At 40.7% G+C, this 144,179-nt stretch overlaps 1 protein-coding gene, 3 long non-coding RNA genes and 2 other non-coding genes across 7 annotated transcripts; 3 read left to right on the top strand and 3 right to left on the bottom strand.

The window, feature by feature from the left end:
• Positions 1-45,098: 45,098 nt before the first annotated feature.
• On the bottom strand, positions 45,099-57,214 carry LOC125754252 (uncharacterized). The gene is made up of 3 exons (XR_007407959.1): positions 55,820-57,214; positions 45,747-45,813; positions 45,099-45,476 (listed from the first exon to the last, which is right to left on the bottom strand). It is a non-coding gene; the product is annotated as an uncharacterized LOC125754252 (long non-coding RNA).
• A 550-nt stretch (positions 57,215-57,764) lies between these two features.
• LOC125754226 (uncharacterized) lies at positions 57,765-59,544 on the bottom strand (the record flags this gene model as incomplete). Its single annotated transcript, XM_049105242.1, is given in 4 exon segments — positions 57,765-57,782; positions 58,207-58,961; positions 59,204-59,384; positions 59,386-59,544. Coding segments are annotated over 4 exon segments (1,113 nt in total), but the record flags the coding sequence as incomplete, so codon positions are not given.
• A 3,853-nt stretch (positions 59,545-63,397) lies between these two features.
• LOC112640860 (uncharacterized) lies at positions 63,398-95,957 on the bottom strand. Its single transcript, XR_003124305.3, has 3 exons — positions 95,142-95,957; positions 81,028-81,160; positions 63,398-64,934 (listed from the first exon to the last, which is right to left on the bottom strand). It is a non-coding gene; the product is annotated as an uncharacterized LOC112640860 (long non-coding RNA).
• LOC112640862 (uncharacterized) lies at positions 95,265-112,004 on the top strand. 2 transcript variants are annotated; one of them, XR_007407958.1, is made up of 4 exons: positions 95,265-95,673; positions 106,976-107,049; positions 107,871-108,005; positions 111,405-112,004. It is a non-coding gene; the product is annotated as an uncharacterized LOC112640862 (long non-coding RNA). The 2 variants fall into 2 exon arrangements; XR_007407957.1 differs by lacking the exon at positions 107,871-108,005 and having other exon boundaries at positions 95,308-95,673.
• A 656-nt stretch (positions 112,005-112,660) lies between these two features.
• Positions 112,661-112,741, top strand: LOC112641782 (small nucleolar RNA U2-19). The gene has a single exon (XR_003124838.1). It is a non-coding gene; the product is annotated as a small nucleolar RNA U2-19 (small nucleolar RNA).
• Positions 112,742-112,882: 141 nt separating this feature from the next.
• On the top strand, positions 112,883-112,952 carry LOC112641775 (small nucleolar RNA U2-30). The gene has a single exon (XR_003124837.1). It is a non-coding gene; the product is annotated as a small nucleolar RNA U2-30 (small nucleolar RNA).
• Positions 112,953-144,179: the final 31,227 nt, after the last annotated feature.

The raw sequence follows: 144,179 nt of genomic DNA, 5'->3' as shown, positions 1-144,179 counted from the left end.
CCTAGCACAAACTGCCAACCTACAGAATCGTAAATTAAGTAGATTGCTGTGTTTTAAGCTACTAAATTTTAGGATGTTTCCTTTAAAGAAAAAGTTAATTGATACCTACAATCAAATGAGTTTTAACAATCTACTGATTTTTATAAATTAAAGTTCCAGATACTTGTAAATCAATCCATCTAGTGATAATTGCCCTATAAACTGCAAAGGACCAAACAAGTGTCATTATTCTAATGCAAATAAAATGTCATGGATCCCACAATAATTTAAAAATAATTTACTCCATTCCACATCACAGAGAGACCAAAGTGCTATGTTCTGCTAGAGTGAGGATCTTGAAAATCTATATTGGAAATGTGTACAATTTTAGGAGTACTAGAGCTATACAAGCTTCAATAAAATCTTCAACAATCAAAATATCAATTTTATGCTTTTTGAGAGTTTTCTAAATAGACAACTGGAGCAGCAAAAAATGCTATTAATAGACTTCCATAAATCTTTGATAAGAAGACTTCAAAAGCTACCATTTAAGAACTGCAAGTAATGCTTGTTTTGTTTTCTTGTGTATGGAAGAGACCTGAATGAAGTAAAGTGACCTAAATGTAGATACTTCATACTAAGAGAATTAACAGTCTGGTAGTTTCATTTGGGCCTGTATTTTAGCAAAATCTTGACTATGAAGACTGTTCTTTACTTGGGAAAAAATAATCCTTTTTACCATGATCATTTTGACCAACACATATATAAGATTTATTTTTCATAAAGATATATATGCATACATCTGTAAGTGGCAGTTGGTAGGATATTCAGAGCTGAAATGGGGAAAGACTATAGGTAGCTACATGACCAATGTAAAGGGAGTTCAATTGAATTGGCAATAGAACACGGGTTGGGCTGTCATCTTAAGTGTGATGTTACCTAAGATTGATTACCCAAAATGGACTGCTGCAGAGCTATTTCATTTTACAGCTACGGTGCAAGGCCACAGCACATGGGTGATTTCTTTCAAATCAATGAAAGTATCATGATTAATATTACTTGGCAGATGTCAATGAAGCAATGGAAATAAGGGTATGGGAGATGAATCTCTTAGTTAAAAGTAACAATAGAACTTTTTAAATTCTGGAATCTTACAGTTGGATGGGGTCTCACATCAAGGTAACATAGACAAGGTAATGTACACTCTCACTAAGGGAAAAGGTCATCTGGCCCTCCCAAATGATAGTAGATCAAAGTCAATGAGAAAAGCACATTTTGCAAATACTGCAAAGATGAACCTAGACCTGGCCTTCAGTGGTGTAAGCTAATCTATTATGATTTCTACCAGGATCTACAGATTCTTAAGTTGTTGCCTAAAACTATAGTCTATTCTCTGCCTTCATTGTTAAGAATTTGCAGTTGAATCTAAGGATGAAGGACCAAAAAGAAGACATTGACAGACAAATGAGCAATGTTTCATGGGGAAGGTTGAGGTATGGTCTAGAGCCCAATGGATGGCTTGGGTGAGGAGAAACTGCCAGGACAATTTTGTGGAGTGGGAAAGCATTCTAAAACACATAGAATGTTTACAAGTATTACGGAATGTTTACCATAAATACCTAGATAAAAGAACTTAGGGAACGACTGGAATTCCTTGTGGAGATATTATTTCGAATCTGCTCATAGTCCTCTTCACATTTGAACTGTTTACAATACTGGCAAATTCCTTAAATTTGGAAAACGTTTCTGACATGCCCCAAATTATTGATATATCTTCTAAATACTGTAACTCCTTATTTCCTGTATGTTAATTGCCCTACTAAAACAGGTCCACCTCATTGATTGATGGTTTTGAAAAATACCCTGAGTCCTGACTTTGCAGAACATATTGTAACCACAGTGTGAACAGTTCAATCTATTGTCTTTCATATTTCAATCAGTCCCTCTCTATCTAATGAATAAATTTTGGAGGCCAGACATTTGTTGTAATAGCTATCGTTTCCTTTTTCTCCTCAATTTCTTTTTTATTTTATTTTATTTATTTATGATAGTCACATAGAGAGAGAGAGAGAGGCAGAGACATAGGCAGAGGGAGAAGCAGGCTCCATGCACCGGGAGCCTGACGTGGGATTCGATCCCGGGTCTCCAGGATCGCGCCCTGGGCCAAAGGCAGGCACCAAACCGCTGCGCCACCCAGGGATCCCCTTTCTCCTCAATTTCTCCCTGGAAGGACAACTTCATTGTCCACATACTCCAATGCCCCATATATGGAGAAAACTTAACAAACTGTTGGATTTGTCATCAGAAGACTCACCCTGTACATGAATGTGGAGATCCATCAGTACTTTTAAGTGCTAATCTTTCTGCCTTTCCTCCCTTAACAGCTTGTATAAATTGTATTGTTGAACCTTCACCCACTGACCACCCAAACCAAGGACCTGAAGAAGGATATTTGTAAAAAGAAAAAACTAAGACCATGCAGCTTCCACCAGTTGAATTGTACTCTACCTACAGGTAACTCAATTGTTCCATATCCCTCGAACTCTTGGTTTAAATAACTTTGTAGGAGTCCATAATTTGTGCTCCTTTAAGGATATCTTCACTTGTATTTGGAAAGAGGACTTATGGGGAACACAGTGTTTAATTTCCTATCAAACTAAAGGTCATTGTGCAATTGGATTATTGGTTATACCTATTTCATTATGTAATTAATCAGAAATTCAACAGTGGGCATCACGTTTAAATTTCCTTCAGAAACTAAAAGCATAAAAAAATAAATTTAAAAAAAAGAAACTAAAAGCATGACACTGGTTGCATGCATAGTCCAATCCTGGTGGTGTCAACCTCAGTGAAGCTGCCAGGTTGGGGAGATTCCTTTCTCCTTGGGTAGGCCCTGCGGTAAATGAATACATGATCAGATATCTATCTAAAACTCTAGGAGGAGTTGCTAAAGCAATAGCCAACCTCAAAAGACTCTCTAAACTCACTGAGATGAGTTGTATTAGATAATAGAACTGCTCTTGATTACATCCTAGCTGAACAAGGTGGGGTTTGTTCCATAATAAACACCTCCTGCTGTATTTGGGTAACCACCTCTGGCAGAGTTGAAACAGAACTGGATAAAATCCAGGCACAAACCAGATGTGAGATGCAGTACCCACTGATAACCCCCCTGGTTCTTTGATTTTTTAGCTGGCTGCCCTTAGAAATTGTGTCTTGGTGCAGGTCAACCTTCCAATTTGGACTCAGCATTTTATTTATATTTTTTTAAGATTTTTAAAAATTTATTTGTTAATGAGAGACAGAGAGAGAGAGAGAGAGAGGCAGAGACACAGGCAGAGGGAGAAGCAGGCTCCATGCAGGGAGCCTGATGCAGGACTCCATCCCGGGACTGCGGGATCGTGCTCTGGGCTGAAGGCAGACACTCAACCGCTGAGCCACCCAGGCGTCCCACATTTTGTTTATTATTATTGGAATTTCCAACATTGTGAAACCGTGTCTCCTCTATGTAGTTCGATGTTACAAAGATGTCAACCAGACAATGGCTACTCAGTGTTTCAAAATGATTTCTAAGGCTTCTGTGCCATCACATGAGGAAGCTCCAGAAACTGCATCAAGTGTTTTGGCCGTAAGGGAACTTGAAGGTTAAGCCTTTCTCTGCTCTGGTGCTCTCGTTGCTCAAACGCGGCCTACGGCTCCAAAGGAAATCCCTTTCCTTCTTATGTGGGACAGGACACATTGGGAAAGAGCCTTCCTGACCACGAGGGGTCAAAAATGCTTGAGGAATGATCAGCATTGCCTCCTAATAGTCTATCAGCAATACTTTTAACTGTTACAGAGAAAGATCAAGATCAAAGGGGGAAATGTGAGAAACTGGCATGACCGGAGCCATCTTAAAATAGAGCCAGAGTGGCCACTGCAGAGAAACTGCCCTCCCCGTCTTTGTTAGGACTGGGTCAAAGCCTTTAGACAGGACAAAACTGCAAGTGTTTTATGCAATTGCTTGAGAAGTTGGTGGGACAACAGACGTCGTGATCACCAGACTGAGGGTCATGGACATTCTGAAGATAGAATCAGCCAAACTGTGGAAGGAGCCTCGGTGTCCATCGAAAGATGAATGGATAGAGAAGCTGTGGTCTATGTATACAATGGAATATTCCTCAGCCATTGGAAACGACAAATACCCACCATTTGCTTCCACGTGGATGGACCTGGAGGGTATTATGCTGAGTGAAGTAAGTCAATCAGAGAAGGACAAACATTATATGGTCTCATTCATTTGGGGAATATAAATAATAATGAAAGGGAATAAAGGGAAAGGAGAAAAAAATGAGTGGGAAATATCAGGGAGGGAGACAGAACATGAGAGACTCCTAACTCTGGGAAACGAACTAGGGGTGTGGAAGGGGAGGTGGGCGGGGGGTGGGGGTGACTGGGTGACAGGCACTGAGGGGGGCGCTTAATGGGATGAGTACTGGGTGTTATTCTATATGTTGGCAAATTGAACACCAATAAAAAATAAATTTATATTAAAAAAAAAACACAACCCAGAGTAGTTTAGCTTGTTGACATCTGTAGAAAACTTTTTCTTTTTTTTTCTTTTTTTTTTTCCCAACTGTAATTATCTCCCTTCCTTTTTCTCATAAAAACCCATTGCTTGTACTCTACAAGCAGGACACTATTTAGGTCTCTACCTGAATCTGTGCTTCCTGGATTGCAATCCTTTGATCCCAAATAAATGCTTGTTTGCTTCTCATTGCGGTTTTTTTTTTTTCAGGTTAACATTTAAATGTATATTAATTTAAGTTATAAAACTGAATGAAATTTTAAGTTATACTTAAAGCTACATTCTCTTTAGTTACCACCAAAAGCAAAAATAAACAAAATACATAAATAAAACAAAATACCACTCTGTTTCCTCATTATCATGAACAGTATGCTCCAACAAACAAATATGTTAGAATATGATCCATTATACCTGGCTAAATTCTTCCAATTTCAGTCCACAAAACCGCTTTAATTTTCCTGAGACCCAAGCCCAACTGGAATCTTACAAACCTGGGCTTCAACCTCTTTAAATCAGAACCATCTCTCAAAGGCTCTAACCTCACACTTTGAGCTGCTTTGAGTCCTAGGCCTCCCCGCTTCACTCAGATTCTGAAATGTGAGATGGAATTCTGAACAGATTTTTCATAACAAAGAGGATTATTTTATCCAAAAGGCAGAATGTCCCCAAATAAATCACAAAGCACTGGTGTGCCCTGAAACTGACAAAGGCATTTTATCAGAACTAGCTTTTCCTTAGGGCTTGATTCATGTGGAAAAAAGGAGATTGTCTAGGGCTGGAAAGTAGTGTTTAGTGACAGAAACTCTATTTCCTTCCTATTTGAGTAAGATTGGTTAACCTGGTCCTGAGGAATGCATCCTTTTTCAAAGAGCCAAACTGTAATCCAAACACATTGTTAACATCCCTGTGACCTCCTTGCTAATTGTTTATGCATGCCTTGAGGGGCTGTGCTTTTTAAGGAACAATTTGTGATCTTTTGATACGTTAATTTAGTATGTTTAGTAATTTCCTTTTGTTAATGGTGTCCTTTTGTACATCGGAGTGCTAATCGTAATGGCTTTTTATTTAAGAGAATATTCTTCAGATGAGAAACCATTTAAATGAATATTTCAAGCCTGTTCAGCTCTTTATCACTTTTCCAGAGGTCACTATTCCCTCCATCACCGAAGTAAGCAGCAGCTCGGTAATACCCAAAGGCATCCCTTCATATTACAATGGTTCTTTTTCACAATTAGGATCAAAACATCAAGAAAAAGCTAATTTTAAGAATAGTTTTAAAAGGCAGTGATATTAGAGCAGAATACAGTTTGGATTGCAAGCTAAAACTTCTTGGATCCCATCTGTGCCCTGCACCTAATGAGATGTTTACCACTGGCTAAGTCTCTCTGGACCCTACTGTCATCTCTGTACAATTAGCGTGTTACACTAAGATCATAGTAACTTGCCTCTAAAGTACTAAATTTGTGGTCTAAATTGTCAGCTCCTCAATCTCTAAGCAATAAAATCCTCTAAGTTCTACAACACGCAGCAAAAGATCTGCAGAATTTCCAATAATTAAGAAGATCTCACTTATGGAAGTTTAGATTAAAGAAAGGGTGGTAGCCCTGGAAGGTAGGACCCTTGTTGCCCAGCGGCGGGGAATGGAGTTGTCTCCAGAAGGTATGGGGAGAGCCCTGGGCCCTGAGGCCTCTGCCCAGCCTGTTCCTGTTACTGTTCCTGTCACTGGAGGCTCTTACTCTGGTCACAAGAAAGAATTCAAGGACAGACCCGATACAGGGGGAACGATGCAAGTGGGGAAGTTTATTAAAGTGAGAGCACACCCTGGAGATGTGAGCTGGTGAGCTCAAGGGAGAGCCCTGCACCCCAGGGCTTGGGGTTCTTGCCTTTATTGACAGTTGTCAACTAGGGGGGTGGAATATTCATTACCTGGGGAGGGGATTTCTTTGGGAGCAGAGTTTCCTGCCTTTTCTCCCTTATTTGGTCAGCACCTTGGGCTTTTTCTGTCTTGCACCTGGCTGGCTTGATTTGGCTTCTTTTGCTTTTGTTTTTGGAGAGCTGCCAGGACAGGCCTCTGACTTTCCCCTTTGTTGACCCTTTGTTCCCCATTTCTTGGCCTCCATGCATCCCATTAAAGCTTAATGGGTCAGTAGACAGCCTCCACTTGACAGCTCCTTCCAGGGCCCAGAACCTGGTTCTATCTCAGCTCCACAGATCCCCTTGGCTCAAGGTCAAATGCTTTCAAGGGTAGACCACATCCAGCAAATAGGGTGGTGATAGCCCAACATGGAACACTCTGATGGGCCCCGACTCCCTCCAGACCTCTTGATTAGATAGGCTGTGCCTCTCCTAATCCTCCCTCAAATTCATCCTTCTCTTTTCCACCCTATTCCAACCTTCCACTTTTTTTTTTTCATAAGTGTAAATTCCTAATAAACACATCACAAATTCCATCTTAGCATTTACTTCCAAAGAACATACCTTGGCACTGGTCACTACCAGTTCATCTACTAATGGGGTGGGTTGTACTCTTGGGACAATATCCTATGTCTTCATGAGTCCATTAATTCTTGTGAAGGGAATTGTTAAATGCAAAGATAATAAATCCTAAGTTATCCACTTTGTTGTGTGAATAACCAGGAAACTGTAAAAAGTCAATTCCAAAATCTCTCACTAATATTAAAACGTTATACAAATCTAACTAAAAACAGTTCACAAGACTAAAAAAGAAAAACAAAAACAACCTTCACCACAGTTCCTACTCTTGACATAACAATAAAGAAAAAATCAGAGTTTCAACTCTAAGCCCAAATCAATCTTGCTGATTTAAAGCTCATAATGTTCGGTGAATGACCCAGGAATCTTACCCACATTTCCCAAATAATCCTCCCCCTGAACTGTTTTAATTGAAGTTTATCAACTGAAGCAGAATTTATTTGAAATAATTTTATTACCACTTTAAAACTTCAGTCTGAAGTTTGACTTTAATAATCTTTAATGTTGTAATAACTGTTAATGTCAACTTAATGTTGTTTAACGTGGCCACCTTCCATGACATTTTTCTCTAAAAAAACTTTGACATTTTGGGGATTCTTTACAATTGTAACATAAAGAGTAATGTTTTGTTTAAATGCATTAGGACCAAATAACTGAATACTACTTTTCAAGTGTCAGAAGCCCCAGTTCTTGTGCATGTATGTGTTTAGCTGTGTGTCCTGTATACGTACACACACACCACACACGCCTCAGGACTTCTGGGTGTTCTAAGGTCAGCTTCTCCAGAGGCATCTCTCTCCAGGTGGAGGAAGGAATGGGAAATCCTGGTGCCTTGTGCATGAGACAGTCAGGATGTCTCTACTGACTCAGGAGAAAATAAAACACGTGTTTGTGTCTGTGTGTGTACGTGTGCGTTGGCAAATAATAACAATAATAATAGTATATATTATTACTCCTAGAGTTTCACTCACACACTCCTAGAGTTTACACACCAAAAAGAGCCACTTTGGAGACCTGAATCAGGGGATCCCTGGGTGGTGCAGCGGTTTAGCGCCTGCCTTTGGCCCAGGGCACGATCCTGGAGATCCAGGATCGAATCCCACGTCAGGCTTCTGGTGCATGGAGCCTGCTTCTCCCTCTGCCTGTATCTCTATCTCTCTCTCTTTCTCTGTGACTATCATAAATAAATTTAAAAAAATTTAAAAAAAAGAGACCTGAATCAGCACTGGATAAGTCCATTCATCTACATCAAGTGCCTATAGAACACCGTTGATGTGTTAAAAGGTTCCATATAACTAGTTCTATAGCCTTGATCCTGCCACCAATTCACTAAAGCACCTCCACCAAGACATTAACCTTCCCTGGGCTTTAGTTTCCTCAACCATGAAGGAAGAGGCCCGGGCCGGACGACCAGCTCTAAGGCCCACGCACCGGCGCCTCTCCTGTGAACAAATGCGAGGCTAACATAGCTCATGCTCCAGCTTGAAATGCAGACCGAAGTCGTGTGAAAAGGAAAACAATAATGCATGGAACATTCTAAATTGAGTGACACAGGGTGAGCCGAGCCAAGACTTGAAATGTCAGGAAACATTATAGAAAACACAGGAGCTAGTCCGATAGGCGTGATAAGAGCCGGCCAGTCGGAGGATGGAGCCCAAGGCTGAGGCCCCTGCACAGGGAGGGACGCTTTCATTTGCATCAGGGAGGAGGTTTTAAAAGAAAGTACTAATGGGTTGAGAAGGCAGCTTCTTGGTAAATTGTAGAGACTCCAAAGCAATCACGTCAGGAATGTCGGGGTACACCTCTGAAACCAGGGAAGCCACATTACTTTGAAAATCCTCGTTTGGGATGAGTTGGGTGGAAATATGGGGCAAAGTAGAAGGGAAACAATTAGGTATTTGAGGGAGTCCTGTTCGTTTTGCTTAAACAGACCCCTGAGGCCAATGCAAAGAAAGGGGCACCTCAAGTCATCAGAGAATTCTTTCTGCTGAAAATGCCAGGTCTGTGGAGCCAAACCCTATAGACATGAATTTGGCTTACATCCCTTTGTGTTTTGTCACACGAAGAGGGAAAACTCGGGATCCCGGGGTGGCTCAGCGGTTTAGCGCCGCCTCCAGCCCAGGGCGCAATCCTGGGGTCCCGGGATCGAGTCCCGCGTCGGGCTCCCTGCATGCAGCCTGCTTCTCCCTCTGCCTGCGTCTCTGCCTCTTTGTCTCTCTCTCTGTCTCTGTCTCTGTCTCTCTCTCTTTCTCTCTGTCTCATGAAGAAATAAATAAAATCTTAGGGAAAAAGGGAGGGGGGACAACTTGCGTGCAGTCGGAGCAGTAATAATCATTCCAGGGCGGGTCTGAGCTGACAACATGCACAACTGTCTCAGTCCCAGCCCTGCAGCTCCCAGGGGGCCAGAGGGACTCCCCTGAAAGTGGCATCAGGGTTTACCAGCTCACTTCCTTAAGGCGTCTTTGCCAGGCGGTTGAGGGGCTTGATCTTGCGCAGAAGATGAAATCGCAGAGAGACAAGCAGCCTCGAGGCTTAAAGGCACACGGGCTGAATCAGCACTGGCTGGCCCCTGGGGCACAGGGCGGGCGTCCCCTCGACAATCGGCTCCGTCCCCTGAAAAGCAGCCCGCTCCTGAGCACTCTGGGCCGCGCGGCTCCAGCGCGGGGACCAGAGCGCCTGGGGGCTGCGGGGCGGGGCGGGGCGGGCTGCGGCCTGGGTCCCCCCGCGTCCCTGCTCCCGGACCCACAGAGACGCAGCTCGACTGCCCGCTGGCGTCTAGAAAGAGCGGTTTGGATTCCTCGATCAGTGTCCTTGACACCAATTCTCTTCTGAAGGTGTGAACGCTCAGTGTCCGCACACGAACACCGACAGGTGAGCAGGGAGGCCTGGGGGGTATGTCCCCGTGGTTCAGGGCCAGCAACGGGGCGACTGGTGCCGCGGCCCGAGGGCAGGTGAGTGAGCGCCCCCCCCACCGCAGGTGAGTGAGCCCCCCCGACGGCAGGTGAGTGAGCGCCCCACCCCGACGGCAGGTGAGTGAGACCCCCCGACGGCAGGTGAGTGAGCGCCCCACCCCGACGGCAGGTGAGTGAGCGCCCCACCCCCATGGCAGGTGAGTGAGCGCCCCACCCCCACGGCAGGTGGGTGAGCGCCCCCCCACGGCAGGTGAGCGAGCGCCCCCCCACGGCAGGTGAGCGAGCGCCCCCCCACGGCAGGTGAGACCCCCGATGGCAGGTGAGCGAGGGCCCCACCACGACGGCAGGTGAGCGAGCGCCCCCCACCGTGGCCCCGCCGGAGCTGGAGGGAGCCCGGAACTGACCCGCAGGAGGGGCCGGGCCCAGGTGTGCCCTGCCCCTGCCGTGACCCTGGGAAGTCACAAGGGGCGCAGAAGGCGCCTCCCCGGAACATGCGGCTTCGCCGTGTCAAGTATTTTGAGCTGAAGGAAAGCGGGGCCCAGCGGACTCGGGAAGAACCTTTTCCCTCTCCCGCCAATGCCTAGAATCGAGAGAGAAGCCTGCACCAGGACAGGAGCCTTCCCGGGACAGCTTGTTCCATCACAAAGACGCGGCAGGGCAAGCACCGCCTGAGCAGACACTTGCCCTCCTCTTCCCCTGCACTGTCTGCCTTCCCTATGACCGCCCCCCCCCCCCGCCCCCTTAGCTCGGGGTGGTAGAGCTGGGGAGTCTACCTCCGAATGCTGGGGAGTCTCATTTTTATGGGTCTCTTGTGTGTACGAAATTTTTCTCCCGTTAAACCTGTTTTACACAGGCAGCCCGGGGGCTCAGCTGTTTAGCCTCCCTTCAGCCCAGGGCGTGATCCTGGGGTCGAGGGATCGAGTCCCGCGTCCGGCTCCCTGCATGGAGCCTGCTCCTCCCTCTGCCTGTGTCTCTGCCTCTCTCTGTCTCTGTGTCTTCATGAATAAATAAATAAAATATTTTAAAAAAAAACACAAAAAACCTGTTTTACATCGATTTGATTATCAGCCCAGCCAAAGAACGAAAAGGGAAGGAGGGAAAAGTTTTGTGTCCCTAGAAAAGAGTTTATGAACTCTTGCGCCATTTAATCTGCAAAATGACTGATAATATCTGTCCCACCACCTGTCTCCCTGGAATGTTAAAAAGCTCAAAATAAAATCATAAATATGAAACACTTTGCAAACTTCAAAGAAGATAGATATACGGACAATATTGTTGTTTAAGGTTTATCTGGGCCTGCACATATCACTCCTTCACCTCAATTTCTAGACAAGTGATCATTATCATTCATTTATTTAAAATGCATAGATTTGAATGCTAATGCTATGCTTTATTCATTCCATTAAAATAGATCAAAACTACCATGTGCTGTATTCTAAGACCAAGCTCCTGCCTCACAAAGCACATAGCACTGGGTCCAAACTTTTTTTTTTTCAACTGTTCATGTATTAATCCTGTATCTATGGAGTAAGTGCTTAAATAAATGTTCTGCACATAGTAGGAGCTTAATACATTTTAATTTGAACCCATGATTTCGCCTGCCATTCATCAGACTCTCAATTAGACAGCCGATGGCTATCGATAGGGATAACCCGAGCAGTAAGCAGCGTAAAAGCCACTGTGTTAGCGGCGCCCCCGGCTTGCTACGCTACATTCCTGCTGGGTTTTATACATCAGGAAAAGCTCACTGATAGCACATGCGCACAGATTGGCCAACCTTTCATGTCTGCAATGATGTATGTGGACCGCCCGGTCATTATCAGATGACCCACGGATCATGCAGCAAGAGAGTGCTGGCATCAGAAACAAGTAACTGCTAGAGCTAGATGATCAAGAGGCTGGAAGTGTAGTTTCAGGACAAGCGGCTGAGGTAAAAGAAATCGGAGTAGCCGCTATCGGGAAGTTCTGGAAACTTGGTAGTTCTGAATACCGTTACCCACTGAAGCGCTCCTCCTGTGCGGAGACGGGGAAAGCTTGCAAGCCAACCCCGCTTCTCCGCTGCCACCTGGAAGTGCTCTGGTGCCCTGCTCCAAGTCTATCACTTGAGCTTACGGCGGTGAAACAGGACTTTACGAGACTTGTGTGGCAGATAGCTCGGGTCTGCTGAGGCTGAACCTACTCCCTGAAAGACTAACTCAGCAAAGGGAATGTGAATTGCCAGAAATACTCCTTGGATAATACAAAATAAACAGGAAGACCAGAGGACCCTCATATAACCCAGCATATTCGTTCACTCGTTCATCCCTAGAATTCTGAGTTTAGGGAACTTGCTAGAGGCAGGGAATAGAAGGATGCAGGATATGCATGGTCTCCACCAAGATGAAGCCATCCTTTATAGTTCACTACTATAAAAATTTATATTTGGTACATAGGGGATTATAGTTCCTAAAATACGTACACATGCTATGAACCTGGTGATGTCAGGTGTGTACCTATACGTGATAAAGGGCAATGCTTGGAGAAAGAGGAAGTATACACAGGAAGGTAAATATTTAATCCAGGTTGTGGCACTGAAGAGCCCTTGGAAATCATTTAAGTCTTACCAAATCGAATAGTTGTCTCATGTTTAAATATGGACCACTGTGGGGGCACCTGGGTGGCTCAGTGGTTGAGCGTCTGCCTTTGGCTCAGATCATGACCCCAGGGTCCTGGGATCGAGGCCCACATCGGGCTCCCCACAGGGAGCCTGCTTCTCCCTCTGCCTGTGTCTCTGCCTCTCTTTGTGTCATGAATAAATAAATAAAATCTTTAAAAAAGAAAGAAAATGCCCCTTCCAGCCTCCCAGTCAGGAGGTGACACATTGTGACATGTCCCTATGTACCAAATGTTTTATGCTTCGCTTTCTTCTATTACCTGAGGTTCAATCCAACTTTTCCATGCTGTTAAATTAGCTTAAGGTCTGTTGTGCAAAGAAGGTCTCACTGAAGGAGAACAAGTAGCCCATCACCTCTGAAGCCACTGGCTTTGTCAACTTAGGGCATTTCTAAACATCCTGAGTAGCTGACGGACAGACATTGTTTTCAAACATCTCAAAGAAAAAGAACTAAAGAAGAAAAGTATTTAAAACCATCTCTTCCTATGGATCCAAACACAATTCACTATATTTTAACAATATGCATTCTTTCTTATGCTCTTGGAGTTTGAGAAGTGCGGCTATTGTTGTAACTCATTGTCTAGCCTCCCTGTCAGAGGTTTAATAATAATCAGCCCGTTTTGCTCATTAAAACAAAACATTAATTTTAAACTGTTTAAATCTTTAATAGTGGTCACAACTCATTTATCCAACAGGGCTAGAATTTAATGAAGTCGTGGAGTGGCCTTCTGGGTAGCCCCACAGGGGAGACGGAAGGTACAGGGGTGACCGCTCCCACTCCTAGGGAACAATAGAACACAGGACACCAGGAACACTTAGAAGATGACAGGGACAGCCTATGATTAAAAGCCATAATGAGAGGATGTGCTAATAAGTGTTCGAGGCATTCAGAGTAGGGCGAGATCAGGGGTGGAATGATCACAAAGTGTAACAGTGGAGGAGGAACTTTGCTGGGAGTCTCGGAGGATCTGGAGACCTCCCTGCTCTCCACGCTCATTTCCTAATCATTACCCGCAGTAATGAGCCTGGTGCATTTAGAGAACAGTAAGGAACCCTGCCTGGAAGACGGTTCCGACGCGGCCCTACAGGCACTCCCACCAGTTACCAACCAGCAGGCTGACAGTGCAAGCCCTTAACTCTTTGTTACCTGGGACACAGAGACCTAGCGACACTTCTTTTAATGCCAAGACCCTGCCGAAAGGCCAGGGCCACTGTTTGGGAATTGTACCTCAGTAGGTACCATTTCACAGAGGCTATGATACACTTAATGGGAGATTTTCGACGACCTCAGCTTGTCCACTTGTAAGCACTAAAGTAAGAGAGAATTTTAATGAATAAGTTTATTACACGTGAGAGTTGATAATACTTGTTGGAGAGACTCAATGTCCTCACACGTGCCAGGCAAGCTCCGTGGACCAAGTACTAGAGGCTCACTGGAGAATGAGCTTCCACCATCGGCCTCCGTCAGGAGGGGTCCTTAGTCACCCCTTTGCAGCATTTGTCAATGCAGACCTTGTCAGGTATTCATTTCCATAATGAACTGCATAAAATATAAAACTCATAATATCACTTTGCTGTACGAATGGTTCCCATAGGGCAGCCTGGGCGGCTCAGTGGTTTAGCACCTGCCTTCCACCCAGGGTGTGATCCTGGGGTCCCGGGATCGAATCCCACCTCGGGTTCTCTGCATGGAACCTGCTTCTCCCTCTGCCTGTCTCTGCCTCTCTGTGTGTGTGTGTGTGTGTGTGTCTCTCACGAATAAATAAATAAAATGTTAAAAAAAAGAAAGAAAGAATGGTTCCCATAAAATATTCTCATGTTAGTATCTGCCACCAATTCGTATGAGGTCAATCAGGCCACCATCAAAACCCACCACTCTGATGTCACTGCTGTTCTCTGCTGCTGTAAGTAGGAAGCTTTTTTTGTTGTTGTTGTTTCTGCGTATTTTGTTATCAACTTTCAGAATTCATTAAGTAAACTACACAGTAATTGATGTAACACTATGTAAGTTACACATTATTAGTAGTAAAAAAAATAAATTAGTGACTAGGAATAAAGTAATTTTGCACATTGTAGGAAAACATGTGCCCAGGGAATACGTAAGGCAAGAAATTCTGAAATAGGTCCTTAAAAAGGACAAAAACAGTTGTGACAGAAATGATTTAACCAGCTGCTTATTTGACTTTCATGAAGAATCTGGCTAACTCGAGGACTCTCCAGGTGTAGACTGAAGTCCTGTCATGATATATATTGCACTTACAATCAATGGGGGAAAAAGAAAACCCAAAAACAAAAAACAAAACCAGGGAGAGTCAGGAAGTCTTCGAATCCCGAAGCAGGAGCCATGAGTGGTAGGTGCTAATCTGTTACAACTTAATCGAAATAAGTGCCTACCTTGTATTTCCCCCAATTTGATGGTGACTCATTCTTAAAAATCCCTAAATCTCCATTAGGAAGCCCGCTTGATTTTGCCACACCATTTCTGTCTTTTCTTCCTCCCATGTTCTAACGCTGTTCTCCACCTGTTGCCCCCCCCCCCCATGCTGCTGGCTCTTCCAAGATGCTATAGACACCGCGTCACAAGCCTCCGAGAGCTTCCCGGGCACGAGGCCTCACACGCACGCTGGGTCACACAGTCCCCTCGGTCTCCGACTCACGTCCTGAGATTCCGTGGCCGTGTCTGCAAACGGAGCTCTGTGGCCCCGAGAAAATGAGAGAAGGCGGGGTCGGCCTTTGCACCTGCCGGCCGGTCTCGCTCACGTCCCTGGTTTCTCCAGCCTCGTCTACACTCCCTGTGGTCAAAAGTCACTTTCCATAGAGCCGGTTCTCATACCTCTATTTGAGTTTAATTCAGAAAGACATAGGTCTCGGGATAATTACAACGGAGCTCATCGGCAGTGATATGTTAAAGGCTTAGCATGCAGCTAAGAGATCTAAATGACAAGCAGTAGAAAAGATCTTTTCGGGAAATCCTTTCAGAAACCACGTTTTCTGTACACCTGCTCCTGGTGGAAGACATTTAGAAATTCACACAATCCTTTCCCCTTCTTTTCTCTGCCCTCCGGGTTGGAATTGCACACTGCCTCCTCCCCTGCTGAGTTTTCAGTTCCATGTGTCTGATCATAGCTGACACCTGTCTATCACGCAAGTCCTGAACTCCTGAGGGGCATATCCAGGGACTGGGAAGAGATTTATTCCAAAGGGATCATGCTCTTTATTAACGTCAATCAGCCAACATCTGAACAGTAGCCCTCACTGTGACTGTCTAGATTCCCTACAGGACATGGACCTGTAATGCCTTATATGTCAGACTTTTCACTCATGGAAGAAAGGAAGGGAGGGAGGGAGGGAGGGAGAGAGGGAGGGAGGGACGGAGGGAAGGAGGGAGGGAGGGAGGGAGGGAGGGTAAGAATGAGGGAGGGAAAGAAAAAAATGGTACCCATATCCTCATAAGCATTTCTTCTAGTACCTAATTATTTGTATCTGATGTGCCCTCTGGAGGGAAAAAGAGTCAAACATATAAAACGCACATGTATGAGAAATGTGATATTATTTTTTTATGATTCATTTATTGGGGCACCCAGGCGGCTCAGTCAGTTAAGCATCTAACTCCTGATTTTGGTGCAGGTCATGATCTCAGGTCTATGAAACTGAGCCCCTCCCGGGATTCACCCACTCAGTTGGGCATCTGCTTGAGATCCTCTCTCCCCCTTTCCCTCTGTCCCTGGGTCCCCCACTTGCATGCGTGTTCTCTTTTTTTTTTAGAAAAGATTTATTTATTTATTTATTTATTTATTTATTTATTTATTTTTGTGGGGGAAGGGTAGAGGGAGAGAATCAGGCCAACTGTATGCTGAGCAGGGAGCCTGAAGTGCAGCTCAGTCTCACAACCCTGAGATCATGACCTGAGCCAAAACCAAGAGTTGGACGCTTAACCAACTGAGCCACCCAGGCGCCCCAGAAATGTGGTGTTTTTTTTATAAGCTTGAAATATAGATGTGTCACTTTACAAGTGATTTCCCTACATAGTGGTGAATAATCTAGAAAAGGAAAGTAGAACCACTGGTAAAAGTTGTGAACCTAGAGTATCTTCTAAAGAAATAGTCTTTTGTAATAGTTTAGTCTGTATTATAGACATCTAGAAGTCAAATCCAATATATTATTCTATTTATGTAACACATGTCATTTGGTCAAGGAAGTTGCTAAATAAGAATTTCTTTGAAAATATAATTTTTAATGGAGAAACACTGTCTAAATCAGACAGGGCCGTCTACTGAATCTCAAATTCTGTATTTACCTGTGATCACAGATAATCCACAGGCAAGTACTATTGTTATTCATTACAACAATCTCAAAATAATGAAATGGAATAATAAACATTCCTAGCTTACTCTTTAATAGCCTACTTTGGCCCAATTACCCATGCAGTTATCAAAACATGCTTTCACTTTATGTTCAGAACCAACTATAGGTTATTCCATTTATTGAAAATGCTCTCAAAATTCACCTATAATTCAGAGAAGATTTAGACGATACACATCAAAATCACATAAATTGCTTCATAAATTTTTCTAGTACACATATTCAATCTATATTCATAACCATTTAATATATAGTCTAAGTTCAGAAAATATCTTTCCTACCATAGAATTTTTACAATTTCCAAATTGGTTTGTATCCTATGATGAGAAAGATGAGTTTCAAGAGCTAACAGTTTTGATGACCATAATCAAATAATATTAGAAATACCTAATAAACCTGCATAAGGCAACATTAAAGATTTTTAAAATACCTTTAATTACTGAAAATAAACATTTATTTTGGTCTATGTTACTTATCTTATTCAAGGCATTCAACTTTTCAGAATAATTTGCATACCAGTTAAATACTTATAATACGTACCTCCTCAACGACTATACAGAGAATCATAGCATGAAATGAGTAAGAGAAGATAATACTGCATTATTGAGAGTTGATATCTTATTCTGGAAAATACTGTGTCCCTCGTACCCCAGGGTAATATTATATTTAAGCTTTATTCCAGGCTTCTTTTTTTCCAAATGTCCAGTCATTTGTTCAAAAATTAAATACTGAGCACTTATTTAGTACTTGGTTGAGTGGAGGAACGGGGTTATGTCTGAAGGTAATCATCTAGTGTCAGAGAAAATACACACACAAGATGACCAGCCAGCAATAAAATGAGGCAAGACACCACATGATGTGTCCTGATACAAGCTATACAAGCTGTTGATATTTCAAAGGGTAGAAAGCTCCTTCCATCGGGGGAAATCAGGGAAGGATTTTTAAAACAACACTAGGCATACAATCTAAATAGGATTTCAAGAGCAATGAGGAGTGTTTAAGTTAAGGGAATGAAAATGCAAAGGCCTAGACAAGGGAAAATCTAAGAGATGAGAGGAGGTTAAAAAATTTTGAGCTTTATCCCTAGAGGGCCTTAAACAATATGCTTTACACAATAGATTTCATTTGAAATGAAATGTAAGACTTTTGAATAAGTAAGTGGAACAGTGGGAGCTGCCTTCAGGAGGAACACAGAAACATTGCTCCTGGGCTAATACTTCCCCGTGATGCCTGGAAGATTGGGTCGAGGATATATTCCTGCAACTATGACGTGACAAATCTATGAGGGACTGCAGAGGCAATGCTTATATTCAAATGATGGAGATGAGACACAGTCTTAGCATTTTATTTTTTTAATTTAGTTTTTATTTTTTTTTTTTTTAGTCTTAACATTTTAACTGAAAAAACTTCTCTGAAGTTTTCAGCTCAGCGTTTGGCATGAAGTGAACACATTGCTACACGAACTTCTATATCAATTTACTTGGGTACAAACAATCTATTTCTTTCCTTAAAGTTTGTTGTTTCATTACCCAGATCCAGAAAAACAGTTCTGGGAATACTGTGAAGATGATACATGAAGACTGAAAGCAAAACATATGACTAGCACCCAAGTAAACACTTGGTCCTGCCTTTTCAGTCAAAACAACAACAGAAAGAGAATTATCTTTTTGTCATGAACCGGAGGAAGCAGTCAGCTGATTTTACTATTCCCCACACTTCTACAAGATACCGCAGCAGATGCAGCGTAGCATTGGCTGCCTTCCTTTGATGGAGTGATGTCTAGGAAGTCGAGGCATGGGTATGAACTAAAGAAATTTTCAAATGACAATCAACAAATATTCTTCTTAAATATTGCATTGCCTCTGAAGACTGTCGACGGTTATCATCTGTCATTTGCCTCATTTCATCTGTTTCCAGGTTGGGCTACAATATGCTGAGAGGCAATCTCCAAAACCAAGAAGCCACTGTGGCGCTTCCCTGTGGTGCACAAAGGACAGAGGAGGCCTAACAATGCTCTCACCAGCCCAGGCTGTTACTGGGCAGATGCATCTGTGATTTTTACAGCAGGATATGGAAGTCTAATATTATATCTGTGGTCTTTATAATGTTTTCTAGGGATTCAGGGCAAGCATTAGCTATGGTAAAGAACAATTTTTATTGAACTTTCTGTTACGCTTTGATTAAAAACCAAATAGAAACTGAATGTAATGAGTGAAGACGTCAGAAGCCATTTCCCTTTAGGTAGACTATTAGCTGAGACTTCAGAAACAGACCATATTGGGACAGAAAAAAAAAAAGTAAATAAGGATGAAGTAATACAATCAAAATATCAGGATACTTGTGTATTACTGGTTCCTTAATTTCAAAATACGCAATAATCGTCCCAGAGACACAAATGCAGCGGCCCGAGGAATGAGCCACCCCAGAAACTGTATTTTAACAATCACCCCCATAAATTTAACAATCACTTCCCAATTCCTTATATAGGAGTTCTCCAAAACATACTCTGAGCTCCTAATATAGCCAGAGGGAAAAAATGGGGAATTATAGTAAAAACACAATGGTGCTTATTTCAAAAGAGTAAGATTATAGATAATTGGCATTTGGTATGTATCTCTCTCTGCTTTTATATATCTTTAAATTTCTTTCATAGGGCATTTGAAAACTTAAAAAAATTAATAATTTATAAAGTGAAAATTGTTTTTCCCAACACATAGGCTTTTACATTGGGAACATAGAATGATTACCTTAACATAAATAGAAAATTAAGTGTTGTTTTTTGTTTTTTTGTTTTTTGTTTCTTCTTGGTCAATAGCAACTATTGACCAAAACTTATCCTTTTCTGTATTCCAAAATGTTGTTTAGGGTAGAACATGATTAAATATTTGAAGATGACAAAAGATGCATGTACAGCTAGATGAAGAAAAAACAAAAACAGTTGGATGGCTAGATGGATGGATAGAGAGAAAGAGCAATAGATGGAGAAAATGAATGTGTTAACAGAGTGTTAACAAAAAGAAGGACCAATGGAAAGACACAGAGGGCTTGATGGAGAACCATTTATGTGCACGATTCTGGAAGAAAGGTAGTAGTTTCAATCTCAGATCTATATCTGTACCTACTCTTTTTTATTTTAGATTACAGTAAAGATGGGAGACTTGGTTTTTAGAGGCTACATAATCTATGGCGGAGTCAGAAACAGAAATTCCATGAGACACATATCTAGGAACTGATCTGGTTTCACTGAACATGGGAGTCTCGGGTGACAAAGGAGTGAGGACTTGGAGACAGCAAAGCTAACCACCTTCCAAAGCACCTCTGATGGTGTGTCTGAGGAATGAATTTTCCATTGTGACCCTCTAGTGGACTATAACTTTCTGGCTTACTCATATTCTTTGGCCACAGTTAAGAGTCACTGTCTTATTCTCACTTAATTTTCATCAACCATTAAGGAAATTGCTATAAAATAAATACAAGGATTTTCTGTCACGTTCAGTTTTACATTCACTCAATCTGTGAACATCAGAGGAGCACCTCACCTCTTAGAACTATAGCATTCCATCTCTAAGCCGAGGGCTAGAAGATGTCAGATAATTTTTAAGACTGTTTAGGGGGCTGAGCCTCAGGAATAACTGAAATATTTCACAAGCACTTCAGGTGACTGGAAGGTTATAGGTTAATAAGTAATAAAAAGGATGACCCTTCAGTGTAGTTTGAGCTCTCAAATTATATGCCTTTTCCTTTTCTGGGAGAAAATTACTTGTGCTGTGGAATGTAAAATTCAATTTACACATTTCCACATTAAGTTACATCTAGTTGTAAATAGTTGAAAAATACTTAGGAACATACATACACGACTTCTGATCTCCTTTAGCTCTGTCAAGCTGAAGAAGGTGAAACTAAGCTACAAATCAGGTTACACAAAATGAGGAACTCACTAAACTTCCTCAGAGATTTTCAGATCACAGAGAATTTTCAGAAAGTTCATGGGTATTATTAAAACATTTAGAAGATTAAATTTTCAAAGTTGTTTCATCACAATGAACCACTGACTTTTTCAAATGCATATTGTTTCAGACCTTTGATCACTTCGATGGTGAATTTTATATATCAACCTGACTACACTAGGGGTGCTCAGATTAAATGTCATTTCATAGAAGGTCGATAGGGAGGGCATTTCCAGATGAGACTGGCATTTGAATCAGTGTATGGGCATCATCTAAATCATTAAGGGCCTGATTAGAACAAAAGGCCGAGGAAGTAAGACTTCACCCCTAATGCACCTTGCTTGCCTACTTGAGCTGGAGCATCAGTCTTTTTCCTGCCTTTGGAATAGGATTTATACCACAAGTTTCCCTGGCTCTCAGGTTTTCAGACTTGGGACTAAAATTATACCACTGGCTTTCCTGGGTCTCTGACTTACAGAGGATCGTGAAACTTCTCAGCTTTCCTAATCACATGGGCCAATTTCTCATAATGAATGAATGAGTGAGTGAGTGAGTGAGTGAGTAAGTGAATAAATGACCTACTGGTTCTGTTTCTCCCAAGAAACTTCACTAATACTGTCATCATCCACCATTACCTCTTAGAATCTCCATCTCCCCTGTCTACCTGGCAAGTCCCTACACAGATACTTTAAGACTCAATTTGATGTTCAACTTCTCACTGACCTATGGGAAAAGAAACCATGGTCATTCCATTCTCTAAATTCCCACAGTACTTGACATGTGCCTTCAGCAGAGCTCTTCCTATGTTTTATGATACTTACTGTTTTAAATGTCACATCTCCCACCTACAGTCCTTAGAGTGAAAGACAAGGAAAAGAAAGTCAAGGCAAGGGTAGAAGAAACAAAAAGATACTGCCAGGATCATCCCAAGATGGCATGACGTTTGCTTCAGTTATCAATATGGAAAAAGGGGGATCCCTGGGTGGCTCAGCAGTTAAGCGCCTGCTTTCAGCCTGGGGCATGATCCTGGAGACCCAGGATCGAGTCCCATGTCAGGCTCCCTGCATGGAGCCCGCTTCTCCCTCTGCCTGTGTCTCTGCCTCTCTCTGTCTCTGTCTCTCTCTGTGTGTGTGTCTCTCATGAATAAATAAATAAAATCTTTAAAAAATATATGGAAAAGGCTGAGACATCTTACATTTAACTTGTTGAAACAACCAAGACACCACTCAAGATCAAGTGTTTAATAAATACTTTGATGACGTTCATACAGATCAAAACACCTCCCACACTTTTTCTTTGTTTGCTTTGAACACAAGAAATGTAGACAAAGAATAAAAATTATCTTTGGCCAAAACCAATTTAGCATATTTGAAATGACTTACTTCAAAGTGTAGACCTAGTAAGAATTTAAAACAAATGCTTTAAAATGGTATCATTTTACAACTTGGGAACTACATCCTGACTATCAAATCTTCCCCAGCTGCCTCTTCATTTCAGTGGCTTTTCCTGCTTATTCTGAGAGCAGAAGAGGGTGCACCTCAGTACCTCCAGAAGCAAAGAAGTAACTGAAAATCAGCAACACAATGGAACTCCCTGTAGGAGCAAAGATTCCTGAGCACTGGGCCCTGTCTGAGGAGAACAAAGCCAGGGAGTAATCGGGTCTGAGGCGTTGGTCAGGTTCTGCATAGTTGAGATCATGGAACCTGCAGAGGAGTAAAAACGGATGCTAAATGGAGATTCTGACGCACAGAACAGACAAGATAATGAGAAATCAGCGGAGGATTCCACAACCAGGGTTTCAAGTAGTTTCTGTCAATGGGTCAAAGTAGAAAGAGCAATTTCGGAGGCTGTTTGCAAATGAGAATGCAGAGCAGAAAGAAATCCTTTAGGTGCCCTGGAAGAAAGTTCCTGTTAGGCTCCTTCTTGTAAAGGCAGGTTGGTAAACCACTATAAGAGAGTAGGAATGGGATACAAAACCTATATTTTAATCATTATCTTAGAAAGAGGCTTGTCACCACCCACCCCGCTGTTTTCTGATGCCAAATACCCACAGCTATTTGATCATTTTCAACACCATGTGATTCAGAGCGAAACTGCTTCTGTGGGCAAATGAGTCCCTGACCTTGGGGAGGCAAAGAAAGTTAAAGAAAGATGAGCAGGTATGCACTGCCCCCATTTATCTCTATGAACTCAGGCATTTATTGTGCAGTGTGCTATGGGTGATGTATTGGGGGAGGTGTTTCCACATACTTCAAAAACCCCCAGAAAATGATCTTCCATTGTACAGATGAGGGAAATTAAGACCCAAAGATTTATTGACTTGTCTAAGTTGACAGAGATGATAAGGACAATTTCTAGGATTCAAACTCACATATAAAAGCTACAAAATTCATCAACCCATGCGGAAAGAAGAAGCCAAACTCACATCCATTTTGTATTCACATAAAATGAACCCTTGGTTAAATTTTATTAGCATTTCCTTCATTCAGCATTACCTACATATAACATCATAAACTTTAAGCCTACTGGAAAATGTAATAAGGAAGAGAAGTTTTATCACATTTTAAATATTAAAAAGGAAGAAAAATTACTTTGATTTTTGATAAGTGATGAATTTGCTGCAAGTCAAAATCCTGCCACAGGACTAGGAATTGATTTAGTCTTTCAAAATACCTGACCTTCAGTTAACTCATAAAGGTAAGCAAAAAATTAAGGAGGAATGCCACAACACATCAAAACATGTTATTAAAACTGAACCAAATATGGTACATTGGCAAAATACCTACTTGTATAGAAATATAAAATAGGAACTTATGCATTTTTTAGTTTTATCTTCATTCCTATTATATTCAAAGCATGCTGGCCTTATTTCTGTACCACAAGTACATCAAGCTCATTGCCATATAAGAGTCTTTGCATTTATTGTACTTTCTGTCTGTCTTGTCTCAACTTAAATGCCACATCTGGTCTTCCATATTACTTTCTTAAAAATATTTTTACTGAACATCTTAGCTAAAGTATAACTTCCATCCCTATCTGCCCATCCGAGCTCTAAAGCATATGAAATTAAATTATTCAATTACTTTATGTGTTTATTTTCTTCTTCCTGATACTAACACACAAGCTCCATGAGGGAGTGTATTTATTTCTATATGACCAGAATCGGGAACCATGCATCACATGTATTTATGAACCGACTGACAAAATGTTAAAGTTGTCATTTGAAACTATGCGTTCCATTTTTTGCTGCCCTAAGATAACTAAAGGCGCTGGACGCCTTAAGATATATTGTAAGTGGTTTCTTATTACCTTTCTTTTGCAAATAAACAGGATTAAAGGCAGATCAGAGAGGCCATATATATCTGAGAAGAGAGTCAAGTGTAAACACCCTTTAGTAGCTCAAAATAAATTATAGTTTTCATTTTCTGTTTTCCGTCACACCATTAAAGAACAGAGCGTGGTGTAGGTTCATAAATCAATCAAAAGCATCAAGTTAAATCAAGGAGAGAAACAACAAAAACTGAATCGTGTTTGGGATCTTGGATGAAGCAAGCAAAGCAAATAAAAATTAAAATCAGAAACATGGGAACAATAGTTCTATAGTTCACTAAATCAAGATCAGATACACAGAGGTGAAAGTCAAACCCATACTCAGGTCCAGAAAGGCAAACACCTGTGGGCAAAATGGGTAGAAACACACAAGAATAACGTCACTAGGTAGGATTTCTGCCAGAACTTGAGGCTGGTGTATCTATTTAAGGCCAGTTTCTAAATTTGAAGTGGCTACTGTCTTTCCTCACCGTCTCACTACCTCTTCTCTATCCACTCCTCTGCCTATTCTAGTTTTATTCATCCTTCATTTCCCCCATTTTTTCAAGCTCTATCTTTGATATTAAACATCCACTAAAAAAAAAAAAAAAAAATCCATTAAATCCAACCCCTAGGATTCTTTCCTTCCTGAATACCTATTACTATGTCTACAGTAGGTACCATCATGTTGCACATTTAATTATTCTCAAAATAAGAAGCTCTTTGGATTTTTTCCAGAAAAACTTCTTAGGATAGGAATGATTTCTTTTCTTTTCTTTTCTTCCTATAGGGACACAACAAAGAAATGTTGATGAGAGAATTTGCTCACATTTCCTATAAATAAAATTATTCCTACTATCTGTAAGTGTGCATAAAAATCATGGAACTCTTCCTGACTTTCAAAATGCCAAGGACTTCAAGGGAGCAACACTTTGAACTCATGTAGATCAAAATATACCCCCAAAATGTTAACTCTACAAGGGCTTTGGACACTGGGAAGTGAGAGAAGTGTCATTGTGAAGACAAAGCAAAAAACAAAAAGGGTTCCCATTTGTAAGATAACTGGGGAAAAAAAAGCCTTTAAGAGAGTTTAATGTGAGAGTGGGTGGAAAAGGGAATTGAATGAAAGTTTTAACAGATCAAATATCTACTATGATCGGTAACTAGGTAAGATATTAACATACGGAAAGGAGTAATTTGTGATATTACAGAGGATTTTATAGTCTAGTAGGAAAGAGCAGCAAATGAAAAGAGAAATCACATTTTTAAAAAAGGATAATCAATTTAATCAATTATCCAGTTGTAGTCCTTACACCTACTTGCACTTCATATTTGACTATTAAGGTGAAAGAGAAAACTTTATAAGGCATGGAGTCAAAGTGAAGAAAGTTAGCAAGAAAATGCAAGAACACATTGCATTCATAGCAAGCCATGTGTTGCTCTCAATAAAGATGATGTATGACTTAACCTGGAATCAATATGAATGCAGATAAAACTTACTCTTTTCACCGGGTTATTCTGTAACTGATACACACCTTGCTGAATATTTATCATTTGAATGCAGTATGGTTTTGCCAATGCTCAATGTACAAACAATAAGTACAAACAATAAATACAAACTTTGCCTCCCTCACTATTTTTCTCTTATTCCGGCTCTGGCTTTTCCAGGACCAGGATAAATGAATAATAAAGACCTACCTCACAGTTCACGAAACATGGTAAAGGAAGCATAAATCCCCAAGATAGCATTGCTAACAATCTCTAAAAGAAGTAAATGGGCCATGGATCCTTTAAATGTCCCAAGTACAGCAGTTGAATGAATATGAGTCATACATTAAGCGGGATCATTTGGAAGGATGAATGGATCTTTAAGGTGAAAGGGTTTCTTGTCCAAAGCTGACAGAGGTATGCAAATATCTTTGCCTTTCACATTTTGCAATATGAATACGGTCGTGAATGTGTCACAGCTCATTTCAGTGTGGCCCCCAGCCATTTACAAAATGAAATCCTCAAAATCAACCCTCTCCTCAAGGGTCATGAAGCAAATTGACTTTGCATTGGTGGTTTCAGTAAAGCTAGCACCTTTTTTTTTTTTTGGCAGTTATTTCAGTAGCAGAATTAGAGGCAAGAGAGGTAGTAAATTCTATAGGGCAATATCAAGCACTACAAATGCTTTTTCTTGGACAAAAAGGAGCCATAGCTTCTGTCCTCCCAGATTCCTTCTTTTCCCCTCTACAAACAACTTCTAAGGAATTCCCAAGTCCTGTATCTTTCGTACCTCCACGTTACATCTGTTTCTTTCACTGTTGTCACTGCCTTGAGTCAGGACCAGTCTGTGTGCTCCAAAAGACACTTTAGATTCCCTGACTCAAGAATTCCTCCTTCTTGCATATTCTTTCCATATGTCTGCAGAATAGTATTTTTACCCTCTGATCATTTCATTCTACAGTTCAAAAACTCTTCTAAGGGTTTCCTATTGTTCTGTGGAAAGTCCAAGCTCCTCAACATGGCATTTAAAAGGCCCTTAAGGGATGCCTGGGTGGCTCAGTGGTTGAGGATCTGCCTTTGGCTCAGGCCATGATCCCGGGATCCTGGGATCGAGTCTTGAACCAGGCTTCTTGCAGGGAACCTGGTTCTCCCCCTGCCTGTGTCTCTACCTCTCTGTCTCTCTCTCTCTGTCTCTCATGAATAAATAAGTAAAATATTTTTAAAATAATAAATAAATAAAAAGGCCCTTAAAATAATAATCTTAATTACTCATCAAACTCATGTCTACTATCACTCCTCTGTGATAATCTGTCAAAGATAATTTCAAATGCTTTATCCTTTTTACCCTCTCCCTTTGACCACCCCCTCTCCACCCTACTCCATATCAATCTTTTAAAAGAGCCCAAATTAGAATTCCCAAGAGAGTAAGGTGATATCTGTCCTGTTCGCTGCCACAGGCTCAACCCTCAGCAGTGCCCAGGTCAACACATTTTGTTGAACTGAACTGGGTTAAGGCAAGCCACGATGTGTAAACTCCAATTCTAGAATTTTTAGGGCAAATGTTGGAGAAGGGAAAAAATAATTTTAGATCTGTACAGTGACCGTATCTGAAGCATTGGATTCTACCCACATTTGAAGGATCTCCACACAGTCCAAAGCACACACTTCGGATGTTTTCCCTGACATCTCAATACACGGACATTTTTCCTTCCTCTGAATGACGAATATGTTTTACATGGCATTCAGCTTCTCCAGGACCATTTCAAGTCATGTCAGGTCACTTGTGAAGCATTTATTTGATCGACCAAACAAGAAGAAAGTCATCTTGGATTTCTTAGTATCTGAGGCCATGACTTACCTGACAAATCTGAGTCTGACTGACCTCTCACTCTCTGGGTACAATGTCATATACTCTGTGAGAAATGTAAATTTATTGTAGAAGTCAGAAAATGTTTCTCAATCCTTGCTACATATTCAAATTAGGTACAAAGCTCTAAGCCCCTCGTCAGACCAACGGAATTCAAATCTTTAAATATGGAGTCTAGACTTCTGTATTTTTTCAGAAGATCTCCAAGAATCCTGTGAAGTCTGCAAACCATTGGGTTAGAGTGATGGGTCAGTAAATTATTTGTAAAAAGGGTGAAATAGTAAATATTATAGGTCACAGTATCTGTGACAACTACTCAACCATACCGTTACAGCTCATGTGCAGTCACAGACAATACACAAACCAATGGTAGTGTATGTGTTCCAATAAAACTTTCTTTGCAAAAACATTCAGTGGACTGGATTTAACATACAGGTCATAGTTGTCAATCTCTGAATTAGAAAATTCGATATCTTTTCCCGAGTTAAATAAGTATTTGTATTTTTTTATTTCCCATTTTGTTACTGGTAAGGCATATGCCTGTTATGTAAACAAACCAAAAAAATAGCTAAAAATAAAGCCTACTAAATTTGATAGGGAACTTTGGTAATATGATTAAAAACGATCATGAAGAATGTTCTACTTATGAGTATATTTGTAATTTATGAAAATATGCTAAACTATCACATTTTTTTCTATCACACATTTTTATAGCATCTTCATTCAAAGCAACCACACACTCTTTACATTTGCCCTAATTATTTACTGGGAAAAAGAATTAAAAGGAATATTGATGCTCTTGCCTTTATTTATGTATTCCAAATGACAACAGTAAAACACAGCTGTTGCTGGGGTGGAGATGGCAGTGAAAGCTCAAGCAGAACGGAAACAGCCTATTACCTGCAAAATCATGTCCATACAGGCGTCTCAGAAGACTGATTTCAGCAACACCAATGGACTGTGAACTACATTGTTGTATTACAGCCCAGGTTCATAAAGTTTTATAGTGCAGATGAAGAAAAACATGAAATAATGCTGCAAATGGGGTATTCAGAAATTCCATTTGCCTTCACACTTTTACAGTCTTTAAGAAATTCGAGATGAGTTTCTAGGACTGCAATTTTAATAATGATCACTAATGGTCTGCACAGGTTGCAAAGAGGACAATCCCCAAGGTCACCATGATGTGAAATAATCACTTTGTATACTTTTTTGATAATAACCAGTTGCTTTCAACTTCTAAAAACTGTACAATAATGCGCAATGAGGTCCGATTTCATCTGACTTCTGTAAGGGCTAGAAAAAAATTACTTCACTATTATTAACCAGGCCTGAAAGCAATTTGACATAAGTATTCTGTAAAGACAGGTGCCCACTGGCCTGCTTTAATAGGAGCAACCTTAGAATGATGCGTACCCAAGTTTGGGCCACAACAACTGGAGTACTTCTTATGACAGATTCCTGAGTCTGACCCAGATCGGAGAGGCTCCCAACTGATTCCCTAGTGAATATCATACATCAAAATTTAAGAATCATAGCTTTCAAAGACAGTATACTATTCTGCAAAGAAACCCAGTCAGACATCTGAATCCTAATTCTTTCTTAAGATTTTATTTATTTATTTAGTTAGTTAGTTAGTTAGTTAGTTAGTTAGTTGAGAGAGAGAAAATGAGTGAGGAGAGCGGCAGAAGGAGAGGGAGAAGCAGGCTCTACACCAAACAGGGAGCCTGACATGGGGCTTGATCTCTGGACCCTGGGATCATGATCTGAGTGGAAAGCAGACACTTAATTAACTGAGGCACCCAAGTGCCCCCTAAATTCTATTTCTTGATCTGCTATTAACTACCTAAGGGAATATAGACAAATTATTTTACCTTCTAGATATCTTATCTCTTAGAATCTTATGAATTCCATCCTCTGATGTTATGGAACATAAATAGGTCTGCATTTATAACTGGAATGAGTTGTAGTTAATAAGACCTCCAAGTGGCTGGTGGAGAAACTGAGAAAAAAAGAAAGTTCCCTTGTTTCAGGTCATGATTTGTATTTTACCTTTTCACCTGAAGAGGTTAAACCACTTCACTTTCCCCTTTGCTACCTCTTAAAATACTGAAGTTATGTAAAACACTAAGTGTAATCTTACAAAACATGTAGGCTAATATTTGCAAATGTATGCCACAAGGAGCTGAATTACCTTGTAGCCTCATCACCGCATAAAAGTTTCATTCCAGGAAATGCCAATTAAAGAGAAAAAAAGACAAAACTAAGAATAATTTAAAAGCAGTTAAAATGGTCTTTTAAAGAAAATTAACACTTGGGGAAATTTCATGAAATTCATATTCTTCTGTCTGTACCAAACCTATAGTAAATGATACTTAGCAACTTCATAGCCACTTTCTCAACTGCAATGTTTTCCTCAACTTGGATTTTTTATTCAAAGAAGTTATAGCAGCCGATACAACAAGAAATAAAAACTGCTTCCTTTAAAATAGGAGACACTATCCATTTATCACTCCCTAGTACGGAAAGTAGGTAGTTGGGAATTCCTAAGCTTCCTTCTTACAATCTATTCATTTTCATTTATTATTTCCACACTTTCAGGTCTATAAATTTGTATTCAGTTTTTTAACCATTAATTCTTCCCTTTTTTGGCATCAGTTTTGTGTTAAACAGGCTCAGAGTTCACTATCAGCACATGTATAACTCACCTTCATCATTCCTACATCTTTCACTTTTGTCATCTCTGGACTTCATTATCAAACATGTAAGATATGCTCTTTTAATCAATTGGAATATAGACCTGCCTTGAAATTTACAGTCTTGGTGATAAGAAACAATGGGAAAACAGAGAACAAAGACATATTATTGAACACTGGAAAGTGGCTGAAGGGAGCCAAGAGCAATAATAAGTATCTATCTTAAGAGAAATTTCCCTTCCCTTCTACCCCTGCAACTGCTACCAATGTAGAGGACGTGGCTGAGGGGATGGAGAAAGTTCACAAGTGATGTAATTCAATGGGTTATAGAGAAGATCAAGATGTTTTAAGAGATAGGGAAAGGAAAAAATGACACAATGAAATGAAGAAAAGTAAGCATGCCACCAGATTATTTAATAGCAATACTGGATGCTAAAAGACAGTGAGATCAAGTATCCAAAATTGAAAGGAAAAATAATTTTCAATCCATAATATTCCATCCAGCTAAACCATCAGCCAAGCATACAGAGAAAATAAAAACATTTTCACATAAACAAACAATGTCTAACCATGGTCAAATGCCCTGGTAATAAAATAAAACAAGAAAGCATTAGGCCGACTCTTGAATGCTGCTGGAGTCCCTCCTACCAAGCAAATGGAATAAAGTTAGCAGCAAGCATCCGATGCATAATATTTACGATCTGAGGTTTGTCCACTATATGCAGGGTATATTGACATAGAAGTTTGAGCACAATTTGGTCTATAAATACTCTCATTTATACCTCATCTATTTTTGCAATATTGTTTACTGGTTTTGTATAAATCGAAGTCAAAGTAATTTGAGCCAAATCCTGGCTCAAATCTCTGTAATCTCTGTCTCCAGGTTTAAACCTAGATAAGCCCTATGATGATGTGGCCTAATTCAGAAAGCCTCAAAATATTACTGTCCTTTCCAGAAAGCTAAAGAATGCTTCCAACCAAATGAAAGAGTAAGCCAAGAAATAGGAAGAAATAAGATTCAAGAAATGGGATATCTAACGGAGGAAAGAAATTAAGGCAAATAACAGGATGACATTTGTGCATTAATTCTAGAGAGGAGTTCTTCCAGACTGGAGCAGATGGGTCGAGATATGGGAGAGGAGGTTTTCCAAGAAAGTGAAAAGGAACTGATAGATTATTTAATAAGTTGAAGTGTTTAGAGATATGATCACTGATATTTACTAGATTGAACTAGAAAATTTGAGAAAAAAGTTTGATCATAAGCATATACAAAATCGAGTAAGTGGAAAAAATACACAGTTATTAATCAAAGGAAAAATGAATAGGTGAATGAGACGAGCAGAAGTGAAGCTCAATCACTGTAAAAGTGATGACACCTCAACATCTTAATAAGTAGCAAACAGATACCACCTAAAGTTGGTGTTTTCTTTTCTTTTTTTTTTTAAGATTTTATTTATTTATTTATGGAAAGAGAGAGTGTGAACTTAGTCAGAGGAGAGACAGAGGGAGAGAATTTCAAGCAGATTCCACCCTGAGTGCAGAAGCAGATGCGGAGCTGGATCTCATGACCCTGAGATCATGACTTGAGCTGAAATCAAGAGCCACTCAGGCACCCCTAAAGTTGGTATTTTCTAAAACTGAATAAACCTAATAAAGAGTTACTAAAGTATATAATAAAAGTTATTACTTAAGAATTTGAAAATTCTAGGGATTGAATTTTCAAAGTTGGAGAGGTAGTAGTGCAGGAGATTGCTATTTTTCCACTTTAAAACAAGATAATAGTTTACATTTACAGTATCACTTTGATTTAAAAAATCTTAATTTTAAAATGATGTGTATAATATCTGTAAAGTATCTCTTAAATCACAAAGTACTTTGTTTCATCCTAAGTCCTCTAGAGAGCAGAGCCTGTAGAAAAGATTAAGGGGAAAATGCTTTATGTGGGGCCATGGAAGCGAACAGGGGAGGTGAGGGTGAGGAAAAGAAAGGAAGGAGGCAGGTGTAGACGTCAGCCTGTGTGATGTAATACAGTGCCCTCCCTGCGACCACGTCACCATGAGCTAGAGATAAGACATCAACTATTCTCGGGGAACATCTTCTGAAAGGCTACAAACGGGCAATTTGGAGTTTAGTCTTATATTGCCCCCCACTTCCTGTTTCAATCCCTGGTTGTTGGCACCCTTCTTCTTACTCCTAAATGGATTCACTTCTCCTACATAACAGAAATATTTTAACTCCAGAAAGTTTTTCCTTACATAGAAAACCTACTCAGCTGAAGGCTAATCTCAGGTCTGTCTATTGCTGACAGCTGATGTCTGTATTCACGAGAAGTAGGCTTCTCCAACACTTGCATAATTGAACAGTTTTGTCACTGAAATGATATAATGTAAAGAGCATGTTCTTTTAGGTTATATCTTCACATATTGGAAATATATTTCCAGCATGAAATAGCTGTGTAAACTTGAACACTTTGCTTAATTTCTCTGAGCCCCAATGTCCTAACAGGTACAATGTATCATGGAATTGTGGAAAGGATAAAAAATTTTCCTGTATGTAGAGCAAATGGCAATCTCCAGACAGTCAATACTTAGAAAATGTCCATCCCCTTCCCTTTGAGGACTACCACTAGCTTTTTAAAACCAAACTATATATTCCATAAATTCTTTGGTATTTTAAATAAATTATGCACAAAAATGAAAAGTTCAAGAGAATTATTGAATCTGGTCAGAGAATCTTTTGGAGTTGTCATTGGTATAAACAGTTGAGTATGATGGAGTGTGATTTATTTTTTTGTTGCTGTTTGGGGTTTCTTTAGTTTCGGTTTTGATTTTGGTTTTGATTTTAGTTTTCTTCTACAGAAAGAGTAGCCAAAATGGAGAGGAAGCTAAATTCTTTGGTAAAGGAAAAGACGCATTAATATGAATGGTATCTTTCCTGCAGTTAGTTGTTTAAAAAATATAGAAAACTTCTGGTGTTAATATAATTAGAATTAAAAGTAGTCTCCACAGGAACAATTTTCCATGTACCATGAACTCAGCTGCCTCCTCCATTTTCTGATTCTGCACCTGTTCCTTAGAGAAGGATAAATCAATAGTTAATAATATGTTAAATAAAGATAGGAGATGATTTCAAAAGTCATGTGCATATTAGTATTGTATAAAATTTACTGGTTTTTCAAGTTACTAGACTCATAAACATATACTTTAAATGAGGGAAGTATGCTAATCATCAACTCATACCAGCCTTTTCATCTTAAAAAAGTATTTTTAATTCTTCTAAAATGATATTTTTATAAAGTATGAGCAGAATATTTTTTTTCATTCTGCCATAGGAAAGACAATATGAGCAAAACTTTTCAAACACAATACACTAACCAGAATTAGAATAAATTAAGCTATTGAAAGCATCTAATTTATGACTTAAAACTCTGGATCAAAGAAAAGTTTATTTAAAGAAAATAATGCTGATTTTTATTCTATTGTTACTGTATAATAATTTAGAAACCTATTATTATTGTTTTTAATTAATGTAAAACTTAACTTCTTTTTGTTGTTTTTTTGTTTTTTTGTTAAAATTGCAATTACCTAATATGAACTCAGGAGAGTTCCCAGCATTGACTTGACATCATTGCAGATTGGAAGGGGGAAAAAAAAGCCAATGAATTCTTGATTTATTCCCAGAAAACAGTAAAGCTTTCTCATTAATTCAAATGCTATCAATGATGTAATTCTGTATACGATTTTTTTCAGTTAAATTTATTACCTGAAGGGAAAGTGATAATGTTTATGGGCCATATTGGCTACGGAAACATATTTTTCATTAGAAATCAATTGTCTTCTCTGCTAGAATCTGTGGTTATAGATGAGCAAAACAAGTGTTAGCAAATTAGAGGCATGATCTGTGCCTCAGAATTATACCTTTTCCCTAATTGTTCAAGGATCTTCTGTCCTGGGGAAGCAGACTTCTAGGATAGCTCCAGAAAATGTGTTTGCCACTATATAGGTCTCTAGGGAAAATTAGAAAGCACCTTTCTGTGACTTTCTGGTAGGAATTGTTCATTATAACCAGAGAGAATGACAGTCTTTTCTTCAATCTAATGATGTTACATTTTATGAGATTTCAAGTCAATGGAATTATCTTTGATGCCAGATGTTACTTGTGAAGCAATGGGTGATCTATCTTAATCACAGATTAGTCATCTATGAAAGTATGATATCTTTCCAATGATGTTCCCCATAATAAGAACTAAGACACTGAGAAATAAATGAAATCCAAGATAAATAGTCATCCTGGGTCAGAAACTACACTCATTAACACATGAGAGAAAAGGATGGAAAAAAACACAGACAGGAATGTATGTGGTATATTATAGCTGGTTCTGACCCCCAGCAAGCAGCAGATATACTGCACATCTGATACATGAATTCTTGATATTTTACTTAATTTACACACAACCTTTAATATTCTGCAATGTTATTCCCACAAAATAAGGTGATTTATTGATCAGAAGTCTTTTTGTCTTCTTTATAGTGCTAAATTCTCTAATTTATTGACCCCATTTAAACATTGTCCAAAGCAAATGAAATGGGCAAAAGTAGCAGAAACATAAGGAGAAACACTCTCTAATTTATGAGGAATGGGGACCCAAGTCTATTTATACATTAGTGATTTGGATGCATTAATATGTTTATTCTCCATATACAATGATCACATTGCCAGACTAGCTCATAAAACTCTAATTCCCGAATGAAGTTTTGTAATTATTACCTTTCGCTATTTTTTTAAAGGAATTATATAGAGTAACCATTTCATCCTCTAAGTTCCCAGCACATATTTGTTTTTATCATTTTAAGAATACTTTTCCCAGGACAGCTGACTGGCTCTGTAGTTGAGCGTCTGCTTTTGGCTCAGGGCATGATGCCGGGGCATCAATGAGTCCCACATTGGGCTCCCTGCAGGGAGCCTGCTTCTCCCTCTGCCTCTCTCAGTGTGTCTCTCATGAATAAATAAATAAAATCTTAAGAAAAAAAAAAGAATACTTTTCCCATCCTGGCTTATAGTTGCTTGTGATGTAGGAATGAGTCAGGGATGGACGGGGCTAGGCAGGGAAAGATAAAGGAAAGGCCCCCAAGTCAGGCTCCTACCCATCCCTAGGAAATGTGCTCAGGATGTTCATGAAGAAACACCTTGATGGTTACAAGTCCACCATGTTTGTTCTAAATATAAACATGGAATTTACAAATCCACCCTGATCTTGACATGAGGTTTACCAAGGTCCCTGGTTGGGTCCCTATAAAGGACAGATGGTGAAGACCCTGGGGGCAACCCTGTGGGGACCCCCCTCACTCCTGAAGGCTCTCTCTGTATCTCTGCTGACTACACCTCTATGGCTTTGCTCGCTCTCTCTCGCCAGGAGAGTCATTCTCTCAACTCTGTGACACAAGAACTCAGCCCTCCGGTAGCACTTGTGTACATGCCACCTCTCCTTCTACAGTGAAATATCTTAAAATAATCCAGGTCAGGTAAAACTGAAAAATACTTTATGAACAACAACAACAACAACAACAACAACAACAAAAACTTGCTAAATTATACATAGGATGAATACAAAATCTTCTTTGAGAAGATTTTTGACCTTTAAACTCCTAATTAGCTTCTATATTAAGCAGTCAATTATACAAGCAGCTATTTCCCCAGGGAAGTGTAAAATAAGACCCTGTGTGGTTGGACAAAATCTGCCTCTTGCAAACATTGTGACTCAGATTGGGTTCTTAAGGGAAGTGTGTATAGGGGTCAAGGTGACTTTGGGAAAAGAAATCACATCTTTGTCACTCATTTCCAATTTAATATTACCTCTGATGGATTGAGATGTTCTCAAGAGAGGACCGCTAATGGGAAAAAGAAACACAAGACTCCAAACAAAACTGTAACAGAAGAAAAGGGGAATTCAGGATCAGGGACTCAGGCTCAACAGTGAATGAGCAGTTGACAGAAAAAGGTTAATTCTGTCTCCCTGGTAAAGTGGTCAGGGTTTGGGAACTATGCATGAGTAAAAGAGTTTTAGGTAAAAATGTCACATACTTCAGAACCCAACAGGCTGTAACTAATGCAGCCAGTGCAGTGATCTGAACCTCAAGTTTGTTTTTTGTTTTTTGTTTTTTGCTTGCTTTTAAATCACAGAGTAGACAAGATTGTATTTAACTATAAAGTTGAAGTTTTCCACTTAACCATGTTAGAAACAAAGGGCCACCTAATATGTAAAAGCAGCACTGACTTCTTTTGACTGAATAAGTACCTCGTTTTTATGAACAATTTGAAAGAGGAAAGCTTCAAAAAGGAGGTGAGAGATTCTCCTAATAGGGTCAAAGTACATGCCCAATCGTTGGGGCCCCAAGAGAGGGAGAGAAAAGTAAAGTCCCAAACCTTAAATGATATTTTTATTCAATAAGTATTTGCTGTTATAATTATACTTTTTCTTTTTAGAGATATTTATTTGAGAGCGAGCATGCGTGTGTGAGAGCAGGAGAAGAGGCAGAGGGAGAAGGAGACAGAGAATCTCCAACGGACTCCGCACTGAGCTGGAGCCCCCGGGGGCTGGATCTCGTGACCCTGGGATCATGACCTGAACCAAAACCAAGAGTCAGACACTTAACCAACTGAGCCATCCAGGTGCCCCTAAGTCTACATTTTTACTTTATTGAATGTTGCTGTTGAAAAAGCAACAAGTTAAATTTAGGAAGGGAGGATTGTTTGATTTGAGGAGATTTAGAGTGGGAACATTATGGAATTTTAAAGAGACTTTATTTGATGGCAATAGTGATTTATTTCAATGTTGCACTATGTGCTAGAACTTCCAGTTGGTTTCTCCCCCTCACTGGTGTATTTTCAATACACCAACCACTTGGGCGGGGGACGTTATATCTCCCATACGAAACAGTAACTAGAGATGACTTTCCTGAAGTAAGTCAGGGGGTCAGAGGAAGGGAAATGAAGGTAAAAGTGTACACATACATGTAAGTAAGAAACGTTTGGAACAAAACGAAACAAGCTTTTGCAAGGGAAAGAGAAGTTGGCAATATGGAAAACAGCCAAACAGATTCCTTAAGAATGAACGATTACTAGCTTTTCCACACAGGGCTGTGGTGACTGGTATTTTTATACCAATCTTCCCACTGAGAACATTTGGAGAAGCTAAATATAATAGTTTAAAATGAGTTTGAAGACATTAGGAACTATCGCAGCAGAAGAATTTAGAGCCCAAAGTCCCAGAGGAAAAAGCAGCCCTGAAGACTAGTGGTTGGCATTGCTGTTCCCTGGGAAGCATCGGCTGATTCATAAGCTCTGGCCTGACTGGAAGTTGCAGAAACAGTGGGCAAGGCTCTACGCAGATGTGGGTAACCTCCTAAGAGGATGGATAATGCTGAGCTTTGGGAAGCACCAGGAGGACCACCTGGTAAACAACCCTAAGCTTTCTGTTGGGACTCCTGAATGATTGCAGACACAGAGCTAGTTGAAAATAGTTTCACAAAAAAAGAAAAAAAAAAGAAAAGAAAATAGTTCCACCTTTAGAAAACCTGGAATAAGGTTATCTGCAGCTTCCCTAATAGTTTTCCAAAAGCAATAATGAGTCTTCCCTGGAGGAACAGAAGAATCATTCAAAGCCATAAATACCACCAAATTTATTGATTGCAATGTCCAACAGTTCACAAAAATTACCCATCAATAAAACCCAATATATTTTTAAAAATAAGAGAGAGAGAGAGAGAGAGAGAGAGAATGAGAGTTAATAAAAGCATTCCCATAGAAGATCCAGATACTGGAATTAACTATAGAATTTTAAATATATATTATGGATGTATTCAAGAAAATAAAATACAAGTTATAAAATCAGTAGAAACCTAGAGTTTATAAAAAAGAACCGAGTGAAGATTCTTAAATACTATTTTTTTAAAGACTTTATTTATTTATTCATGAGAGAGAGAGAGAGAGGCAGAGACACAGGCAGAGGGAGAAGCAGGCTCCACGCAGGGAGCCCGATGTGGGACTCCATCCCAGGACTCCAGGATCAGGCCAGACCCTGGGCTGAAGGCAGCACTAAACTGCTGAGCCACCAGGCCTGCCCCCAAGTGAAGATTCTAAAACTAAAAATCAATTAACTGAAATTAAGAACTCAAAAATGGATTTAATAGCAAATTAAATGGACATAACTGAAATGAGCATTAGTTAAATAAAAAATATGCCAGTGGAAACTATTTACACTGATGCAGGAAAAAATGGAATACACAAAAAGATCACAAAAGAAATATGAAATATGGTGAAAAGGTCTAACATATGTACAGTTGGAATCCAAGGAGCTATATTTGAAAGATTGGCCAAATATTTTCCAGAAGTGCAGAAATTAAACATAAGATTCAAGGATTCCTATTAGTGTTCTTGCTACTTAAAGTATCTTGTATTCACAAAATTATTTTTTAAATTGTACTTCTGTAATAATAATTATAATAGAGATCTCCGTTCTATGGACTTTACACATATTAATTCATTTAATGCTTACAGCTCTACGAGGTAGTTATTCTTATTCTTATTTGCAGTTAGGAACTGTGGCTCAGAGAACTTAAGTACTTTCCCATGGTCACAAATCCAGCATGTAGCTAGAACAGGATTCAAACCCTGGCATCCAGCTCTGGAGTCCAGCTCCTAAGCACTATGTACATTTTAATGTAAATGATGAATAACACTTCTTTGTGAAAGTGTTGATCAAAGCCTTCCCTGAGGAATATAAAATCCAAATTAATTTTTATTGTAATTAATTATAGCAAGTCTTTAATAGAAAACTGCCCAAGAGTCCATTGCTTAAAACAATATGACAAAATATTTTTAAAAAATGAAATAGGGACAAAGTTAACTGCTTTACAAATTCAGCACTTGATCTGCAGGTGCCAAGAAATGTACAGAGTTATTGTCACTGGTAGATGATCAAACATTTTGCAGAGGGATGACTGGTTCTCTGTCCGGTAGTAAATGTTGGATCTAACTTCTGTACAGGAAGACTTACATTCCTGTTTTGTGTCCTCTTCTCCAATGAATGTGTTTAGTGGGAGAAAGTAAAGAGATGAGATCAGTGCGAGTACTGCAGTACCTCAAGCACATCATTACATGATAATAATGATAAAATATTACCTATTTGTATGAACTAAACATCTGTATGATTGGAGTTTTCCCATAATATGCATGCATTCTTTAATATCGAGAAACTGTATTATTTGGCACTCTAGGAATATATAATTTGGGGGAAAGAGAGGGAGATAAAGAGTATTAATGGTATTAGGGTCTTCGTTATTGGCCATGAAGTCCCAAGACTGTCTCCGTTTTCTAACCTTCCTAAGAGTTGAATGGTTAGCTCCACCATTGACTCCATTAGCTACCACAGGCTACTTCAGGTATTCAGCCAATGCCTCTTATTGCCTAAAGTAGTTTAATTTGTCCTACTTCCACAAAGGGGAAAGATGAATTGAACAGAGAAGTAACTTCAAATAAGTCATCTGGGGCCTTTGAGTCATTTTTTTCCTTACCACTAAATTGCAAGATAAATAATACATGCACAAAAAATCAAAACAATAATAATCTCCAGTTGTTGAGTACTAACTATACACAAATCGGCTTACAACCATTAGTTAATTTAATGCATAAAAGAGAATGAAACAAGAACTCAACCAAAAGAGCGGAGGGACTCACGCTCACTGGTTGAGAAAGGAGTTGGCTGGTTAGAGATGCAGCTTTTAGACAGGTCCATAACCAGACCAGTGTATGTCCCAGCATTAAGTGACTTACACAACAAGAAAGTTATCTGAAACATACTTAATTAAACATAATCTCTATTTCTGGGGATACACGATTAATTTAGTGATGTTCCAGGGTGCCTAATAGAAAATTCAATAGACAGCAGTTAAAATTTATTAAGTGTTTATTCACAGCACTGGAAACCATGCTAAAGCATTTTATGTATTTTATATCATTGAATCTTCACAAAAACCATGAGAGACAGGGGTGAGCATCCATATTTTACAGATGAAAAAAGCTGAGGATCAGTGAAATTAAGAAGTTTTCTCTAATGATTATGGATAGAGTTACAGTTAGATTCACTGCTATTGATGTAATCTTTTTTTTTCCCCCGTTAGGAGATTTGTTGTTTGTATTAATTAGAGCATAGCTAAGCTACTGTAAGAGACATAAATAAAATTGATTACCAAGATCAAAGTTTATTTCTCAGTCACACAGAAACCAGAGCTAAAAAGGGGCCTTCTACTCTCTCAACACACCATCCCATCTCTAGGTCCCAGGAGTCTATTGTAATGTTTACCTTTGCCTGGACAAAGAGGAGAGAGCACTTACCTTTCAAGGCACAATCTAAAAGCCATACACACAAATCCATGGCTTATAATTGTGGAAGAGCAATGACTAAAATATTATGTGCATATTTCACTTTGCAGTAGACAAGATCATGTATAGATGCAAAGCATGTGAATAAGCTTTTGCTTTGTGCAGTCTAAGGCAGAAGTGCCTGATGTCTCTTTGTATGGTTTATTACTAGAAAATGTGCTACTGGGAGTAATCTTTTTCTCTTGCAGTGTACACTAGAATATTTGTGCTGGGATTAATTTTAACGGAACAGCATTTTGGTGTCTTACAAGGAAAAGCATCACTCTACAATTAAAGAACAAAAAAAGAGAAAAGGTTACACCTGAATGTCAATCCAGGACACTGCCATATCCACAGAGAAAAAATAGTCAAGACTTCTTATCATCACATTTCATCTACTAAGCATATATGATTTTCAGCATGTTGTGTGAAGAAATTGGCAATAAATACATGACTAATTTTCCTCATTGAAGTCTAATAGCAGTCAAGGGAAAATACACTCACCAAATTCACAACAGGGTATGAGATGAAAAACACTACTTCATGACAACAATAATGCCCCGCAAAACCATTTACATGATTGCATATGACTTGCTTTATTGGCACATCCCAATGAGATGTTTAATATTTTAAAGAGCCTACGGCTATCATTTTGGCATCAAAATACCGCAACTTGACTGTGGAAGACAAAAACTGTAATACAGAAGAATTTCTATAAAATTAGTGAGTTTCACTCTTTCCTAGCATTTTTTTTCCACCACTGATTGAGGAAAGAAACAGATTTTAAAACAATTATTGGGCACATTTACAAATGACACCCAAAAACAACAATAACAGACTTTCCAGAGTTGAAAGTAAACAAAGAATGGCTCAGGGATTAATGGGTCTGGCTTCTGAATAAAAAAGCTTCATTGACTTAAAAGGAAATCTGATTTGAATACCCAGAATGATCTAACAATTAAAGCCATTCATAATGCCCATACTGTAAGATAGGATTTTCTACTTTAAAGAAATAAAGACCAAAAAAAATGACTGGATAAAGAATATAATCTATGGCTCAAGTGAAAAATTATCGAACATAATACATATATTTTGGTGAAAGGTTGCAAGCAACCTCATCCTCCTAACAAACACACAGTTGGTATAATTATCAATTTCAAATACTTTTTAAATGTTAAAATTTGTAATTATTCTAAAATTGATGGTTTATATGCATGCCGAATGTTCTTATGAGCTTTAGTTGAGAAAAACGTCCTTAATTTTTTACCATCATTCCTATTATGCAGGGAAGAGTTACAGGATGAATAAAACTCCCACATAGCATTTAATTCAACCTCCAAGCAAGCAGAAATTACAAAAGTGTGAAAAAGTGGGAAGACAAACAATGAACTTCAGAGAAGTGTATATTTGAATATGATTATTTTATTCCTACACTGTCAATGCCATCAATTTTCATCAAAGTATATGTTAATCATACATTATTGTAATGTCAGTTTTTGAATTCAATATTCCTCATTATTTGAACTGTTTTTCCCTCTTGACATCTACCCTCTGTTGATTGATCCTTTCATTGATTCTTTAACAAGTTTTATATCCTCCCAACAGTGAGCGAGGAGAATCACCAGGTAATGGTATGCCCTTGGCGTAAGACATGGAACGGTTTCCCTTCATCGTCCACATCCAGCACTTGGCCATAGAGTTGACTGAAGTCATCTAGAATCTGTTCTGTATAAAACTAGGATACCACCTACTGTTTTTTGAGAAAAACGAGTTGATTTTTTATAGAACAAAACTGTCGTTTGCTTTTTCCATACTCTCATCCATATTATATTTTAATATTTCCTAGACCCGCACACCAATCAGACAAATAACAAAAGGCCTCAGCATCTCCTTCGTCTCCCTACTTGATTCCTCCTATTTTCAAAACAATCATGTAGCAGGGATCCAAGGCTGAAGACAAGATGAATTGAGCAGAAGATCATTAGAAGGAACAATGTGGCACTCATCATTTTGTGCTGTCACAACACCATCTGTGTTGCACCAGACCAGAGTAACTTTGACATGACAAATAAACCTCTTAGGGGAAATGGGGATTCTATTAATTGTTGCACTGTCTGGCCAAACCCTGGTGATATACTCTCCCCTAATGTCGCACGGTACACAACTGTTATTATTGAATTAACAATAGCAATGAATTATGATTTTTAAAATAACATTTATTTCTTCTGGATGAAAAATAAGATGTAAAGTATTATGCTCTCACCGGGGTGGTGCAAATATATTTATGCAGCCTTGTAATTATATTTATCCCACACCTGGGGAACGGACTCCAAAAATACTGTTTTCTTTACCCTGCTAATAAATATTGTTCAGTGAAATGACATCATGTTGGTCCTCATGGCAGCTGTTTGCCTCAACTGCAAAAAGTGCTGAGGTTAGTGGTTGAAATAACGTGGGATCTATAGGCACTGACCTTCTCCTGAACATTACTATCATTAACAACAGCAGCAGCTAATATCTATTGATACTTATTTGTGCTAGCTGCCCTGATTTATGTGGATTATTTCCACTTAGACCTCACAACAATCCTGAGAGCCAGAGGCTTTTATTAACCTTATCATTTTCTAGATCAGGAGTTAGCCGACATTTCTGGTAAAGAGCCAGAGAGGAAACCTCTGAGGATTCGCCGGCCTTATGGTTTGTCGCAGCGATGCAACTGCTTGGGGCCCAGATGCCACCGACAACCACAGGGACGGACGACCACAGGGACAGACGACCACAGGGACGGACAACCACAGGGACAGACGACCACAGGGACGGACGACCACAGGGACGGACGACCACAGGGACGGACAACCACAGGGACGGACAACCACAGGGACGGACGGCCACAGGGACGGACGGCCACAGGGACGGACGACCACAGGGACGGACGACCACAGGGACGGACAACGACAGGGACAGACGACCACAGGGACGGACAACGACAGGGACAGACGACCACAGGGACGGACGACCACAGGGACGGACAACGACAGGGACGGACGACCACAGGGACGGACAACCGCAGGAAAGGACGACCACAGGGACGGACGACCACAGGGACGGACAACAGCAGGAAAGGACGACCACAGGGACGGACAACCACAGGGACGGACAACAGCAGGAAAGGACGACCACAGGGACGGACGACCACAGGGACGGACAACCACAGGGACGGACAACCGCAGGGACCGACGACCACAGGGACGGACGACCATAGGGACGGACAACCACAGGGACGGACAACGACAGGGACGGACAACGACAGGGACGGACGACCACAGGGACGGACAACCACAGGGACGGACAACCACAGGGACGGACGGCCACAGGGACGGACGGCCACAGGGACGGACGACCACAGGGACGGACAACCACAGGGACGGACAACAGCAGGAAAGGACGACCACAGGGACGGACGACCACAGGGACGGACAACCACAGGGACGGACAACGACAGGGACAGACGACCACAGGGACGGACAACGACAGGGACAGACGACCACAGGGACGGACGACCACAGGGACGGACAACGACAGGGACAGACGACCACAGGGACGGACAACGACAGGGACAGACGACCACAGGGACGGACAACGACAGGGACAGACGACCACAGGGACGGACGACCACAGGGACGGACAACGACAGGGACGGACGGCCACAGGGACGGACGGCCACAGGGACGGACGACCACAGGGACGGACAACCACAGGGACGGACAACAGCAGGAAAGGACGACCACAGGGACGGACGACCACAGGGACGGACAACCACAGGGACGGACAACGACAGGGACAGACGACCACAGGGACGGACAACGACAGGGACAGACGACCACAGGGACGGACGACCACAGGGACGGACAACGACAGGGACAGACGACCACAGGGACGGACAACGACAGGGACAGACGACCACAGGGACGGACGACCACAGGGACGGACAACGACAGGGACGGACGACCACAGGGACGGACAACCACAGGCACGGGAGCCCAGTCCGTTGCCAACCACGCAGCCGGCCACGAAGACTTGGCCCGGGGCAATCGACCGCCCCCCGGTTTTCGTGAAGCAGGGGAGGTGCGGCCGGCGGCACTGCCCGGTGCGAGCTGGTGCGGCCCACGCTTCCCTGTGGGGCTGCTGACCGCTGCGGCGGCTAAGCCAAGCCTCCTGCTCTGGCCCTCGCGGTCTCAGGGTGCGGGGGTGCAGGCCGCGCTGGGCTCCCCGTTCGGCAGGGAGTCGGCCTGGATCCATCCCTCCCTCCCTCCCTCCCTCCCTCCCTCTCTCCTTCCCTCCCTCCCTCCCTCCCTCCCTCCCTCCCTCTCCCTCCCTCTCCCCCCCCCCCCCGCCCCCCAGCTCCCCTGCGGTAAGCGCTTCCCGGAGCCCCGCGGGCTGAGCAGGGACGCGCCCTTAGAAGAGGATATAGACCCGCTCATCCCGCAGTGGGCCCCCACGTGGCTCCGGAGCAAGCCTGACTTCAAAGCACAAATCAACAAAAAGAAACAGGGCTTGCCCCAAACACGGAGCTCCTCTCTGTTCGGGACTCACTGTGCACAGCAGGCGAACTGCCCCGAGGATCTGCCCTGCGCGGCCAAGGGGACAGACAGGCCCAGGATGTGAGGAAAGGCCCACAGCGCTGGTGGGGAGCACAGGTAAACGCTTGGAGCCACCGCCCAGTGGACTGAACGCGGACTGCAGTGCTATGGGGCGCTGGGGTCGAAGGGAGTCCGGGGGATCTTCTGAAAGAAATGGTTCCATTCCCCTTTATTGATTTCATATGTAGGGCTTCAGGCTGCATCACACATTACACACACACACACATCCGGTAACACAGTGCTTTCCTCACAGAAAGTATAGATAGGGGCCACCGCCTTGGACTCGGGTCATGACCTCTGGGTCTTGCTGGGGGGGGGTCCGCTTCTCCCTCTCCCCTCCCTCTGCCCCCACCCCAGCTCATGCTCTCTCTCAAATGAATAATTTTTTTTTTTAAGTATAGATTGGCTAAGTACCTTTCACAATATCACAGCACCCTTGAAAGTCTCCATGCTAGGTAGCAGTAAAGGTCAGAAGTGACACCTGCATAAACCATACACAAATACAGAGACATACATCTGGGGAACTCATACACTTGGCACCCCTAGACTGCATGAGTATTTGCATCCGTTTACATCCCCTTATAAATGTAGAAATCAAGCTTAGGTATTAGGAGTGGAACTCTATGGTGAACACAGAAGTAGAATTTTAATTTATACAGAAGAAACATATTTGGAAAATTGCTGCAGCATCATTTAAATGTGTAATTTATTTTGAAATGGGAACATATTTTATCTACAGGGTATTCATTTTCTTAATAACTGAATCTGGCATAACTTGCTGAGAAGACAGCTTGCACTTGCACTTAAGGGAAGCACTCATGGTTATAGGTAGTTGAACGTTTTAGAAGGGAAATCATTTAATCTACTCAATTTAGAGCTTTAGAAGGAATACATTAATGTATAAAAGAAGACCAAAGCATAAATGCTTTTAAATTATCTTTTCCTTAGATAAAAATTATAGTACCGTGGCTTTTAAGCATACATTAAAAATTCAACAATATAGTCTTTTTCTTAGAATTATTTTAAGACAGGTTTCCTCAACCACAGCACTATTGATGTTTTGGGCTGGATGGTTCTTTGTCATTGGTCTGTCCTGTGCATTGTACGATGTGTAGCAGCATCCTTATTAGATACCAGTAGCACCCCCTGGTCATGACAATTCGAAAAATGTCCCCAGACATTGTCAAACATCCCCTGGGGGCAAAACTGACCCTGGCAGAGAATCACTGTCTTAATAAATAATTTTGCTATCAAACTACAGTGTAATACTGTTATGTAACAATTAAATTCCTGTTATTAGTTTTCAATGTGTGAGTGTTCGTTTGTGAAAAATGAGCAAGCCACTTCCAAAGTTCAATTATGAAAGAACTTCAAAATCCACATAAACTTGGGAAACTTTTTAAGGGTAATGAAAATCAGAGGGCCGAAAGAGATAAATCAATTCACAGGGATTCTGAAATTGATTGTAACATATGAATATATCACTTCTGTTGTGGACTTATGGTCTATACATGCATAATGGCCTGGGTCATCCAAGAAATGTGATAAATGATGAGGGAAGAAACAAGGCAAAGTTTATGTTTTAGGAGCTATTAAAAAGTAGGAGTAAATAGAGGTTTCAAATCAAGACTTAACAGCAGAGGTTAGAAGGAGCAGAGATTTTCAGGGCATCGAGCACCAAGTAATAACCAGGGCCGTCCTCTCTACTCATTTTGTGTATTGGCTTAGGGACCTAGAGTACATTTAAAAAGATAGAAACCAGTCAGGTTGAAGAATCTCAGGAGACATATTTTTTACTATCCTATAAGGCAATATCTTTAGATAGGGCCATATCTCTTCTCAAGCCTGATTTAAATGTTTTTGACGTACAAATTAATGTAGACGTATTCCAGTATCTATACCATCATCTCTGACAACCTGCTCCCCATTTAAGATGTCAAGCACAATGCCTGCCACATAGTAGGCACAAATAAATATCTTAAAAAATAACTGAGAGTATTTGGTAAGTGGCTTCTGTCACCATAACAACCAACATTCCATAGAAAGTCCCTCTTTAAAAAAAAAAAAAAAAGAAAGTCCCTCTTTTAGGAATCTTTATGTTTCTTTTTTTTTTTTTTTTTTTGACAACCCACTACTAATGTTCGATACTCCCCCAAAGCAATCCAGATTCCAAAACCTTCAACTTTTCATGACTTCATAGTATCCACAATAGCACTTTTAATACCCTGACACTCTCAGGTAACCTATGGCACATGTTAGATAAGGAAAAAATAGTTTCTTATCTGGAGAGCCAAAACCAGTATCATAGAGGGAAACAAATGTTATGAGATACGATATGCAGCATCGCAAAGCACTTACCTGTGACATAAAAGAATGATCGTGCATTAATAAAATGTATTCAGGTAATTAAATATCAAGTAAATTAAAATAATTCAGTTTTGAGTAACTAAGGCTCGGGCACTCTGTTGGCTAGGTCACAGAGAAAGCCCACAACAGGTTTTAAGTGTTGCACTACTGCGACATTTTCTTAAATTCCCTTTGTATTTTAGGACTCCATAGGTTTAAATGTTAGGGCTCCCTGACATGAGGTCGCTCAGCAAAATAACGATTAATATTCAGAACTCAGGGATCACTTAGATCCTGAGGTGAGAATGTAGCAGCAAGTTGAAGCCAAATAGACCGTCAAAAGGGCAAAAACATATTCATTTGCATGTTCCTAAAGGACATATAGAGATCAGCAGTTTTCAACTCTGCTTGCATATTATAATCACCTGTAGAGCTTAACATACTACTGCTGTCCAGATGCCATCCTCAGAAATTCAGATTTAATTAGTCTGGGTTGGGGCCAGAGACTCAATATTTCTTAAGAGTGCTACGGGTAATTCCAATATGCAAATGCTGAGATATAAGTATAATGAAACACCAAGTAAGTAGTATCAGGAATAAGGAATTAGATATTTTAAAAAGATACCCTCTAATCTTTTATTATTTGTTGGTATAGTTCATCAGACGTATCATAGTCAGAAGCCATGAGGCAAATTTGTTGGGATATCCCAGTATTCACAACAGTAGAAACAGAGACAAGAATTTGGGTTGCTGCATAGCAATGTGAATTACAAGTGTCTTCCCCTTCCTCTCACTAAACCTTTGTTAGCATTGCTAGCATCTCTCAAAATCTTGAGACATTCTTCAATATTAAAAGATACAATACTGGGGATCCCTGGGTGGCTCAGCAGTTTAGCACCTGCCTTCGGCCCAGGGCGTGATCCTGGGGTCCCAGGACCGAGTCCCCACATCGGGCTCCCTGCATGGGGCCTGCTTCTCCCTCTGCCTGTGTCTCTGCCACTCTCTCTCTCTCTCTTTCTCTCATGAAAAAATAACATATTTTTAAAATAATAATAGAATAAAAGATATACTACTTTATTGTGGAAACCAATAGAGTTCTCTTGGCAAAAAGACCTCCCCCTTCTCTAAAGGTGTTGGCACAGAAAAATGTAGAGAAATGACCTGGCTAATCCAAGTAAAATCAGAGGTTAAGGTATTCATAGTGCTATAAAGAGATGATGACATGCAATGATCAACAGATTTTTCCAGAAAACTGAGAACCTACAAATAAAGGACTGTCTCCTACCTGAATGTGGTCATTATATCAACTTATTTGAAAATCAACGATATCACTTTTGATCAACACTGATAAAGTGAGTCTTTTTATGTGCGATTTCATCAAAGCAACTACACAAACTTGAGATGGTGCTGCACCAATTGTGGGTATTTTATTAATTTATTATTAATTTATTTTATTTGTTAAAGATTTGATTTATTTATTTGATAGAGAGAAGGAACACACACAGGGAGAAAGGGAGAGGGAGTGGGAGAGGCAGGCTCCTGGCTAAGCAGGGAGCCCAAAGTGGAACTCGATCCCAGGACCCGGGGATCATGACCTGAGCCCAAGGCAGACGCTAAACTGACTGAGCTCCCCAGGCACCCCCAGTCGTAGGTATTTTAAAGACCAATGGTCAAATGAGATTTCCTATGAAGTATACCTACATGAAATTTAAAAGATCACACAATGGTTTACACATACACTCCCCAAGTCGCCGTAAACTGAGAGAAAACTATTTTTAAGAAATAAATGAATAGAAAAGCAAAGACGTCTAAGGGCAAATACAACAGAACACAACAGCAACAATCTTCGGAGAGCTTGAAAGCAACTTGAAAGAGCTCAGAACTAAGCCTGGAAAAGGGCATCAAGTCTTAGAAAGGAAAGACACTAATTCTCTTCCGGAACTACAGCTACAGAATGAAAAGAGGCCGTTACTCTGTCCTAATCCCAGTAGAAGAGGGGAGTTTTACTCGGTGGAGAGGTAGATCCAGAGAGACCCAAACCTGGCCACTGATACTATACCACTCCTACACCCCAATGTAACTGATTCAGGGGTAGGGTCCTCCAAGATTTTCTTGAACAGAACAATCAGAGAAAAATCATCTTTTACTCAAGTTGCGAATTTGAAAAGATATAAACCAGGAAGCGCTAGGGATTGTGTACAACACCACGTAAAGGAATCTGGGTGAATACAATAGTCAACAAAGAGGCTATCATAAGAATTAGACGGGTGATCTCATTGACATAGATTTTAAAGCTTTAGGAAATCAGATAGTACCTGTTTTTACTCCACCATGATCTCAGGGCTTGACACATAGTAGTTCCTCAACTAACGCTTGTGAAATCAGTGAATAAAGTCTGATTTCTGCCGCTGATATCCTGATGTTTTCCCTGCCTGCCTCCTGTAGCTATCCAAGTCATCTCTCAAAAAAAAAAAAGTGTGTGTGTGTATGTATTATATGTACATAAAATATACATACATACATCTTTTTGCTGAAACTACTTGAATTAGGTTTTTGTCACTTGCAAATAAATAACTTCAATAAGTAAAATTACATCAAAAGAGGAGAGTGAAAAATTATAAAGTTATAAGCCAAAAACATAGATGTGGCTATTTGAGTTGGACTAGGGGATAGTGGATACCCTTTCATCACAGGATGGGAAAAACAACTGCTCTAAACCGGAGAAGCAGTTCATTAAGCAAGGTGACTCAAATATGTGCCTGCCTAAAAACTCAACATTTAATGGTAGAAAAATATTAGATTATTGGAACTCTGGCTTGCTTTCCCAGGGTTCAGTAAGGTCCTACACATGAGAGACAAGCTTTCATCCAAGCTTCTCCATCTGGGAACAGAAAGACCACTGCTAATTTAAACAATTTTTTAAAAGAGATACATTTTCCCGCCCATGGCCATTAAACCCATAATTCCAAAAACTCCTATCTAATGCCTCCTCCAGAACTGCAGCAGTTGAACTGCATCTGCCTTGTATTAAAAATCTGTGTTTGCAAAGTTGAAGGAGGAAACACTATGGCAGCTAAGACTGGATCCCCGAAAGGACCAGTAGCACATCCTGTCGACGCTACTCCCAAACATCTCTTGTCCTGAGCTCCCTACTTGGCAAAAGTATTCACTTTTCCCTCAAAGTAGCATCCAGTCTGTCCCTTGCAAATAGGAGACGCAGGTGTCTGAGCACTGGGGAAGCTCTGTGGAACCGCTCCAGCCTATTGCTTTATCTGATTCAGACAGTGGCTTAAGCCAAAGGCATTGAGCTGAAACCTGAAAAATGGAGTAGATAGAAGACCTGTTGCTAAGAAACAGAGCCCAGATACAAAGTTCCTGACCTTACAATGTCTACTTTTATTTGCTGCTAAATCACTGCCATCAATGAAATTTATGGGCAACTATATGAGACAATGAGAGAGAGAGAGAGAGAGAGAGAGAAGGCAGGGAGGGAGGAACAAGAGGAGGAGGGGGAGGAAAGAGGAGAGAGAGGGAGGAGAAAGAGATGAAGAGAGGGGGGAAGGGATGAAGGGAGGGAGGGCAGGAGAAAGGAAGATCCTAAGGGAAAGAAAAACCCCACGCCTTGGTAAACAGTGGTGCGTGAATATTTAACTGCGGAGGCAATCCACACGGTCATGATGGAATTGCTCTCCAGAAGTAGACCATTCCGAAGCTGCTGAAGCCTCACTCATAGCCCTTTGGGTATGTCTACGGAGAACCCTGGACAATGGACTTTTTCCCCATGGGCAGAATAAGGACAATTAAATATCCGGTCAAGAAACTCACTCCACTGCCTAGAAAGTGAGTCAAGATGTGGATGCAACTTAATGTTCCAACTTAGCCAGATGAGAACCATAATAGCCAATGTTACTGGAAACATCTCTTATTATGTGTAGGCACTGTGCTAAAAGCACACTGAATCCTCCAAACAACCTTATGTGATAGTTTCCATCATTATGTTGGTTTTGTGGAAAGAAAACAGGCGTCTACAGAAGATAAGAGCATTAAAGTCTGGACACAAGGAATTTGACTTCAGGCCCAGTGATTGTAACTACGCTCCTCTAATGAGTATACAGCAGTGGTCTGGGACCCTTAACAACTCTGATGTTGCACCACATTCTCCCCTTATTTCAATGGTTCTTACCTGTGGGTGATTTTTCCCCTTCGAAGACATTTGGCAATGTGTAGAGACATTTCTGACTGTCAGAAACTTGGGCAGGTTGGTGCTACTGACATCTGGTGGGTAGAGGCCAGGAACGCTGCTAAACATGCTAAGATGCACAGAACAGCCCTCAGAGAAGAATGATTCAACCCAGAATGTCAACAGCGGCACTGTTGAGAAATCGTGCCTTACCTGATAGAAATACTTCCTTGTTTCTTCATTCTATGTTGTGAGTATCAGGTGGTCAAATGTACCATTAGCTACAGAAAGTTGCTGGCTCATAAGAAGCCATGTCTGGGCTTGAATGAGATATCTCTTTGCCCAGAGATTCTAGATTTGGGGCAGGATTCAGTCATCCATGACTGTCACCCACGTGGAAAAGGATAAGAGAATTTCTGCTCATACATGAAACAATTGGGTGTCACACAGGAGTTCTATAAAAATTATATACATGTAGGAAAAACAGATGTAGGTATGGTGCGTTCACAGAGTTTATCCTCGTGGCAAACTCTTATTATTTTTGCTACTATGACCATTCTCCTCCCCTTAGTCTAAAACTTTGTGTTCCTAAATGAATCATCAGTTACAGTGGCCTACTCTTCTAGCCAAAGATGTGAACACACAATCTGCACATAGTTGTACCTCATTCTCCTGACCCTGAGATTATTCCAGAGATGGTTACTTGTCAATATCAGTCCAATAAGAGTCATTCCTTATTATTTTTTTAAGATTTTATTTATTCATTAATGAGAGACAGGGAGAGAGAGAGAGAGAGAGGGAGGCAGAGACACAGGCAGAGGGAGAAGCAGGCTCCATGCAGGGAGCCCTACACGGGACTCGATTCCGGGTCTCCAGGACCATGCCCTGGGCTGAAGGCGGTGCTAAACCGCTGAGTCACCTGGGCTGCCCCTATTTTTTAAATGAGTAATTTGAAGACAATTTCTCTTTCTTCTCCAATCTTTATTCTGGAGAAATATTTTCCTACGGAAGAATCTAAAATACTGAAACCTACACCCACAGGAAGGTAGAAATAAGATTCCAAGAGGAAAGATCCTGGCAACCCTGAGTCTCCAGGTCGGGAGTGTAGGAGCTGCAGGAGAGCCCTTTATTCTTTTGCAAATTACATCATTTTCATGCCAATCATTCTTTTCTTTCCTTAAGTTAGATTTCTGCCCATTATTGCTCCAAGAATCTTGAGGAGTACAATCAGCCCATGGGTATAGCTTTTCACTTAGCTTTTCACTAAGTCAATTTTTTTTTTTTCAGATATATTCCAGGTATAAAAGTTCTATAATTCTCACGGAGTTCTGCCTTAAGTTTGAGCACCATCAAGCAGAATTAGCAGAGCATTTAAAAGAAACCAAGACTGTATTTATACATTCCAGATACTGAACTGAACAGTAACTGAAATCACAGAACAATGTTCATAGGGGTAGAAACATCAGGACACTGGTCAACCACCAGTTCCAAGGGGGGCCTATGCACGTAATAATAATTATTATTATTTACTGTGGGACAGCTGATTATTATTATTATTATTATTACTATTATTATTATTAAAATGAAGCATCTCCTCTAAAACCACACGCTCCTATATTTTCATTTAATTTCCTGGAAAACCACCAATTATAGTGAAAGGAGAAGCAGTAGAAACTCTTCTCTGATCTCAAAATTTTTATTTTCATGGAGTCGCCATCTAGCATTTGTTTCAAAAACTAAAATTCAGACAGCCTTGCAAAAAGACCAGAGCTCAGAATTTAATCACAAGGTCATATTGGGGGAGGAGGTCATAGTAACCTCAGATGAAAGAAAGCACTTCCGTATGCCAGGAAACTATGAGATTTCATGTTCAGCTAACATCATCTCATTCTTCAAAAAAATGGAAGAAAATGAACTCACATGTATTGAGTGTCAAATGCCAATATTCTGCTACATAAAATTTGCTTGGAAATGGCAAAAAAAAGTACCTAGATATCCCTACTTATTATTTTGTAGGTGTGTGAAAGAGAAAGAGACAAAAGGGGATCTTTTACAAGTAAGCGATTTGGGAAGGATTCAAAGAAATATGTGCACTTTAGATCTTGATGGAGATTGTGTGAAGAATGGGAAATAAGAAACAATGATGAATAGGCTATGGAAGACAGACAGGAACACAGGAAGGAGTAAAAGAGAATTAACAGAAATGTGTAAACAGATATATGTATACAATAAATATGAATATATATATTTATATACATAAAGTCTTATTTTATCCCATATATAATAACCCCATACCTGCTTTTCTCACACATTGTGTGATAAAATACACTTTTACAAAAATATAAATCTTGTACATAAACCAAGTGATTTTAGATTAGAAAATCTGACAACTTGAACTAGTCTAAGAATAATAAATACTAGTAGTCTGCAACACGTAAAGATAAAATAATCCAACAAAAAAACATACATGGGAGAAAATTGTAAAATAAAACCGGATATTCATCAACATTGCCATTTCTTCAAAATGGGTCCAGCAAATTATTTCAAGTTATGTCATCTATATACCTGATCCTTAAATCCTAATTTTACTATTGTACTACGGTGGAACATTGGTGGACATCTTTATCAGACATGGTTTTAGAGCTCAATATAATCTGGATTGCTCAAAATATATTTATTTCATCTTTTTATTTTAAACCAATGCTGTATGTCCTATGAGTAATTAAAGCTAAGTGGCCCAATAAATCTACTAGAATAGAGTTTAAACCCCTGTAGCCACTTTTTAAATTAATTTAAAAATAAAAGTAGAGATTATAGAGTTATAAATACTATGCCAAACACATCATATAGTGCTTAGAATTTTGCTAGCTAGCTCACATGAAAACGAATATTTATTATTAAATTATATAATATACTAACTATTGTTCAATAAATGTACCTAAAGAGCTAGGAGTGTGAAATTCATTGCCACTCAGTTCTTCTCCTTGGAATCAACCCCATTCAAGTGAAGTCCAAACAATGAGTTGCATTCTATTGAACCACTTATTTTAGTCGTGTGGGTTTTTTTGGCTTGTTCATTGTTGTTTGGGAGATGTTTTGAAGGAATGTGACTATTGCAAAATCTGTAGGCCATCCTCAGGAGAATTTATATCGGCACCACAAATTTGAAAGTTTTGAACGTACTGTAGGTACCGAACTACTTGAAATCCCTTGTATCTCCCTTCCACAAACGCTAGATCAGGATAGATTGCATGGTTCTCAAACCAGCCTTTAAGGTGAAAAATGTGTAGATAAAATAGTTACCAGATAACAGCTGCCGAAAGTTCATACATTCACATTTCTTACAATGTCAGCATTCCTCCATGTGGTGGAATGAATTGTGTCCCCCTCCCGCACCCCTTGCCCCAGACTCCTATGTTGCAGCCTTAACTCCGAAGGTGGCTATATTTGGAGACAGGGCCTTTAAGCAGGTAATTAAAAGTAAATGAAGTCACAGGACTCGTGTCTCTATAAGAAGATTAAGAGATGTCAGAGATCTCTGTCCTTTGAGAAGGCAGCCAACCGCAAAACAGGAGGAGAGGCTTCCCCAGAAACAACCCTGACGGCACTCTGATCTTGGACTTTTTACCTTCGGAACCATGAGAAAATAACTTTCCATTGTTTAATCCACCCAGTCTGTGGTATTTTGTCATGGCAAACTGAACAGACAAGCACATCTGCAACCTTCCGCTTCTGGCTTATTCGATCATGATGAGCGCATATGTTGGCATTTATTATCTTTATGTGATTATCGATTTGTTCATTCAACAAATATTTACTGATTGTCTACCGGATGTTAGAAATTGTCTTAACTCAATGTCTTTATTCTCTGTATTAGTCAGGGTTCTCCAGAGATATAGAATAAGATATATAGATATATATACATGTCTCTTTTCACTGTATGTGTGTTGTAGGAACTTACTGTAGGAATCTGCTTACACAGTTGCAGAGGCTGAGAAGTCCAATAATCTGCCATCTGCAATGAGATGAGAAGCCAGTGGTATGATCAGTCTGAGGCCAAAGCCTGAGAACTGGAGGTGTCACTGGTATAAGCTCCAGAGTCCAAAGGCCCAAGAACCAAAAGCAGGAAAAGATGTCCCAGTTCAAGGAGAGAGATGGGACATTGATCCTTCCTTCACCCTTTTTCCCCACTCAGGTCCTTAAAGGATTAGATGATGTCCTCCCACATGGCTGAGAGCAGATCTCTATCTACTAAACCCAAGAACCATCTCTTCCTGAAACACCCTCACAGACACACCCAGAGACAACATTTTATCAGTCATCTGGCCCCACCAAACCAGTCAAGGTGACATAACAGTAGCCATCACGTTCTACAAATATTCTGAAATCAGATGTCACCTTCTCCTTAGAGCAGAGACACTGAACTAGCCTGCCTCCTTCCCACTGTTCTCCAGTCTTCATAACCACCCAACAGAAAGCTGAGCCATAGCCACATGGTGGCCAAAGCAGGTCAAAGTATGAACTTCCTCCCCCCTTGCACCCTTGGTTCTGTTAAGAAGGAGAAAGAAAGGAAATAACATTTAGGCAAATACCATATGAGATGCTGTATGTATTTTACTTAGCAAATATATAGGGTGGGAAGTCTCTAGAAATCGTATTTCTTTAAGAGTATTCTATAGGATTAGAACTCAGAATGGCAGGAATTTAAAAAACAAGTTTCAAATTAAGACCTTTCTCTTCAGGGGCATATGGGGGGGGGCGGTGGTGCTCAGTGGTTGAGTGTCTGCCCTTGGCTCAGGGTGTGACCCTGGGGTCCTGGGATCCAGTCCTGCATCTGGCCCCGAGGGGAGCCTGTTTCTCCCTCTGCCTGTGTCTCTGCCTCTCTCATGAGTGAATAAATTTTAAAAAATCTTAAAAAAAGAAAAAGAACATTCACATCAAAAGAAAGGCTTATAACCATCTCAGCAACACTGATTTCTTTCTCCATGACATCCCTACAGAGACCGTCCTGCATCTTGATGCTCCATTTCACGTCAGCTGTAGTTGGACTTTGCCAGCACTGCATCGCAGGAACTGAGGGGCAAACGTAACACAGCAGTCCAGGCTGGCTAACACGGACACGTGTGACTACACAGAACGGTGCTCCAGGAAGCCACATGCGGCATTCACATGCCCCTGTGTCATCTGCAGTTAGAGCTTTCTGGTAGCCTGCTTGAATTTTAACTTTCACGCATCTGCCATCTTCTCTTCAGTTAGTGGATGATATACAGCACAGTGGTAATCCTTTTTCTTTTCTTCTTTCTTTCTTTCTTTCTTTCTTTCTTTCTTTTTTTTTTTTTTTAGAGAGAGAGAGAAGGGAGAGGAGAAGCAGAGGGAAGGAGTGAGAGAGAATCCCAGGCAGGCTTCACACCCAGCGTAGAGCCTGATGCTGGGCTTGACTCACAACCCCGAGATCACGACCTGGGTGAAATCAAGAATCGGTCACTTAACCAACTGAACCACCCAGGGGCTCCACAGTGGTGCCCTTAAAATCTGTTATCTTGGGCAGCCCAGGGGGCTCAGCGGTTTTGCACGCCTTCCACCTAGGGCGTGATCCTGGAGGCCCGGGATCAAGTCCCACGTCGGGCTACCTGCGTGGAGCCTGCTTCTGCCTCTGCCTGGGTCTCTGCCTCTCTCTCTCTCTCTCTTTCTGTGTCTCTCACGAATAAATAAATCTTTTTTTAAAAAAATATGTTATCTAAGCATTTGGGAATGCTCTATCCCATGGGTATACAACCATGATTTTAAAATATGCAGTAAAAACAATAAATAAAATTCTTAAAACATTTCTTAAATACATAGTAAGTACACATTTTTCACCTACATTACACATAGTCACTTGAACAGGTTATATGTGGGACAAATCCTTAGTTCACAGGACAATACTTAAAATAAGAAACAGAAACAGCAATGTGCTAACACGTTCTCAATATATATCTGTCCACAAGTTTGATTGGAACTCCTAAAATACCCATCCCGGGGCATGAATGCCAAGCAACATTTCAGGTTTGGCCAAATTTCCCTAAGTCTTTCAAAATTTCACAACAAGCTCTGAATGCTACTAAGTGATATTTCCCTTCCTCTTAATTTGTTTGGGTTGCAAAGGAAATGACATTTTCCAACATATTTCTAACTTAAATTTGTGTTTTCTGCTATGCAAACGTAATTTCTCATCTTGGAGAAACTCAGCAGTTCTGCCGCCAGACAGCGGCGGCGAGTGCAGCGGGGGGTGCGGGGGGCGAGTGGGGGGGGGGCGGGCGAGGGCAGCGGGGGGGCGGGTGCGGGGAGGGCGGGGGCAGCGGGGGGTGCGGGGGCGGGCGGGGGGTGCGGGGAGGGCGAGGGCAGCGCGGGGTGCGGGGAGGGCGGGGGCAGCGGGGGGTGCGGGGAGGGCGGGGGCAGCGGGGGGTGCGGGGAGGGCGGGGGCAGCGGGGGGTGCGGGGAGGGCGGGGGCAGCGGGGGGTGCGGGGAGGGCGGGGGCAGCGGGGGGTGCGGGGAGGGCGAGGGCAGCGCGGGGTGCAGGGGGCGGGCGGGGGGTGCGGGGAGGGCGAGGGCAGCGGGGGGTGCGGGGAGGGCGGGGGCAGCGGGGGGTGCGGGGAGGGCGGGGGCAGCGGGGGGTGCGGGGGCGGGCGGGGGGTGTGGGGAGGGCGAGGGCAGCGCGGGGTGCGGGGAGGGCGGGGGCAGCGGGGGGTGCGGGGAGGGCGGGGGCAGCGGGGGGTGCGGGGAGGGCGGGGCAGCGGGGGGTGCGGGGAGGGCGGGGGCAGCGGGGGGTGCGGGGAGGGCGAGGGCAGCGCGGGGTGCAGGGGGCGGGGCGGGGGGTGCGGGGAGGGCGAGGGCAGCGGGGGGTGCGGGGAGGGCGGGGGCAGCGGGGGGTGCGGGGAGGGCGGGGGCAGCGGGGGGTGCGGGGGCGGGCGGGGGGTGTGGGGAGGGCGAGGGCAGCGCGGGGTGCGGGGAGGGCGGGGGCAGCGGGGGGTGCGGGGAGGGCGGGGGCAGCGGGGGGTGCGGGGAGGGCGGGGGCAGCGGGGGGTGCGGGGAGGGCGGGGGCAGCGGGGGGTGCGGGGAGGGCGAGGGCAGCGCGGGGTGCAGGGGGCGGGCGGGGGGTGCGGGGAGGGCGAGGGCAGCGGGGGGTGCGGGGAGGGCGGGGGCAGCGGGGGGTGCGGGGAGGGCAGGGGCAGCGGGGGGTGCGGGGAGGGCGGGGGCAGCGGGGGGTGCGGGGAGGGCGAGGGCAGCGCGGGGTGCAGGGGGCGGGCGGGGGGTGCGGGGAGGACGAGGGCAGCGGGGGGTGTGGGGAGGGCGGGGGCAGCGGGGGGTGCGGGGGCGGGCGGGGGGTGCGGGGAGGGCGAGGGCAGCGCGGGGTGCGGGGAGGGCGGGGGCAGCGGGGGGTGCGGGGAGGGCGGGGGCAGCGGGGGGTGCGGGGAGGGCGGGGGCAGCGGGGGGTGCGGGGAGGGCGGGGGCAGCGGGGGGTGCGGGGAGGGCGGGGGCAGCGGGGGGTGCGGGGGCGGGCGGGGGGTGTGGGGAGGGCGAGGGCAGCGCGGGGTGCGGGGAGGGCGGGGGCAGCGGGGGGTGCGGGGAGGGCGGGGGCAGCGGGGGGTGCGGGGAGGGCGGGGGCAGCGGGGGGTGCGGGGAGGGCGGGGGCAGCGGGGGGTGCGGGGAGGGCGAGGGCAGCGCGGGGTGCAGGGGGCGGGCGGGGGGTGCGGGGAGGGCGAGGGCAGCGGGGGGTGCGGGGAGGGCGGGGGCAGCGGGGGGTGCGGGGAGGGCAGGGGCAGCGGGGGGTGCGGGGAGGGCGGGGGCAGCGGGGGGTGCGGGGAGGGCGAGGGCAGCGCGGGGTGCAGGGGGCGGGCGGGGGGTGCGGGGAGGACGAGGGCAGCGGGGGGTGTGGGGAGGGCGGGGGCAGCGGGGGGTGCGGGGGCGGGCGGGGGGTGCGGGGAGGGCGAGGGCAGCGCGGGGTGCGGGGAGGGCGGGGGCAGCGGGGGGTGCGGGGAGGGCGGGGGCAGCGGGGGGTGCGGGGAGGGCGGGGGCAGCGGGGGGTGCGGGGAGGGCGGGGGCAGCGGGGGTGCGGGGAGGGCGAGGGCAGCGCGGGGTGCAGGGGGCGGGCGGGGGGTGCGGGGAGGACGAGGGCAGCGGGGGGTGTGGGGAGGGCGGGGGCAGCGGGGGGTGCGGGGGCGGGCGGGGGGTGCGGGGAGGGCGAGGGCAGCGGGGGGTGTGGGGAGGGCGAGGGCAGCGCGGGGTGCAGGGGGCGGGCGGGGGGTGCGGGGAGGACGAGGGCAGCGGGGGGTGTGGGGAGAGCGGGGGGTGCGGGGAGGGCGAGGGCAGCGGGGGGTGTGGGGAGGGCGGGGGCAGTGGGGGGTGCGGGGGCGGGCGGGGGGTGCGGGGAGGGCGAGGGCAGCGCGGGGTGCAGGGGGCGGGCGGGGGGTGCGGGGAGGGCGAGGGCAGCGGGGGTGCAGGCGGCGGAGGGGGAGCGGGGGGGGGGGATGCCCCGCCTTGGCCCCTGGGCTCCAGAGGGCCGGCAGCTTCGTTCAGACGCTCTCATCCTTAGTTCGTCCTCGGGCAGCCGGGCGGCGGCAGGCCCGGGGGCACCTGTCGGGCGGGTGGTGTGGCCGAGTGACCCCCGCGAGCCGCGCTGGGGCCCGTCGCCCCGCGGGTGTCCGTGTTCAGGGGCGGCCCCGCGGTCGGCGCCGCCCGGGGCTCCCCCCGCCCAGCGGCCGCCCCCCGACGGCCGTCCTCGCGGGGCCCGGGGCGCCCTCCGTCCCTTCCGACGACCTCGTTGACCTTGGGCTCCGGCTAGAGGCTGGGTTCCCAGGGACCGTCGGGCGGCCGCGCCGGCGCCTCCTCGCTCGGTGCACGGGAGGCCGGGGACGGGTGTCAGGGCCGCGGCACCGTGCGCGCCCCACGCTCTGCAGGAAACGCCTCCGGAGGCCGCGGACGCGCCGACCCTGCCCCACCGTGGTCTCCGCAGGCGCTGCCAGGCGAGGCGGCCCCGCCATCCCCACCGCCGTCACGCAGCGGCGCGCAGACCGCAGCGCATCCCGGCCCCGGGCCCCCCACCGAGGCCAGCCGTTCCCCTGGGCCCCGAGCGCCCCCTAAGCCCACCCCGGGCCAGGGCCCCGAGCCCCCCTCCCTTCCTCCCCAACCCCGCCCCCGAGGTCCCCCCCTTCCCCCCCTTCCCCTGGGCCCCGAGCGCCCCCTAAGCCCCCCGGGCTCCAAGGTCCACCCCCTGGGCCCCGAGCTCCCCTCCCCCCGGGCCCCGAGCCCCCCCATCCCCGAGCTCCCCTCTCCCGGGCCCCGAGCCCCCCTCCCTTCCTCCCCCCCGAGGTCCCCCTTACCCTGGGCCGGGAGCCCCTCTCCCCCACGCCAGGCGAGAAGCCGGGGGACCCAGCGGCGCTCCGTGCGAGCCCCAGGAGGAGGACAAGCGCTCCTGCCGACCATTCGCTCAGAATCCCGAGGAGTCCATCCTCCGGTTTCTCGGCTCCACGGAGGAAAGGCGCCCGGCGACGGCGAGGCCTTCCGCTCCACGGCCCTCCCCAGAGCTAGCGCCGCGGGAAGCCACCCTGGCTCCTCACCTGGCGTCGGGAGAAGGTTCTCGGAAGAACACCTGCCCCCGGGACTGGGCCCGCCAAGGGCCGCCCGAGAGGCGCGGCACCGACGTGCACCTGCGACATGCACTGTGACGTGCACTGCGACGTGCACCTGCGACATGCACTGTGACGTGCACCTGCGCGGCTCCAACGCCAGGCTCCGCCTGAGGAAACACCACCGGCCCCCCGCAGAGGCGTAAGGCTGCAGTCGGGGTTGAAACCTCCCCTTCGGGCTGCAAACAATCCAGGGGTATCGGTTTATAGAATTTTCTGCCTTACCTGACGGCCCAGACCTTCCCAACAACGCGTCCGAAGTTAAGAGCAGGCTTGTAACTGTTTAACTGTTTCTCCTAAGAGAGAAAAAGGGGCCGGCGGGTTGCGCTGCGGCCGCGGGTGGGCGGGCCTGGGGCATCAGGCCCCGCGCCCTCAGCGCCCTGGCGCATCTCACGGGACAGCCGGGACCTTTTAATCGCCCGCGTTACCCAAAGCCTGCTTGGCCTGTGTTGTAAGAAAGTGCGGCCGCAGGTTCCCCAAGTGTTTTTGAGGCCCCGGGGCCTCCCTGCACAAGCACTGGTGGAAGCTTAAGCCCGGAGACGGGGTTTTATGTCAAAGCTCATATTTTCCGACCTGTCTACGTCCAGCTCAAACAATGAGCTTTTGCAAATGTTTATTTGTCCCTTTTTGAAAAAGCCCCCCAAACTGGGAATTGGGTAATGTATTAAAATTGCGTTACACAAAACAAAATTGTCTTCCCCCGAAAGTCTCCAGATTTCTCAGGTGCCACATTTTTCAGCCTTGTTGTGCTCAGTATTTGCTTTTCACTTTCTGTTTCCCCTGGTAAGATGTGGCATTTTGTCTTTGAGAAGTGAGTGCAAGTTACTATATTTTCCTTCTCAGCCATCTCATGAGACAGGCAGTGAAATGCCAAGAATAATGTAAACTATACAGGAAAATACCATGACGTACTACACCTAGAAATATCTCAGCTTAATAGGTGTTGTGCCATTAACGGTGAATTTTATGGAGGTAAGGAGATGTAAATCTGTCATGTAGACAAAGATTTACAATAATACCCACTTCAGTGGATGATTTTCATCACAGTTAGGACCGTCAGGCAACTTGCGTGTTTTCGAGTCTCTTAAGTTATGAAGCCCTCCTCGTATTAATCCAAGGTTGGTACCTTGACCTTCCTGGAGTTGATGCCCATAATATAGTTTGCCACTCTTCCCTTCTGTTATCACCAATGTGATTTCGGTTGGTGGGGTTGGGTTTTAGTTACATAAAATTTATTTAAAACACTGGTCAGAACTTAATGATGATTTTCTATAAAAAACGCACTTTTTATGGTTGCTGGAATAGTCATGTGACTTTTTTAATTCTTTATAAGAATTCATATCTGGGCATAGACTTCATTTTCAAAAGATGCACACAGTAACGTACCATAAGGAAATACTCACTTCTGCACTTTTATACACTGATTTCTCAGTTGTAACAGAAAATTGAATAATAATTTTGTTAGCTATTAATGTGAAGTCACTGGAGGGTGACCACACATCTTAAGTATGTTACTTACAGATTTGGGGGATACCACTGCATTACAAAAAGAACAACTAGGGATCCCTGGGTGGCTCAGCAGTTTAGCGCCTGCCTTTGGCCCAGGGCGCGATCCTGGAGACCCGGGATCGAATCCCACGTCGGGCTCCCAGTGCATGGAGCCTGCTTCTCCCTCTGCCTGTGTCTCTGCCTCTCTCTCTCTCTCTCTCTCTGTGTGTGACTATCATAAATAAATGAAAATTAAAAAAAAAAAGAACAACTAAACACATGTGTTCTGGTATTATTCTTAATAAAGTAAAAAAATTAACAGAAAAAAATATAATAGCCTTTTTAAGCTCTTTTGTTTACAAATTTAAATTGTTAAGTAAAGATGCTAGACCAACATAGTTTTTTAAAAGATTTATTCATTTAAATAAATAAGGGGCAAGGGGCAGAGGAAGAGAGAGAATCACAAACAGGTTCCACACCCAGTGGGGCACCCTACACAGGGCTCGATCTCATGACCCTGGGATCATGACCTGAGCTGAAATCAAGAGTCAGACACTTAACCCACTGAGCCACTCGGGCGCCCCAACACGTGATTATTTTTTAAACCCATACTCTAGACATCTCTATGTATCTGGATACTGCAAAACACAGAAGAAAATTGTGTGGGACGTGATTATACATTATATTTATATGTTTATTAAATATATAGGTTAAAATACTTTCACGTGGACCTTCCAGGCCATTGTCTACCGTGGAGTCCTAACTTCCTGAGTTTACCAAAGCCATTCCTTAGATAATACACAAAAGTTTAAGGTGAAACTACATAGATGCCCTGGCTGCGCGAATGTGTGTCGTGGGACACATTTAAGGAGAAGAGAAATAGCAAAGAGACACGGTTACTGTCACTGGGGCGAGAGGCGGGTGCAGGCCACGAACCTCAGGTCGGGGCCCTGAAGATTGCGGGTTGACAGCCAGTCGGCCAACGGAAGGAACACAAGTGACTGTCTTCCTCGCGAGGAGCCAAAGACAGGAGCCCAGAGGCAGCTGAAGTAAAGCCAAGAAGGAGATGAAGCCAAAATTCTGCAAAGAAGACTGTCCTCGGGTTGTTTTCATTTCCCCCGTTAGAGCCACAGTGCCCTCCGCGGGGTGGCCCGCTCCCCAGTAAATAAGGGAAGGCGGCAAACCGCCAGGCCAGGCTGAGCCCCCCCACCCATGAGTCCTGAACGACAGAGTACGGGGGGGCTCCATGGGGCTTTGGGCAAGGGAGGAGAGCCAGGACCCCCCTCCTCAGCAGGACCTGGAGGCAGGGGGAAGCTGAGCTCCCCCCACCGCGTGCCTTAGTTTTGTTTTCAAAACTAAATTTGTTTTTTACCGGCTGTGATGCGATGGGGGTGAAGCATGCTCTGGTCGAGCCACTGCACGAACCCGCTCGACAGCGAAGAGGTGCTTGAAACTTCCCAGATAGTGATAGGGGTAAGGCCATAAACCAAGGGATAGTCACACCCCTGGAGGCTGCGGGGCGCTCAGCGCAGGAGATGCAGTATTTTCAAAGACTTTAGTAATGTGTTTTAAAATATGCAAGATCAGGGGCGCCCGGGGGGCTCAGAGGCTGAGCGCCTGCCTTCTGCCCACGGTGTGACCCGGGGTCCCGGGATCGAGTCCCACGTCCAGCTTCCCGCAGGGAGCCTGCTTCTCCCTCTGCCTGTGTCTCTGCCTCTCTCTCTCTGTGTCTCTCATGAATAAATAAAAAATAATAATAAAATCTGTAAGATAGTACTTAAGGTTTCATTATTGAGTTTTATTAAATGTAATTATGAGTTTTCTTCGTAGGTAATAAATGACACATCGTTACTGCAGGAGACACGGTGTTAACATTTGTTATTAGCATCTTAAACTTCAGGTTTCACTTAGTCAATCCAACTCCTAAAGGAAAACATGTTTTACACTTAACACGTAAGTTTTAGGCAAGAGCATTTCTAGGCATGTGGGGGATTTGGCAGTGAGCATTTTGGTCCTCGTGTCTGCCACGCATAAATTGTCTTGAGAGACTTGGGATGAATCGTAATGAGCAGGTCTGATTTGACAGATTCTGCTTATTATATTAGTCATCCTGATAATTTAGATTTATACGAAAAACCAACTTACTCTTATGTTCATAGTTTCCATTTTAAGTGCTAATTATTTAAATGTCTATATATTTAATAAAGAAGAATAAATATTCATGACATGAACATGTGTAAATTTTCTTTCATATTTCAATAGAAAGAAAAGTAGTATAAAGGGAGACAGATAAGTCTTAAACCTATTGTCCCAGGAGAAGCACCAAGAGAAAAGGATTTCATGTTTAAATGGGAGTACAAAATGCAGCTTGTTATACCTCATTTTAGGGACTCACGGTAGCCCATTTGCATTTTAAAGTTTCTAAAAAATTATTCTATAAAGAAACCTGTGTCACTAACTTGAACCCAGGCCGTTGTCGATTCATTTAACCATAATACTGTTCTTTAAAAATCCATTACCAAGACATTTTAAAATGCTACTCTAATTAATGTCACTTAAAAAGTGTATATTGATATGAGCCTCGACAAAACACTTAATAGATAAAATGCTTGTAGACACTCTAATATACAATCCTAACTATTCTATTGAACCTATGGATTCAGTGAAAATATTTATCTTTTGACTTAGGATGCTCATGAAGCCCTTACTTCATTTCTGTATATCCCAAAGAACACACTGTTAAAGCAAAAATTTCCTAGACTTCAATAAACAAAAAAGAATGGATAAAGGAACTACATTAACCTTCCCTTGATCATTGTTCCTTCAAACCATCAACTCATCTAGAGCAGGAAACACCACCACATAATTATCAAAGCAACCAGAGTACTTTGCTTATTGCCAATAATGCCACTTCCATTTATAAGTGGAAAGCCTCTAATCGTTCTTCATATTTTCTCCCACCCCAACATACCCACAAGATCCCATTTATATATCAAGTCTTCTATTCAACACTCAAAAATTACAATTACTGTAATGCAATTTAATTTTGAATTTGATTTTAATCAAAACAGCTCACTCAAACTTTAAATAATTTAATAATTAACAGAAATCCTTAAAGCTTGATTCTAAGAAAGCCACAGATTGTCTCCAGAGTACATGTGCATCATATATAATTGTGTGGGTGTGTGTGTATGACACAAGAACATTTTTATTATGAGGGGGTTCATAATTTTAAAAGCGTCGGATCTATAGGCAGCCTAATAAATTGTATTGATATTCCAAATTTAAGTTCAGAACCAAGTGATAGACAGGCATAAGAATGGGATAGATGGATACACTCAACAAATTAACGATAGTTATTTGGAAAATGTGGAGATTAGAAGCTGCATGAAGAATAGGGGACTAGGTTTGAAGTCCCTTGAGGTCCCTTGCAAAATGGAGCTCCTGAACTTGAGTCCACTTAGAGAAAGGGTGCCCAGAAAAACTCCATTGAGCAATAAAGAGAAATGGTAAGTAACTTACCAATATTGGTCAGGGCTCTGGATGGAAGAGATTGATGATGATGATGATGGCGAAGATGATGATAACCACAAAAACACTACTAATAAAATCCTCCCTGGATATTTACCATCGTAAATCTATTCTTACCCTAGGGTTCACTAGTATCACAGTTGGGAAAACCTCAAACTGAAAAATTTAAATGGTCATAGATCCTTCACACACCTTGGTGACCAGAAGAAACAAATACAAATCCTCTGAAAATGCACCTTCAATCCAGGCCCCAAATTCCTACAAATCAAGTGCAGTTCACAATCGCAATCACAACCTACCGAATAAACGATGAAAGCAGCTACCATGAATGGAAAAGTCAGTTGAAACAATAAAAAACAGCTTTAGAGTCCTCAGTGACTTCAGAAGATGTAAATATAAGATATGGAATATAAAATACCTATGGACTCCTTAAAAGAAATGAACTCCCTCTTTGATTTCTCGGCTCCACCATATCCAACTCTTGTGCCTAATAAAATTCATCACAGGATAGACAATGAGATCCAGGGATTGGCAAACAATTAGCCATAGGCCAAATCTGGCTCTGCCCATTCATTTACATACTGCCTATGACAGCACATGACAGATTTGAATAGTCATTACCAAAAATGCATGGTGCTCAAAATCTAAAATACTACTATCTGGCTCTTTACAGAAAAGAAAAAAAAAAAAAAAAAAGTCTGGACTATACAAATACTTAAAGACTCAAATAATAAAAATGCCAATAACACAGATATCCTCACATTTGATTATAAACCCCTCCCTATGATCATATACCTGTAGCAAAAGTATAGTTCAAACTGCAGAGCACCAAAGAAAGTAAAGACTCCTCAAGTACCCTAGAATTTCTCTTGGGGATAGCAAGTATTTTCTCCAACTCTGTGGTTGCTTTCAAGGATTATCACTGTTATAACTTCACTAAAAAGTGACATATTCTTTTGAAAGTTTTTTTTTTATTTTTGAGAGAGAGAAAGCACAAGCAGGGGGAGGGGCAGAGGGGGACAGAGAAGCAGGGAGAAGCAGGCTCCCCGCTGAGGGGCGCAGTCCCAAGATCCCAGGGTCATGACCTGAGCCGAAGACAGATGCTTAACTGACTGAGCCACCCAGGCAATCTAAAAGTGAATTATATTTTAAAGAATTTTTTAATATAGAGAAATATGTTTTTTTTTAATTACCCACATATTCACAACTTCTGGCACTCTTTATTCCTTTTTATAAATCTGAGTATCCATTTGGCACCATTTTCTCTTGCCTGAGGAATTTCCTTTAACTTTCTCATTCAGGTCTTCTGGAATTAAAATCTTTCACCTTTCACTGGTCTGAAAATATTTTTATTTTGCCTTTATCCTTTATTAAGGATGTTTTCAGTGGATAGAGATTTCTAGGTTAACAATGTATTTTGTTTTGTTTTATTTCACCAACACTTTCAAAATGTTATTCCACTGCTTTCTGGCTTGACTGTTTCTGATTCTTATCTTTATTCTGGGTTTTGCTGTTTTTCTGTAAAGAATGTTAAACTTTGTGGAGGATAGTTAAGTTGTGGGTCAGCTTTATCCTTTTGAGCCTTGTCTTTAAGCTTTGTCGGGATTAGTCAGGTGTGTATCCTTTACTCTGGGTCTACTAGTGAAGTTCGACTCTTCCAGGATCTTAATTAAACACCCCAGATATTCTTAGGGGTCTTCAACCTACTCAGACCTTACACATCTTTCAGCCTCGTATACTTTGAGAAATGATTCAAATTACAAGCATCCAAGAATTTCTGGCTGGCCTCACGCACGTTCACTTGCGGATGCCCAGATGGGTGTCCGGCAACAGTTTCGAAGAGAATCTTCTCTACGTTCATCTCCAGGACTCTGCATGCACCTACCAACCACTCAGTCTTCCTGACCTCCAATCTCTGTCTGCCTAGCTTAGCAAGCCCACCATATTCTTCTCAGGAGCCAATACCCCTCCCTCCCATACACACACGGACATCGGGCACTTAGCCGAAGAGCATCTAGGCAGAGGGAGAGGGCAATCACAGGGTTCATCTTATTTTCCTTCCTTTTTTTTTCATCACAGTGCTGTGCTATGCTTAGTCCAATGTCTGAAGACATTAGTTTCACATATTTTATCTGTTTTTCTGATTGTTTATAGGACGGAAGTGTAATAGAGTTACTCAAATTTGGCCTGAAAGCGAAGTTAGCAGGTTGTTTTAATCATGACGATAGGAGTCCACATTCTAGCCTGTCCTAGTTACTGAATCCTCCTAAAATCTCTTACAACCCCTGGCGTCTGCCAGTAATGATCAAGCCATCACACGTATTGTTGACATTGGATATTTTAATCTCCAAGTACTTGGCCGGGGTGGGGGGGTTCCTGGTTATTTTGTTTTTATTCACGGCTAATTTAATTCCACTGCAGTCAGAGAATTTTATCTGTGTGATTTTCTTCATTTTAAATATATGTAGACTCGGGTAACATTCTCCCTTTCAATTTGTGGTAGTATTTCTCTTAGGATACTTGAAAAAACCCAAAGTGGTAAATGAAAGCTATAATTTGTAAGCCACACTGTAGTTCCAGCCAGCTTCTGGCAAGTTGATATGACAGACTTTCATTATAACGAAGTGTTTTTAGGAAGAACCCTTAACTCACCAAGCATCTGTTTCTCTTCTCTGCGCAAAGCAATTCAAGTGGCTTCTCCCAACATCAGCCACTAGTCATCATGAGATCCGAGAGGGTTCGTTACAAGCGGTATTTTCTTACTCTAACTCTGTCTCTTGGGACTAGTATAACTGCATCCCTTCTTGGGTACCCTTCCCATGTGCCTCTCTTTCCACCTTTCCATTTAGTACCTGCTTTCAGCCATATCCTCCCACCATGGTGGGGTTCTCTGGTTGGAATCTAATGCTTACCCATAAAACAAACAATAAGAACGGACACGCCAATGTCTCTCCTATGCCCTATTTCCAGGAAGATATCATAGATTTTTAAAGGTAAAAAAATCAGAGACCATCTTTACAGTTTGCCAATGGGATTCCATTCACACTTAACCCTAATTTGATTTTATGGCACAAAACTAATACCTACCCCCAAAGTTCTTTAGGAATATGCCCCAAGTTAATGGCTGGGATAGCATGTCATACACGATGATACCTTCCTCACCTGGAATGTACGAATTGGATCCTGGTCCCAGGATAATGAAGTCAGACAAAATAAAAGAAATATATGTGCATTTCCCACTGTACCGTCTCATATTCAATGTATTTAATTGACTAAACCAGCTTTTCGAATCCCACCACCATCTATTTTAAACATGAAATGTTTTAATTTCCCATTCCAATCTACAGTGAAAACACAGCTCAGTGAGTCAAAGAATGTAATATGCTCATGGGATGTTGTATCTTCTTGCTCTTTCTTGCACATTAGCAGTAAAACGTTTCTGTTGATCAAAAGAAACATATCTTGGTAGGTCAAGTTGATAGAGAATTTTCTATTCAAAACTGACCTGCAATCTCTACAGTTCCTTCTCTTCCAGGATAAGCAAAAGCAAAGCCTGGAATATCTAGACCTATCGACATCTATAATTTATATATATTACATTATATATTTTATATATTTTATACATTTTATAAATATATATTATATAAAATATATTTTATATAAAATATGCTGTATAATATATTACATTATATATTTTATATATTTTATATATTTTATAAATATATATTATATAAAATATATTTTATATAAAATATGCTGTATAATGTAATATATATAAATATATATTTCCAGTTAGCACCCATTTATAGCCCGTAGGAATTATATCGGCAAGAATCCCATGCAGCCCACTTGCCAGGTGTAGAGAAGGTAAGCCTTGTCCTTGGGAAATTAGCCTACAGTCCTGTTTGGGTGATTTCTTTCCTGTGGACATTGGTTTCTTCAGGTGCGAAAAGGAATGCATTGTCATTGGGCCCAGCTATGCATAACATGGGCACCTGCATTTCATTTTGTGAAACCAGGTGACTAGTTCTAGGCCTCTAAGGTCTCATTTATCCTTTCCCCTCACAATACATTTCTTTGAGATTTTTGTTCATTATCAGCTTATCAGGGACTTCCCTGACTATATGAGCAAATGGTGTTATCATCTATCATATTCTCTGCATGCCCCCATCATCCTGCTTTTTCTCTAAAACAATGTTCTCAACATCTAAATTATTACAAGTATTTTATTTACTAAATAAGTAGCCACTTCCCTTACTAGGATATAAGTGCTGTCCCAACAGGAACATGTTCTAATTTATTCACTGCTGAATCCTCAGTGTCTAGATGCTGAACACGTAGTAGATAAATTTTTGATGGTTGAAAGAAAAAATTGATAAGTGCAGGAATCTTCCTAACTGAAAATCACCTTTACGGATTCATAAAGATGAAACTGCAATAGCTGTTGCCAACGCCTGTATTCTTGCTGGCCTAATGAAAGCCAAAACCTCTCCAGATACAGTTATTTTGAGGTGGATGCATGTTTCAGCCCTTGAACATCATTTATGTCATGTCTTTTTCTACAGTGGTAGTATTTACCCCCAGTGGTTTGTCTTTTATTTCCATACTCTTACAGAAAGGCACAACAGAGTTATAATATTTTAAACTCCTTCTTAAATTGGTCTTCCTCCTACTCTTATACATGTAAGTTGTTTCTGGATCTGGCTGCCTTCTTTCCCTTTACTTTGGTTTCTGGTCCAGATATTTAGTTTCCCAAAATATTTCTCTAGAATTCTCTCTTGGGGATAGTGAAAGAGAGAAAGCTAGAGAGTTCTAAATCTTCTATAAACATCTATAGTCTGAACAAATCTTGTCCATCTTCACCTCCCTGAGTGCAACAGTGGTTAACTGCGTGAACCCTGGAGCCAGACCATCTAGATTCCAGTTCCAGCTCTTACAGTTTACTAACTGCATTGCCTTGAATAAGTTACTTAACCTCCTTGTACTTCAACTTCCACAACTGTAAAATAGAAACCATGATAGGGGCACCTGGCTGGCTCAGTCAGTAGAGCATGCAACTCTTGACCTCAGGGTCATGAGTTAAAGCCCCACTCCATATCGAATGTGGAGCCTTTAAAAAAAAAAGAAAGAAAGAAAGAATAAAAAAAAAGAAAAGAAAAAGAAAGAAATAATTATAGCATATCTGTCATGTAGTATTATTTTTAAAAATAAATGACTATTATTTTTTAATGACCATAAAAATAATGTTTAGAACATCTGGCACATAGTAGGTACTCTATTACAGTTAGCTATTTATATTATAATGCCATGTAGGAGATAGTCTAGCAGATTAACATTTCCCCCAGGATTGAGCTCCATCTAATTTGGTCCCACCATGCCCTCATTTGACATCTCTCATCCTTCCCTAGAACATGGGTTCTCAAATGTGTTTCCTGGGTCAATAGTATCAGCTTTACCTAGAACTTATTAGAGATGCAAGATCTTGGGCTCCATTCAAAACCTACTAATAGAAACTCTTGGGTAGAGTTAACCAGTCTATGTTGACTAGTCTTCCCTGTGATTCTGATAGAAGCTCAAATTTTAAAACCACTGCTTTAGATTCCTATTTCAGTGTTTTTGTATTATGTTGTCTCAATGAATAGGCAATGACTCTATAATTGAAACTATGGACTTGGTACACCCTTTATGAGGTAGTTCCTAAATGACTCATTTTGATCCTTGCATCCCACTTTAGAGAGTACGGTCTAATTGGTCTGGATGTGCCTTGGCCTTCAGGATTTTCAAAAGAGGATTCCTAACATACACCTAAGTTTTGGAGCACAGATCTATACTTTGTTTTGGCACAAGTGATTTTGAATTTCCTTTTTTCTGGGTCTTAGTATAAAAACAATGTTTCCCAGCATTCTCTGGTGATTTAAATAATCACTTGTATTTGTAGGTCCTTGATACAAATACAAATGTCAAGGTTTATCCCAGTCCCAGTAAATCAGAATCTCCCAGAGAGCGCCAGGAAGTGGTATTTTTAAACAAGTACCACAGGTGATTCTTCTCATTATGGAAATTAAGGAAAGAGTGATACATCAAAAAATAAATAAATATGTATGATTCTGTCTCTTTTCATTGAGGGATAAGAATACTGCCTAGATCAGGGCATTGAAAGTAGAATTACACCTCTTGGTTTTCAACTGTTTTTATCTTTTATTCATTAATTATAATGTCATAAACCAAACAATTATTCTATTTAAGTTCCCAAAGGAAGAAAATATGTGATTTGGATTTATTTTCTGGAAGGAAAATAAAACTTCAGAGTATCTTTTCCATCAAGAATGAAGCCTAAATCCCTGCACTAAACCTGAAAGGAGATTACTTGCTTGTTCAGTTAGGAAGAATGACCAAGTTCATTATGCCATGCATAAAAACTCTCACTACTACTGTGAAAAAAAATTTAAATTAAAATGAGCAATTATTTTAAATGAAATAAAACTTCATTTAGAGATTATAACTTTACTGGTTATATACTAATTAAATACCAATTAATTACAAATCTAGCATTTGTGAGGTTAATAATTATTGGGCAAAAAAAAAAAGATTACAAAATCCAAATTAAAACACCAAGAAATTTAATGTATCAAAATTACCGTAAAACTTGCCCAGGGTCTCTGGAATTAATGAGACAGAACTCTATGTGTCAGTGACATTGCAGGGTAACTTTATGTATTTCTAATGCAGTAAATGTGCTTTTATCAATTAAACACACAGCTTTTAGTATTTAGCTTGTAATAGTTATCTCGCTAAGTGACAAGAAGTACATTCATTAGGTTATGTGATTTAATTTATTATCATATAATTTATTCTGCTTTATAGATGCTTAAAATAGCTGAATTCATTTCACCAAGATTCAAGACTCATTCAGAGAACATAGCTTCGATGATTTGCTTGAAACTTTAATCTTAATTGAGATCATTTGACACCGGCAAAATGCATCTGTGGACAGGCCTAAAGATCACGGCTACCTAAAGAATATCAGATATTTCCACCCTGAATTATTCAGCAACTATGTGTCAATCTGTACAAACTTCAAAAAAAGAAGGCCTCAGAAAGCATCCGTCTGTCCTAGCCATCAAACATTACAGCATAATGACCAGACTATAATAATTTATCACAACAACATCCAAAATATACATGAATTACATAGAATATTTTTAACTAAAGAATAAGCAATATAGTTGAGTGCTTTTCAATATTAGATGGAAAAGTGCTTGGATCATTGTGAGATCTGCCCTGCTTATCTTCATAGCCAGCTCGATCCTCAGCTTGTTCCCAAGATGCCTCAAGCCTCCTGCCACCATGTTCCCACCTGACGACCCAATTGTGGGAGCCCACCCTTCCACCCAAAGGATCCTCTTCTGGGTCCTACTGTCCTTCAGAATGATAGCTAATTTAATTCACTATGCACCTGTAACCAAATCCGAAGTGTTTGTGAAAGCAGGGCTTCTCACACTTGAATGGGAATACGGGGTACCTGGACATCTTGTCAAAATCCAAATTCTCATCCCATAAGTGGGGTGGGGCCACTGATTTTGCGATTCTATCGTGCTCCCAGGTGACATTCCTGCTGGTCCACAGATCACATTTTGAGTAGAAAGAAGCTGATTTTTTTTTTCAAGTTAGAGCAGTGCCTTTCCTGTCGTCTAGTCCATGGACTTAGTGCTTCAGGAAAAAAAAATTCAGATTTCTGGGCTCTATTCCAGATCTATTGAATCTGAATCTCTGAGGAATTAGCCTAGGAACTTGCCATTTTAATAACCCCCTTAGGTGAGTCCTGTACATCTTGAAGACTAACTTACTGGTTCATCTTCAACCCCATTCCTAGGGTTTCCGTGTCATAGCTAGATGTTTTGAGAGTTGATTTCTATAGGTATTATCCTAATCCAAAGGAGCAAGCCAAGTACTAGAGGCAACATAAAATGACAGGGAAGGTGGGAAATAGTTTTGGAAAAGTAGGACACAACTCATGAATGAAGCCATGTCTTCATTCTAAACAATAAAGCAGCCCTTTTATTTTCTCTGATGTAGGCAAGCTGAAGATTACATAAACTTCCTTGTGAATAAAGTTCTTTTGTGCTACTAGCAAAAGTAGAAATGTTTGCCAGAGTATGTGAGTCTCTGAGTATCTCACTTGGCTATCTCCAGCTTGCCAATTTTCTCTTATTGACATTGCTTCCACTTGCCATTACTTGGCACCACATGGCAGGTGCTAAGTCATTGCTGGTAATTACATGCTTCAGTAGAAACTTAGATCCTGCATGCTCAGGAGAGTGTAAAAGCTGTCATGAAAATTTAAAAATAGAGACTCAAGCATGTGGCCTCTCAAAAGATCTGCATGCAGCTTTCAACAGCAACATTTCAACAGAAGTGAACATGCTCCAAATTAAGCAGCTTTCTCCCAAAAATGTAAAGATTAAATGTATCCAGGTTAGTATTTTATGGAAATATCTGCCAGAAAAAGCCATTAATGAAATGACTTCCTGTAAGTGCAGCTGCTGAAAGTACCCCACAAACATACAGAGATAATAGAGCATTTATCCTCCATTCATGCTGTCACCTTTCCCCCCTTAGAGAAGTCACTGGCTGATATCAATTCCACTCATTCACTTGGCTTAGAAGTTTGCAGATGGTTATGTTGAGCATATTGAGATATGTCTGAGAGGAAGTGATATTCTGAGTAATATTTCTTTGAGAGTTTACTTTCAGTGTTCTTCAAATGAGCTCGATTTTAAGCATGGTGTGTTTTGTTGCTCAAAGCAGAATCTGGAAGTCAAGATTTCACAAATCCTATACAGAGGTGTGCAATTTAAAACTTTGACATTTTCAGAAATGTGTAAGGATTCAAGTCAAATTTGGTTTATTCTAAGTCATTCTGCTTAACCCTAGGGAAAATCAAATAGAGGAAGAATTCTTTGACATCAGGGAAGAGAAATAGTTATTGCTATATCTACATGAAGACATATATAGCAAAAATGAAGAGAAGTTAAAAGAGAAAAATGAATCTAGCTAAAATAGAACTCCTAAGCTGAGCACTAAATTTTCTTAACATACTTGATCCTGACTAAACAGCTCTTTACTTCTACTTCATTTCAATACTCTACTTCATTTTATAAATGGAATACTTTCTTCAAATGTATGTCAATAAATGAAAATTCAATTCTGTTTCCACAAAAAAAAAAAATAGTAAATACAGTTCTAAGGTGCCAACTTAGGCTCTGTGGGGGATGAAATTATGAAAAGAAACTATTAAAAAAAAAAAAGAAACTATTGTCTCAGGATCATTGTGACCTAGTGCCTGGGGCGGGAGGAGAGGGTTGTTAATAAGATAACCCTACCAATATCTATTTTAAGATAAGTGATGTAAGAGGATAGAGAACGTTAAAGTGATTCAAAGAACGGGTGTCTTTGGGTTGGGAGACCAAGAACTGCTTGTGGAGTAGATGCTTTTTCATAAGATGCTTGTGCCAGAGTTTAGAAAGACGGATAAGAACATTGAAAAGAATTAGCAGACACTACAACAAAAATATAAAGGTTGGAAAGCATAGGATGGGGTTTGGCTGAACTGTGTGGGTTTGGTTTCCTGTCAGGTTCAAATAAGGAAGTGGAGGGACAGCTAATGAAAGAGTAGGAGGCCACGTTACACGGGTTGTGGCTAGTAAGCTTGAGGACTCTTTTCATGACTCAACGATGGAAAATCTTTGCATTGCAGTAAATAAATGGCATCACTAGTCTCTCTATATGATGGATTATGTGTGAGGAGAAGGCTAGTGAGGAAGTTACTACAAAAGAGCCATATCGGGATCCCTGGGTGGCGCAGCGGTTTGGCGCCTGCCTTTGGCCCAGGGCGCGATCCTGGAGACCCGGGATCGAATCCCACATCGGGCTCCCGGTGCATGGAGCCTGCTTCTCCCTCTGCCTGTGTCTCTGCCTCTCTCTCTCTCTGTGACTATCATGAATAAATAAATAAAATCTTTAAAAAAAAAAAAAAAAGAGCCATATCGAGAAGATAGAGGAAGAGAAAGCCAAGGAAGAATCAGATGGATTCATTTTGAGACATTGAGATAGAAACTATTGAACTCGGTAACAGGTTGGATATAAGTTTAGGTGCTCAGATAAGCAGGAGGCGTGGGAGAGGAAACTCAAAACTGGCTTGGGATTTCAAGTTTAGATGACTAAGAAAATACAGTATTTTTTCCAAAAAAAATGTACAATTGAAAAGTAAAATGTATAAATAGAAATTTTGCCATTTTAATTCAAATTTAAAAAGGTTTCCCTCATTGTTTTGTTTGACTTTAACAATCTAGGCATGCCTGGGTGGCTCAGTTGGAAGAGCATGGGACTCTTGATCCCAGAGTCTTGAGTTCCAGGTCCACACTGGGTGTAGAGGTTACTTAAATACATAAATAAATAAACTTTAAAAATCTAGATAATTACTTCAATTATATCCTTTCTATATGCTAGCATACATGCAGTCTTTAAAAAAAAAAAGGATTTTATTTATTCATGAGAGAGAGGCAGAGACACAGGCAGAGGGAGAAGCAGGCTCCCTGCGGGGAGCCCGATGTGGGACTTGATCCCAAGACCCAGGGGTCATGCCCTGAGCCAAAGGCAGATGCTCAACCACTGAGCCACCCAGGTGCCCCTGTTCGTTTGTTTTTAAGTAGGGCTTGAACTCAAGCAACACTGAGATGAAGGCCTGAGCTGAGATCAAGAGTTGGACACTTAACTGACTGAGCCACCCAGGCGCCCCTCATTGTGGTTTTGATTTCCCTGATGATTAGTGATGTTGAGAATCTTTCCATGTGTCTGTTGGCATCTCTATGTCTTTTGTGGAAAAATATCTATTCAAGTCCTCTGTCCAGTTTTTAATTGGATTGGTTTTTTGGTGATGAATTGTATATGTTCTTTATATATTTTGGATATTAACCCTGTATTGGATATATCATTTGAAATGCCTTCTCCCATCCAGTAGATTGCCTTTCTGCCTTTTTGTTTTGTTGATAATTTCCTCTGCTATGCAAAAGCTTTTTATTTTGATGTAGTCCCAATAGTCTGGTTTTGCTTTTCTTTCCCTTGCCTCAGGAGACATGTCTAGGAAAATGTTGCAATGGTTGGTATCAGAGAATTTACTAGGATTTTTACTTTCAAGTTTCACATTTAGGTCTTTAATCCATTTTGAGGTTTTTTGGGGTTTTTTTGGTTTTTAAAGTGTGTGTGTGCAGTCTTTAAAAGGTGGTAGTTTCATTCTTTTAGTAGCTACCTCATTTTCCCAGCACCATTTATTAAAGAGACTATCTTTTCCTCATTGTATATTCTTGTCTCCTTTGTCATAGATTAATTGACCATGTAAGTGTGTAAGTGTAGATTTATTTCTGGGCTCCCAATTCTATTCCATTGATCTATCTATCTATCTATCTATCTATCCATCTATCTATATTTTTTGTGTGTGCCAGTGCCATAATGTTTTGATTAACACAGCTTTGTAGTATATCCTGAAATTTGGAATTGTGATAGTCCAGCTTTGTTTTTCTTTCTCAAGATTGCTTTGGCTATTTGAGGTCTTTTGTGATTTCATACAAATTTTAGTGTTATTTTAGTTCTGTGAAAAATGTTATTGGCATTTAAATAGGGATTGCACCGAATCTGTAGATTCTTTTGGGTACTATGGACATTTTAACAATATTAATGCTTCCAATCCATGAGCATTCCATGTGTTTTCATTATCTTCAACTTCTTTCATTAGTGTTTTATAGTTTGCAGAGTCAAGGTCTTTCATCTCTTTAAGTTTATTTCTAGGTATTTTATTCTTTTTGATGCAATTACAAACGGTGTAATTTCTCTTTCTGCTACTTCATTTTTAGTGTATAGATATGCTACTGATTTCTGCATATTAATTTTGTATCCTGCAACTTTACCAAATTCATTTATCAGTTCTGGTAACATTTTTGGGGAGTCTTTAGGATTTTCTCTGTACAGTATCATACCATCTGCAAACATTTATAGTTTAACTTCTTCTTTACCAAGATGACTCCTGTTTATTTTTCTTATCTGATTGCTATGGTTAGGACTTCCAGTACTATTCTGAATAAAGTACTAACTTTGCTTTAATAAAACAAAAAACACAGGAACTGAGTTGACATATAAACAGACTATGAAGGAAATATTCCTTATTTTTTTAAATGTGCTTATATAATTTCATTTTTAGGAAATATTATATGAGTAAAAATTTGTTATGTAGTTTTTATGGGATATTTATTATCAAAATAAGAAATTCACTGATACAGGTAATATTATATACTTACTAGTACATTTTAAAGATATGATAAAAGTTAGGAATGTTTGGATGATCAATAATCTTTTCCTAAAATATTTTTGCTGTGTTAGGCACCATGTTAGAATTAGAGGTTTCAATCATGAAAAGGAAACAGGCCTGACCTAAGGAAAGTCATTGTCTGAAAGAGTAGAAAAGTCACTCAACCATTACAGAGTTTGAAATCTAAGGACACAGTGCAATGAGGTATAAAAGACAAGCACCTAATGCAGGTATATAGATCAGAGCAGACTTCTTCAGCCTCAGTGTAAGTAGTAAGTGGGCCAACTGAGAGAAGTGAGGTGGACATGGAAGTTCCCTGGCAGAGGAGATGCAATCAGAAGACCTGGAGGCAAGGAGCTGGACAGCAGAAAAGGTCGTGGACAGCAGTGGGGGAGGGGGTTGTAAAAGTAAGGATGGGAGGATGATGAAAAGATTGTGTGCTCTGTTCAAGAGTTTGGGATTCTACCCGGAAGAAAAGAGGTCATTCAAGTTTTAAGCAGGAAAGTGACACAGTCACGTGTGTGCATTATAAAGATGATGTCAGGTGCGATGCAGAGAAACAGATTAATTAGATTGAAAAAAGAAACTGACTTTGAGGATATTGCAGAATATAGAAAGAGATACTGGTGTCTTCTAAACACTTAAAAGTGGACATAGATCGGGCATAGTGAGACTAGCAGAATGTGGTAAATGAATAAATGTGGAGATAGGGGAAAGGGAGAAGCCCAACAGCAGAGCTAAGATAATATCAAATCCCTTAAATTGGGTAACCAGGAAGATGGTATTCACTACGATAGGATCAGTAGGAAAAGACTAAATCTGGGACATAAATGTGAATTGAACCTTATGTACATTGCATTAAGGATGCCTAAGCCATTCAATTAGAGGCATCCTGTAGACAACTGGACACACAGGTTTGAAGCAAAGAAAAAAGATCTGGTCCATAGACTGATCATCAGCATATATATGGCAATTGAAATAAAGGGAGTAAATGCGACGGTTCAGGGATACTATCTAAACTGACAAAAGGAGAAGGTAGAGGATGGAGCTGGAATAATACCAACAATTAATGCTAAAGAAAAAAAAAAAGTAGCCAAGGATGAAATCAGAAAATGAGAAGTAAAATGTGATGAAAGCCACAAGAACTGTTCTGAAAAATGAATGCATTAATGCTACTGAGTGGTCAAGGATGATGAAGAACTGGAAAATGTCTGCTAGACTCATTAGCAAGAATATTACAAACCAACATGGTAATAATGTACCTGTAGGCTAGTTTGCAGTGAATGACAGTGAAACTAGTACCTTAGCTAGTTTGCAGTGAATGACAGAAGGTAAATTTCAGAAAGCAACAGTAGACAACTCTTTTAGATAAAGCTTCAGAGATACTTAGCATATGTGCTGCCAAAGCAAGCACCAGCTTCAGAGATAAAGAGAGACATAGAAGAGACACAAGATTATCTTCTATAGTCTGGCATAGTTAAATGTTCATTAGAGATGAGAGTAAACAATGACTTTGAAGATACGGGATAGAATCAAAACAGCTTCCAGGTGAAATAATAAACTTTTAAGGGAGTGGGGGACTTTTTTTTTTCTTGTGTAAAAAAGAAAATGATGGGTTCAAATATTTTCTTAGTCCAGTGTATTAGTTTTCTATCGATATGTGAAAAATTACTATAAATTTAGTAGTTTACGACTATACAAATTTCTCATCTCACAGTTTCCAGGAATCTGGACAATGGAGCATCTCAGGGACTAACAGAGCGAAATCAAGGTGTTGGCTGGGGCTGTGTTCTCACCTGAGGTCCTATTCTAAATTCACTGGTTCTTAGCAGAATCTTGCTCCTTGCAGCTGTGAAACAGGTCCCTGCTCTACTGGTGGCTGTCAGCCAGGTGTTGTTCTAACAAGCTCCTTAGTGTGCCTTTCGTGTTGTCCTCTCTATAAGATGGCAATTGCTTCTTCAAGACCAACAAGAGAACATTTGCTGCTTCAAATCTAACCTGAGAAGGCCCCGGTCTCAATTAATGGCTCACCTAATTACATCAGGACCACCCAGGATAATCCCTTGTGATTAACTCAAAGTCAACTGATTTGCAACATTAATCCCACCAGAGAATTCCCTTTACCTTTATCATATAGTGTAACCTAATCACAGCAGTGACATCCAATCGATTCATAGGTCCCATCCTTATCCAACAGGAAGAGATACCACAGAACATGAACTCCAGGAGGGGGAAATCTGAGGGCCGTCTCAGAATCCTGCATAATACACATCAAGAAAAAGACCCTAAATCTTAACTACTCACTTAATATGAGGGTACTCATCTCTAATATTTAGATATGTCGTTTTATATCTATCTTTTATGGAAGTAATTCTCAGTATTAAAAGAATAAAATCTACAAAAGTACAAATTTACTATTTATTGAAAAAAAAAAGCAGCATCATTAAAAACTATTGGGACCCTCTTAACCTAAAGTTAGGCGAAGAGTATAATCACAGAGAGATCACATTAGCCCACCTAGAGATCTAAATTATGGCCTTCAGTGACATGAAAAAAGAGATAACAGGAAAATGAAGGCAATTATTGCAACTCTGATACAGCTTTTCCCACCTGTCTTAATGAAATTATCCTTGGGAACTTTTGCTCAGCGAAATTATCTTTGGGTTTACACTAATGGCTGACCCTCTTTGGTACAGTATAGACCTGGTGCTTAGCAAGGTAGATCCTCTCTCCCCATTCCCTCATCGGTATGTTCACAAGCACACTTGGTTCTGGACTTTCTCAGCACAGGCAAGGAAATACAGTGTCAGAGACTGTTCCCTTTGGATTCGGAATTTCTTTGGAAAACGAGTGGAAACTAACCAGATGAGAATTAGGTACCTGTTGATAATAAAACCTGATTCTACTCATACCAGCCCTTAAAACATTGATAGCACAAATGAATTGCCACTTACTTTATTCTTCCAGTATTGTACAAAATTAAGCCATAATAAAATTCAAAGGGAAAAACTGAGAAATGATGAAACAAATTTATCTTTGCTTGCATGTAATGTGTCCTGGAAATTGCAACACCTACCAAACAACAATATATAACACAATATCTCCCTCAGCAAATTAGTAAGATAACTCGATTCTAGGACTGTCCAAACAGCGAAATACAGTGCCATTATCAATCTACAGTGTCTTCCGGGGTGTGGAAAGAGGATGAGGGTGGGAATGCAAGTACATCTAATTAAGATATATTTGCCATACATGATCCATGAAAATAATGTAGGAGAGATAAGAGAAGGGAAGATAAAAATAGTACTTCCCAGTAGTTATTAAATCCCCATGTTGTTATACTCGTTATGGTGGATACTTTAATTTTTTATTTACATTCAATTTAGTTAACATAAGTTTCAGGGTAGAATTTAGTGATTCATCAGTTGCATGTAACACCACTGTTCATTACATCACGTGCCCTCCTTAATGCCCGTCACTCAGTTACCCCATCCCCCTACCAACCCCCGACCCAGCAACCCTCAGTTTGTTCCCTACAGTTAAGAGTCTCTTATAGTTTGTCTCCCTCTCTGTTTTATCATATTTTATTTTTCCATCCCTTCTCCTATGTTCATTTGTATTGTTTCTTAAGTTCCACAAATGAGTGAAATCATAAGGTATTTGTCTTCCTCTGACTTATTTTGCCTAGCATAATACCCTCTAGTTTATGATGGATACTTTAAATACATTGTCACTGACCTTTCCAATGCCCTAGCAGGGTAAGTATTTGTCTCAATCTTTAAATTTTTACAATAGGCAGAGACAAGTTAAGAAACTTACCCAGGGACACAGAAGCAGTGAGAAGCTGTAATGTGTCCCCAAGTTTAGCTGACTTCAAGGCCCGTGCGATTTCTCATATATCACTTTGCCTCGGGTAGGAAGGAGTGCTAGTGAGGAGCCTGATGTCATATGTCTCCAGAGCATTGGAGTAGCACATGCTAAAATAACTTCAGACTTTTCTGGTTGCTCAGTGACCTTGTTTTTTAGAGAAGTGCCACAAAACATAAATGTAATATGCCCTATTGCCCTGCATATGATGAGATTATATCCTATAAACTGGTTTATTTTCATAATAATATTTTTTAGTAAGACAGATTTTAAAAAAACAAATACTTTATCCATAAAGCATTTTATATCAGAGATTCCATAGGTGATCAAATTCTTGGATTTGATCATTTCTTTTTTTCCTGAGTTGTTTTTTTTTTAAGACCCCAGTTAAATAATGCTCTAAATCTGTAAGGCACAACACCTTAGCTTCCCAGGCTTCTTCCTATGGTTTAGCTTATACAAATCTGTACCATTTTTATTCTGAAAAAAAAATCATTATTTGAGGGAAAAAAAGACACATTATATCAGTAACGTACATATGAGTATTGGGAACAATTCTTTGTGTTATTATAGAGCAATATAATTGCTGTTTCCTCTAGTGTTTCTCTCCTTCCCCTTTGAGAAGCCAACATAAGAGACTTCTGCTTGCATGTCCAGAGCCAAAAACTTATTATGATTGCAGCCCTGCAAGGCAGTGCTGGGAACCAAACTGTGAAATTGTGATTCCTCAAGTGGGGTGTGGGAAGCCCTATGTACTGCTAGTTTTCTAATGGATTGAACCACACAATCACAGCAAATAGAAAACCCTGAAGGCTGATTTTGTGTGTGTGTTTATTTTAGTGGTGTTCAAGAGAAAACTAATCAAGGGGGAAATTTATTAAAACAAATGTTTCCGTGGCCAGGAGATGTCTGCTCTGACATTTGCTTTTCGTTGATGTTTGACATGCATTTTGACCATCCTCTTAAATTTTTATTTTTCCAAAGGATTCATTTTGACAGAGATTGTGAGGAAAGAAAAGTTGGTGGAATTTGTCAGCTGAATTTTGTAAAATTTTATAATAAATCCGATGGTTGGTTGCTCCTTCTCTTGGATAGGCTTGGGAATCAAATGGCCAAAATAATCAACCCTCCGTTCTACTTAACTTTTCTGCAAAAACTATATAAAACAAGATAAATGGTTTAAAACCAACATATAGCATCATTCCTTCTATTGAGCTTCCATATTTACAAAGGGAATTGTGGAGCTCAAGAACTATCTGATGAAAGCTGCAACTTGGATGAGTTAGTGGATAAAACTTCAACTTGCAACTTCAAGGAAATTTATCTAAAGCTATGACTCCCTAAAGTAAATAAATTCATATCAGTTGAGTCCTATCTATATTTGATATATGTTCTTATAACAAAAAGGGCAAACTCTTTTTTTTTTTAGGATTTTTTATTTATTTATTCATGAATGACAGAGGCAGAGACACAGGCAGAGGGAGAAGGAGGCTTCATGCAGGGAGCCTGACGTGGGACTCGATCCTGGGTCTCCAGGACCACGCCCTGGGCCAAAGGTGGCACTAAACCGCTGAGCCACCTGGGCTTCCCCAAAAAGGGCAAACTTGCTTGTAACAGGACTCTAAAGTGAGCAATAGGTCTGTAATTTTAAGTCAGACGATAGTATTTTAACTTGGTATAGGCCATGGCATGAGATGAGCATAACTCAAGGAACAAGCAGTGAGTGCTCATATGCATTTAAGTGTGAAGAGTAACCAAAGAGAACAGCCATGAATCAGAATCACTCAGTCATTCCTTCTTGATTCTTTTTCCCCTCTCTCTGCCATGTGTCTCTCCAGGTCAGATTCTCTATAAATATCCCTCCTCTTTTTTTATTCTTTGATCTTTTAGGCTCTAGGACAAGGATTAAAAGTTAGTAGTGGGTGTTTGCTAGGTCATATGTTAAGAGAAAGTAGGAGTGTGTTTGAGGAGTAAAATTGGAGTAAAACATTATTTCTTACACATCACTCCTTCAAAAAGGTGACCGGTGAGAGGTTCTCAGGTAACCTAAAACCTAGCCTGTATTTGAGCTTAAGTCTCCCCCCAGCACCAGGGAGCAGAAGTATTCTCAGAGTGTTCGATACGAGTCCTGTTCCTGGGGTCATGGGTGATGTAGGGGCCTATTCCCCTGTATTCATTTACCAAAGTTTGGTCAATATTAATGATACTCCATTAAAAAATAAATACTTTTAAAAATGGATATTATTTTAAAGAAAGGATATGACAGGTAAAATAAAAGTTAACATTATTCATCATTGAAAAACAGATTGTAAAACATCATTAAAACAGTGGAGATTATTGAAAGACAGAAATAAAACAATAATAATTCAGGTTACACTTGTACACATGTGTGTATGCACATATCTATAATATATTTATGTATTATAAGTGTTTCATCATAAATGTAAAGAGAGAAGCTATTTTAAAATGATGTGCAATAAATGTTGATAAAGGAGCTATATAAAAAGATTGACAAACTACATTATATAAATATGTATATTTATAATGATAATAAAAGTGATTTTACAGAAAAGGAAACAGAATGATATAAATATTTGTTGCAAATTATATGTACATAAAAAACAATATCTGTACCATATAAAAGGCTTATGCAAATTAGTATGAAAAATGACACTAAAATGTAAAAAAGGATATGAACAATTTAAATTAATATTAGTAAAGTAAAAAATCTATATATAAAAATGTTCAATTTTGGGGGATGTAGCTAGCTAAGTCCTGGCCAATGTGCTATGAGTCAGAGTGCTATGCGGCAGCTTCCTGAATCCTACCTCAACAGACAGCCGTCACAGGCCTTCCCTAATTTCTATGTTCCTTAATCCTGCTACCTCGGCTTCTAGAAGCCACCTTAGACCAGCCACCATGTACAGTTGACAAAGCCATATGAATGGAAGGAGTCTGAGTCCTTCAAGACAACATAGAGCAGAGTCATACTCTCAATCCCATCTCTGGCCTTTCTCTATGTGAAAGAAAGTAAGCAATAAACTATCTTGCATAAGCGGTTAGCTTTCACTTTTCTGTTACTTAAAGCAAAATCTCAACCTACTAAATGCAATGAGGTTACCTCAAAAGCCAGCTAGTTGCAACATTTAAGTCATAATCACTTGGAAATAACTGAGAACCAAGTAGGGACAACAAATATGAGGGCAGTATGACCCCAAGATTGCCAAAGTTGATCCTAGAGCATTCAAATTAGTTGATAAGATCAGGGCCTCCTACTTCAGGCATCCTCAGCTAAGGTGATGAAAAGTGGTTCTTCGGGGACAAAAAAAAAAAAGTTAGATATACAATACTTTGTGGCTTTCCAACATGCCACAGTACAGATAGAGACCTATGATAAGTCTATGGCTTTAACACTGCATCGTGATGGGGGCAGTGATCATGGAAAAAATAAAAGACCAAGGAACATTGCTGAATGTCAGCATCCTCCCCTGCTTGTTCTATCAAGCCAATTGTATTTATTCTGTTGGATTCCATAACTTCCTCAGTTAGCAACTTGTCCTATTGTTTCATTCCTGATTATTTATTTTTCTATCTTCCCACTGGTTTTAAGATTATGATTTTGGGGGGCACCTGGGTGGCTCAGTTGGTTAAGCATTGACCTTCAGCTCAGGTCATGATCCCGTGGTCTTGGATCCAGCCCCACATTGGGCTCCCTGTCCAATGAGGAACCTGCTTCTCCCTTTCCCTTTGTCCCTCCCCCGCTTGTATTCTTTCTGTCTCTAAATTAATTAATTAATTAATTAATTAATATTTTTAAAGAGGATTATGATTTTTGATTCTGCATTTACAACACACTGCTTGGCACATAGCAACAGCACAAAAAATGTGAATGGCTGAATGAGCCACCAAGGGGCATTTTTCCTGTAAGTCTAATGCTCCAGCAATTCTCACTCATCAATAGACATAACTCTCCCTTTACTTGAGTAATGACAAATGAAAACCACTGAGAGCACACAGCATTGCTCAAAAAATATGTCAAATACGTTGGTAAAAGAATCCAGTACAGCCACAAGAACACCTTCATTTTTACTTATTTTTACCAATTTAGGTTTTCCTGTTAAAAAGAAAAAAAAAGATTTAATCTTCATATTCATTACTACATAGCATTTTCTCTTTTAATCTCAAAGATCAAATTGATTTGAAGTCTGTTATTTTAACAATAGGGCAGAGTTTGATATTTGGAATTTTTATAAACATTTCTGAAAAGGCCACAGCTAAATAGAATCTAAGCTTTTCTAGTTTACAGGAAATATCACAAACATTATGAACTCAAATCTTTTTACTAGTGGTTTATGCTACCAATGGGGCTCAATCATGCAGAATAATTCCACTTAAAAATAGTTACCAAACACCTAGTGCATGTGAAGTGTTGTGCAAGGCCTAGAGGGGATATAAAGCAAAATAAAGCAGAGCCCATCTTCAAAATTCTTACATTTTATTTGGGAAACTGCCATGTGAGGTAACATAGTTTAAGTGTCATGCACAATATACATACAGATGTTTGAGAATTTGAAAGAAGAGCATGTAAAGTTCATGTGAATAAAATCTCATGGATAGGTTGGCTTTTGAATCATGCTTTGCAGTTGGAAGAGGATTATAAAAGAGGGAGGTGGGGAGATAATGCATGACAGACTGAATAGCACAGAACCAAATAATAGTAATAATAATAATAATAATAATAATAATAATACTTTTCAAGAAGAGTGCAAGACCTTGGATTTATATGTACATTAAATTTGAGAAGCAGATTTAGGCATCTGTAGCTAAGTGAGAGAAAACAAGTAGCAAAGTAGTTTGGAGCCTTTCCTAAAGAAATTACTATGCTTTGACAGAAATCCACCATTAGCCAGTGGGGACCATTGGCAGCCGTTATCCAGTGAACAGGAGCTAACTTGCTTAGGCAAATTAGCTTAACGTATGTTTGTAGAGTAATGTACAATGACTTTCAGAAGCAGGGAGACCAGCAGTTCATTCTTGCAATGGCCTGGAAAGAGTTAATACAAGATATGAATTAGGATTATAGGAACAAAATGCAAAAATGAGACTGGATGAGAACACTTTTCAGAAGTAAAATTTGCAATTCTTGACAGCTTTTGAATTTCAAGGGCAAGGGAATAATATATGACAAGAAAAAATGATTACTAGGTTTTGAGCCTGAGTAACCAGGAAAAAGATGTGACATTAATAGAAAAAGAAAAGTAAGGAGGTCAGGTTGGTTTAGGGTGTTGTGAGTTTTCTTTTTTTTTTTTTTTTTTTTTTTTTGTTGTGAGTTTTCATACTTGGACATATTAAACTCGATAGACCAGCAAATGTCAAAATGAGCTTATTTACCAGGCAGTGAGAAACGCCATCTCCAGTAGTTGGGAAAAGGCCGAAAATGCTATAAATTATGTAAGCAGAGATGATTGCGGAAATATTTGAAAAAAAAAAAGAGTATGGAATGAAAAGTAAACGCATCCAGGAAAGAAATTTGGAGATTGCTAATTTCAAGAGATAGGAGAAAGAGACCGAGCAAAAGTTCCCACAGGATATGCGGGGGAAACTAGACTAGAATACACCACCAAGACAAGAAAATCTGCTTTTCCAAGAGAGAATCAGCCAGCATGGCAAAGGTGCCCAGGGGCCAGGTAAAAGGATGCTACCTTATGACAACTGAAATCAATTTTGGTAATCAAACACTCATTACAATTGTAAAGCTCTCTTAGAGCACGGTAGCAACTGCTTTTCCCAGTGTCACTGAAGCACCACAAAGCATTTGGTAATGCAAAACAAACACGAAGGGATTCTGGTACAAATATCGATGCAACAATATTAACACGTTCCCGTTTATTTGGTATTGTATCTGGGACAAAAATAGTAATTTGTAGTTTCTGTACATGACTTTTGAGGATCCATATGGTAACTCTGTCTCTTTGAAGCCATTAACAAGCTGGGGAGGGTTTCGCTCATTGTCGTTACATGAATAATGATGTAAATTAACCTGCATCCTGAACAGAGTTACAAAAAAAATTAGCAGCTGTTGGACTTGCTTTGTAAACATCAGAAAGTCGTAACTTCTCCGGTTTCACTTCTTTTTCCTGTTGTATACTGCAAGAGCTGAAGAAACCTCTAAGGCATCCTAGGGACTTGATGTATATTCAATATATTCCTGAAATACCTTTTAGCTGGTCAACTTGCTTAAATAGAAGATGGATCTGATGGATTCAGGGAGTGAAAGCAGCAAGATGAAGAATGCTGCGATGAGCTGGAGGTCCCATGTACGTAGCAAAAAGGGTGAATTGGGTTCAAAATACTTTATTGGGGAGAGACTCCAGATACACGATAAGAGGCAGGAAATACAATAGAACATGCCCAGCCAGGCTCTTTTGCCCCAGGGAATGACAGATTGGAATAGCCACACTGGTCTTAAAGCAGTCTTATTTTTAGAAAAATGTTAAGGAAAAATTGACATCTTCTACTGGGGAATATCCTGCAAATATTAACATGAGATTATCAGATCTCTGCCACTGTTAAAAATAACACTTAATTATTTTTAAAAAATAGATGCACACACCCAGGTCCTTCAAGGGGACTCTCTCTTTCCAAAGAGTCTGGGCTACCTCATTACTCAGGGACTTAGAAGTCACTTGAAGCCCCGCCAGGGAAATGCGTGTCAATCCTAGCAAAACCACAAGCCATAGAAAACCTGGGCCTCAGGGCCCACACTGTAGAAAGCTCTCGTTCTACGGCAGGTAACAGAACTCACTTTGAGCACGTGTCAAAGACGGTTGCAAGGGACCGATTTACCGTCTATTCTCAAATATATTCAGTAATATACAAAAAAACATTAAACCAAAGCTGGCTTTTTCCTTGGCTTCTTAACTCTTACTAGCAGAAGCAGATAAGACGACTAACTGGACTAGCCCGTCAGGATAAGTGATAAATGAATGCATTGCTGGTTAGCCTCATAGCTTTTCTTAAACACAGTACTCGTTTCATTTATGGAAAAATCTGAAATAGCTGATTGGCCTTAGTGACTCTACCATTTGGTCAGCCGGTGGTACAGTTCATATAAGAAAGCACCATAAATGCTTTATTGTTCCCCTTGATATACCCTTTCACAAGGTAAGTATTGATCTCTTACATCTCTAAAGAAGTGACTAGTTAAATTCCATATCATTATAAATCTATTAAGGAGAAGCTAGACATGAGCCATGGAAGGAACCCTCAGATGCAGAGTCCCAAGCTCTTGAAGGGGAATGATGAAGACATGAGCTAGAGGCCAGGATGGTCATAAATATATACATATTTATGTATATGTGTATATAGAGAGAAATATATACACAACTACACATTATGAGCCTGAAAGCTCAACATCCTGACCTTAGAGCTTCCAAGAACTTAGGTTTTGGAGATCAAGAGCCACAGGCACAGAACAGGCTCCCTCCTCCTCCACCTCTCCCCCCACCCCCACCCCCGGGTGACCCCTAGACTCATTATAACAGGTTTGCATTGTGGGGACAGCTCCACCTACAGAGAAAGGCTGCCCTACGATGGATAGTAGAGACCTTGTAGGCCCAAAACTCCCCCTCCCAACCTGTGGAAGGAGTTCCCCAAATGATCAGAAGCAGATAGCAAACCCCTGTAGCCCAGCTCCTCACAGCCCAGAGAGACCCAAGAATACCCAACCCAGAAACAACCTAGGGGCTGGGTCCTCCTTGCACCCCCTCCTGCTCCCCTACCCTGCCAGTGAACTTGCACTTGAATAAGCTGCTTTGTGCTTGCTGCTTTCCTTCCCGCTGCCTTTATTGGAAGATGGATCCCCAGGTAAACCGCCTCCTGGGGAATCCAGGGCCTGAGACCCCCACTCACACAATGCAGATGCTCTCTCACCCCTAACAAACCTATGTTTTTAAACATATTGATTTCTAAAAAAATTAAATAAAATAAATAAAATAAAACAAACACATTGATTTCAAGACATGCATTTCCTATGCTTACTGGGGTTCAAATTGTCCTATATAGCTGACCCTTGAAAAATGTGTAAGCTAGGCTACTGACCCCTTGTGCAGCCAAAGATCTGCATATCGATCTTGACTCCTCTAAAACTGAACTACCAATAGCCTATTGCTGTCCACAAGAAGCCTCAATGACTGACACAAATTTCGCATATGTTATGTACTATATTCCTACAATAAAGTAAGCTAGAGAAACAATCTTGTTAAGAAAATCATAAGGAAGAGCAAAATGCATTTATAGTATTGTGCTGTAAAAAATCAAGGTAGGAGTGGACCGTTTAAATCTGCATCGGTCAAGCGCCTACTGTATCAGCCAGCGGGAAACTCTTCAGGTTAATGCGGAATTCCTTTTGACAAGATCATAAGGTCTCTGACATCTCCTTTGCTCCCGGTACAAAAGACTGAACAAACTCATCGTGTCCATTTCTCCATTTCTCTTAAAAAGTCATGAGGTATTTCAGCACACGGTTTGGTCACCAGAAGTGTGTGCTGCTGTTGGCAGAGTTGTCACTGTTCCCAGGCCTTCTCAGTGAAGAGTGCACATGTACACACACACACACACACACACACACACACACATTTATGTCTTTAAACTTATTTTGAAATAGCATGTTTTAACTTGGATCTGTTTTACAGGCATATCATTCTGGCATGCTTTTATTCTCATTCTCTTCGTATTTTGATGATTTGTAATGGGATTTCACCACAAATGCTTTTTTTGTTGTTCTTTGTTATATGAATCATTTTCCTGAACTTCTAGAAGGGACCTTCATTCAAAGAGTATCTTCTAACTCCACAGAGCTCCTTCTTCCAGTATTTGCATATAAGCGTTAGAAAAGATTTTCTACTTCTATTTCCCTTTCCTATTTTTACGCAGACATTCTTTTCTGTTTTCTGTCACTGCCCCTATCCTGACCAATACAATTCTACTTTTGGCAGTTTCTCCCTAGTAAGGAACCCTTGCCTGGTGGGAAATACTGATTAATCAGTTTCAAGAGTTGATGGGGCTGGGGGGCAGCTCCAGCTCCTTAAACTTGGCAATGAGTACCAGCTAGCTGTTTCATGGGTTCCTCTGCTCAGGTCCTATAGTCACTCCACTACTACCATACAATTTCTTTCAATGAAGATGTTGTTGCCACACAGGTTTTGTGACTGTTGATTTGTTTCCACTGCTTAAACTTTGAAATTCAAAGGAGTAGCATGTGACCCACTTTTGTTATATATAAACACTGACAATGAGCTTTTTTGAGTTTCTTTTCCAATTGTTGCCACATGCCCAGAATTTCCCAGGACCTGCTACGTTTAGAAACAGCTATGGATAGAGCTGGAGCTACAGATGTAGCTACAGATGCAAATAGAGTTTCAGGTATAGGTACAAGTCCAGATATAGATACAGACATAATTGGACATAAATATGTACAGATAAACATGACTGACAGAATAAGCATGGAATATATGTTATCTGCTTGATGAGACTATGTGTCTTTTTCTTTTTTTTTTTTTTTAATTTTTATTTATTTATGATAGTCTCACAGAGAGAGAGAGAGAGAGAGGCAGAGACACAGGCAGAGGGAGAAGCAGGCTCCATGCACCGGGAGCCCGATGTGGGATTCGATCCCGGGTCTCCAGGATCGCGCCCTGGGCCAAAGGCAGGCGCCAAACCACTGCGCCACCCAGGGATCCCCCTTTTTTTTTTTTTTTTTTTTTTTTTTGTCGCATAATAACATCACAGAAAACCAAAGCTAGTACTTGCAAGTCAATGAGAATTACTACCATCCTCTCAGGGGCGTTTGGCAGTGGCCACTTTTCAGCATCCCACTGGTATCTAGACCCCAGTCACATCAAGTTCAATGATCTCCTTCGGTTCAGCCTGTTGTACTTTTATCTTCTTTGTAATAGAGAAAATGGCTCACTGTTCATTCTTCTCAACGCTTTGGTTTTGGGCAAGAGTTCCATGTATGAGCTCCAGTTTCCTCAATACACATTAAAATGCAACTCCTACTATTTCCTTACAAACCTCTTTTGTCTGAACAGTGCCTAGCATTTGTTTTTCAAACATTCTTCAGCTTTCATGCTAACATCTAATATAAAATTATAAAAGCCTACTTTGGAGCTATCTAGTCAAAAATTTGACTCTTTCAGAGTCCTTCCTCTATTCTTTTTTTTTCCCCCTAGGACAACAGCCCTTATCCTCATGTCTCAATTGAAATGAAGTGGATAGTACTTCAACATGTTATCCATTTTCATTTCTCTACACAAAGGCTCCTCTCTGGAGAGTGACAATACACCTGTTTACAGTTGTTGCAATGTTGACTCCATTAGCCTGCCATTCAGTTAATATCAGACTTCTTCATAATTTTGAGTCCTTTATTATAGTATATTCATACCTATCTCATCAATTAAATTTTGGGCTATTGCTATTCTGAAAGAGCAGATGAAAGAAGCAACAGTAACCACTAAAATAACACTTGCATTTTAAAAAATCATTAAACAATAAATTGAGGAATGTAAACATTTAAGTGGATTTGAGCAGACCTCATTGGAATTAGGCAGTGCCAAACTGGCCATGGTTAGGAGTGCTCCACTGACAGGAACAAAAGGAAGACTTGCATAGAGAAGAAGCAGAAGCAAAAAAAAAAAAAAAAATTTAATTGACTACAGCTCAAGCAGTTGCTGTATTTGGGATGCCTTAGTTGGCTGTTTGTGATTGGTTGTCCTTAAATTTTGCTTTCTAAACCTTGAGGTCTTACAGGCTGAGAATCTGGTTTGCTTATGTAAGCAACTGAGGCATTAAAGCCACCTCAGCCTAATGATCTCCCTGGCTTTCTCCCCTTTCCCGATTTTTTTAAGAGGGATTTCTGAAACTATTCCTCCTGAAAAATGTCCCTTTTTTCCTCTTCGGGTTCACTGCCCACTCTGCTTTTCCAGTTTTTACCATGTAAGGTAACTGGCATTTGAACACGAGATAAGTATTTGCAGGTGAGTGTTCTCGAATTGTCTGGTGGGGAGGCGGCAAATGCAATGGTGCTTTCCTTTCAGCAAGACTCCCCACCAAGGTTCAAAGCTGCATGGTCTCAAGTCTTCTAGGAATTCAGACAGTTAAGGAAAACCCCATCAAGATCTTTTCCTGAAACTATATTCTAATAAGTGTGTTCCCTTCTTAGTGGCCACCCTTTGGCAAATTTGGCTTCTGATTAGTTTAGTTGTTAATGACCAACAATGAAATCCACGGTACATCAAAAGATACTCCATCTGTTCTTTTACCCAGGGGAGCGAAAACAAAAAACGAAACAAAAACAAAAACAAAAACAAAAAAACCAAAACCCTAAGATTATAAAATCGGGTTTTAAGTGATTCCAATTGTTTATAAATAAAATTCACTCCTATAAATGACTCTGAAGGTTTATAGATAAGGTCAATCTCAATAGACTGCCAAATGGAATCTTAAAAATATTGCAAATTTAATGTCTGTATAATGTGGTTTTAATTTACCCATTAATTTCTGACAGTAAAATTTGAAAGAAGATTTATCATGGAGGAAAATAAAAGTAATTACATTTGTAGAGTCATCCACAATTCTTTCATATACGTATTTCATTTGCTTTTTAATTCTATATTCTCTTTAATGAGCATTTATTCAGTGTTTATCATGTGTCAAGTGTCAATAAGGGAGTACAATGAATTATAATAGCCCTGAACAACCAATGGTGAAGAAGGCCACTCTCTAAAATATAAGGAAAAAGTCTTAGAAAGATTCAGCAGTTTGCCATGCTCATGGATTGGTGAACTGATAATAAAGTCGGAACTAGTAGTCACTTTGTGAGACCATGATTTCCTACCAACTAGTAATACTCCTAGTGGATCATTTACTCTAATACGATAATTATATGTTTATATTTTTTCTCATGTATAATAAAATAAACAATTTTCTCATTAGTTTAGTTGTTAATTTTTTCACTTCTGGCTGTGGAAAAATTTGCTTTCACTTGAAACCAAATTTTCATGCAGATACATGTCCCTGCCATAAAAACATTCTTAAGCACAATCAAATGAACGAACGCAAATTCCCAATTCTAAGTTGGCAAGCTTCAGTCTATGCTGTGTTTGGGAACTTTGGGGTGAAATGAGTTGAAGGAAGAGAGACCTTTCCCCCTGAACTGGTGTGTTAATCCCGAGCTACTCTGGTGCTCATTGCCTATGCAGTGACTCACCAGCCTATCAGTCTACTGTAGAAATAAAAGCTGCATTTACTTTTCTTTCTTTAATCTCTTCGTTCTTAATTGCCATATTGACAAAAAAGAAACAGTTGTTTACCTTCCAAATTCTCTGGAGCACCAGCCAAATTAATCCTTTTAAGCAGTGTTTCTCCTGCTCAGGAAACAAGTAGCATGCAAAGTAGCAGGAGGCTCCCTTAAGAGGCAGCAAACCCAGGACGCCTGGACGTTGACCTCGGCTGGGAGGGCCCTGCAGGTGGGTGCTGCTCACTGTGGAACCAGCCCTGGGCCTCTGGGGAGACGGTGGAGGCAGCCAGGGCTGGACTGGCGAGGAGGCCACTTGAGCAGCGCCCTGGGGTATCCGTCTTTAGGGGGAAAAGCCTGATAAACACAGCGGATTCCCTCCTCTTCGGCACTTGCCCTTCTTTCTGGAGAACAGAGCCGTAGCTTTGTGCCCACCAGCCGTTTGTCTCCTCTGAGCGGAGAACGGTGACGTCGGAACTAACCTTAGCATCACATTCTGTTTGGAGGATCCCTTCCATACCGAGCCTCCTCGGGAGCTACCGGTGACGGTTGGACTCAACTCTTTAAACTACGACGAGGGAAATGCAACGTCAGAGTCGTGTTGGCTGGTACCGCTCCTTCCTTCACGCCTGGGCCACGCTGTGGTGCTGCACCACTGGGTGGGGGGAGGCTTCCGGAAGACGCCAGGCCGAGTGAGCAGCAGAAACCGATGCGGGAAGCAAAGGCAAAAGAAAATTTCCTCACTCCCTACAGCCCTTTGACAAGTCCTTGAAACAGGCAGAGTGACCTTCCCCTGGGAGCTCAGCTGCCGCCACGTTGATACCTTGCTGAGGGCAAGAGGCCATCTTAGGCCAAACCCCTACTTTAACATATAAAAATTCCTTGGGAACTTCCTTTATCTCTATCCTCCCCCCCACACCCCGCAGGATATATGCTGGCGATCACCCCCCTAGCCCATGGCACACCGATCTCCGTCTGAAGGGCCTCATGACTCAGGCTTCATTAGGCAGTAATAAATGACCCTTTCTCAACAACAGCTGGCCCCCTCCAGGTCCTGGAAACTTTGCTTCCAAAATTCCTTAGAGGCTTACGCTCTCCCTAACCCCCTCCCACTTGAAAGTATATAATGGGTCCCCCCAGAGCAGCTCGTCCTGTCCATGGGTCCTGTGCCCAGGCTCTAACAAAACCACCTGTTGGCACCAAGACGTCTCAAGAATTCTTCCTTGGCCGTCAGCTTTGAACCCTAACATCTTTCCTACACAGTGGACAGGGTGGGCAACAGGTCTCCAGGAAGAAAGAGTACTCCATAAATGCCCAGAGACAAGAAACAGTGGGGAATCCTACAGGAACTGTAAGAAATTCAGTAAGACCAGATTATAAAGCATTAGACTGGAGTGCTGGGAAATAAATTGGAAAGACAAACAATGATCAGATCATGAAGGGCATTGTAAGCCACACTCAGGAGGTGATATTTTACACTAAAAACAAATGGGGGCTATTGAAAGCATTTAATCAGAAAAGTGACAGAGTTTGTATAAAATCTCAGAAAGGGATGGCATGGGACTTTCTTAGGGACTAGAGGAAACATAAAACACAAAAAAAATAAAACATAAATAAAAACCATAAAAAAAAGTGGTGCTAGAGACAATTGGGTAAAATACACCATGAGTCGGAAGCAGAGTTAATAGGAGACTATTAGTGAATGAATCTAGGAAAAAGGACAGAAATGAGAGTTCCTCCCCCTTCCTGGCACTGGCAGCTGTCCGGGTAGAAGGGATGCCCACCACTGACAAAGGAGAAGCAGGACAAAGACCACATTCGAGGGGAATTCGACACTTCTGTGAGCCCTGCCACGAGGGAGAACCTGAGACTCAAGAACGAGACCGGAGGGGACACAGCACGGAGCCCAGAAGAGGTGAAGAGTGTTTGGGGGCAGGAGGGAGTTTTCTGATGTGACTGAGGAAAATTGCGGGAAAACTCTGAAATAGCCCATCATTTAAGGTAGCAGATCTCAAACTTCACTCTGCTTCAGGCACACTCAGAGGAACTATAAGCAGATTCTCAGGCTCCATCACTAGGAGATTTCTCTTTAGAAGGCCGGAACCGGGGGCCAAAAAGCAGCATTGTTAGTAGGAATCCAATTATAATGATTATTATGCATGCAGATTAACAAAGAATCACATTTAGAAAAATACTCATTGAAGGGGAAAATAAAGACATGGAAGAGCTTAGAGATAGGAAGAAAATCAACAACAGTGTGCTGTAAGAGAGAAGTGAGAACATTTCAGAAAATAGAGACGATCACTGGTACCAAAATTAGGAGGAAGAGTTATGCTGAATTTTACTTTAGCACTTTAAGCAAGACTGGAAATACCGTCAAATGCAATGGGAGAAGTCACCAAATAGAGGAAAAGCTGGATGTTTTCTTGCTCACTTGCTTTCAGTACTTTGGTTCTTTTTTTAAGTTGCAATTCACTAGTTACTATTAAATATTTAAATCCACTTCTTCAAATATCCTATATAGAAGTTTCTTCTTACAAACTGCTTTTAACTTCTGTTGACATTTCTTCAAAATTATTTTCCCTTTGATCATAAAAGTAAGAGTTATAAATATCGAAACTAAAAGGGAGTGAAGGGTGTGAAAATATGCCACCCCAAAATATGCCACTTTGACATAAGGATTATTTTGAACTGATTATTTTGAGAAACAGCAGACACAAGAGAAGCTCTGAAAATACAATAGAACTTACCCTTTTGCAAGGGAAATTTACGTTTATAAAGAAACTCTCCACATGTAAAGGTAGACCGAAAAACAAAAGGATGACTCCCTAGAAACTCCTATTGATGGGGGAGGGATCAACTTAAATCTGAATAACAAATCTTACTCTTTTTTTAATTAATTAATTTATTTATTCATGAGAGAGGCAGAGACACAGGCAGAGGGGGAAGCAGGTTCCCTGCAGGGAGCCTGATGTGGGACTCGATCCCAGGACCCCAGGATCACAAACTAAGTTGAAGGCAGACGCTCAAACACTGAGCCACCCAGGTGCCCACAAACCTTACTCTTGTTTACCATACTGTTCCTTGTTACCTCCCTACAACCGGCCTTCCTTGCACCTTCTTCCCTTTGTCTTTAGCGGAAGATGGTATTTAAGCCTAAATTCGAAGCCACATCTAAGAGTCAGTCATCCTTCCCTGGGTATGTCCCCTGTACAGATGAGTTATACATACTAATAAACATAGTAGAAGAAAAGCAGGCAGGGACAAGGGGCCCTGCCATAAGATGAAACTACCCTTAAATGGATTTTACACCCCCCCTGGAAGGAGTCCTCCACTTTCTCCCATGTGAACAACTACCTGAGAGGTAAATAGGTGGATGAGTGCCTGGACAAAAACCTGATTGAGTGACAGGCACATGGAGGGCTTATCAGATTAGAATAACCCACACCAAAGACTCCATAAAAATCCCTAGATTTAGAAACTCCAGTGGCAACCCTCATGGGTCCCCTCCCTCCTTGGGAGCTCTGTGTTATTGCTCAATAAATGTTGCTTTGCTGCCCACCACTCTTTGTCTGGTCCACCTCTTCATTCTTCAAAGCAGTGTGGCCAAGAACTGTGGGCACCAAAGGAGAAGAAATCTTGCAACACGAATACACTCCTGTTTTTTTCTCTTGTCAATCTGTCTTTTGTTACAGGGGTCCCAGGAGAGAACTTGAAAAAGTAAAGGCAAAAAAAATTTTTTCTTTGCTACAGAATGTAGGATTAATATTTCAGATAAATAAAAGAAAATTACATATTCTATTATTGAGAAAAGGATATATAAATGACATAAAGACATGCAAATTGGTTATTTGATGAGTTTTGATAGATAATGTACTTTAAATGTGGCTTCTGGGTATAAAACAAAAATATCATTCTTCTTATTAAAGGAAAAATATCCAAGGCCACAAAAGATCGCAAAATCAAACTCTAGCCTCAACAGACTCCATATTCATGCATTAAGATTAGGTTGCATATTAAATGGGAGAAAAAGAAATAGGAGGAAGATTATGAACTTTCTGCTTTGAAATCAATTAAGAATATATAGAGAGTATCACTGAACAAAATTTAAGAAATCAAACTTTCTGATGTTTTTCTAGTGGCTTATAAGGCAAAAAAAAAAATCTGGTCAATGATGCATGAAAAAAATGGCAGAAGTTGTAAAGTATAGACCATTTCTTTTGGAGATTAATTAATTGAAATCAAATATATATAGGTGCTAAATTCATACGACTGACACCTGGAAGGTAAAATTATAAGCTCTTCCTTTATGCAAGTTAGCCAAATAATAATAGCCTCTAAGATATTCTCATCTTAATAAAAGAGGGTGGGGAGGAAAGAAGGAGGGAGGGAAGGAAGGAAGTAGGAAGGAAAGAAGGGGAAGGAAATAAGAAAGGAAGGAATACAGGAAGGGAGAAAGGGAAGAAAGGATATCATTCTGTTAGACTATCATGTAGTCTGAAAGCTCTGCAATTACTTTTTTCCTCTATAAAAATCCAACTTCTAAGTTCATAAACCCAACTGTCTTTGAAAAATATCTTGTAAAGTATCATTTTATTTCAGAACATAGCCAAGACATTCTGGTAGCCACAATTGTTCTTGCTCATTATTTTCCCGTGCTGTATAAGTCCCAGTAAGAAACAGATCTGAATCTCATTCGGTTCAATGATCAACTTGAGTATGTTGTTCTTACATACATTCTACTCATGGCTGGTATTGTCATCATTCCTGAGCCTGTCTTATAAAATATACTTTACCCCTTAGGCAACTTTTCTTTAAAAGCTGGTCCACCAGAAACTTCCATTATTTGGCTGAAAAAAGTGGTGAGTTACCATGACTTGACACCCCTCCTATCATGACTCCAACATAACAGGGTCATTCGGATCAGAATGACATTACGGTAGCAATTGTTCTGGCCTCTCCCCTGTCACAGTCATTATCTCTGGTCATTGTATTTAAATGCATCATTTAGTTTGACAGCAAATTGTTTGACAGAATAAAAGGGACCTTGGAGGGGGGGGTGAAAAAAAACATCCCTAAGTAAAACTGATTTAACATCGAATAACTTCAAGGTTAACTCCGTACACTGAGTTACTATCTCCTCTACCAAGAAGAATGCTGGCCTAGCTAAACTGGGCCATTTAACCTTGAGGGTTAGAGAAAAAAAAAGAGTAGGCTACTGAAGCCTTTAAGGATCTATGTATAGAAAACTCAACAATTATTAAAAATAATGAGAGAGAGAAAAAATTAACTCATTTACAAAAAAAATGTATTTCAAATGTACAAAGTAGGGCGAAGTAGTGGTTAGGAGCTTTAACTTATTCTCAATTTAAAAGTAGAGGCTTTGAAGTTACACAGACTTGAGAATTGTTTTTAGGGATTAAGTAAAATAAAAATACTTTATTCAACACTGAAAATACATAATGAGTAAGGGAACATTTATTAATGGTATCCCTGCAATGTATCTAATAAGAGAGAGGATAACCCTAATCAATAGCGATGTTTAAATTCAAGATTAAGTTTAAGGAGTGGTGATTACTTCCATTTTCCTTTCCTCTTGGCTTATTGATGCAGGTGTGTCTTTAATTAACATAAATTCTTAACTATGTCCATTTCTTCTCTTTTATTTATTTTTGAATATTTTATTTATTTATTCTTAGAGACACACAGAGAGAGAGAGGCAGAGCCACAGGCAGAGGGAGAAGCAGGCTCCATGCAGGGAGTCGGATGTGGGACTCGATCCCTGGTCTCCAGGATCGCACCCCGGGCTGCAGGCGGCACTAAACCGCTATGCCACCAGGGCTGCCCTTATCTTTTATTTTTTTAAAAAAGATTTTATTTATTTATTCATGAGAGACGGAGAGAGACTGGCAGAGACCCAGGCAGAGGGAGAAGCAGGCTCCGTGCAGGGAGCCCATTGGGGGACACCATCCCAGGACCCCGGGATCACGCCCTGGGCCAAAGGGAGACGCTCAACCACTGAGCTACCCAGGCACCCAATTTCTTCTCTTTTAAAATCATAGTAATGTGGGAAGCACGGGCCTCCCCAGGATTGCCGGCCAATCGTAATTTTTGTCTCAATTAAATGCAATGAATTCAATAGTTCAGTGGCCTCTGGGGGTGTAACTCCGTCCCTTTGAGGTTATAACTCGGTTTTTCAGATTCTTCTCTTTCTCCTGAGGCTGCCTTCCAAGACGGTGCACGCCAGAGTGGGCAAACTCGACCTCTAAATGGTCAGACGGTATATTTGGGGCGTTCCTGGCCATATAGACCCTCCTGCAATGCTTCAACTCTGCAGGAGGAAAGTGACCGTAGTCAAGAGGTAAATGACGAGTATGGCTGCGTTCCAATAAAGCCTTATTTGTGAAGGCTTTCTATGAAATACTATTTTCATATATCATTCAAGGGCTGCTATAAAATATTTTTTTCAACCATTTAAAACTGTAAAAGCCATTCTCAGCTTATAGGACACATGGAAATAGGCAGGAAGCTATCCTTGCTCTGGGCTACAATTTGCTGCCCCCAGGTGTGTTGTATACCAGTGGGGACACTTTACTTGGCCTTGGGCCCTGGGACAGGGAGGTTCCTCACCCCAAGCTAATCTCTGGGAGTGATCACTAAGAGTTGGTCCAGTTGTTAGATGGCTGTACGCGGGGATCTTAAACTCCTCAGCTTGGTCGGACCTCTTAACCCTCCAAGCTGACACTCTTCCCTCCACTCCCTGATTCTGCAGACCCCTCACAGCTGCTGCCACATGTCTTATCGTTGGCCCCAGGTTGCTCTCAACATACTAGGTTCCTTTGTGGTCTTAATCCAAGGCCCATGCGTTCTGAAACTGAAAGAGGCATGCACTTGTGTCAATGATATCACATCCTCTCTCCACCAAACCGAATGCCTGTGCCGAGCTGTGGCATATTGGCCAGAGCAGCCTGGAAACATTAGCTTCCTACAGAATTACCAAATGCTGAGCAAGGCTACAGCCAGTCTGCCCTTGCTTTTCCTGTTTATATTTGCAGCAAGCTTCCTCCCCCATTCTCTGTGGGGCTTTGAAGCATTGGAAGGTAGATTAAAATTCCATTACTCGTGCCTCCAACATCATATTCTCCTTCATTCAGAGAGAGTATTGTCCTTCTCTCCTTCCCTGATAGTGCACAGGCTGCCGAAAAAAATCAGTTTATTGATAAGAAAATTAATTTAGGAAGTATTAAGAATATTTCACTCTTAAGACATAGGTTTCTGTGGATAGAAACGAGGAGGTTAAAAATCCTAGCACAAGAGAACAAGGTAAGTAAAAAAAAAAAAAAAAACCGCAACAACAAAGCAAACAGAAAATAGTCTACAAGATACAGCCTTTATTCAAAAGCAAAATGCTTATTTTATGATTTGGTCCAAAAACCATTCTAGGATAAAGAACCAATTTATAATGAGGCAAAATAACCTTCATGTTAATTACTAACAGAGCTTTTTCCAGATAGCATTGTGCTCAGAAAGTATATTTACTAGGAGAAAAGTAATACTTTATCATATGCAAAGTTGTGCTACAGAAGCATTCTTAATGTTGGGTTCTGTGATGAATAAACACCATGTTGAAAAATTTTGTTAGTGAAATAGTTCTTTTTTAATGTGGCCATGAATTAATATAACTAAAAAAGAACCTGATGATGATTTAGTAAATACTCATTATTTACTAAATGATTATTCAACGAATATTTACTGAGTACTTGCCATATGTCAAGCACTATTGTGGGGCAAGACATCATGTAGTGAACAGAACACTGTCAAGCAGGAGACAGACGATAAACAAGATAAAAAGGTAAAATATATGAGACTAAATGGTGTGGTCTAAGAAGGAATTATAAAACAGAGAAAGCCCTATGAAATGTGAAGGTAAGCATTAAAATTTTAGATCACGTGGCCAGTAAAGTCTTATTAAAAGCTGGGTTTTGAGTAAAAATACAAAGGAGGTGAGGGAGCTTTAACCATGTCAATGTAATAGGGAAGGATGTTCCAAACTGTGAGAGTACTTAGTGCAGAGGACTTCCTGAATACATCTGATATGTGTGGGAAGGACAAGGAAGCCAGAGTTGCCGATGTCCTAAGAGGAAAAATTGAAGGTTGAGAGGTCATGTGGAGCCAGATCACATAGAAGGAGTTACAGTGAGGCTTTTGAGTTTTACTCTGAATTAGAAAGCCATGGAGGGCCTGGGGGCTCAGTTGGTGAGGCACCTGCCTTTGGCTCAGGGTTCTGGGATGGAGCCCACATTGGGTTCTCTGCTCAGCAGGGAACCTGCTTCTCCCTCTCCCTCCATGCTTGCTCTCTTAAATAAATAAATAAATAAATAAATAAATAAATAAATAAATAAATAAATAAATAAATTTTTTAAGAAAGTTATGGAAAAATTTGGTGCAGATGAGTGAACTAATCTGATGATAATTTAATAGGATCACTTTGGCCACCGTTGTTGATAAATGTCTACAGGACGACAAATTTGACAAGACAGGCCAGCTGGGATGCTGTTACAATCATCTAGGCAAGAGAAGATGGTAGCTTGGACTTGGGTGGTAGCAGTAGACATGAAGACATGAAGACAGATGCTGGGTATATTTGAAGGTAGGACCAAAGAGATTTATTTCCCTCTGGACTTGGATATGAGGCTGAAGAGAGAAAGAGTAGTCAGGCACATCACCAGGCATTTTGGTTTGAGAAGCTGGGAATAGAAAACTGTCACTTGCTGAGATGGCAACAAAACGCCAGAGCGGTTGGCATGTGGGAATACGTCAGGAGCTCAGTGGTAGACAGGGTCAGTTTTAGGAGCCTATTAGACATCCAGATGCAAAAGTTAAGGGGGCATTTGAAGATAAGGAAAGAAACATGAGCCGGATACATAAATGCATGAGTCGTCAGCACACAGGTGGAAACCATAACCTGGAGATTGCACGAGATTAAGAGAGGAGAAACCAGCTCAAGAAAATAAGAGTTGACAAGAAGGTAGAAAGAAGGTTCGATGAGCCAAGAATGTTGGAAACTAAGTGAAGACAGTACTTCAAAAGTAAAGCTCTATTGGATATTGAGACTGGATATCCATGAGCCCAAGTTGTTAGGCTCCTCTGTTTTGCTTCTCCTTCATGCAGCCTTTGGATTAAGCTCCTAGTATTTTCAAGACACCTGGAAGTCAGAAAGATGAGAGAAGTAACCACTATCCTTTGGGAATTCACATTCTAATAGAATTTATTGAAGCTGACACGCAAATAACATAAATACAAAATGTAATCAGTATGGATCTTACTCCACAAAACCCAGGTGGACAAGAATTGTGAATTTGCTTATTTTTCAATACTCCAACTTAATTTTATATTTTCAGTCTCCATTTGATCAGGTGACTAAAATAAAATCTTAACCAAGTCAAACCATATCCTTTATTCCAGGGGTGTTGCCATAAATCTAGGGTTCTTACCTAATGCTTTGGTACTGGGGAGCGAGGGGAGGGTATTGGTCCTTACTCAGGAGCTCTTCCTGTCTGCACCCTCTGAGATGAACACATTCCATTGAATCCTCAGATGCTGACCAAGGCAGGTGGCCTCTGGCATGTTCTCATGCTCCTCCCTGGAGGAACTCTCCAGGCTGGGCTCCTTCTAGTACTTCTATGGTCCCCAGAAGGCACGGAAGCCACCAGAGGCTCGTCACCACTATGAGTTGTGGGAAACTGTGAGGCTGCTCCAGGTTCTCTCATCTTACACATGTCCCCCACCCTGACTTTTGTGTCCACACGATTCTGGGAACAAAGGGGGAGGTCTGGATCATGGGATGCAGTGAGAAAGGGGAAATGGATCTTGCTGTGAAATCGGGTCTGTCTACGCCTCCCCATTTCTCAAGCAAGGGCAGACCAACAGAACTCAGGGGCTACTATAGGTGAATGTTCTTGCTTATCCTCTTCTCAGTCCACTTAGATTTTTATTGAATCGGAGAGCACAGAAAATACTGATTCTGTCAATCACATGTTCTTACAATTCCATTGATTGTTTTTTAGCTTTGGAAAAGTCCAAAAGGCTTTTCCCCTAATGAGGAATTTCAAAGGTCCTTTCAAAAGTTGCTTAATATTTTCCCTCTTATTTCTGATACTGGTTATACCCACTCCCTGAAACATTAATGTGAAATATTGTAGCTGCCTTCTCTAGAACAAGTGTCACCGACTATAAAGAACTACAGTTAATATCTCAAAGTATTCTCCTACTTATTTTTTTTCCACTAGTAAATATTTGCAAACTTGAAATTTTTTTTTTTAAATTTCAAAGGCCCTTCTGTGCTGAGAACAAAGGATTTTAGTTAATTTGTTTCTGCAGCATCTTACTTCCCATACACAAACAGCTAAGAGAACGGTTTTCACCAGGCTCTTAAAGACTGGGTGAGAAGATGGAAAGCGGTGTGGCGCCTTCACCTCCCTCTACTAAGGTCCTGGGCGATAACAGCTAATATACACATATTGATCTCTACCCCTGGTTCCTGGCACAGGGCTCCCAGGACCCTTGCCAACTGCTAAGTGACAAGAGTACTAGGAGCGTCTCTTTTTCTAAGGAGGCTACTGAGTGGGCTCCTGGATGGGAGCTGATCACCAGAAAGACCAAGCCATGATTCCAAGTTCGGCATTTTCAGTCCCATCACACACACACACACACACACCCTGTTCCCACATCAGAAAGGGGAGAAGAATGGAGTTAATGATCTGTCATAACTACATGAGGAAACCTCCATAAAAATCCCAATAGTCCAGGATTCAGAGAACTTCCAGGCTGGTGAACACATGGACAGCAGGAGGGTGAGGTACCGCAGTTGTCTGGGCACAGAAGCTCCTGTATTCAGGAACCCCCTTCCCAGACCTCATCCTCTGTATGTCTCCACCTAGTTGTTCATCTGCACACTTTATCATATCCTTTAATAAATTGGTAAACCTAAGTAAATATTTCCTAAGTTCTGCGAGCCTCTCTAGAACATTAAAAAAAAAAAAAATCCAAGGGGAAGGAGGTCATGAACCTCCAACTTGTAGCCAAGTGTGGGTAACCTGGAGACCTACTACTCGCAGTTGTCCCCTGAAGCAGGAAGCCTCTTGTGAGACTGAGCCCGGAGCCTGCGGGATCTAATGTCACCTCCTGCAGATAGTGTCAGAATGAAGTTAGATTGTGACACACCTCAGCCAGGGTTATAGAACTGCTTGATGGGGGAAGAAACCCACACATTTGAGGACCAGAAGCGATCGGAGGTAAACGCTGTCACGAGGTGTAAAGAAGGCGCAGAGAAGATGAAGGACTGGGCGGTTTCTTCTGACCCGGGTCTCCACTCACTGTCCCTGGAAACCCTCCTCACTCTTCATTTTATTCCCCCCCAACCTGGGCCATTATGGTCGGTAGAACTTGACGACCTTCTTGCTGCGTGGTCAGCTGCGGCTGGTCCCTCCGAACCTCCTGCTGTGGTGTAGGGATGGTTCCACCGTCTTTGCCCCAAGTCAGCCTCAGGACGGCGGCCTCCGCTGCTCTCTGTCCGCCTTCTGAGCGCTGCTGGGCTGACACAGAAGGAAGTGGCTTCTTGACCAGGCTTTTGCAGGAGGAGCATCGCTAAGCTCCCCTGCACCCCACCCCACACACCCCCCGGCCTTCTCCTGGACTCCTCGGTGCCTCTTCACCTCCACTAACCAACCGGTAGCAAATAGGTTCTCTTTATGGACGTAGCCCATGAGCAAACCGTTTGGTTTTCTCATAGGCAAAGCAGAGAGAAGGGTGTCAGTGAAGCCTTAAATTCTCTTCTTAGAGAATAAGAGAAGAATAAGGAAGAATTCTCTTCTCTGTCTCTAAATTCTCTTCTCTTCTTCCTCCCTGCAGGGCGGAGGCCTAATCTACATGTACTGAGCATTATAAAGAGTTTCCATAATTCATCAGCAGAAATTATGCTACAGGTGAGAAGAATCTAGTTATAACTAACTCTAAAGTTGGTGCCGTTTCCCATTTCTTAGCTATTTTCACTCTTACTAAAATAAAAGAGCTCAGTGGCTGAAAATTAAACTGGATGAAAGTATAAAATAGTAAACTTTGAACATCCATTTTACTTGCAGGAAAATGTTTTCTGAGAGAACACATGGATCTTTATTCTATTTTACATGTCTAAAATTATCCAATTCTAGGATTAAGGGATTTAAAAACTCTTCGATTCTAATTAATCAGAACATTTTCTTTCACTTAGTTCTGGAAACCCATAAAAAGTTATTAGCTGTCAGCAGCTTCAATGCCAGTTTATTAGAGGCCCTTACTCAGTGCCTGCTGATAGTTATTGTGAAGGCTGAAAGGTTAACAAGAATGGGCTGCTACCAACCTCCTTGCCAGGTGTTTTTCCCTGCAGTTAATGGACCTGAGCCAATTGGAATTATCACTCTAGAACTAGTCACAGACACTCCTAATCTTTGCATAGAAACATTGATAGAGGGAGGGAAAGGCTGGAACTTGTATTGTTGCTTTTCACCTTCATCACATTTGGAACAATTAAAATAAAGTATAGTTAATCTTCTATTTGTAAATGAAGGCCTGACAAAGCCAAAAAGAAAGAAACCTTTTAAAATAATATACATGTATAACATGTTCCATTAAAATAATAATAGTCCCCTCAACGAAACAATGTCTTGCAAAACCTTTCGCACTTTTTTTGAGTCATGGTAGTTAAGGGCAACATAGGTATTAACATGTCTAAGGTTTTTTTAATTGCTGGGTTTATAAATCTGAACAGTTGTAATGAAATAACAAGAATCAACCAGATGGAACTGAAGCCAGTCACTGTGGGAATTTGAGACATTCATGCTGTTTGGGGGGATTGAATATGTACTTACCCAATCCAAAACAGAGCAGATGGCAAAGCAAACAGGTAAGCACTTGCTTTATCTTTCAGATATTGTGGTTCACTGAATATCCCGATTTATTTTGGGAACTTAAAAACATCTGTAAAAAATCAGATGAAAGACAAACAGAGGTGACTGAGACTTGAGTGGAGTTTAACATTTTAGGGCTTTCACACTGTCAGATAAAGAAAGAAAGAATCTCATTCTCTGCCAATCCTTAGGAATCATGGAGAATTTTCAGTAGCAGCATTTGAAGTTAAATACTTAGCTGAAGAAAATACAAGAGAAGAAAATGCTATTATTATATGAAATCCAAAATTAAACAAGTGGGAACAAGAGTAAGAAGAATGGAACTGAACTGTATATAATAGAAGTGAAAATTGCTCATGCCCACCCTAACATCATTGTGTTCATCTAGTGCCAAGATCTTGGTTTCTAAATACCATTCTCCACATAAAGGAACCAGAGTTCCTTGGAGAAATGGCTGAGGCAAGGAAAATCACTGATGAAGCTAAATGTTCTCAAAGTGTCAGAAAGCAAGAAAGCACTCAGTGATGAATGGGAACCTAACAAAAAGCCTTAGGGAATAGCTTCAAAGATCCAACTGGCCAAATGTGGGACAACTGGGACATTTTTCTAAAAAAAAAAAAAAAAACAACAGGAAATAAATTATAACATTGCTTTAAAAAAAAAAAAAGTCAAGGGGTACCTGGGTGGCTCAGTCAGCTAAGCATTCAATTCTGGATTTCAACTCAGGTCATGATCTCGGGGTCATGAGTTCAAGTTCTGTATTGGGCTCCATGTCCAGTATGGAGCCTACTTAAAATCTTAAAAATTAAAAAATAAAAGTATAGGGGTATGGAGAGAGAACAACTTTCTGTAACAAAAGAATGCTAGCTATTATGTGTAGAAGGACTGCTAAAATTAGAAAATCATCAATTTGCAAACACAGTGTAAGAATCACCAAATGATGACTTATGCAAGAATCACCAAATGACGATAAAAAGCATGGGATGAAAGGATTCTCACATTCTCGAAATTTCACCTATTATTTATTGATTACAAAGGGGAAAAAAGGTATTTTTAGAATACTGAAAATGTCTTTCCCAAGGGACCAAAGTAAGCATCACCAGTAATGGGTCAAATTAGCATCATCAATCTTCTGCTAAGATGCAATGGGAAGTATGCAATACCACCCACCGGCGCTATCTGGAAAAAGATTAACCTGAAACTAGTCATGAGAAAACAAGTCCAGACTGTAGAATATTTCATAAAACAAAACAAAACAAAACAAAATATATATATATATATTTCACAAAACAATTGCCCTGGATTTGACAAACTTACAAAGTTTATAAAAGAAAAAACAAAATAAAATAAAAACAGGGAAAAGAAGAGAAGAGACAAATGAATGGCTATAGGTAAAGGAGGCTAGGGGAACCTGGGGGGCTCAGTTGGTGAAGCATCTGCCTTTGGCTCAGGTCACGATCCTGGAGTCCTGGGATCGAGCCTCACATTCTGCTCCCCGTTCAGTGCAGTCTGCTTCTCCCTCTCCTCTCTCTCTCCCAAATAAATAAATAAAATCTTTTAAAAAAAGAAGGTAAAAGGAGACTAAAGAGACATGACAACTAAATGCAAACTGAGATCCTTGATTAGTTGCAAACTAACAAATTATAAAAGCCACATTCACACAATTAAAAAGAACACACATGGCTGGGACAAAGGGAGAAATTTGAATGAAACTGTATATTAGATATAATTGTGTTAAAATGCAATTTCCTAGATATGGAGATGATATTGTGTTCATATAAAAAGAAGTCCTTGTTCTCATGAAATACATGTTGAAGTATTTACAGTAAAATATCATTATGTTTGCAACTTAATTTCAAATATCTCAGCAAAAAAGGTATGAATTTAAAATGTATATATTGATAAAAATTTTAGAGCAAATGTGACAAACTGATAAAAATTAGAACTACTAGGGGAAAGATATATGTGTATGCATTATACTGTTCTTTTAATTCTTTGTAGGATTTTTTTTTAATTTAGAAAAAATAATGCTATCTCTAACTGGCTTAATTCAGTTTTAAGGAAATGCTTCATCGAAATCCCAAATAGATATAAAGTCTCTTGGCTGCTATAGCAATAGGTCTGCAACTTCCCACTGGTACATAATGCTACTTAGTCATCACAGGCCACCACCGATGGGCAAAATAAAAACACAGTGTAAATAATATATCAGAGAGTTTCATTCCCATTCAAGCCACATCTGGCTTTCTTTGACAGCATGGCAGTAAGTGACCAAAAATCCTTGTTAGGTACAAGAAACTGTATAAAACTTCCTAGAATTGATGGTGGTCAATTTGTTAGAACTGGTGGTAAGTTTCCCTAATAGACACAGTCATTTCTGAATAAAATTAAAAAACAACAACAAACGAAAACCTTCTTAAACTGCAAAGCCTGCTAAGTACGAACTGACCCACCATACCACTCTAAAGCTCCTGAAAAATGAGGTGTTTTTTTTTCAATTTGGAGAATTGAAGTTACTTGATGGTTTAGAAAATTATTCATTCATTCAACAAATACTGATTGAGCAGTCTTCCAGGTGCTAAATGGCAGAAATAAGCAAATATATCATATAATGTCAGTGCTATGGGGAAAAAAAAAGAAAGCAGGGTCAAGAAGAAAAAGGATAGCAAGGAAATAAAAAATAATAAAGGATGATATTTTTGGTAGGGTGGTCAGAAAATGCCTACAGAGAAGAAGAACTGAAAATATAGTGAATGTCCAGGAAATTATTATAGTCCAGTTTGGCCTTGCATAGCATATATATGTAAGAAGTGGGATTTAAGGGTGATAATAATGTTGGGACTAGGGCTTGGAAGATGTGAATTTAGACTTCAGATAATGAAGAACAAATGGAGTGATAGAATCAGTGTTGTAGTGTTATTTTTTTCCCAAAGAATTTGACACCACAGTTTTATAAATTCAATTTCTTCACACCTCAAGGAGAAAGCAACTTAATTTTCTTTACAACCATATTGCTATTGATTATCATAAAGGAAAATGTATATATTTTAGTCAATTCTCAATGATCTACACATGGGAACACTGCCAAGATAGCCCAAAGTTTGTGTGAAAGCCACACTGTTAGATCGGAACCATGATCTGATTTCCCGAAGCAAGAAAAAATGTATGAGGAGCAGTTTCATAGAGCTGTTCTGGGGGCCCCTGGGTGGCTCAGTGGGTTAAGTGTCTCCCTTCTGCTCAGGTCATGATCTCAGGGTCCTGGGATCGAGTCCTGCATTAGGCTCCCTGCTCAGCGGGGAGTCTGCTTCTTCCTCTCACTCTGCAGCTACTCCTGCTGTGCTCTTTCTCTCTCTTTCTACCTCAAGTAAATAAATAAAATCTTTTTTTTTTTAAAGGTGTTCTTCTGAACAGCAAGCAAATAGAGAAATCAGACAGTCCAAGGAGTTATCCTGCTGCCACGTGAATGCTTGTTTTCTTTTCTACTCAATATGCTTGTTGAGGAGGAAATTTTCTCTACCCTTCAAGATTCTTCTGATTGGTCTAAAAGTTAAATTGATGTGAGACATTAATAGGAGAAGATCAATGTTAATTTTGGATGTATAGGAATCCCGCATATATGAAAAGTTCAAAGACAAAAGAGTAAATGCGGTATATTCACCATCGACGGTCATAACTCTATTTGTGGAGCAGGTCCTCTAACTTCCTTTAGGCAGTTAGGGAAAAGTCAAATTTTCTTCCTGAGTGTTTGAGCCTTGATTGTTTTCAGCTCAAATCATCTACATGCCAAAGTGTCACAGCTTTTGGGCAATTCATTCTCAACTCCTACCAGCCAAACACTTCGATCCTGCATCTCAGGCACCAGGGCAAATCCAGATAAAGGTAATACAAAACACATCACACATTTTCAATAGAAAAATTAAAATGGAACACAGATGATCCACACATAGTCAACAATGCAAAACTCTGAAATCATACTACATAGTATCAACAGATACCCTCACTTTAATACTTCGAATATGCTTGAAGATAATAAAGAAATAGTTATTCTAAATTACTATGGCATTAGCTTTTCCTCTGTATTTTTTTGAATTTTTAAAGTTATTTATTTATTTATTTATTTATTTATTTTTTTTTTTTTTTATTTGAGAGAGAGAGCACAAGCAAGGGGAGGGACTGAGGGAGAGGGAGAAGCAGACTCCCTTCTGAGCAAGGAGCCCAACATGGGATTCAATCCCAGTATCCTGGGATCCCAAAGGCAGACATTTAACCAACTGAGCCACCCAGGCATCCCTCGTCTCTATTTTATTATTGATTCATTTACTTGTCTATCAGACATTCACTAGAGTCCCAGATATGCAAGAGCATTGCTTGGAACTGTGAGGAGAAATGTCCACAATTATTTCCACTCTCCCAACAGGAACCTGTTATAATTTAATGGAGCCTTGCAATTTTAAAATAAGAGTTTTAAGTTCAGTTAGCTATGCCATCAAATTTCTCTAGCGTTGTCTTATATACTGAGGCTCTAAACTTGTAAGTTTTCTGTTTATAAGCTGTGTGATCTTGGTCAAGTTATATATCTCTTTGGGGATCATCTTCCCATCTGTGGAATAAAAAGAATGAGTGCTCTCTGAGATCTGCTCTTACTGAAGTGGATCGATGATGAAAATAGCCCAAATTTGATTATCAGAAGCCCTTCTGGTCTACCTGATGCATGATCTCCATAGTTCTGAGAAGGAAAGGTAACTTAGAACAGTAAAGACTTACGTCAGTAGCTGTGTATGCCAAGATGACAGTGTATAACTGATGACTTAATGAGTGACATTGGAATGAGGGTGGAGGAGGTATGTGTATAGATGAAAGACGAATCAGTTCTGAGCCATGATGGAAAGGTTTTACTCTTGACATTTACAACTATGAAGATTTCTACACTTGATCTGAGCTCAAAAAAAAAAAAAAGTGTACATATTTCATTAGGTTGTTGAGAAAACTAAGTGAGATTAGGCTTATGAAATATTTAGATAGTCTAACACTTAGCAATGACTCCGTATGTGTTAGTTATGACTATGATTTGTAATCATTATCATTAAGAAGTCATGCCATTATTAAAAGTATTATTAGAAGCTCAGAACAAAGTTTTAAATATTTGAATTATTCTGAAAAAACACAGAGATTCAATATGTATGTGTTTGTCTTGTAGCAAGAAGGAAAAAGAAGACATAGAACCATCTTGCAAATTATAATATAATCATGTATTAATATCTCAAGATACAAAAAGGAGTGGTTATTAAACTGATGGGAACCAGAAAGACTTGAAATGCCTAATTATCACCTCTCTGGGGATTAGCATCAAGTCACTTTTCCTGATCACTGGAGGGTACAAGTTCATCCATAAGCATGGACCAAATGAATAATAAGTAGATCCACTGACAGACACCTTGAGAAATAGGAGAATTCAGATGTTCAGGCCAGACACCTGAGGCACAAAACTCATTTTATAAAGTCATCCAAGTTGTGCTAGCAATAAAATTTCACCCTTTTAAAAAATTTTTTCCCTTTGGTGGTGGCCATTAGTTACTGTGCGTGCTTTTCCTCCTATGGATTTGGTATCCATGGGGCGACTGTGTTTACTCTGTTCAGTGAACTGTGCTGAAGCACCTTTCCGCAGCTCTTCATTATTACCTCTGAAGGGATATAAGCCTTGAAAGCCTCTTTATAGAGAACCTATATGGGGAAAAAGTAGTTCCCAGCCTTCCACCCTCACATGACCTTTATAAGCCCCCGACTAAGTACACACTAATATCTCACAGTTAACAAAGACAATGCTTTATACTTGCCTTTTTCACACTTCCATAAAGATGCTGGCTCTGGCATTTTCTAATACACCAAAGAGATTTTTAAAGCCGTGACTGAATTGTGTAGAAATACTGATCGTAAGGTGTTGTGCTTCTTTGTCTTTTTCTATTGTCTTATTTGTATTAAAAAAAGAGTTTAAATAAAGAACATATGGGGGTGCCTGGGTAGCTTAGTCGGTTAAGCATCTGCCTTCAACTCAAGTCATGATCCCCAGGTCCTAGGATGGAGCCTCCAGGTCAGGCTCCCGGCTCAGCAGACCTCTCTGTCTCCCTCTGCCCTTCTCCCTGTTCATGCACATGCACATGCATGCACAGGACCCCTCTCTCTGTCAAATAAATAAAATCTTTAACAACAACAACAAAAAGAACATATGGCAGTATAGTCAGAGAGGTAGAATAAATTGCTTTTAGGGAACTTCCTTATCTTTTCCAACATCACACTCCTCCAGTCCACCAGGTAAAGGAGAATATCTATGCCAGACATTCCTGACCTTACATATATTTCCTTTCCTTCTGAAACTGTTTGCCTGGGACTTTATCCTGACCCTTTTTAACAGATAAATGGGGAAAAACCCAACTGTACCTTTCCAACACCTACCTGGTTTTTATATTCTGTACTCGTTCTAGAATCATCACATATTATGATGGGAGCTTAGACAACACTCTCCTAAATACAGATGGCAAATGATAATATTATTTAGTGGTTGGTAGCAAACTATTTAGATTTAGATATCAACTCCCAGATCTTTAGCTAAGTAATCTTGAAAAAGATAGCCACCTCCCTGATTTCATATCTCATAAGATTACTGATGTTAAATGTGAAGATTTATTTTTAAATGTGTTAACTTTCGTGATACCCAGCATGTAATAAGCATTCACTAGCTTTGTGGCTACTATTCTACAGCTCCCTTCATTCTTTCATGTTTTTAAACACAGACTCTCAAGTCAGTCAGACCCAGTTTCAAAGAATAATATGTGTAAGATGTTTGCAATAGAATTCATCTTTCTGAATCTCTGTTTATTCATCTATTTTCTCAAAAGTGTTTGAGTATTAAATAATAACCATAAAGTACCTAACATACATCCTAGAACTTAATACTCCTTGAGTGACAGATGTAAGTGGCAGTTTACCCATTTCCATTCACAGATATCTTAGCTAATATAAAAATGTGGTCAACATATAATAATCATAAATCTGAATAATGCTGTTGACTAGGCCATTTTTTATCTTTCATCACCTGCCTACATGGGAAGGCCAGTTGGAAACACGATGGCCTTGGTTTTGGCAAATGAGATAGTGGCACAAGTGTGCTAGGAAGACTTTTTGGAAGAATTTTGCTTTTCCTAATAAAAGAGACAGAGGAGACTGGTTCCCTTTCCTCCCCCCTTTTTTATTGCTGTAACTGTGTCCGTGATTTCTGTACCTCTAGTGACCATCTCGAGACCAAGAAAGGAATAGAATTTCAGAGACAAGCAACCCTGGCATTACTACATGGATAAAGCAATGCCAGGAACTGCCTACTCAGCATTACTCGTTAACCAAGAAAGTAACTATATAGTTTGGAGAGGTGGAATGTTAGTTGGGTTTTCTGCAAATTAGCCTCAAGAAACCAAAAGAAAAGAAAATATAAAACTTTCACCCCTGCTAACAATTTGAATCTAATTTTTTTATTTTATTATGTATGCTCCTGGCTAGATGCTTCCTTATTCTATATTCTAACATTTCTGGGAATTAGGATACAAACTCATGCATGTTGATAATGGTTTAGTAATCCTTTTTAACCCTTACACTTCCTGAATTCTTTTGTTCTTACACTTTAGAAAGAAGGAAAACTATAGATACATATTATAAGGAGGTAATGAATTTTTAGAGCATACTTTGGGATAGGTTATATGATTATCATTCCCATTTTATAGATGAGAAAACTGAGGAATTGGGAGGCCTAAATTCCCTTAATCTGTAAGAGATATATCCAAGCAACACGGACGCAACATTATACTATTTGCGCCTCATGTTCTTTATCAATGAAATATGACGGTCCTACTGGTTGGCTTCTAAATATACTTTCAGGTGTATTTTCTACTTCTTTCAGAATATTAGCTTCCAAGTTTCTCCAAGTACTGCTGTCCTCACCACTACAATTAGAGAGAAGCACCATCAATAGGGAGACAGTTTGGTATAGATTATCGATTTAAACATGGCCTGTCTTAGCCACTTTTATAATGTTTATGGCCATGAGAGATTTACCTAAAAACCAATAAACCTGGTTTCCTCGCTTATGAAACTGAATATGATATCACATAGTGATTTGATGAGACTTCAATAAGATCATCCATAGAAAGTACTTGTCCCACAGCCCATTAGGCCCCCTACTCAGCAGGGAGCCAGCTTCTCCCTCTCCCTCTCCCTGCCGCTCCCCCTGCGTGTGCTCTCTCTCTCTCTCTGTCAAATGGATAAATAAAAATCTTTTAAAGATGAAATAAAATAAAGTACTTATCCCCCAGGACTCAGCATATAATGCTCCAAAATATTAGTCATCATTTTTGTTGTTATTGCTATTATGTTAACCTCTGAAAACTTAATTTCAAGCAAGCTGGTGAGGATTTTCCCATGAATTAAAATCTATTGTCAAGAAAACCATCACTGACATATTTGATACATTTCATTGATCTTATTCATAATATCACATTATAAAGTATTTTATTTGATGCATGTTCTCTTCTTGGGAATCCTGAAAAATAAACCTAAGATTCACTATCATCTTACTAGGCCTATAGCCAAAAAAAAAAAAAAAATCTACCAACGATACTAACAAACAAAAGCAACCTTCCTTTAATTTCCTCTACCAATCAATAACTAGATCCATGATAGGGTGGTAAAAGCAGGACAATTTCATAACAAGCATCACATTAAAAACTGGATTCCATCCAATTATCAGATCCCAATAACATACATCCCAAGGTACTTAAGGAATTGACTGAAACAATTACTGAGCCACTAAATATTATCTATGAGATTTTGAAGGACATAGTGCCTCTGATAGCAATAATTTATCACCTTTCTTTTAGAAAGGGAAAGGACAATTCTAAAAGTAATAAGCCAATCACCTTGACCAGATGACTAGTAGATTTCCAGCCACACTCTTCAGAGCCTAGCAAAAGAAACTCTTAAGCTTTAAGCTTTTCTATGTGCTTTTATCTATATCCCTCTCTTAACTTCAGTTGAAGTAACCATATACATGAAATTTATATTAATATGAACATCATATATATGCACGCACATACACACGCAATATAAATTTTACAAATTGGACTTTGTTTTTAAGAAAGGTCTCTAAAGGCTAAGAAGCCAAAGGCAAACAAATAAAATTCTGAATTACTATGATTTAGACTTAAAAGACATAAGAAAAAAATCATCAAATTGTTTAAAATAAATTCAAAAATACATATTTTTGATTTTTAAGGTTTTACATTCACAACCTTATGTCAAATGAGAGTAAGTACTACCAGGATGGTTGGGATATTGGAAGTGAGGGGGTTATTCTTGCTTTTTAATTCTGCCAATCAAAGTACCAATGCTTAGCTATTACTGAAATCAACAAAGCCCAAAGTTGGGATTTATTTAATTCAGGAGAGTGAGTGAAAGAGCATCCCGACCACGATCTCCAGATTACAGAAGGGGTGATTAGTAACCCTTCACCGAAGGCATTTTTAAAAAGTGTCCCCTGGCTCTCCTGATAGGTATGGTTAGAGGAATACCTGTGCAGTCAGTGGTATGAAATGAATTCAATATTGCTCTCCCTCTGGGCCTTTTAATTCCTTCTTCTGCAGTATGCCAGGTAAATTCCAGATTTAACACATTCTTGATGATAGGACACCAATGTCTCTAGCCTATAATTAGTCAACCTAATTGATTAAAATCACTCCTATATGCCTAAACCAGCACATTAAATTCTGTAACTTTTGTGGGCATATTGAGCATATCAGTCATTTTTGTCCAATCAAATAACATCCACACTTACACATGCTTCTGATTCCTGCTAATACAAACTGATGTGGTCCTATAGCCCTTGGGATACATAAGCCACACCCTTCAGAGAAGGCTTTGTATGTCTCCATCAGGTCCGTGTTGAGATATAACTAATTATGGGTAGAGGAGCCACGAAGGGTAGAAGTGGTGGGTACCTAGGAGAACAGGCACTTCTTTGTGAGACATCGCACCCAGTTGCAGTCATTAAGAGTTTCACCTCCAGGGGAATCTTTTCCCTCAGATGGGATAGGGAGGTGCCTTTGTTCCGTGGGATTGAGCCTTGGACTGGCACTACAACTCTGCAGCCTTTATAATCAGGCCTTAGCCTTGATCTTCAGCCGTATCTGCTCTGTGACTACAAGAAATAAAAGAGCTCCTTCAAAGATGCCCTTGAAGATTTCTGATTCCTATCTTGTACTCTGGGTTATAATTTTATGACTTTGAATTTGCTCCTTTCACCCAGTATGATTTCTAAGATCTTCCTAAACAACCAACTGATCCAAAATCTTTATGGTCACTACCATATGACCAAGTGCCATAGCAGCTTATTCTGCTCCCTTGCTTTCTACACCCACATAAGTCTGTGCCACACGGGTAGAATTTTGAGTAATTATAAATAGTAAGCCATGGACTATTCGTGTCCTATTCGTTCTTACCAAAAGATTATCTGTGTGCTCCTCAAATGCATGGAGCTATCCAATCCATTTTTCAGACCACCTGACTACCAGACATTTAATCAGTCATGTTCCTAACAAAACAGAGATGGCACATGCAATCTGGCTAATTTGTGAAAAGTTTAATAAAGGACTACTTACAAAGAAGTAAGCAAGGAGATAAATGAGGGAAGATGTAGTTCCTCCAGAGCTAACAACAGTGGAAAACTATCACCTCTCGGCCTGAAGATGCGGGGAGTAAGCAGTGATGAGAATATGCAATAACTAGCTGTCCATCAGTAAGGAGCTCGGACAACCAACTGCAGGGAGCTGAAGGTCTAAGTGCCCTGACCTCTCCGTTCCCACTCAGATATCTGAATCTGAAGAAGTAAATGAAAATTATCCATCAAACATGACCTTAATAGGGAAGACATTTCAACTGGGATTTTGTAGGCAAAAGTTAGGAGTTTGGATTTCATGCTCATTGCAAAGCAAAGACACTTAAAATTTTTAAGTGGAGAAATAACATGAGATTCAATTGATGATCTAAAAATAGTCCTCTGGCCCTTCTGTAAAAATTGATTGCAGAGGGTCAGGAGAGAAAATGGGGTGATGAATTTGGAAGTTATTGCAGTGGTTTAGGTAAGAAATGATTGTATTTTTGCTTGTATTGGAAAGGTAGCAGTAAAGATAGGTACAAGGGAGTGGCGGGAAGCACAATTTGGAGGGAGAATTCAGATGACTTAGTTGTAAATATAATAAGGAGAATGAGGAAGAAGTTATCAAATATAAATCTCAATCTTCTGGACTCACTAACAAGCTACAGGGTGGTATAATTTACTGAGATCTGTTCAGCATGAGCTACTTGAAAATTAAATTTGAGAAAAATCTCTGAAGAGAGAAGAAAAAAATGTAGTGTATAAAAGTCACACAAGCTGCATAGTTTTCTAGGAACAAAGCACATTTTATTATAGTCTATTTCAGCATTTTGGAATCTTAACCACAAATAAGAAAGCGGCTTTATGGCTGTCTTCTGTCACTGGCAAATGGGAGCTTTCAGAGATGTCTGCTCACCTCTTTGAGATAAATGATATTAGTAACTGAGACAATAAAGCTATTTGTGACAAATGAATAGAATATTGATCTTATTCTATTTTCCTCTGGTAATTTTTTTTAAAGAAATATTCATAAGAAGCTAGGTTCTAGGCTCAATCAATTGAAAATAACAGCAGAATCAATTTATTGTTAACTAACCCATTCTCGGTATTTCTAGCATCTGCGTTTATTTGCTATGGTTTGTACATCTTCCATCAGTCAGAATTCTATTAATTCTTTCCAGGATTATGTACTCCAAAGAGATTGTAAGGAATGGAGCAGGGTTTAAAGTTTCACTATATGCCTTAACCCCTTCCCAAAATTTCTGAATGTTTTGACTGACTTTCCTAAGAGAGAACTAGTCAGACCTTTTAATAAGAATCCTGAAAGACCAGAGTTCTCTTATCCATACTGATTAAGGTCACTTACACTGGATTATCAGAGAATGGCAACCCTCAAATTTGATAGTACACCTGCTACTTCCGATGATGATTCCTTCTGGCACCCTCCATAGGTAATTTTGTCAGTGGCTTTCGCAGGGTTTTTCACAGAAAATTGTGGCAACGATAGCGCCAGTGGGGAGAGGTCCTGCTCCAAGTTCTTAGCATTGGTGCCCAGAAACAATGAGCAGAGCCTGCTGCAAGCAGCTCCTACAAGCCACTCCAGTTAACTCTAGTTAAAAAGACTAGGGCCTAGAACTTTATGACAAAAATGTCCAGAAATTTATAGGTCCAGAAAATATAGCATTTGGTAAGTCTTTTGCTTCCTTGGAGGCTCGAATGCTCTGGAACAGTTTCAGTTCCTATATTTAAAGTTTCAGAATTAAATAATCCATGATGCTTTGACTGCTAACCCAACCAAAAGCTGCCATGTGAGCAAAGTAACTAAGGACTGGTCCTTTGGAGTTGATGGTCATGATTTTGCCTGATGATCTGAAATTCTGGATTGACTGGATGGAGAGTGGGTTCTGACCCTAGGGGGAGGGGACATAAAGGCGCTCTCCGTGGGGTGTTGACTACCAGACCAAAATCAGACTCTCAGAGAGTTTGTATGTGCAGGAACTCAGACAATAGAGCAATCCACACACCAAGAGTCAGTATTGTTGGTAAGAACATAGAGGTAAACTGATAATAGATACTAAGGACAGAAAGTGACTAGTTATAAACAAGAGTTTTTTAGAGCTGCAGTTGGGCCACTAAAACTATTGTGGTGGACCCAAAGATAATCTATTTATCCAAATTCTAGCCCTGAAACTATAGAGGGCTTATTTTCTTTCTTATTTTCCAATGTATCTTTCCAATTAACTATCACCCAAAGTATTCCAAGCATATCTTGAATCCTCAACACCTAAACCTTCTAGCATAAATCCTTATCTGCTAATAATTTTTTTAAAACATCAATAAATGATCACTTTCAATGTAGTAAGCAAGCATGATGACTTTGGAATAGAATAGCCTTAATTTTAATTGTGGCTTTTTTACTTACCTATGTGACTTTGCCTAAATTATTTAACCTCTCTGATCTTACAGGTTTCTCACCTGCAAATAGGAGACTAGTGTCAAAATTGTAAAGTTTAAAATGTTGCATGTAAAGTGTTTAACAAAAGATTATTTCTTATTGTAGAATATTACATTTTCAAAAGATGGCTGTTCTAAACAGAATATTCACAACATCTGTGTTTTCAGAAAAACGTTTTGTTGATATTATAAAGTAAAAAACTAGTAGAAAAGGAAAAAAGAAAAGGGAAATCTATGCGTAGATGAGGGCAATAGTAAGCAGTAAAGGAAAATAAGAAGGAGTTATATCCAATTGGGTACTTACAACATTCGACCTCATTAGCTGGGGAAGACCCAGGGAGACAGGTAGGCTGAAGTCTTGACTGAGAGGTCTGGGTAGCACCCTCCCCTCAAGTGAGACTTTCAACTGACCATAGGAGCCACATTTAAAGGGAAAATGACAGGGTCTGAAGTTAAACATTTGTTTGCCCACATGCAGTTTGGAATGAACAGCATTCCTATGTTATCACGTCTTTACATCTTCAAGGAGCCTGGCGCACACGTGCTTGCCTTCCCACCCAGATTCCATCTTGCGGGGGCCAGCCCAACATGGAACCAGAGAAGGTACAAGGCAGAAGTTATAGCTCTTGGCATCCAGACCAGAGGGCCAGTTCTGATCTAAAAGCCAGCTAAGGGAACCCTGGGTGGCACAGCGGTTTAGCGCCTGCCTTTGGCCCAGGGCGCGATCCTGGAGACCCAGGATTGAATCCCACATCTGACTCCCGGTGCATGGAGCCTGCTTCTCCCTCTGCCTGTGTCTCTGCCTCTTTCTCTCTGTATGACTATTATAAATAAATAAAAATTTAAAAAAATAATAAAAAAATAAAAATAAAAGCCAGCTAATAATCAATTAATCAGACTCCCAAGGTCACTAAAGCAGCACAAGTCTCACAAATGACATTCCTCAGACTGCTTATGCATCTGCAGGTCTGGGTGGTCAGTTATGCAAGACAAATCACAGACACTTTCATCCCACACGATACGCTGTCATGTGCATGTGTATATATCCCACATTCCACACGATCTTCTTCTAGTGTGATATTAACACTCTTCCATTAGGAAGTAGGCTGTCTTACTTCTTCCTGAAACTGGGTAAATCTTTATAATTGCCTCAAAACAAAGAATGTGGAAGTGACAGTGCTTGACTTCTGAAGCTAGATCATAAAAGGTGATATGGCTTCTGCTTGGCTCGTATTCTCTCTTAAAACTCTCTCCCTTTGAACGTAGCCACCAAGAGGTGAGGAAGCCCAGGACTCATGGAGGGGCCATGTCTAGGTATTCCAGCTGAAAGTTCCAGCTAAGGTCTCATTTGACAGCCCTTATTAACCACCAGACAGACATGAGTGAAGGGGCCATTAGATCATACCTTCTCTCAGCCTTGAGTCTTCAGTTGAGACACCAGATATCCTAGAACAGAGACAAGTCATCTCCGTTGTGCTCTTTCTAAATTCCTGGCCCACAGAACCTGTATGAGCACAATAAATCATTTCACATCACTGCATAGTAGGGTTATTTATCATAGCATAGTAACCAGAATACTTGATAAATGATCATTATTATATGATATTATTTCAGAACCCCTAAAATGTGATGCAATAACATTATTATAATTACCATCATCATCATCATTGCTATTTTGTGAGGGTCCTACATATTTCCATAAACATAGAGCCAAGCAGAAAGTGTGACTCAATTTATCTAAAGATTCTTTAAAATTAACTTTCCTGGAGCACATATCCCCTTAAATGGAAAGCACCTATAGTGTTTATAACGTGTTCTTGCCACCACAGGCCTGAGTCAGGAGAAACTTCCAGAAGTGTTTGACAAGCTGTTTGTGTTTGAGAGCTTTATTTTAATTATGCTGAACAATCAAGAGAATTGAAATAGAATGCTGTAAAGACAAGCATTTTTTTTGCAAGTTCCCAAACACAATGCATGTTTAATGTGTCTAACTTTTTACACCAGGTATAGAAAGAAAAATGCTATTTCAACAGCAAAAAAAGATATTTTTTATGGTAATTGGAAGCAAGACAATTTGCTCTAGTTTATTTATAGTAAAACTATAGAATTGTTTTTAAAAAGTAAACTTTTGCTCTTATCAGAAAAATGTATACAACAATATTGTTTCGTGAGTACCAAGAAATGACAGATGCTAGTAATGTGGCCAGTTTCCTAGATGAGTCTTAGTTCTTTGTTGGGTTAATGACCTTTTTATATCTACACTTTATTCTCCTGCCTTCTACTCTTAATTGTCTTTCATTTTCATCTTATTGCTAAAACTTAAAAAAGTAAGATGCCTTTTAAAATGTGAAATAGCCCTATTTTGTTGAAGGAAAAATGCCAAAGACAAGAAGGAAGAACAGGAATCAATAGTTGAAGTAGAAAACTTGAATTATTCACTAGATGCAATTCTGAAAAGTTTAGTATAACTTGGATTTTGGTAAATTATATTTTAGATATACTATCAGAGTTTGATGCTGAAAACACTTATTAAATCTTAGTGTATTTGCTTTGTAAATATAAAGGTTTAAATATTATTCTTATTTAAGATAAGCAATGCCTAGAGTAGAAAATGGATAGCATATATGAATTTAATTGCAAATGAATACAAGTCTTAATGTAAAAGATAAACTTGAAAAACAAAAAGTACTATATTTTATTTCAATATGGAAAAATATTTTTCCATTTTTGGATAAATGAAGAGATTCTTTTTAATGTTTATAACCATAAAGAGATCATTAAAAAATAGATTGATAGATTTGGTTTCATAGACATTTGAGACCTACATCCATAAAATATGATTCAAATTAATTTTAAAAGTAAAGTGAAAAGGTAAAAAACAATTGCAACATATACAATACATATTTTCACATATATGTATATGTGTAAATACAAAGGCAGAAACAGAGAGCCAAGACAGAAAAAGAGATCTTTACAAATCAAACATAGTATTAGAAAAAGATGTCAAGATATAAAGAAGCAAATGAAAGAGATGAGCAAATAGTTTAATTATGTTTAAATATACATATAGCAAAACACACAAATATCAAAACAAAACCATAATGAGACATATTTTTAAATCTACCCAATTTTCTGTCATTGAAATAGGAAAATCAATATTCTCATATAATTTCATACATTGTTATTAAAACTATGAAATAGATATCACCATTTTGACAGATAATTTTGCAAAACATACTAACAATATGTTTTGTATCATTTGACACATCAATTTCACTTATTGAATTTTATAAAGTCGAGACATTCTCACCAGTAAGTGAAGATATATGTATAGGATATAAATTTTTTAAATGTTAGTAATAGACAAAGATTGAGGAAAAAACATCTGACCTCAAAGGATGGGTTAAACAAAGATACACGAATACAACTATTAAAAAGAATAAAGTGGATCTATATAAACAGCTATGTTCAAATAGAATGTATGTTAAAATATAAGTTGTAGGGACACCCGGGTGGCTCAGCAGTTGAGCGTCTGCCTTCAGCTTGGGGCGTGATCCTGGGGTCCTGGGATTGAGTCCCACATCGGGCTCCCTGCAGGGACCTGCTTCTCCCTCTGCCTGTGTCTCTGCCTCTCTCTCTCTCTGTGCCTCTAATGAATAAATAAATAAAATCTTTAAAAAAATAAAATAAAATGTAAGTTGCAAAACCATATTTATAGCATGATTTAGTTTCTTATAAAATAATATAAATAAAAACAACATATAGAGGGGCACCAGGGTGGCTTAGTTGGTTAAGTGTCTGACTCTTGAATTTAACTCAGGTCATGATATGAGAGTCATGAGATTGAGCCCCACTCAGACTCCACATTGGGCTGCTTAAGATTTTTTCTCTCCCTCTGCCCCACTCCCCCATTCATGCATTCTTTATTTCTCAAAGAAAATTATATATATATATATATATATATATATATATATATATATATATAATTAAAGAGTTTGCACCAAGCAGGTAATAAAACTTATCTCTAAAGATGAAATTATGAAACTTTTACTTTCTCCAATCTATATCTTAGGATGATCAAGCTTTTACATGATAAACATGTATTATATTTCTTACTTAAAATATGTAATATGTTGCAATAAAACAAAAGTAAAAAGAAGATTGAATTTTACTGTTTATATGCCACCTATAGACCAAGTTGATTTAAAATCCAAAGAACTCTTTGGCTCTTTTGTTTGAGTGAAACTTCCTTTTGTTAAGAGTTGCAGGAGGAAGACATCAATAAGACATCAATAAGACTGTAAAATAGCAGACTCCTGACTTTCCTTTCTCCAGTGGAACACCCCAAACAAACAGCTACATATGGATCAATGTCCTACATATGAATCAAAGAAATCCATAAATTAGGTGACTGATTCCTACAGATCAGCAACTGAAAAAATACCCGTATGAAATGGGTAGGACAAGTGGAGACACTCTCACAACACAAATCCTACCAACAGCCCAGCACCTTACAATCAATGGGGAACCCCCAATGCCCAGTTTCTCCCTGATGAACGAAGGGTTTGGACCATACATCTAGTGCCCCAACTTTAATGGTGCTACCAAGAAACTGGCTCCCAAATCACTCAGCTCTGGGAGCCAACAGGGTCCAGTATTTGCAAATCCCCAGTATTACTGCTCTTCCCCTAGGCTGAGCACAGAGGGAGCAGGCAAGAACATCTAGCTCTCCTAGTTGCCTAGTTTCTCCTGGGAAGAGGTTTGACTGTATACTTTCCCAACTCCTCTCTGGGTCATGCTTTTAATCACCCTGGGTCTGGGAGCTCCCTGGGCTTCCCTAGGAGCCAAAAGAGTTTGTGGGCATTTCCTACACCCCTCCCACCACCCCCGGCTTGCTCCAGAGGAAAGTCTCCAGACTTTTCCCCAGAAGAGAAAGTCTGGAGAAAAGTTTCCAGACTTTTCCCCTCCAATCTCCTTCCCCAGAAGGAGCTAATTCATACATCTAACACCTCGAATTTTATGGATGCCACCTACAGGACTGGCTCCAAAATCATCCAGCTCTGAGAGCTGACAGGGCTCAGCATTTATGAGACACTCCCCTTCATCCCACCTCCAGCCACGGAAAAAAAGAGGCATTTTTTTAATGAACACATGAGCACTTCCTAGAGCTAACCCCCACGCTCAGCACAGAGAAAACAGGCAAAAACCTAAGGCTCTCAGTTTCTCACTGGAAAGAGTTTAACTATATACGTTCCCAGCTGCCTGACGCTGAGGCCTCTAATTTGTGTGCCTTCTTTTTTTTTTTTTTTAATTTTATATATTTATGATAGTCACACACAGAGAGAGAGAGAGAGAGAGAGGCAGAGACACAGGCAGAGGGAGAAGCAGGCTCCACGCACCGGGAGCCCGACGTGGGATTCGATCCCGGGTCTCCAGGATCACGCCCTAGGCCAAAGGCAGGCGCCAAACCACTGCGCCACCCAGGGATCCCTAATTTGTGTGCCTTCTTACCCCAGCTTGCCCCAGTGATAAAATCAAGTCTCCAGCTTCTCTCTGAAAGGTATTTATTTGCCCAGACATTTATTGTCCCAACTTCTACAACTGCCATCTGAGAAGCTAGATCCTAAATTACGTAGCTCTTGGAGTTGACAGGGTTTGGCATTCACAAGTCACCCAGGATCAAAAAGAACAGAAAGGCATTTTCGTATGATTGCACAAGTAGTCCCAGTGGCTATTCCCCCTAGTTTAACACAGAGTCAGTGAGCAAAAATACACAGCTCCCAGTTTCTCCTTGATAGAGGCCAGGCTGCATGTCTACCAGCTGCTGCCTAAACATTGGGCTTTCAATTAGCATGAACCTTTCAGCTGACAGGGTAAGCAATTAAGGTAAGGCCTCCAGGAGCCTAAATAGACACATAGGCATTTCCCCCACTTTCTGGGCACTGACAAGACTTAGCACCATTGATCTCCTGGGGGTCACTAAGAACAAAGATGGCAACTTCCAAGGAAGACGGTGTCATAGGAGGACCCCAGCTCATCATCAACTTAAATCACCCAGAAAATGGCCTGAAGATTGGCAGATTAAACTCCACAACTATATGTAAAGAAGAGGCCACATCTAAGAGGGTAGGAAGGGCAGAGGTTTGGTTGGTAACTAAATGGACTCACATGACTCTCTGCAGGAGAGAGGGATGCCACAGGCATAAAGAGGAAAGAGAAGCAGAACCCCCCATGGGGACCCTGCATGGGGAAAATGAATCCCCATAACATCTGGCTTTGCAAACCAGAGGGGCCAAATTTTGAGATTTTGCAACTGGCAAGACTTAAACCTGTAAAAACCACCAGACTTGGCTCTTGGAGAGCTGAGAGAGCAAGAGCTTTCCATCCTTAGAGACAACACCAGAAACAGCCCACAGAGACACAGTATAGAAGTAGCGGTTTGAAAGGCACCTGGGACATACAAAAGGGTTATTTATTAATCTCAGAGCATGTCCTGGAGGACAAAAATCACCGGAGAACTCCTCCAGGAACAAGGGAAATGGAAAAAAACATATCCATCCTCTACCCCCGAGCATAATCAGAAAAGCAATGCATCAACAAGTGAGAATTCCATTAAAGAGAAAGAAAATATAAAAAAGAGTTATAAAACAAAACCATAAAGCTGGAGAATATGATAAGTGAACTGAAACATTTCATAGAAGAATCCAACAGTAGACTAGATCAAGCAAAAGAAAGGATTGGCAAATGTGAAGACAGGTCACTGGAAACGATCCAATCAGAGGAATGAAAAGGGAAAAATGGAATAGAATGAAGATTGTTTAAAGGACTTATAGAATCTATTAGTGGCACAGTATACACATTATTGAGTCCCAGAAACCCATTCAAAGAAATAATGGCTAAAAACTCCCAAACCTGGGGAAACAAACATTCAGATCCAGGAATCCCAGAGAAAATTATTAAGATAAATCCAAAGAGACCCACAGCAATATACATTATAATCAAATTGTCAAAATTTAAAGAGAACAATTTTGAATACAGGAAGAAAATGCAATTTGTTGCATATAATAAAACACCCATAATATGGCAGATTCTTCAGCAGAAACTTTGCAAGCCAGAACTGAGTGGGAAGATATATTCAAACTGCTGAAAGTGATAAATTGCCAACCAAGGATATTTTATCCAGCAACATTGTCATTCATTCATATTTGATGGAGAGACAAAAGCTAAAGTTCATCACTCCTAGACCTGCCTTATAAGAAATGCTAAAGGGAGTTTTTGAAGCTGAAATGAAAAGGTTACACTAAGAAATATAAGAGTATATAACTCACCCAATATAATAAAATTCAGAATACGTTAATATTATAATGGCATGTAAGTCACTTTTAACTCTAGTATAAAGGTTAAAATACAATATGTTAAAAATAATAATAGCTACAGTATTTGTTAGTGGTAAACCACATAAAAAAGATGTAAATTATGAAGTGAAAAACATAAAATGGTGGGGGAAGAATGTAAAAAAGGTAGACCTTTTGCATGTATTTGAAGTTGTTGTCATCAGCTTTGTATGTTTTTGTATGTACTTGAAGTTAAGTTGTCATCAGCTTAAAATAGAATTTTGTAACTGGTATGTTTTTATGTAAGCCTCATGGTAACTACAAAGCAAAAATCTATTGTGGATATACAAAATATAAAGAAGGAATCACAGGGAAAAATCATCAAATCACAAAGGGAGACAGCAAGAGACTAAGCAAAAAATCTATAAACACCAGAAAAGAATTAAATAAATAGCAATAATAAGCTTTTACCTATCAATAATAACTTTAAATATAAATGGCCTAAATTTTCCAATCAAAAGATATAAATAATGTAAATTGATAAAAAAAAAAACAGCTATATACTGCCTATAAGAGACTCACTTCATGCATAGACTAAAAGTTAAGGTATACAGAAAGATGGTTCATGCATATAAAAACCAAAACAAAGCAGGGGTAGCTGCACTCATATCAGAAAAAAATAGACTTTTAAATCAAATACTGTAACAAAAGACAAAGAAGATCATTATATAATGATAAAGGATTCAACAAGAGCATATGACAATCGTAAATATTTATGCACTTAACATCAAAGCACTTATATATACACAGCAGATATTAACTAGTATAAACATTATAAAGGAAGAAATAATAGATAGCAATATATTAATACTTCAATATCTCATTTTCAACAATGGATAGATCATCCAGACAGGAAATCAATAAGAAAACATTGGATTTGAACTCTACTATAGGCCAAATGGACACAACAGACATATGCAGACTATTCCATCTCACATTAGAACATTCATTTTTCTCAAACATACACAAATATTCAATAGGATAGATCATGTGTTAGGCATATTAGGCCACAAAACAATTATTAACAAATTTAAGAGAGTGAAATCCTGTCAAGTATCTTTTCTGACCATAGTGGTATGAAACCAGAAGTCAATATAATAGGAGGAAAACTGGAAATTAAAAAAAAAAAAAAGTAGAGATTAAACAACTTTTTCTTGAACAATCATGGGTAAGAGGAAGTCAAAATGGAAATCAAAAAATATATTGAAACAAAAAAAGATGGAAGCACATTGTACCACAACTTATGAGATGCCATCAAAACAGTTCTAAGAGTTTATAATAATAAGTACCTACATTAACAACAAAAAAAAGAAAGATCTCAAATCACAACCTAAGTCTATACCTCAAGGAACTACAAAAAATAAGAACATACTTGAGGCGCCTGAGTGGCTCAGTGGGTTAACTGTCTGACTCTTGATTTTGGCTCAGGTCATGATCACAGAGTTGTGAGATGAAGCACCACACGGGGATCCACCCTCAGGGCAGAGTCTGCTTGAGATTCTCTCTCTCCCTCTTCCTCTGCTCTTTCTCCTGCACATGTGATCTCTCTAAATAAATAAATATTTTTAATAAAAAAAAAGTTAGAAGGAAGAAAATAACAAAGCTCACAGCAAAAATAAATGAAATAGAGACTAGATGGCCAGTAGAAAAGCCAGTGAAACTAAGAGTTGGTTCTTTAAAAAGATAAAATTGACAAATTTTTAACTCAAATAACTCAGAAAAAAAGAGAGAATACTCAAATAAAATCAGAAGTGAAAGAGAAGACATTACAACTGATACAACAGAAATACAAAGGATCATAACAGACTATGATAACAATTATATACCAACAAATTAGATAATTTAGAAGAAATAGACAAATTCCTAAAAACATACCTCCTAATAATAATGAATCATGAAGAAACAGAAAATCTGAGCAGACCGATAATATGCAAAGAGATCAAATAAATAATCAAAAATCTCCCCCCAAAAAAGAAAATCCCAGCACCAGATTTCTTCACTGGTAATTCTACAAAACTTTTAAAGAAAAATTAATACCAATCGTTTTCAAACTCTTTCAAAAAGTTGATGAAGAAAGAATACTTCCATAATCATTTTATAAAGCCAGCATTATCCTAACACCAAAGCCAGATAAGAACACTACAAAAAAGAAGATTATAGGCCAATGTCCCTAATGTTCATAAATGTAAATATCTTTAACAAAACACTGGCAAGCTGATTTCAACAACACATTAAAAGAACCATACACCATCGTTACTGGGATTTATCCCTGGGATGCAAATGTCGTGTAATCTGCAAATCATTTAATGTGACCAATACATCATATTACAGACTGAAGGATAAAAGTCAGATGAACCCCTTAACAGAGCAGAAAAAGTATTTCACAAAATTTAGCAATCTTCCATTATAAAAATTCTCAACAAATTAGATATACAAGGAGTCAATATAATAAAGGCAATATGATAAGCCCATAACTAACAATATGCTCAACAGTGAAAAGCTGAAAGATTTTTGTCTAAGATCAAGAACAAGATAAAAAAAAAAAAGAACAAGATAAGTGTACCCACATTCACCACTTCTGTTCAACCATGTGCTGGAGTCTTAGCAAGAGCAAAAAGAAATAAAAGTTATCAAAATTGGAAGGGGAGAAGTAAAATGTCTCTGCAGATGTCATGATGTTATCAGAAAATCCTAAAAGTCTACAAAAAAAGGTAAAATTAATAAACAAATTTTGTTGCAGGATACAAAATCAACATGCAAAAATCAGTTGTGTTTCTATTACTAACAAGCTATACAAAAAATAATAATAATTAAGAAACAATCCCACATACAATAGCAGCAAAAACAACAAAACAAAAAGCCACTTAAGAATAAATTTCACCAGAGAGGTTAAAGATCTGCACAGTGAAAACTATAAGACTTTAATGAAAAAAATTACAGGAGACACAAATAAATGAGAAGATATTCCATGCTTATGAATTAGAAGAATTAATATTGCTAAAATGCCCAAACTATCCCAAATCATCTACAATTCAATGTAATCCCTATCAAAATTGTGATGTCATTTTTCACAGAAATAGAAAAAGCAACCCTAGAATTTGTATGGTGCCATCAAAAGCTCTGGATAGCTAAACAATTAAGCAAGAAGAACAAGTTGGAGCTATCATGTCCCCATTTCAAACTATATGACAAAGCTATAGTAATCAAAACAAAGTGGTACTGGCATAAAAACAGACACATAAATTGAAGGAAGATAATAGACAGCCCAGAAATAAATCCACACATATCTAGTCAGTGAATTTTTGACAAATACACCAAGCAGACACAATGAGGGCAGGACAAGTCTCTTCAATAAATGGTGCTGGGAAAACTGAACAGCTATGTGCAAATGAATGAAATTGGACCCTTATCTCACACCATATGCAAAAATAAACCCCAAATGGATTAAAGACCTAAACATAAAACCTGGAACTATAAAACTCCTAGAAGGAAACATAGGGGAAAAGCTGCTCGACATTGATCTTGGCAATGGGTTTAGCACCAAAAGTGCAAGCAACAAAAGCAAAACAAAACAAAACCCAAATGGGACTACATCAAACTAAAGTCTCTGCACAACAAAGGAAACAACAAAATGAAGAGCCAGTCTGCAGAATGGAAGAAAATACTTAGAAATTAAAGTATGTAAGGAAGTTTTACAACTTCATGACAAAAAATAAATAAATAAATATAAAATAACCCAAGTAAACCCAAGTAAAAAAATAAGCAAGGGGCTCGAATCGACAGTTTTCCAAAGAAGACATATAAATGGACCACAGATATGTGAGAAGACGGGCAACATCACTAACCATCAGGGCAATGTAAATCAAAACCTCAGTGAAATATGACCTCACATCTGTTAGGATGGCTATCATCAAAAGGTTGAAAGATAAATATTAGTAAGGATGTGGAACCCAAACCTTATGCACTATTGGTGGGAATATAAAATTGGCACACGTATTATGGAAAACAAATGGAAGTTCTTAAAAAATAAAAAAAATAATAATGATCCTATGACCCAGCAATCCCATTTCTGGTATATATCCAAAAGAAATAAAGCCACCATCTCCAAGAAATATCTGCATTCCTGTGTTCATTGCAATGTCGCCATTTTTACGGATAAAGAAAATATCTCTCTCTCTCTCTCTCTCACACACACACACACACAGAAAGAGTAATATTATTCAGCCTTTAAATAGAAAAATCTTCCATTTACAACAGCAAATATGAAACTGCAGGACACTATGCTAAGTAAAATAAGTCAGACACATAAAGCCAAATATTACACGATCTCATTTACGTATGGAATCCAAACAAAACCTGAACTAATCTTAACAAAGAGTAGCATGGAGTATGGGGGAATAGAGATATTTAAAAAGAAGAAGAAAAAGTAGAATGGTGATCACCAGGGGCTGAGGGGATGGGTCATAGAGAGTAACTGTTTGATCAGCACAGAGTTTCTGTTTTGCCAAATGAAAAGTGTTCTGGCGTGGACAGTGGTGATAGTTGTGTAATAATACAAATGTCTTTAATACCACTGAATGGTACACCTAAAAATGTAGTGAATTTTATGTCATATGTATCTATAATTTAAAAAATGGAACAAATTACTATTAAAAAGGAGCAGGAACTATAGCATTAATAAGAGTAACAACAATAGCAATGATGATGATGATGAAAATTATAATACTACCCAAAGCCTTCACTTTGAAGAATGGGAGAGTCTCTGATAATAATCTTAAAAATCCTAATTTTAATTAAAGAAAAAAGTTGTAATAAATAGACTTGTCACTGATTAGAGCTTGTTGTATTAGGATTTAATCCATATTTGATGCACATATCATGTCCATCCTAACTCAGGCATGTACTCCACAACTACAGACAATAAATAAACATTTTTTTAATAAACAAAAATTAAATAAGTAAATTAAAGAAAAAAAAGAAAATCCTGTTGAGAAGTATGTTAAAAGAGTCTTTAACAGATTCTATAGGCTCAGACTCTTGGCCTTTAGAATAAAACTTCCCTTGACAACCCTATAAATAAAACATTTAATCAATCCAATTCGCAATACTAAACAAGGAGGATATTTAAATTATTTCAAAAGAAAGTTTTAAGTATATTTAAATAATCCATTTACAGATAAAGTAAATGCTAATGCAACAAGAACTTAGAAATTTTGCAAACGTCGTATTCTACACATGTTCATTATAGAACTGGCCACTAGTTCATCTGGCTTCCTCATTCAAACCAGTTCATCTCTGAGATCTTTTTTTTTTTTTCCTTCTTTTGAACACTGATGATTCAACAATTCAAACATTGCTTCTAGATGTGGATCCAAGTTTTATGTGGCTTCTACAGTTTAGAGAGGCCTCTCTAAAAATAAGAACAAAAAGGACTAAGTCTATGAAAATGCATTGCTCATGTCCTTCTTGCAAGGATCATTAGCTGCATGGTACCTGTCTCTCCATTCCTCATTTTATTATCAAGGAAGAATAGTTTTCTTCTGCTTGAGTGCAACCGTACTCTCTCTCTGAAGGACTAAAAGAATACTTTCCTTTTCTAACAGATTTTAATTTACAATCCAGACCTTTTTTTTCCCAGCAGGGGTTCCCTGCCCTTCTTTAAGTGGGGGGCCTAATGAACCTGCTTCATGATTTTGAGGACAAAGCCCACAATTCACTTTCCCTCATATTCTTGTGACTGCAGAGATTCCCCTTTCACCATACCACACTTTCCCCCAATTTTATAGAATAAAAATCATGAGGAAAGAGTAAAGCAAATGTTTCTATGTTTTCTTTACACAGCATTTTTCCTACATGAAAAGCTCCCATGAAATGTGGCTACCCGTTTCTAATGACTTCAGTTTCTAACCCAGCAGCCAAGAGTCTATGCTCATCTGGGTCACCTTCTGGCTCAGTTGGTTGAGCATCTGACTCCGGATTTCGGTTCAGGTCATGATCTCAGGGTCATGAGGTCGAGCCCTACATGGGGCTCCAGGCTGAGCACAGAGCTTGCTTGAGATTCTCTCTCTCCCTCACCCCCTCCCCCATTTGCATGTGCCCACGTGCACTCTCCCTCTCTCTCAAAAAAAAATTAAAATTAAAAAGAGTGTATGTTCATTAATTTTAAACCATCGATTCCAGACTAACAATGAGTCAACATACTGTATGTGCCGAAAGGCTGACATGGAAAGAGCTTTATTCAATATTTGTTTTTATTATTATCTCCATACCGTCTTACTAAATAGACTACTTATGAATATGGTAATGAATAATTTGTACTCATAGTTTGCTTTTGTTAAACAAAGCAGCAGAATCCACCTCAGGGGAATCCTGATTTAAGTCTCAGCTTAAAATATCCCTGTCAGTTAGTGAGGGTTAGACTCCAAGTTTCCTCTAAGTCCCTGAACTGAAACCTCATTGATGTTTTGTCATTTCCTTGAGAGACAAAGAGGCAACCTCCTGAGAAAACAATTGTAAATGGTTGAGCAAATAATTGCTGTCTTGTAATACTAGATCAAGCTTCATGATCTCAGAGCTTATGTCTAAGAGATAACATCTGATCTGATGTATCAGCCAAAATCCATTAAATTCTAGGGTGAAACATAGTATTACCATCTATTTCCTAAGAATCAATAAATGTAAGAAAAATAGAAAAAACACAACCTCTATCACTCTAAAAATGCAGGTGAAAGCCCACACGCAGACCCCCAGAACACATGTAGGGAGCCATTTGGGATGATCTGTGGCAAAGAGATAGAGCCACCCCTCCTTATAGCAACCCCACAGGAAGCATGAGTTAGCTCCGTATGTCAAACTGGGGGCTGCTAAACAACCCTTCCTATGCCTTCTTACCCATTGCTCCTTCCCCCCTCAAAAAAAATGGTATAACTCTTTTAGTATCTCCACTTAAACTGTTGATTATTGCATTTCATCAATTTCTGGACCCCATCAAATGCAATATAAATTCTATCCTACTTCAATATAGAGTCAGTTTATAATTTAGCCCCTCCTGATCAACTTTTGGGAAACCAAATCTGTTTACCCATATTAACTACAAAACAGATTTTCAGGGAAGTGAGTGAGAGGATCTACATCCTCTGACTCTAAGTATTTGTGGCTTCTTGAGCTCTACAACATGTTATCACAACCTTTAATCATGGTTCACACCTTAAAGTATAAGGAGGCAATGTAGTGTGGTGGTCTAGAGCATGACCTCTTTAGTCTGATCTTAGCTCTGACGCGTTGTTACTGAGCAATATTTGACAAGCTATGTGACTTCTGAAGTCTCAGTCTTCTCATCTATAAAATGGATATAATAAGAGAACAAAACTGAGATTGTGATTCTGGGATGATAAAATGAGTTAATGCAGGCAAAATAATTAGAACAGTGACTTCCACAGAGTAACACTCAATAGATACCAGCAACTATCGTTAGAGAAAAATTCTCTTATAGGACATGAATATGGCCTAAAAAAGCTTTTATGCATATTCAGGGACCCCACCACATGTCCATCCCTTCCACTCGAGACATTCAAATTCTTGCCACATTCTTTTTTTCAGTGTTTCAAATTCACAATATGTTCTTCTCCAAATTCCAAGATCCTTTTGATACCTAAAGACATCCAGGAGCTAAAGTAGCCCCAAGTGATTTTATGTATTTGTTCTTAGAGAAAACGATTTTTAAATACATATTATGTCCATGCACTGTGTTAGCCATTCCGAATAGAAGACTTTGTCTACGGCCATACCACCCTGAACGCGCCCGATCTCGTCTAATCTCGGAAGCTAAGCAGGGTCGGGCTGGTTAGTACTTGGATGGGAGACCGAATGGAAGACATTATCTCAAGTCTCCTAATTGAAGTGCAGGGATGAAAAGAGGAATGGGAAGGTAAACAAGTGAATCAATAAAACAAGATTTCTGCTTACCCTCCCCTCTAATGGATAAATAATAGTAGTCCAAATCATTAGCCTGCCCTATACTCACTATCCTAGTTTGTTTTGGTTATTGCTGTTACTTTGAGAATCTCCAGTAAGTTCTAGAATACCGCATGACTTATTTCTGACTGCCATCAGTCATCCCTCCAGACTGCTGCCCCTGCTTCTTTCATGTGAACTGTTCTCTAAGCGATTTTGCTATGCTCAACTCTCCGATCTGCTTCATATCCAAGCATGAATACAGGTGAAATGGAAGAGTGTGTGCAGGCAGGGACCATATCTGGGGATTTGTACATTATTACAACCCCAGAACCTACTTGCACAGTTCCTGACCTCTAGCAGGTGCACTATAAATACCTATTGAATGGATGAAGAAATACGGGAAAGAATTAGCAAACAAACACATAATACAATAAAAGGAATTTTATTTTTCTCTCTCCGCTCCCTAAGTCCTGGGCCCCCATATATGGACAATTGAGAAGCATTAAAAAATATTCAGTTAATATATTAATTTCTACAATGATACCTTCTGCCTATAAGGGGAAAAAAACCCTTGTTTTTATATTACTTTATAGTATTCTAATATCAAACATCTCCGTGTAGCTGAGTTCTTATAACTGCATAATTCAAAAGGCTCTCCAAAGTAGTTGTTCTCAAAACAAAGGTAGCATTCTCTTCCTCTCCTCAAAGGATAACTCTCAGCTTCCCTTTCCCCCTCTCCTCCAATGTCAAAAAAGTTGAAATCTTTAAAATCGTTCAATCCCTGCTACAGGATGGTGGTAATGGTAATAATGTTAATCACACAGTCTACTGTTATGTAAGTTATTTAAATATAATATTTCAATATTCCATAACAGGCAATCCAAGAGCTAAGAACTATGACCCGCATTTATAGATAGGGAAATTGAAGTTTACTGAGGACGGAACTATGGTGAGTAAATGGTAGAGCAAGACTCAAATCCAAGTGTTCCTGCTCTCAAGCCCCACAATTTGGTAAATAAGTAACCATTTAGGTGCAGATCAAGACCATATTTAAATGACTGACACGGTAAATTGTACTACCACACATAATATGCTCACACACTTTAACTGTTCTGTGTCTTATGTACTTTCTATGGATAGAATTACACTTAATCTAGTCACACAACTTGGTTTGACCAACAGAATATTAGCTGAAATGCCATTTGTCATATCCAAAGAAAAATTTTCCACACAATTGTGTGGTTCAGCTCAGCCTCTTACTCTTCCCACTCATGGCCCCAAAACTCATGGGAGGCATATGTCCCACATACAGGGGCAGAGCCAATTAGCTCTATTATAAGCCATTGAAGTCTGGGGTTGTGCATTTGGAACAAAGCTGACAAATATTACTGGTAGATTATGAGTTTATACTTAGTTGAAGAAAAAAAAGATGCAATAGGCTCTATCAAACATATATGGCTGGAAAGAAAAGGAGAAAGACAAAAAGCAAATAAATGCCTAAAGAAATCAGAGCACGTGAAAGAAAACTTTTAAATATATCATTTAAAAAAAGACAGACAGACAGATTGGCCTTGCAAATCAGTGAATGATTTGTCACTTAAAGTCCCAAAATAAGAAAGAAAGGGGAAAAGATAATAAAAATAGGGTATACTTGAGTCAGTCAGGAAAGTAAAAATTGACCATATAGAAGAAGCTCATAACAATTGATGAAGCATGTTTTCTGAAAATATTAGAGTTGGAACTCAGGGCCCAAGTACTGTGAATAGACAGGGCTCATAATAACCATGTGTCAGGTGTGATGCTGAGCCCATTGCATTAAATGGGAAAGTCCCATTAAAATCTCACAGTCACCTTACATAGCCCTGCCCCTGCTACCGGTGACAAAGCTGAGATCTACAATGAAGTCACACAGCTTGTAAGAGGCATAGACAAGATTTCAATACAGTCAGTCGAGCTCTATAATCTGTGCATACAAACACACAACAATGTGATCTTCTCATCACAAGAAAAGTGAAACTTTTTTTAAGTGGGATGAAAAAGACTATAAAAGTGTTTGAATTTATACAGATCATCTTATGAGTGGAGAGGAGGTTAGGAACATTTTGCCTGATATCAATGGTTCTCTGAAAGGTGATGGGAGAGAGTGAGGATGCTGGTGGGCATGTGGGATTGTTGGTAGGGGGAAAAGAGAGGGACTTGCGCATGAAATGATTCTAACACAGAGTTGAGAACCCAGCAGTGATACCATTCTTTCCAATGATGTCAGTTCTTCCAGTAGGGCCTAGAAACTCAGGTATGAGAGATCACACAACTGATGATGGGCCTGATTTAGAGCTGAGGTCCCATAGGGCAGGTGTAGTGGAAGAACAAGGACATGACCAGCCAGAAGCCCCGAGGTGTAAAAGGAAGAAAGCAAAGCCAGAGGAGATGAGTAAATACTCCTCCAAATGGCCATAGACAGTTATTCCCCCCTCTTTTCCCTAGATAAGAGAAAGAAGTCCCATAACTTTCACCCTTATATTTTTCTCTATTTGTGTAATACTTTTCCTCATATCCCTCTCTTTTTACTTGTGTAAGATAAAAATATATTAGGGTTTTTTTTTTGTTTTTTTCTCTTATTTATGTCTAAACCTATCTCTATAATATTATGAAATTACACAATAAATTACAAGATGAGGTCTAGGCAAAATTACTCTGTAGGCTCTGGGGGATAAATAAGAAGCATATCCAGGGATCCCTGTGTGGCGCAGCGGTTTGGCGCCTGCCTTTGGCCCAGGGCGCGATCCTGGAGACCCGGGATCGATTCCCACGTCGGGCTCCCGGTGCATGGAGCCTGCTTCTCCCTCTGCCTGTGTCTCTGCCTCTCTCTCTCTCACTGTGTGCCTATCATAAATAAATAAAAATTAAAAAAAAAAAAAAAAGAAGCATATCCAGATCTACACTTAAAAAAATAAACAAAACAAAATAACAAAAGTTGAGAATTGTTCAAGTCACTATTAAATCCCCAGAAATACCACACGTAGCTCTATTTGAAATGCTTCTTCCAGTAAGTTGCAAAAATGATATTAATCTTTCACTCCAACCTGAATCCATATCCTTCTCCCATCAGGAAGGTGACCTATCTCACCTCCCCTTGAGTTTACACCTGCCTTTTGATCTACCTTGGCCAACAGAATTCAGCAGAAGTAAGGACATGTCAGTTCTAAGCCTAGACCTCAAGAAGTTTTGCATACTTCTTCCATTTCTCTTGGAATCCTAGCAGACATCATGGAAATAAACCCTGGCCCACTGACTAGAGGATAAAAGACCATGAAAAACAGAAATGAACTATATCAGCTGAGGATCTCCAAGTGAACCTGCTGCCAGCCAACCCGACATATACGCATGAGTGAGCCCAGCTAAGACCAGAAGAATCTCCTAGCTGAGCCCACTCCAAGTTGTTGACTTGCAAAATTATGACATAAATAAGTACTAGTAATTTTAAGGCAATATGTATGCAGCAGAAGTTAACAGGTTCATGGAAACGACTGATTTTGCCCTTTTAGCAGGCCTAGATCTGACCCCTGTGAGCTAAGGAGATATGTCTTGGTCACTACTGCTCTCTCAAGTTTGAATTGGCAGGAGTCCCCAGGCCACAAGACAATGCCTGATAGATCCAGGTTAAGAGGGCAAGTGACAAGTGGTTCATCTTCTGCTCTCCTGAAGCCAAGCCCCAAATCATACAAACACAGTAATTATGCGGTTTTGCCTTGCATTTGGGTTTCTGTGGTCTGGAGTTTAGTGTTATCACCTGTCAATTCTCATCTGTTATTGGCCCAAAGGTAGACAAGGCAAGACCAAGAGGGATCCTGAAGGAAGCAAGAGGTTCCTTCCCAGGGGAAATGATGACATGTCCACTTTCAAGAGACACCATACAAAACAGGAATCAAATGCTGATCATGTCTCCAGTGACAAAGTATGGCCCCAAAAAGGGGGAAAAAAAGACATCTTATTCTCACTTTGGATTGAATATAGAACTTATATGGGACCGGGGGAATCAGTGGCACTAGCTAGGAGCAGAGACAGAACAGGAGGTTGACAGTGCTGTCTGGCCAAGGCAGGCAAAGGCTCTGCAGAAGGCAGGCAGGATGGCGCCCGGGGTTCCGCGAGGAGCCGTGTGGTGCGGATGCATAAAGTACTTCCTGGCATCGCCAAGAAACAACCAAAGGTGAGGGGTAAACCCTGAATGGAGAGAGCGAGCCCTGAAGAGAACTACTGACATAATCATACGCAGGGCCCGGGCTGGAGGCGGTGCTGGACGAGTGGGTGCCTACGGCTCTGGGAGACAGCAGATTTGGGAACGTGCCTCAGAATGATTTCAGATGTTACCAACAGCTGGAAAGTAGGCTGTGATTCAAGGTTCTGGTTTTCAAGATCCACACCTTAGCCAACGACAGGAGAAGCACAGTGATTTCTTGCCTTGTGAGGAAACGTGGAGTCTGTCTGCACGTCCCCGGAGCCACTGCAACCTCTCGTGGCGGCCCCGTCAGCCTAGCTAACACCACCACCGTCCCTAAGGCAAGTGGGTGTCCCCCACCCCCGGGTGACAGGTTTTCATTGGCCTCTAATTGGGCCACTTGCTCGCCAGCGTCCACACGGCTCTCACGGGAACCGAGGCACCACCTCCGCCTCCGAGGAGGCCGCCTCCGCAGCCAGAGGCCACGGGTCCAGGGGCCGAGCCAGTGACAAAGAGGTTCCCCTGGCCTCTGTGACCAGCTTGCCACGTCGGAGGAGAGGAAGTCGGGAGGGAAGAGGAGAAAGCCTTCCAGGGCACGCTCCTCCCACAGCTTCTGGCCGACGGTACCGTAACCGCTGTTGGTTCACTGACAAGGACGCCACAGGCCTCTTCAAGGTGCCTTGGGTTTTACGCATTGATAAGATCACAGGGAGGAACGGGGAACAACAACAACAACAACAAAAAGACTGGGATTTTATTGTTATCATTCTGTCCTTTACGGGTCATCAAGGAACCATGGCCTGTTACTCAGGGAGGTGAAGGCGCTGCTGATGCGGCCACAGACGGTTGACTCTTGGCGAATAATCACACCCATGAGGTGTCCTGGACACGCCTGGGACTATTTTCAAAATTCTCTTTTTAAAATACAATAAATACAGGCAGAGATGAAAGGATCCAGGGTTTCTCTGCTTTTGCAAAACGAAATAGTGACACCCCCCACCCCATTCTTCAACAGCAGACTCCAAAGTGATTTAAGACACGCCGAGGACACAGATGCCCTTGTCCAGTGCTGAAATGAACCAAAGGGACAGTCACATGCGGGGAGGTCACTGCAGTTTCCGGCCAGGAAATAGCAGGGTTGAATTTAAATCCTGCCCCTGTCGTCACCACCGGCTTTCCTGAGAATCAGGTGTCTCCGGGCTTGGCCTTCGGCCGCCGACGGCCGCCGAGCTACAATATCCTACGTCTGTTGGCCTCGCGCCATCGACTTGGAGCACTTGGCTACCCGGAGCCCAGGGCCCCCCCATCCCGTGCTGTGCTCCTTCCTGTCGTGAGCCCTGTGCGGTCCGATGTGAGCAGACAGTCGCCAGCCGTCGGAAGGAAGCGTTAATCCCACAAACAGGCCCCTGGGGCTCGGGGGCTCGGAGGCGCTGGCCTTGTCCGGGGCTCCTGGTCAGCGCGGCCTCTGCGCGCGCCGCAAGTTCTGTGCCAGCTCCCGGCCCGCACAGGCCACCCTCACCCCCGGCCGAGGGGGCGCGCGGCGCAGTAAACCCTGAACCTTGGAGAGCCTCACAGAAGATGTCCTCCCTCGGTTTTTGGGAGTTTGGGGAATACTGTAAATTCTGTTTTTAACTGACGGTGCCACCCTGTGGGGGAAGCTGGTAACCAAAGGCCCTTGCCCACCGGCCTGGCAGGCAGGCCCTGGGGTCGGCCACCGTCCAGCCCACCCGGCCCCGCCGCAACCCCGACCCCCTCGGTGACTGCGGCCCACATCGTTTCCTGAGGGGCTGCTGGCAACTTCGGGGGGCGGGGGGTTGTCCCCTTGTTCCGGGGTCACTGCGTCCCCACTCCACAAGGACAAGAACCCCGCGTCTTCACAACATCCCCTGAAAAGTCTGCCGGTGATTCGTTTCCTTCAGGAAGAAGAGACAAAGAGCAACAAAGCCAGAGGGACGAACGTGAGGTCGCATCTCAGGCGCTAGGACGTCAACCCCGTTTCATCCCGGAGCTCACTGGCCTCCTCGCCAAATGCATCAGCCTGACGAGCTGCCGAGGACACGCGGCCGAGGGCCCCCCGTGCGGTCACCTTCACACTTAGCAGCACAGGACAATTACAATTTCAAAAAAAACAAAAATTTAGTCACTTACTCTAAAATAGCAAACCCAGTCCTTGTCGTGAGTGTGGCTTAACACAATTTCACGCCCTCCCAGCCTTGCTGAGCCGCCTTCGTCCCCTCTGTCTCTGCACGGGGTGGCTGGGTGATCAGAGCGGCCGCTGCCCACACCCACCAGAGGCCCGGGGGCCGGTGACCTGCTGGGGGTGACCGTCGGGAGGAGCCGGGTCGGGCGGCTGCCCTCGCAGGGGAACCGACACCGCACGTCCCGCCCGGGGCCTACTACGTGCAGCTTCTTGCTCGCAGACTTGACCAGCAGCCTGGTGGTGCCACCGGCATTCGTGCCAGGGACCCCCGCCCCCCACACTAAGGAACCTGAAGGTTTTCCCATCACCGCTGTTGGACTGGGAGTTCCTGAAAAACAAGAAAAACTTTACACAACCTTGAATCTTCCCAAAAATAAATGCATAAATGAATAAATAAAAATTGAAGCACTGTCTTATAAGCATTACCTAGAACTTTAAAAGCAAGAACGGGGAGAGCCACATCCCGGATTGCACTCGCTGGCACATCACGGGGCTAGAACTTTCCAGGTCCAGTGCTGTTAACATTCGAGGCCGCACACTCCGCGTCGTGGGTGGCAGGTGCTGTCCCGAGCATTACAGGATGTGAAGGGCAGCCCTGGCCTCTACCCACCGGACCCCAGCAGCACCTGTCCCGCACATGCCCCGACCAAGTGGCTCCGGACTGTGGCAGACATCCCCCAGGGGACGAAACCGGCTGAGAATCGACACCTTAGAGGTAATTCGTGCTCAGCACAGACCCTCCGAAAGGAACCAAGCGTACAGGAGATTTTTACATCGTGGGCATCTTCTATTCGGCTGAAACCTGTCTGCCTTTCACCCTGTGTTTTGGAATCAAACTAAGCATGTAAAGCAGACAGTTGGAAAACTTGCTCCTCGTAATCACAACCTCTGAAACCCAGGAAACATCCCCAAACTGGGGTCTGACTCACCAGGACACCTGGGCAGGACCCACTGCAGCAGACGGCCTGACCCTGAAGGCCAACCGAGGCCCTTGCCATTTCAAGATGTTGAGGATCTAGCTCTGGAACTAAAATACTTAAGAGATTCCATGTTACAGTTCTGGAGAAACGTTAAGACACTGTGAGACCAATAACAGAAATTTTAACTGAAATCCGTTTTCAAAAGTGGGGAGCAGTGTTGATCGCAAAAACCAATTTTTTTCAGACACATCAGGCCTCAGAATTGGCAAATCTATGACCATATGGAGGACACTGTTCCTCCTTTTTTCTCTCCACTCAACCATCTGTACAGAGGATC

The sequence above is a fragment of the Canis lupus genome, chromosome 33, assembly GCF_003254725.2.
Source record: "Canis lupus dingo isolate Sandy chromosome 33, ASM325472v2, whole genome shotgun sequence".
NCBI classification, from domain to species: Eukaryota; Metazoa; Chordata; class Mammalia; order Carnivora; family Canidae; genus Canis; species Canis lupus.
Note: the sequence above shows the minus strand (reverse complement) of the source record. Positions and strands in the feature narration are given on the sequence as shown.